At 26.8% G+C, this 144,179-nt stretch overlaps 7 protein-coding genes across 20 annotated transcripts; 3 read left to right on the top strand and 4 right to left on the bottom strand.

Moving 5' to 3' along the window:
- Positions 1-34,148: 34,148 nt before the first annotated feature.
- LOC113555658 (kelch-like protein 2) lies at positions 34,149-42,596 on the top strand (the record flags this gene model as incomplete). Its single annotated transcript, XM_026960131.1, has 11 exons — positions 34,149-34,207; positions 38,568-38,725; positions 38,796-39,021; positions 39,095-39,270; positions 39,341-39,437; positions 40,197-40,356; positions 40,433-40,545; positions 41,434-41,733; positions 41,798-41,941; positions 42,006-42,336; positions 42,412-42,596. Coding segments are annotated over exons 2-11 (1,881 nt in total), but the record flags the coding sequence as incomplete, so codon positions are not given.
- A 5,680-nt stretch (positions 42,597-48,276) lies between these two features.
- Positions 48,277-55,374, top strand: LOC113556500 (H/ACA ribonucleoprotein complex non-core subunit NAF1). 2 transcript variants are annotated; one of them, XM_026961471.1, is made up of 8 exons: positions 48,277-48,561; positions 48,970-49,104; positions 49,395-49,511; positions 51,280-51,357; positions 51,699-51,779; positions 51,848-51,922; positions 53,130-53,368; positions 53,509-55,374. In XM_026961471.1, exons 1-8 carry the CDS (start codon positions 48,503-48,505, stop codon positions 54,282-54,284), a joined length of 1,560 nt encoding a protein of 519 aa, XP_026817272.1. In that variant the 5' UTR covers positions 48,277-48,502; the 3' UTR covers positions 54,285-55,374. The 2 variants fall into 2 exon arrangements, with proteins under 2 accessions (XP_026817272.1, XP_026817273.1); XM_026961472.1 differs by lacking the exon at positions 51,699-51,779.
- Positions 55,375-58,967: 3,593 nt separating this feature from the next.
- Positions 58,968-61,003, top strand: LOC113555541. The gene is made up of 6 exons (XM_026959948.1): positions 58,968-59,006; positions 59,118-59,262; positions 59,438-59,548; positions 59,665-59,725; positions 59,915-59,986; positions 60,274-61,003. Exons 2-5 carry the CDS (start codon positions 59,119-59,121, stop codon positions 59,974-59,976), a joined length of 378 nt encoding a protein of 125 aa, XP_026815749.1. The 5' UTR covers positions 58,968-59,006; position 59,118; the 3' UTR covers positions 59,977-59,986; positions 60,274-61,003.
- Positions 61,004-62,462: 1,459 nt separating this feature from the next.
- On the bottom strand, positions 62,463-75,841 carry LOC113555540 (protein hu-li tai shao). 4 transcript variants are annotated; one of them, XM_026959947.1, is made up of 18 exons: positions 75,472-75,836; positions 70,718-70,845; positions 70,465-70,642; positions 70,222-70,373; positions 69,346-69,560; positions 69,120-69,279; positions 68,830-68,928; positions 68,570-68,767; positions 67,878-68,014; positions 67,683-67,809; positions 66,349-66,459; positions 66,186-66,278; positions 65,926-66,112; positions 65,718-65,828; positions 65,578-65,649; positions 63,672-63,736; positions 63,454-63,593; positions 62,463-63,332 (listed from the first exon to the last, which is right to left on the bottom strand). In XM_026959947.1, the coding sequence occupies exons 2-17, from the start codon at positions 70,817-70,819 to the stop codon at positions 63,465-63,467; spliced, it is 2,136 nt and encodes a 711-aa protein (XP_026815748.1). In that variant the 5' UTR covers positions 70,820-70,845; positions 75,472-75,836; the 3' UTR covers positions 62,463-63,332; positions 63,454-63,464. The 4 variants fall into 4 exon arrangements, with proteins under 4 accessions (XP_026815748.1, XP_026815747.1, XP_026815745.1 ...); XM_026959946.1 differs by having other exon boundaries at positions 62,464-63,332; positions 63,458-63,593; positions 75,472-75,835; XM_026959944.1 differs by lacking the exons at positions 62,463-63,332; positions 63,454-63,593; positions 63,672-63,736 and adding an exon at positions 64,739-64,968 and having other exon boundaries at positions 75,472-75,841.
- Positions 75,842-80,342: 4,501 nt separating this feature from the next.
- On the bottom strand, positions 80,343-91,515 carry LOC113556114 (beta-galactoside alpha-2,6-sialyltransferase 2). Of its 2 annotated transcripts, none has more exons than XM_026960873.1 (6): positions 91,280-91,515; positions 88,398-88,685; positions 85,148-85,473; positions 84,336-84,535; positions 84,065-84,239; positions 80,343-82,396 (listed from the first exon to the last, which is right to left on the bottom strand). In XM_026960873.1, exons 2-6 carry the CDS (start codon positions 88,655-88,657, stop codon positions 82,146-82,148), a joined length of 1,212 nt encoding a protein of 403 aa, XP_026816674.1. In that variant the 5' UTR covers positions 88,658-88,685; positions 91,280-91,515; the 3' UTR covers positions 80,343-82,145. The 2 variants fall into 2 exon arrangements, with proteins under 2 accessions (XP_026816674.1, XP_026816675.1); XM_026960874.1 differs by having other exon boundaries at positions 88,398-88,605.
- Positions 91,516-93,931: 2,416 nt separating this feature from the next.
- Positions 93,932-114,204, bottom strand: LOC113556579 (synaptic vesicular amine transporter). 9 transcript variants are annotated; one of them, XM_026961614.1, is made up of 13 exons: positions 113,573-114,204; positions 108,912-109,008; positions 106,792-106,925; positions 105,455-105,577; positions 103,367-103,585; positions 102,571-102,654; positions 102,196-102,378; positions 98,496-98,597; positions 98,240-98,414; positions 98,115-98,166; positions 97,845-98,028; positions 96,012-96,145; positions 94,670-94,738 (listed from the first exon to the last, which is right to left on the bottom strand). In XM_026961614.1, the coding sequence occupies exons 3-13, from the start codon at positions 106,910-106,912 to the stop codon at positions 94,670-94,672; spliced, it is 1,446 nt and encodes a 481-aa protein (XP_026817415.1). In that variant the 5' UTR covers positions 106,913-106,925; positions 108,912-109,008; positions 113,573-114,204. The 9 variants fall into 9 exon arrangements, with proteins under 9 accessions (XP_026817421.1, XP_026817415.1, XP_026817423.1 ...); XM_026961622.1 differs by having other exon boundaries at positions 105,464-105,577; XM_026961616.1 differs by lacking the exon at positions 113,573-114,204 and adding an exon at positions 112,669-112,753.
- Positions 114,205-116,823: 2,619 nt separating this feature from the next.
- Positions 116,824-118,887, bottom strand: LOC113557862. The gene is made up of 4 exons (XM_026963404.1): positions 118,827-118,887; positions 118,034-118,457; positions 117,156-117,820; positions 116,824-117,038 (listed from the first exon to the last, which is right to left on the bottom strand). Exons 1-4 carry the CDS (start codon positions 118,885-118,887, stop codon positions 116,824-116,826), a joined length of 1,365 nt encoding a protein of 454 aa, XP_026819205.1.
- Positions 118,888-144,179: the final 25,292 nt, after the last annotated feature.

Genomic DNA, 144,179 nt, shown 5'->3' with positions numbered 1-144,179 from the left:
TATTCACAGAAAGTCAAAAGTCTCTAGAGGTATTTGAATTCATTAGCAAATATTATGATTAAAAGGTAACAAAATTAGAAGAATTGATTGAAAACGAGTAAGATACAGGAAAATATATTTCATAGAAGCCGAAATATTCATAGAAAGTCAATATTCGGATGAAATAGAAGAATTCAACAGTAAATATTAAGATTATGGGATAGAAAAATAGAAGAATTGATTGGAAACGATTAAGAAATGAAAAAAATACTTCATTAAAGCCTAATCCTTCACAGAAAGTCAAGATTCTATCAATTTAAAAGAATTCAATATCAAATATAAGGATTTAAAGGCATCAAAAATAGAAGAAGTGATTGAAAACGAGTAAGACACAGGAAAATATATTTCAGAAAAGCTTAAATATTCATAGAAATTCAAGATTCCCTTGAAATGGAAGAATTCAAAAGCATTAGTTATGATTAAGAGGTGGAAAAATTGATGAATTGTATGAAATCGTGATGGAAAGAGATGAAAATACATTAGAAATGCCTATATCTCTACAGATAGTTAAGATTCTCTAAAATCAATGGAATTCTTAAGCTTTAGTTATGATAAGTAGGTGGAAAATAGAAGAACCTAATGAAAAAAGCAAGATACAGGAAAATATATTTCATAAAAGCCGAAATATTCACAGAAAGTCAAAAGTCTCTAGAGGTGATTGAATTCATTAGCAAATATTATGATTAAAAGGTAACAAAATTAGAAGAATTGATTGAAAACGAGCAAGACACAGGAAAATATATTTCAGAAAAGCTTAAATATTCATAGAAATTCAAGATTCCCTTGAAATGGAAGAATTCAAAAGCATTAGTTATGATTAAGAGGTTGAAAAATTGATGAATTGTATGAAATCGTGATGGAAACAGATGAAAATACATTAGAAATGCCTATATCTCTACAGATAGTTAAGATTCTCTAAAATCAATGGAATTCTTAAGCTTTAGTTATGATTGGTAGGTGGAAAATAGAAGAACCTAATGAAAAAAGCAAGATACAGGAAAATATATTTCATAAAAGCCGAAATATTCACAGAAAGTCAAAAGTCTCTAGAGGTATTTGAATTCATTAGCAAATATTATGATTAAAAGGTAACAAAATTAGAAGAATTGATTGAAAACGAGCAAGACACAGGAAAATATATTTCATAAAAGCCGAAATATTCATAGAAAGTCAATATTCGGATGAAATAGAAGAATTCAACAGTAAATATTAAGATTATGGGATAGAAAAATAGAAGAATTGATTGGAAACGATTAAGAAATGAAAAAAATACTTCATTAAAGCCTAATCCTTCAGAGAAAGTCAAGTTTCTATTGATTTAAAAGAATTCAATATCAAATATAAGGATTTAAAGGCATCAAAAATAGAAGAAGTGATTAAAAACGAGTAAGACACAGGAAAATATATTTCAGAAAAGCTTAAATATTCATAGAAATTCAAGATTCCCTTGAAATGGAAGAATTCAAAAACATTAGTTATGATTAAGAGGTGGAAAAATTGATGAATTGTATGAAATCGTGATGGAAACAGATGAAAATACATTAGAAATGCCTATATCTCTACAGATAGTTAAAATTCTCTAAAATCAATGGAATTCTTAAGCTTTAGTTTTGATAAGTAGGTGAAAAATAGAAGAACCTAATGAAAAAAGCAAGATACAGGAAAATATATTTCATAAAAGCCGAAATATTCATAGAAAGTCAATATTCGGATGAAATAGAAGAATTCAACAGTAAATATTAAGATTATGGGATAGAAAAATAGAAGAATTGATTGGAAACGATTAAGAAATGACAAAAATACTTTATTAAAGCCTAATCCTTCACAGAAAGTCAAGATTCTATCGATTTAAAAGAATTCAATATCAAAAAAAGGATTTAAAGGCATCAAAAATAGAAGAAGTGATTGAAAACGAGTAAGACACAGGAAAATATATTTCAGAAAAGCTTAAATATTCATAGAAATTCAAGATTCCCTTGAAATGGAAGAATTCAAACGCATTAGTTATGATTAAGAGGTGGAAAAATTGATGAATTGTATGAAATCGTGATGGAAACAGATGAAAAAACATTAGAAAAGCCTATATCTCTACAGATGGTTAAGATTCTCTAAAATCAATGGAATTCTTAAGCTTTAGTTATGATAAGTAGGTGGAAAATAGAAGAACCAAATGAAAAAAGCAAGATACAGGAAAATATATTTCATAAAAGCCGAAATATTCACAGAAAGTCAAAAGTCTCTAGAGGTATTTGAATTCATTAGCAAATATTATGATTAAAAGGTAACAAAATTAGAAGAATTGATTGAAAACGAGTAAGATACAGGAAAATATATTTCATAGAAGCCGAAATATTCATAGAAAGTCAATATTCGGATGAAATAGAAGAATTCAACAGTAAATATTAAGATTATGGGATAGAAAAATAGAAGAATTGATTGGAAACGATTAAGAAATGAAAAAAATACTTCATTAAAGCCTAATCCTTCACAGAAAGTCAAGATTCTATCAATTTAAAAGAATTCAATATCAAATATAAGGATTTAAAGGCATCAAAATTAGAAGAATTGATTGAAAACGAGCAAGACACAGGAAAATATATTTCAGAAAAGCTTAAATATTCATAAAAATTCAAGATTCCCTTGAAATGGAAGAATTCAAAAGCATTAGTTATGATTAAGAGGTGGAAAAATTGATGAATTGTATGAAATCGTGATGGAAACAGATGAAAATACATTAGAAATGCCTATATCTCTACAGATAGTTAAGATTCTCTAAAATCAATGGAATTCTTAAGCTTTAGTTTTGATAAGTAGGTGAAAAATAGAAGAACCTAATGAAAAAAGCAAGATACAGGAAAATATATTTCATAAAAGCCGAAATATTCATAGAAAGTCAATATTCGGATGAAATAGAAGAATTCAACAGTAAATATTAAGATTATGGGATAGAAAAATAGAAGAATTGATTGGAAACGATTAAGAAATGACAAAAATACTTTATTAAAGCCTAATCCTTCACAGAAAGTCAAGATTCTATCGATTTAAAAGAATTCAATATCAAAAAAAGGATTTAAAGGCATCAAAAATAGAAGAAGTGATTGAAAACGAGTAAGACACAGGAAAATATATTTCAGAAAAGCTTAAATATTCATAGAAATTCAAGATTCCCTTGAATTGGAAGAATTCAAAAGCATTAGTTATGATTAAGAGGTGGAAAAATTGATGAATTGTATGAAATCGTGATGGAAACAGATGAAAAAACATTAGAAAAGCCTATATCTCTACAGATGGTTAAGATTCTCTAAAATCAATGGAATTCTTAAGCTTTAGTTATGATAAGTAGGTGGAAAATAGAAGAACCAAATGAAAAAAGCAAGATACAGGAAAATATATTTCATAAAAGCCGAAATATTCACAGAAAGTCAAAAGTCTCTAGAGGTATTTGAATTCATTAGCAAATATTATGATTAAAAGGTAACAAAATTAGAAGAATTGATTGAAAACGAGTAAGATACAGGAAAATATATTTCATAGAAGCCGAAATATTCATAGAAAGTCAATATTCGGATGAAATAGAAGAATTCAACAGTAAATATTAAGATTATGGGATAGAAAAATAGAAGAATTGATTGGAAACGATTAAGAAATGAAAAAAATACTTCATTAAAGCCTAATCCTTCAGAGTAAGTCAAGATTCTATTGATTTAATAGAATTCAATATCAAATATAAGGATTTAAAGGCATCAAAAATAGAAGAATTGATTGAAAACGAGTAAGATACAGGAAAATATATTTCATAGAAGCCGAAATATTCATAGAAAGTCAATATTCGGATGAAATAGAAGAATTCAACAGTAAATATTAAGATTATGGGATAGAAAAATAGAAGAATTGATTGGAAACGATTAAGAAATGAAAAAAATACTTCATTAAAGCCTAATCCTTCACAGAAAGTCAAGATTCTATCAATTTAAAAGAATTCAATATCAAATATAAGGATTTAAAGGCATCAAAATTAGAAGAATTGATTGAAAACGAGCAAGACACAGGAAAATATATTTCAGAAAAGCTTAAATATTCATAAAAATTCAAGATTCCCTTGAAATGGAAGAATTCAAAAGCATTAGTTATGATTAAGAGGTGGAAAAATTGATGAATTGTATGAAATCGTGATGGAAACAGATGAAAATACATTAGAAATGCCTATATCTCTACAGATAGTTAAGATTCTCTAAAATCAATGGAATTCTTAAGCTTTAGTTATGATAAGTAGGTGGAAAATAGAAGAACCTAATGAAAAAAGCAAGATACAGGAAAATATATTTCATAAAAGCCGAAATATTCATAGAAAGTCAATATTCGGATGAAATAGAAGAATTCAACAGTAAATATTAAGATTATGGGATAGAAAAATAGAAGAATTGATTGGAAACGATTAAGAAATGAAAAAAATACTTCATTAAAGCCTAATCCTTCAGAGTAAGTCAAGATTCTATTGATTTAATAGAATTCAATATCAAATATAAGGATTTAAAGGCATCAAAAATAGAAGAATTGATTGAAAACGAGTAAGATACAGGAAAATATATTTCATAGAAGCCGAAATATTCATAGAAAGTCAATATTCGGATGAAATAGAAGAATTCAACAGTAAATATTAAGATTATGGGATAGAAAAATAGAAGAATTGATTGGAAACGATTAAGAAATGAAAAAAATACTTCATTAAAGCCTAATCCTTCACAGAAAGTCAAGATTCTATCAAATTAAAAGAATTCAATATCAAATATAAGGATTTAAAGGCATCAAAATTAGAAGAATTGATTGAAAACGAGCAAGACACAGGAAAATATATTTCAGAAAAGCTTAAATATTCATAAAAATTCAAGATTCCCTTGAAATGGAAGAATTCAAAAGCATTAGTTATGATTAAGAGGTGGAAAAATTGATGAATTGTATGAAATCGTGATGGAAACAGATGAAAATACATTAGAAATGCCTATATCTCTACAGATAGTTAAGATTCTCTAAAATCAATGGAATTCTTAAGCTTTAGTTATGATAAGTAGGTGGAAAATAGAAGAACCTAATGAAAAAAGCAAGATACAGGAAAATATATTTCATAAAAGCCGAAATATTCATAGAAAGTCAATATTCGGATGAAATAGAAGAATTCAATAGTAAATATTAAGATTATGGGATAGAAAAATAGAAGAATTGATTGGAAACGATTAAGAAATGACAAAAATACTTTATTAAAGCCTAATCCTTCACAGAAAGTCAAGATTCTATCGATTTAAAAGAATTCAATATCAAATAAAAGGATTTAAAGGCATCAAAAATAGAAGAAGTGATTGAAAACGAGTAAGACACAGGAAAATATATTTCAGAAAAGCTTAAATATTCATAGAAATTCAAGATTCCCTTGAAATGGAAGAATTCAAAAACATTAGTTATGATTAAGAGGTGGAAAAATTGATGAATTGTATGAAATCGTGATGGAAACAGATGAAAATACATTAGAAATGCCTATATCTCTACAGATAGTTAAGATTCTCTAAAATCAATGGAATTCTTAAGCTTTAGTTATGATAAGTAGGTGGAAAATAGAAGAACCTAATGAAAAAAGCAAGATACAGGAAAATATATTTCATAAAAGCCGAAATATTCATAGAAAGTCAATATTCGGATGAAATAGAAGAATTCAATAGTAAATATTAAGATTATGGGATAGAAAAATAGAAGAATTGATTGGAAACGATTAAGAAATGACAAAAATACTTTATTAAAGCCTAATCCTTCACAGAAAGTCAAGATTCTATCGATTTAAAAGAATTCAATATCAAATAAAAGGATTTAAAGGCATCAAAAATAGAAGAAGTGATTGAAAACGAGTAAGACACAGGAAAATATATTTCAGAAAAGCTTAAATATTCATAGAAATTCAAGATTCCCTTGAAATGGAAGAATTCAAAAGCATTAGTTATGATTAAGAGGTTGAAAAATTGATGAATTGTATGAAATCGTGATGGAAACAGATGAAAATACATTAGAAATGCCTATATCTCTACAGATAGTTAAAATTCTCTAAAATCAATGGAATTCTTAAGCTTTAGTTATGATAAGTAGGTGGAAAATAGAAGAACCAAATGAAAAAAGCAAGATACAGGAAAATATATTTCATAAAAGCCGAAATATTCACAGAAAGTCAAAAGTCTCTAGAGGTATTTGAATTCATTAGCAAATATTATGATTAAAAGGTAACAAAATTAGAAGAATTGATTGAAAACGAGCAAGACACAGGAAAATATATTTCAGAAAAGCTTAAATATTCATAGAAATTCAAGATTCCCTTGAAATGGAAGAATTCAAAAACATTAGTTATGATTAAGAGGTGGAAAAATTGATGAATTGTATGAAATCGTGTTGGAAACAGATGAAAATACATTAGAAATGCCTATATCTCTACAGATAGTTAAGATTCTCTAAAATCAATGGAATTCTTAAGCTTTAGTTATGATAAGTAGGTGGAAAATAGAAGAACCTATTGAAAAAAGCAAGATACAGAAAAATATATTTCATAAAAGCCGAAATATTCATAGAAAGTCAATATTCGGATGAAATAGAAGAATTCAACAGTAAATATTAAGATTATGGGATAGAAAAATAGAAGAATTGATTGGAAACGATTAAGAAATGAAAAAAATACTTCATTAAAGCCTAATCCTTCACAGAAAGTCAAGATTCTATCAATTTAAAAGAATTCAATATCAAATATAAGGATTTAAAGGCATCAAAAATAGAAGAAGTGATTGAAAACGAGTAAGACACAGGAAAATATATTTCATAAAAGCCGAAATATTCACAGAAAGTCAAAAGTCTCTAGAGGTATTTGAATTCATTAGCAAATATTATGATTAAAAGGTAACAAAATTAGAAGAATTGATTGAAAACGAGCAAGACACAGGAAAATATATTTCAGAAAAGCTTAAATATTCATAGAAATTCAAGATTCCCTTGAAATGGAAGAATTCAAAAGCATTAGTTATGATTAAGAGGTTGAAAAATTGATGAATTGTATGAAATCGTGATGGAAACAGATGAAAATACATTAGAAATGCCTATATCTCTACAGATAGTTAAGATTCTCTAAAATCAATGGAATTCTTAAGCTTTAGTTATGATAAGTAGGTGGAAAATAGAAGAACCTAATGAAAAAAGCAAGATACAGGAAAATATATTTCATAAAAGCCGAAATATTCACAGAAAGTCAAAAGTCTCTAGAGGTATTTGAATTCATTAGCAAATATTATGATTAAAAGGTAACAAAATTAGAAGAATTGATTGAAAACAAGCAAGACACAGGAAAATATATTTCAGATAAGCTTAAATATTCATAGAAATTCAAGATTCCCTTGAAATGGAAGAATTCAAAAGCATTAGTTATGATTAAGAGGTGGAAAAATTGATGAATTGTATGAAATCGTGATGGAAACAGATGAAAATACATTAGAAATGCCTATATCTCTACAGATAGTTAAGATTCTCTAAAATCAATGGAATTCTTAAGCTTTAGTTTTGATAAGTAGGTGAAAAATAGAAGAACCTAATGAAAAAAGCAAGATACAGGAAAATATATTTCATAAAAGCCGAAATATTCACAGAAAGTCAAAAGTCTCTAGAGGTATTTGAATTCATTAGCAAATATTATGATTAAAAGGTAACAAAATTAGAAGAATTGATTGAAAACGAGTAAGATACAGGAAAATATATTTCATAGAAGCCGAAATATTCATAGAAAGTCAATATTCGGATGAAATAGAAGAATTCAACAGTAAATATTAAGATTATGGGATAGAAAAATAGAAGAATTGATTGGAAACGATTAAGAAATGAAAAAAATACTTCATTAAAGCCTAATCCTTCAGAGTAAGTCAAGATTCTATTGATTTAATAGAATTCAATATCAAATATAAGGATTTAAAGGCATCAAAAATAGAAGAATTGATTGAAAACGAGTAAGATACAGGAAAATATATTTCATAGAAGCCGAAATATTCATAGAAAGTCAATATTCGGATGAAATAGAAGAATTCAACAGTAAATATTAAGATTATGGGATAGAAAAATAGAAGAATTGATTGGAAACGATTAAGAAATGAAAAAAATACTTCATTAAAGCCTAATCCTTCACAGAAAGTCAAGATTCTATCAATTTAAAAGAATTCAATATCAAATATAAGGATTTAAAGGCATCAAAATTAGAAGAATTGATTGAAAACGAGCAAGACACAGGAAAATATATTTCAGAAAAGCTTAAATATTCATAAAAATTCAAGATTCCCTTGAAATGGAAGAATTCAAAAGCATTAGTTATGATTAAGAGGTGGAAAAATTGATGAATTGTATGAAATCGTGATGGAAACAGATGAAAATACATTAGAAATGCCTATATCTCTACAGATAGTTAAGATTCTCTAAAATCAATGGAATTCTTAAGCTTTAGTTATGATAAGTAGGTGGAAAATAGAAGAACCTAATGAAAAAAGCAAGATACAGGAAAATATATTTCATAAAAGCCGAAATATTCATAGAAAGTCAATATTCGGATGAAATAGAAGAATTCAATAGTAAATATTAAGATTATGGGATAGAAAAATAGAAGAATTGATTGGAAACGATTAAGAAATGACAAAAATACTTTATTAAAGCCTAATCCTTCACAGAAAGTCAAGATTCTATCGATTTAAAAGAATTCAATATCAAATAAAAGGATTTAAAGGCATCAAAAATAGAAGAAGTGATTGAAAACGAGTAAGACACAGGAAAATATATTTCAGAAAAGCTTAAATATTCATAGAAATTCAAGATTCCCTTGAAATGGAAGAATTCAAAAACATTAGTTATGATTAAGAGGTGGAAAAATTGATGAATTGTATGAAATCGTGATGGAAACAGATGAAAATACATTAGAAATGCCTATATCTCTACAGATAGTTAAGATTCTCTAAAATCAATGGAATTCTTAAGCTTTAGTTATGATAAGTAGGTGGAAAATAGAAGAACCTAATGAAAAAAGCAAGATACAGGAAAATATATTTCATAAAAGCCGAAATATTCATAGAAAGTCAATATTCGGATGAAATAGAAGAATTCAATAGTAAATATTAAGATTATGGGATAGAAAAATAGAAGAATTGATTGGAAACGATTAAGAAATGACAAAAATACTTTATTAAAGCCTAATCCTTCACAGAAAGTCAAGATTCTATCGATTTAAAAGAATTCAATATCAAATAAAAGGATTTAAAGGCATCAAAAATAGAAGAAGTGATTGAAAACGAGTAAGACACAGGAAAATATATTTCAGAAAAGCTTAAATATTCATAGAAATTCAAGATTCCCTTGAAATGGAAGAATTCAAAAGCATTAGTTATGATTAAGAGGTTGAAAAATTGATGAATTGTATGAAATCGTGATGGAAACAGATGAAAATACATTAGAAATGCCTATATATCTACAGATAGTTAAGATTCTCTAAAATCAATGGAATTCTTAAGCTTTAGTTATGATAAGTAGGTGGAAAATAGAAGAACCTAATGAAAAAAGCAAGATACAGGAAAATATATTTCATAAAAGCCGAAATATTCACAGAAAGTCAAAAGTCTCTAGAGGTATTTGAATTCATTAGCAAATATTATGATTAAAAGGTAACAAAATTAGAAGAATTGATTGAAAACAAGCAAGACACAGGAAAATATATTTCAGATAAGCTTAAATATTCATAGAAATTCAAGATTCCCTTGAAATGGAAGAATTCAAAAGCATTAGTTATGATTAAGAGGTGGAAAAATTGATGAATTGTATGAAATCGTGATGGAAACAGATGAAAATACATTAGAAATGCCTATATCTCTACAGATAGTTAAGATTCTCTAAAATCAATGGAATTCTTAAGCTTTAGTTTTGATAAGTAGGTGAAAAATAGAAGAACCTAATGAAAAAAGCAAGATACAGGAAAATATATTTCATAAAAGCCGAAATATTCACAGAAAGTCAAAAGTCTCTAGAGGTATTTGAATTCATTAGCAAATATTATGATTAAAAGGTAACAAAATTAGAAGAATTGATTGAAAACGAGTAAGATACAGGAAAATATATTTCATAGAAGCCGAAATATTCATAGAAAGTCAATATTCGGATGAAATAGAAGAATTCAACAGTAAATATTAAGATTATGGGATAGAAAAATAGAAGAATTGATTGGAAACGATTAAGAAATGAAAAAAATACTTCATTAAAGCCTAATCCTTCAGAGTAAGTCAAGATTCTATTGATTTAATAGAATTCAATATCAAATATAAGGATTTAAAGGCATCAAAAATAGAAGAATTGATTGAAAACGAGTAAGATACAGGAAAATATATTTCATAGAAGCCGAAATATTCATAGAAAGTCAATATTCGGATGAAATAGAAGAATTCAACAGTAAATATTAAGATTATGGGATAGAAAAATAGAAGAATTGATTGGAAACGATTAAGAAATGAAAAAAATACTTCATTAAAGCCTAATCCTTCACAGAAAGTCAAGATTCTATCAATTTAAAAGAATTCAATATCAAATATAAGGATTTAAAGGCATCAAAATTAGAAGAATTGATTGAAAACGAGCAAGACACAGGAAAATATATTTCAGAAAAGCTTAAATATTCATAAAAATTCAAGATTCCCTTGAAATGGAAGAATTCAAAAGCATTAGTTATGATTAAGAGGTGGAAAAATTGATGAATTGTATGAAATCGTGATGGAAACAGATGAAAATACATTAGAAATGCCTATATCTCTACAGATAGTTAAGATTCTCTAAAATCAATGGAATTCTTAAGCTTTAGTTATGATAAGTAGGTGGAAAATAGAAGAACCTAATGAAAAAAGCAAGATACAGGAAAATATATTTCATAAAAGCCGAAATATTCATAGAAAGTCAATATTCGGATGAAATAGAAGAATTCAATAGTAAATATTAAGATTATGGGATAGAAAAATAGAAGAATTGATTGGAAACGATTAAGAAATGACAAAAATACTTTATTAAAGCCTAATCCTTCACAGAAAGTCAAGATTCTATCGATTTAAAAGAATTCAATATCAAATAAAAGGATTTAAAGGCATCAAAAATAGAAGAAGTGATTGAAAACGAGTAAGACACAGGAAAATATATTTCAGAAAAGCTTAAATATTCATAGAAATTCAAGATTCCCTTGAAATGGAAGAATTCAAAAACATTAGTTATGATTAAGAGGTGGAAAAATTGATGAATTGTATGAAATCGTGATGGAAACAGATGAAAATACATTAGAAATGCCTATATCTCTACAGATAGTTAAGATTCTCTAAAATCAATGGAATTCTTAAGCTTTAGTTATGATAAGTAGGTGGAAAATAGAAGAACCTAATGAAAAAAGCAAGATACAGGAAAATATATTTCATAAAAGCCGAAATATTCATAGAAAGTCAATATTCGGATGAAATAGAAGAATTCAATAGTAAATATTAAGATTATGGGATAGAAAAATAGAAGAATTGATTGGAAACGATTAAGAAATGACAAAAATACTTTATTAAAGCCTAATCCTTCACAGAAAGTCAAGATTCTATCGATTTAAAAGAATTCAATATCAAATAAAAGGATTTAAAGGCATCAAAAATAGAAGAAGTGATTGAAAACGAGTAAGACACAGGAAAATATATTTCAGAAAAGCTTAAATATTCATAGAAATTCAAGATTCCCTTGAAATGGAAGAATTCAAAAGCATTAGTTATGATTAAGAGGTTGAAAAATTGATGAATTGTATGAAATCGTGATGGAAACAGATGAAAATACATTAGAAATGCCTATATCTCTACAGATAGTTAAAATTCTCTAAAATCAATGGAATTCTTAAGCTTTAGTTATGATAAGTAGGTGGAAAATAGAAGAACCAAATGAAAAAAGCAAGATACAGGAAAATATATTTCATAAAAGCCGAAATATTCACAGAAAGTCAAAAGTCTCTAGAGGTATTTGAATTCATTAGCAAATATTATGATTAAAAGGTAACAAAATTAGAAGAATTGATTGAAAACGAGCAAGACACAGGAAAATATATTTCAGAAAAGCTTAAATATTCATAGAAATTCAAGATTCCCTTGAAATGGAAGAATTCAAAAACATTAGTTATGATTAAGAGGTGGAAAAATTGATGAATTGTATGAAATCGTGTTGGAAACAGATGAAAATACATTAGAAATGCCTATATCTCTACAGATAGTTAAGATTCTCTAAAATCAATGGAATTCTTAAGCTTTAGTTATGATAAGTAGGTGGAAAATAGAAGAACCTATTGAAAAAAGCAAGATACAGAAAAATATATTTCATAAAAGCCGAAATATTCATAGAAAGTCAATATTCGGATGAAATAGAAGAATTCAACAGTAAATATTAAGATTATGGGATAGAAAAATAGAAGAATTGATTGGAAACGATTAAGAAATGAAAAAAATACTTCATTAAAGCCTAATCCTTCACAGAAAGTCAAGATTCTATCAATTTAAAAGAATTCAATATCAAATATAAGGATTTAAAGGCATCAAAAATAGAAGAAGTGATTGAAAACGAGTAAGACACAGGAAAATATATTTCATAAAAGCCGAAATATTCACAGAAAGTCAAAAGTCTCTAGAGGTATTTGAATTCATTAGCAAATATTATGATTAAAAGGTAACAAAATTAGAAGAATTGATTGAAAACGAGCAAGACACAGGAAAATATATTTCAGAAAAGCTTAAATATTCATAGAAATTCAAGATTCCCTTGAAATGGAAGAATTCAAAAGCATTAGTTATGATTAAGAGGTTGAAAAATTGATGAATTGTATGAAATCGTGATGGAAACAGATGAAAATACATTAGAAATGCCTATATCTCTACAGATAGTTAAGATTCTCTAAAATCAATGGAATTCTTAAGCTTTAGTTATGATAAGTAGGTGGAAAATAGAAGAACCTAATGAAAAAAGCAAGATACAGGAAAATATATTTCATAAAAGCCGAAATATTCACAGAAAGTCAAAAGTCTCTAGAGGTATTTGAATTCATTAGCAAATATTATGATTAAAAGGTAACAAAATTAGAAGAATTGATTGAAAACAAGCAAGACACAGGAAAATATATTTCAGATAAGCTTAAATATTCATAGAAATTCAAGATTCCCTTGAAATGGAAGAATTCAAAAGCATTAGTTATGATTAAGAGGTGGAAAAATTGATGAATTGTATGAAATCGTGATGGAAACATATGAAAATACATTAGAAATGCCTATATCTCTACAGATAGTTAAGATTCTCTAAAATCAATGGAATTCTTAAGCTTTAGTTTTGATAAGTAGGTGAAAAATAGAAGAACCTAATGAAAAAAGCAAGATACAGGAAAATATATTTCATAAAAGCCGAAATATTCATAGAAAGTCAATATTCGGATGAAATAGAAGAATTCAACAGTAAATATTAAGATTATGGGATAGAAAAATAGAAGAATTGATTGGAAACGATTAAGAAATGACAAAAATACTTTATTAAAGCCTAATCCTTCACAGAAAGTCAAGATTCTATCGATTTAAAAGAATTCAATATCAAAAAAAGGATTTAAAGGCATCAAAAATAGAAGAAGTGATTGAAAACGAGTAAGACACAGGAAAATATATTTCAGAAAAGCTTAAATATTCATAGAAATTCAAGATTCCCTTGAAATGGAAGAATTCAAACGCATTAGTTATGATTAAGAGGTGGAAAAATTGATGAATTGTATGAAATCGTGATGGAAACAGATGAAAAAACATTAGAAAAGCCTATATCTCTACAGATGGTTAAGATTCTCTAAAATCAATGGAATTCTTAAGCTTTAGTTATGATAAGTAGGTGGAAAATAGAAGAACCAAATGAAAAAAGCAAGATACAGGAAAATATATTTCATAAAAGCCGAAATATTCACAGAAAGTCAAAAGTCTCTAGAGGTATTTGAATTCATTAGCAAATATTATGATTAAAAGGTAACAAAATTAGAAGAATTGATTGAAAACGAGTAAGATACAGGAAAATATATTTCATAGAAGCCGAAATATTCATAGAAAGTCAATATTCGGATGAAATAGAAGAATTCAACAGTAAATATTAAGATTATGGGATAGAAAAATAGAAGAATTGATTGGAAACGATTAAGAAATGAAAAAAATACTTCATTAAAGCCTAATCCTTCACAGAAAGTCAAGATTCTATCAATTTAAAAGAATTCAATATCAAATATAAGGATTTAAAGGCATCAAAATTAGAAGAATTGATTGAAAACGAGCAAGACACAGGAAAATATATTTCAGAAAAGCTTAAATATTCATAAAAATTCAAGATTCCCTTGAAATGGAAGAATTCAAAAGCATTAGTTATGATTAAGAGGTGGAAAAATTGATGAATTGTATGAAATCGTGATGGAAACAGATGAAAATACATTAGAAATGCCTATATCTCTACAGATAGTTAAGATTCTCTAAAATCAATGGAATTCTTAAGCTTTAGTTTTGATAAGTAGGTGAAAAATAGAAGAACCTAATGAAAAAAGCAAGATACAGGAAAATATATTTCATAAAAGCCGAAATATTCATAGAAAGTCAATATTCGGATGAAATAGAAGAATTCAACAGTAAATATTAAGATTATGGGATAGAAAAATAGAAGAATTGATTGGAAACGATTAAGAAATGACAAAAATACTTTATTAAAGCCTAATCCTTCACAGAAAGTCAAGATTCTATCGATTTAAAAGAATTCAATATCAAAAAAAGGATTTAAAGGCATCAAAAATAGAAGAAGTGATTGAAAACGAGTAAGACACAGGAAAATATATTTCAGAAAAGCTTAAATATTCATAGAAATTCAAGATTCCCTTGAAATGGAAGAATTCAAAAGCATTAGTTATGATTAAGAGGTGGAAAAATTGATGAATTGTATGAAATCGTGATGGAAACAGATGAAAAAACATTAGAAAAGCCTATATCTCTACAGATGGTTAAGATTCTCTAAAATCAATGGAATTCTTAAGCTTTAGTTATGATAAGTAGGTGGAAAATAGAAGAACCAAATGAAAAAAGCAAGATACAGGAAAATATATTTCATAAAAGCCGAAATATTCACAGAAAGTCAAAAGTCTCTAGAGGTATTTTAATTCATTAGCAAATATTATGATTAAAAGGTAACAAAATTAGAAGAATTGATTGAAAACGAGTAAGATACAGGAAAATATATTTCATAGAAGCCGAAATATTCATAGAAAGTCAATATTCGGATGAAATAGAAGAATTCAACAGTAAATATTAAGATTATGGGATAGAAAAATAGAAGAATTGATTGGAAACGATTAAGAAATGAAAAAAATACTTCATTAAAGCCTAATCCTTCAGAGTAAGTCAAGATTCTATTGATTTAATAGAATTCAATATCAAATATAAGGATTTAAAGGCATCAAAAATAGAAGAATTGATTGAAAACGAGTAAGATACAGGAAAATATATTTCATAGAAGCCGAAATATTCATAGAAAGTCAATATTCGGATGAAATAGAAGAATTCAACAGTAAATATTAAGATTATGGGATAGAAAAATAGAAGAATTGATTGGAAACGATTAAGAAATGAAAAAAATACTTCATTAAAGCCTAATCCTTCACAGAAAGTCAAGATTCTATCAATTTAAAAGAATTCAATATCAAATATAAGGATTTAAAGGCATCAAAATTAGAAGAATTGATTGAAAACGAGCAAGACACAGGAAAATATATTTCAGAAAAGCTTAAATATTCATAAAAATTCAAGATTCCCTTGAAATGGAAGAATTCAAAAGCATTAGTTATGATTAAGAGGTGGAAAAATTGATGAATTGTATGAAATCGTGATGGAAACAAATGAAAATACATTAGAAATGCCTATATCTCTACAGATAGTTAAGATTCTCTAAAATCAATGGAATTCTTAAGCTTTAGTTATGATAAGTAGGTGGAAAATAGAAGAACCTAATGAAAAAAGCAAGATACAGGAAAATATATTTCATAAAAGCCGAAATATTCATAGAAAGTCAATATTCGGATGAAATAGAAGAATTCAATAGTAAATATTAAGATTATGGGATAGAAAAATAGAAGAATTGATTGGAAACGATTAAGAAATGACAAAAATACTTTATTAAAGCCTAATCCTTCACAGAAAGTCAAGATTCTATCGATTTAAAAGAATTCAATATCAAATAAAAGGATTTAAAGGCATCAAAAATAGAAGAAGTGATTGAAAACGAGTAAGACACAGGAAAATATATTTCAGAAAAGCTTAAATATTCATAGAAATTCAAGATTCCCTTGAAATGGAAGAATTCAAAAACATTAGTTATGATTAAGAGGTGGAAAAATTGATGAATTGTATGAAATCGTGTTGGAAACAGATGAAAATACATTAGAAATGCCTATATCTCTACAGATAGTTAAGATTCTCTAAAATCAATGGAATTCTTAAGCTTTAGTTATGATAAGTAGGTGGAAAATAGAAGAACCTATTGAAAAAAGCAAGATACAGAAAAATATATTTCATAAAAGCCGAAATATTCATAGAAAGTCAATATTCGGATGAAATAGAAGAATTCAACAGTAAATATTAAGATTATGGGATAGAAAAATAGAAGAATTGATTGGAAACGATTAAGAAATGAAAAAAATACTTCATTAAAGCCTAATCCTTCACAGAAAGTCAAGATTCTATCAATTTAAAAGAATTCAATATCAAATATAAGGATTTAAAGGCATCAAAAATAGAAGAAGTGATTGAAAACGAGTAAGACACAGGAAAATATATTTCATAAAAGCCGAAATATTCACAGAAAGTCAAAAGTCTCTAGAGGTATTTGAATTCATTAGCAAATATTATGATTAAAAGGTAACAAAATTAGAAGAATTGATTGAAAACGAGCAAGACACAGGAAAATATATTTCAGAAAAGCTTAAATATTCATAGAAATTCAAGATTCCCTTGAAATGGAAGAATTCAAAAGCATTAGTTATGATTAAGAGGTTGAAAAATTGATGAATTGTATGAAATCGTGATGGAAACAGATGAAAATACATTAGAAATGCCTATATCTCTACAGATAGTTAAGATTCTCTAAAATCAATGGAATTCTTAAGCTTTAGTTATGATAAGTAGGTGGAAAATAGAAGAACCTAATGAAAAAAGCAAGATACAGGAAAATATATTTCATAAAAGCCGAAATATTCACAGAAAGTCAAAAGTCTCTAGAGGTATTTGAATTCATTAGCAAATATTATGATTAAAAGGTAACAAAATTAGAAGAATTGATTGAAAACGAGCAAGACACAGGAAAATATATTTCAGAAAAGCTTAAATATTCATAGAAATTCAAGATTCCCTTGAAATTGAAGAATTCAAAAGCATTAGTTATGATTAAGAGGTTGAAAAATTGATGAATTGTATGAAATCGTGATGGAAACAGATGAAAATACATTAGAAATGCCTATATCTCTACAGATAGTTAAGATTCTCTAAAATCAATGGAATTCTTAAGCTTTAGTTATGATAAGTAGGTGGAAAATAGAAGAACCTAATGAAAAAAGCAAGATACAGGAAAATATATTTCATAAAAGCCGAAATATTCACAGAAAGTCAAAAGTCTCTAGAGGTATTTGAATTCATTAGCAAATATTATGATTAAAAGGTAACAAAATTAGAAGAATTGATTGAAAACGAGCAAGACACAGGAAAATATATTTCAGAAAAGCTTAAATATTCATAGAAATTCAAGATTCCCTTGAAATGGAAGAATTCAAAAGCATTAGTTATGATTAAGAGGTTGAAAAATTGATGAATTGTATGAAATCGTGATGGAAACAGATGAAAATACATTAGAAATGCCTATATCTCTACAGATAGTTAAGATTCTCTAAAATCAATGGAATTCTTAAGCTTTAGTTATGATAAGTAGGTGGAAAATAGAAGAACCTAATGAAAAAAGCAAGACACAGGAAAATATATTTCATAAAAGCCGAAATATTCACAGAAAGTCAAAAGTCTCTAGAGGTATTTGAATTCATTAGCAAATATTATGATTAAAAGGTAACAAAATTAGAAGAATTGATTGAAAACGAGCAAGACACAGGAAAATATATTTCAGAAAAGCTTAAATATTCATAGAAATTCAAGATTCCCTTGAAATGGAAGAATTCAAAAGCATTAGTTATGATTAAGAGGTTGAAAAATTGATGAATTGTATGAAATCGTGATGGAAACAGATGAAAATACATTAGAAATGCCTATATCTCTACAGATAGTTAAGATTCTCTAAAATCAATGGAATTCTTAAGCTTTAGTTATGATAAGTAGGTGGAAAATAGAAGAACCTAATGAAAAAAGCAAGATACAGGAAAATATATTTCATAAAAGCCGAAATATTCACAGAAAGTCAAAAGTCTCTAGAGGTATTTGAATTCATTAGCAAATATTATGATTAAAAGGTAACAAAATTAGAAGAATTGATTGAAAACGAGCAAGACACAGGAAAATATATTTCAGAAAAGCCGAAATATTCATAGAAAGTCAATATTCGGATGAAATAGAAGAATTCAACAGTAAATATTAAGATTATGGGATAGAAAAATAGAAGAATTGATTGGAAACGATTAAGAAATGAAAAAAATACTTCATTAAAGCCTAATCCTTCAGAGAAAGTCAAGATTCTATTGATTTAAAAGAATTCAATATCAAATATAAGGATTTAAAGGCATCAAAAATAGAAGAAGTGATTGAAAACGAGTAAGACACAGGAAAATATATTTCAGAAAAGCTTAAATATTCATAGAAATTCAAGATTCCCTTGAAATGGAAGAATTCAAAAGCATTAGTTATGATTAAGAGGTTGAAAAATTGATGAATTGTATGAAATCGTGATGGAAACAGATGAAAATACATTAGAAATGCCTATATCTCTACAGATAGTTAAAATTCTCTAAAATCAATGGAATTCTTAAGCTTTAGTTATGATAAGTAGGTGGAAAATAGAAGAACCAAATGAAAAAAGCAAGATACAGGAAAATATATTTCATAAAAGCCGAAATATTCACAGAAAGTCAAAAGTCTCTAGAGGTATTTGAATTCATTAGCAAATATTATGATTAAAAGGTAACAAAATTAGAAGAATTGATTGAAAACGAGCAAGACACAGGAAAATATATTTCAGAAAAGCTTAAATATTCATAGAAATTCAAGATTCCCTTGAAATGGAAGAATTCAAAAGCATTAGTTATGATTAAGAGGTTGAAAAATTGATGAATTGTATGAAATCGTGATGGAAACAGATGAAAATACATTAGAAATGCCTATATCTCTACAGATAGTTAAGATTCTCTAAAATCAATGGAATTCTTAAGCTTTAGTTATGATAAGTAGGTGGAAAATAGAAGAACCTAATGAAAAAAGCAAGACACAGGAAAATATATTTCATAAAAGCCGAAATATTCACAGAAAGTCAAAAGTCTCTAGAGGTATTTGAATTCATTAGCAAATATTATGATTAAAAGGTAACAAAATTAGAAGAATTGATTGAAAACGAGCAAGACACAGGAAAATATATTTCAGAAAAGCTTAAATATTCATAGAAATTCAAGATTCCCTTGAAATGGAAGAATTCAAAAGCATTAGTTATGATTAAGAGGTTGAAAAATTGATGAATTGTATGAAATCGTGATGGAAACAGATGAAAATACATTAGAAATGCCTATATCTCTACAGATAGTTAAGATTCTCTAAAATCAATGGAATTCTTAAGCTTTAGTTATGATAAGTAGGTGGAAAATAGAAGAACCTAATGAAAAAAGCAAGATACAGGAAAATATATTTCATAAAAGCCGAAATATTCACAGAAAGTCAAAAGTCTCTAGAGGTATTTGAATTCATTAGCAAATATTATGATTAAAAGGTAACAAAATTAGAAGAATTGATTGAAAACGAGCAAGACACAGGAAAATATATTTCAGAAAAGCCGAAATATTCATAGAAAGTCAATATTCGGATGAAATAGAAGAATTCAACAGTAAATATTAAGATTATGGGATAGAAAAATAGAAGAATTGATTGGAAACGATTAAGAAATGAAAAAAATACTTCATTAAAGCCTAATCCTTCAGAGTAAGTCAAGATTCTATTGATTTAATAGAATTCAATATCAAATATAAGGATTTAAAGGCATCAAAAATAGAAGAATTGATTGAAAACGAGTAAGATACAGGAAAATATATTTCATAGAAGCCGAAATATTCATAGAAAGTCAATATTCGGATGAAATAGAAGAATTCAACAGTAAATATTAAGATTATGGGATAGAAAAATAGAAGAATTGATTGGAAACGATTAAGAAATGAAAAAAATACTTCATTAAAGCCTAATCCTTCACAGAAAGTCAAGATTCTATCAATTTAAAAGAATTCAATATCAAATATAAGGATTTAAAGGCATCAAAATTAGAAGAATTGATTGAAAACGAGCAAGACACAGGAAAATATATTTCAGAAAAGCTTAAATATTCATAAAAATTCAAGATTCCCTTGAAATGGAAGAATTCAAAAGCATTAGTTATGATTAAGAGGTGGAAAAATTGATGAATTGTATGAAATCGTGATGGAAACAAATGAAAATACATTAGAAATGCCTATATCTCTACAGATAGTTAAGATTCTCTAAAATCAATGGAATTCTTAAGCTTTAGTTATGATAAGTAGGTGGAAAATAGAAGAACCTAATGAAAAAAGCAAGATACAGGAAAATATATTTCATAAAAGCCGAAATATTCATAGAAAGTCAATATTCGGATGAAATAGAAGAATTCAATAGTAAATATTAAGATTATGGGATAGAAAAATAGAAGAATTGATTGGAAACGATTAAGAAATGAAAAAAATACTTCATTAAAGCCTAATCCTTCAGAGAAAGTCAAGATTCTATTGATTTAAAAGAATTCAATATCAAATATAAGGATTTAAAGGCATCAAAAATAGAAGAAGTGATTGAAAACGAGTAAGACACAGGAAAATATATTTCAGAAAAGCTTAAATATTCATAGAAATTCAAGATTCCCTTGAAATGGAAGAATTCAAAAGCATTAGTTATGATTAAGAGGTTGAAAAATTGATGAATTGTATGAAATCGTGATGGAAACAGATGAAAATACATTAGAAATGCCTATATCTCTACAGATAGTTAAGATTCTCTAAAATCAATGGAATTCTTAAGCTTTAGTTATGATAAGTAGGTGGAAAATAGAAGAACCTAATGAAAAAAGCAAGACACAGGAAAATATATTTCATAAAAGCCGAAATATTCACAGAAAGTCAAAAGTCTCTAGAGGTATTTGAATTCATTAGCAAATATTATGATTAAAAGGTAACAAAATTAGAAGAATTGATTGAAAACGAGCAAGACACAGGAAAATATATTTCAGAAAAGCTTAAATATTCATAGAAATTCAAGATTCCCTTGAAATGGAAGAATTCAAAAGCATTAGTTATGATTAAGAGGTTGAAAAATTGATGAATTGTATGAAATCGTGATGGAAACAGATGAAAATACATTAGAAATGCCTATATCTCTACAGATAGTTAAGATTCTCTAAAATCAATGGAATTCTTAAGCTTTAGTTATGATAAGTAGGTGGAAAATAGAAGAACCTAATGAAAAAAGCAAGATACAGGAAAATATATTTCATAAAAGCCGAAATATTCACAGAAAGTCAAAAGTCTCTAGAGGTATTTGAATTCATTAGCAAATATTATGATTAAAAGGTAACAAATTAGAAGAATTGATTGAAAACGAGCAAGACACAGGAAAATATATTTCAGAAAAGCCGAAATATTCATAGAAAGTCAATATTCGGATGAAATAGAAGAATTCAACAGTAAATATTAAGATTATGGGATAGAAAAATAGAAGAATTGATTGGAAACGATTAAGAAATGAAAAAAATACTTCATTAAAGCCTAATCCTTCAGAGAAAGTCAAGATTCTATTGATTTAAAAGAATTCAATATCAATATAAGGATTTAAAGGCATCAAAAATAGAAGAAGTGATTGAAAACGAGTAAGACACAGGAAAATATTTCAGAAAAGCTTAAATATTCATAGAAATTCAAGATTCCCTTGAAATGGAAGAATTCAAAGCATTATTTATGATTAAGAGGTTGAAAAATTGATGAATTGTATGAAATCGTGATGGAAACAGATGAAAATACATTAGAAATGCCTATATCTCTACAGATAGTTAAAATTCTCTAAAATCAATGGAATTCTTAAGCTTTAGTTATGATAAGTAGGTGGAAAATAGAAGAACCAAATGAAAAAAGCAAGATACAGGAAAATATATTTCATAAAAGCCGAAATATTCACAGAAAGTCAAAAGTCTCTAGAGGTATTTGAATTCATTAGCAAATATTATGATTAAAAGGTAACAAAATTAGAAGAATTGATTGAAAACGAGCAAGACACAGGAAAATATATTTCAGAAAAGCTTAAATATTCATAGAAATTCAAGATTCCCTTGAAATGGAAGAATTCAAAAGCATTAGTTATGATTAAGAGGTTGAAAAATTGATGAATTGTATGAAATCGTGATGGAAACAGATGAAAATACATTAGAAATGCCTATATCTCTACAGATAGTTAAGATTCTCTAAAATCAATGGAATTCTTAAGCTTTAGTTATGATAAGTAGGTGGAAAATAGAAGAACCTAATGAAAAAAGCAAGATACAGGAAAATATATTTCATAAAAGCCGAAATATTCACAGAAAGTCAAAAGTCTCTAGAGGTATTTGAATTCATTAGCAAATATTATGATTAAAAGGTAACAAAATTAGAAGAATTGATTGAAAACGAGCAAGACACAGGAAAATATATTTCAGAAAAGCTTAAATATTCATAGAAATTCAAGATTCCCTTGAAATGGAAGAATTCAAAAGCATTAGTTATGATTAAGAGGTTGAAAAATTGATGAATTGTATGAAATCGTGATGGAAACAGATGAAAATACATTAGAAATGCCTATATCTCTACAGATAGTTAAGATTCTCTAAAATCAATGGAATTCTTAAGCTTTAGTTATGATAAGTAGGTGGAAAATAGAAGAACCTAATGAAAAAAGCAAGATACAGGAAAATATATTTCATAAAAGCCGAAATATTCACAGAAAGTCAAAAGTCTCTAGAGGTATTTGAATTCATTAGCAAATATTATGATTAAAAGGTAACAAAATTAGAAGAATTGATTGAAAACGAGCAAGACACAGGAAATATATTTCAGAAAAGCTTAAATATTCATAGAAATTCAAGATTCCCTTGAAATGGAAGAATTCAAAAGCATTAGTTATGATTAAGAGGTTGAAAAATTGATGAATTGTATGAAATCGTGATGGAAACAGATGAAAATACATTAGAAATGCCTATATCTCTACAGATAGTTAAGATTCTCTAAAATCAATGGAATTCTTAAGCTTTAGTTATGATAAGTAGGTGGAAAATAGAAGAACCTAATGAAAAAAAGCAAGATACAGGAAAATATATTTCATAAAAGCCGAAATATTCACAGAAAGTCAAAAGTCTCTAGAGGTATTTGAATTCATTAGCAAATATTATGATTAAAAGGTAACAAAATTAGAAGAATTGATTGAAAACGAGCAAGACACAGGAAAATATATTTCAGAAAAGCTTAAATATTCATAGAAATTCAAGATTCCCTTGAAATGGAAGAATTCAAAAGCATTAGTTATGATTAAGAGGTTGAAAAATTGATGAATTGTATGAAATCGTGATGGAAACAGATGAAAATACATTAGAAATGCCTATATCTCTACAGATAGTTAAGATTCTCTAAAATCAATGGAATTCTTAAGCTTTAGTTATGATAAGTAGGTGGAAAATAGAAGAACCTAATGAAAAAAGCAAGATACAGGAAAATATATTTCATAAAAGCCGAAATATTCACAGAAAGTCAAAAGTCTCTAGAGGTATTTGAATTCATTAGCAATATTATGATTAAAGGTAACAAAATTAGAAGAATTGATTGAAAACGAGCAAGACACAGGAATATATTTCAGAAAAGCTTAATATTCATAGAATTCAAGATTCCCTTGAAATGGAAGAATTCAAAAGCATTAGTTATGATTAAGAGGTTGAAAAATTGATGAATTGTATGAAATCGTGATGGAAACAGATGAAAATACATTAGAAATGCCTATATCTCTACAGATAGTTAAGATTCTCTAAAATCAATGGAATTCTTAAGCTTTAGTTATGATAAGTAGGTGGAAAATAGAAGAACCTAATGAAAAAAGCAAGATACAGGAAAATATATTTCATAAAGCCGAAATATTCACAGAAAGTCAAAAGTCTCTAGAGGTATTTGAATTCATTAGCAAATATTATGATTAAAAGGTAACAAAATTAGAAGAATTGATTGAAAACGAGCAAGACACAGGAAAATATATTTCAGAAAAGCTTAAATATTCATAGAAATTCAAGATTCCCTTGAAATGGAAGAATTCAAAAGCATTAGTTATGATTAAGAGGTTGAAAAATTGATGAATTGTATGAAATCGTGATGGAAACAGATGAAAATACATTAGAAATGCCTATATCTCTACAGATAGTTAAGATTCTCTAAAATCAATGGAATTCTTAAGCTTTAGTTATGATAAGTAGGTGGAAAATAGAAGAACCTAATGAAAAAAGCAAGATACAGGAAAATATATTTCATAAAAGCCGAAATATTCACAGAAAGTCAAAAGTCTCTAGAGGTATTTGAATTCATTAGCAAATATTATGATTAAAAGGTAACAAAATTAGAAGAATTGAAGAAGTGATTGAAAACGAGTAAGACACAGGAAAATATATTTCAGAAAAGCTTAAATATTCATAGAAATTCAAGATTCCCTTGAAATTGAAGAATTCAAAAGCATTAGTTATGATTAAGAGGTTGAAAAATTGATGAATTGTATGAAATCGTGATGGAAACAGATGAAAATACATTAGAAATGCCTATATCTCTACAGATAGTTAAGATTCTCTAAAATCAATGGAATTCTTAAGCTTTAGTTATGATAAGTAGGTGGAAAATAGAAGAACCTAATGAAAAAAGCAAGATACAGGAAATATATTTCATAAAAGCCGAAATATTCACAGAAAGTCAAAAGTCTCTAGAGGTATTTGAATTCATTAGCAAATATTATGATTAAAAGGTAACAAAATTAGAAGAATTGATTGAAAACGAGCAAGACACAGGAAAATATATTTCAGAAAAGCTTAATATTCATAGAAATTCAAGATTCCCTTGAAATGGAAGAATTCAAAAGCATTAGTTATGATTAAGAGGTTGAAAATTGATGAATTGTATGAAATCGTGATGGAAACAGATGAAAATACATTAGAAATGCCTATATCTCTACAGATAGTTAAGATTCTCTAAAATCAATGGAATTCTTAAGCTTTAGTTATGATAAGTAGGTGGAAAATAGAAGAACCTAATGAAAAAAGCAAGATACAGGAAAATATATTTCATAAAAGCCGAAATATTCACAGAAAGTCAAAAGTCTCTAGAGGTATTTGAATTCATTAGCAAATATTATGATTAAAAGGTAACAAAATTAGAAGAATTGATTGAAAACGAGCAAGACACAGGAAAATATATTTCAGAAAAGCTTAAATATTCATAGAAATTCAAGATTCCCTTGAAATGGAAGAATTCAAAAGCATTAGTTATGATTAAGAGGTTGAAAAATTGATGAATTGTATGAAATCGTGATGGAAACAGATGAAAATACATTAGAAATGCCTATATCTCTACAGATAGTTAAGATTCTCTAAAATCAATGGAATTCTTAAGCTTTAGTTATGATAAGTAGGTGGAAAATAGAAGAACCTAATGAAAAAAGCAAGATACAGGAAAATATATTTCATAAAAGCCGAAATATTCACAGAAAGTCAAAAGTCTCTAGAGGTATTTGAATTCATTAGCAAATATTATGATTAAAAGGTAACAAAATTAGAAGAATTGATTGAAAACGAGCAAGACACAGGAAAATATATTTCAGAAAAGCTTAAATATTCATAGAAATTCAAGATTCCCTTGAAATGGAAGAATTCAAAAGCATTAGTTATGATTAAGAGGTTGAAAAATTGATGAATTGTATGAAATCGTGATGGAAACAGATGAAAATACATTAGAAATGCCTATATCTCTACAGATAGTTAAGATTCTCTAAAATCAATGGAATTCTTAAGCTTTAGTTATGATAAGTAGGTGGAAAATAGAAGAACCTAATGAAAAAAGCAAGATACAGGAAAATATATTTCATAAAAGCCGAAATATTCACAGAAAGTCAATAGTCTCTAGAGGTATTTGAATTCATTAGCAAATATTATGATTAAAAGGTAACAAAATTAGAAGAATTGATTGAAAACGAGCAAGACACAGGAAAATATATTTCAGAAAAGCTTAAATATTCATAGAAATTCAAGATTCCCTTGAAATTGAAGAATTCAAAAGCATTAGTTATGATTAAGAGGTGGAAAATTGATGAATTGTATGAAATCGTGATGGAAACAGATGAAAATACATTAGAAATGCCTATATCTCTACAGATAGTTAAGATTCTCTAAAATCAATGGAATTCTTAAGCTTTAGTTATGATAAGTAGGTGGAAAATAGAAGAACCTAATGAAAAAAGCAAGATACAGGAAAATATATTTCATAAAAGCCGAAATATTCACAGAAAGTCAAAAGTCTCTAGAGGTATTTGAATTCATTAGCAAATATTATGATTAAAAGGTAACAAAATTAGAAGAATTGATTGAAAACGAGCAAGACACAGGAAAATATATTTCAGAAAAGCTTAAATATTCATAGAAATTCAAGATTCCCTTGAAATGGAAGAATTCAAAAGCATTAGTTATGATTAAGAGGTTGAAAAATTGATGAATTGTATGAAATCGTGATGGAAACAGATGAAAATACATTAGAAATGCCTATATCTCTACAGATAGTTAAGATTCTCTAAAATCAATGGAATTCTTAAGCTTTAGTTATGATAAGTAGGTGGAAAATAGAAGAACCTAATGAAAAAAGCAAGATACAGGAAAATATATTTCATAAAAGCCGAAATATTCACAGAAAGTCAAAAGTCTCTAGAGGTATTTGAATTCATTAGCAAATATTATGATTAAAAGGTAACAAAATTAGAAGAATTGATTGAAAACGAGCAAGACACAGGAAAATATATTTCAGAAAAGCTTAAATATTCATAGAAATTCAAGATTCCCTTGAAATGGAAGAATTCAAAAGCATTAGTTATGATTAAGAGGTTGAAAAATTGATGAATTGTATGAAATCGTGATGGAAACAGATGAAAATACATTAGAAATGCCTATATCTCTACAGATAGTTAAGATTCTCTAAAATCAATGGAATTCTTAAGCTTTAGTTATGATAAGTAGGTGGAAAATAGAAGAACCTAATGAAAAAAGCAAGATACAGGAAAATATATTTCATAAAAGCCGAAATATTCACAGAAAGTCAATAGTCTCTAGAGGTATTTGAATTCATTAGCAAATATTATGATTAAAAGGTAACAAAATTAGAAGAATTGATTGAAAACGAGCAAGACACAGGAAAATATATTTCAGAAAAGCTTAAATATTCATAGAAATTCAAGATTCCCTTGAAATTGAAGAATTCAAAAGCATTAGTTATGATTAAGAGGTGGAAAATTGATGAATTGTATGAAATCGTGATGGAAACAGATGAAAATACATTAGAAATGCCTATATCTCTACAGATAGTTAAGATTCTCTAAAATCAATGGAATTCTTAAGCTTTAGTTATGATAAGTAGGTGGAAAATAGAAGAACCTAATGAAAAAAGCAAGATACAGGAAAATATATTTCATAAAAGCCGAAATATTCACAGAAAGTCAAAAGTCTCTAGAGGTATTTGAATTCATTAGCAAATATTATGATTAAAAGGTAACAAAATTAGAAGAATTGATTGAAAACGAGCAAGACACAGGAAAATATATTTCAGAAAAGCTTAAATATTCATAGAAATTCAAGATTCCCTTGAAATGGAAGAATTCAAAAGCATTAGTTATGATTAAGAGGTTGAAAAATTGATGAATTGTATGAAATCGTGATGGAAACAGATGAAAATACATTAGAAATGCCTATATCTCTACAGATAGTTAAGATTCTCTAAAATCAATGGAATTCTTAAGCTTTAGTTATGATAAGTAGGTGGAAAATAGAAGAACCTAATGAAAAAAGCAAGATACAGGAAAATATATTTCATAAAAGCCGAAATATTCACAGAAAGTCAAAAGTCTCTAGAGGTATTTGAATTCATTAGCAAATATTATGATTAAAAGGTAACAAAATTAGAAGAATTGATTGAAAACGAGCAAGACACAGGAAAATATATTTCAGAAAAGCTTAAATATTCATAGAAATTCAAGATTCCCTTGAAATGGAAGAATTCAAAAGCATTAGTTATGATTAAGAGGTTGAAAAATTGATGAATTGTATGAAATCGTGATGGAAACAGATGAAAATACATTAGAAATGCCTATATCTCTACAGATAGTTAAGATTCTCTAAAATCAATGGAATTCTTAAGCTTTAGTTATGATAAGTAGGTGGAAAATAGAAGAACCTAATGAAAAAAGCAAGATACAGGAAAATATATTTCATAAAAGCCGAAATATTCACAGAAAGTCAATAGTCTCTAGAGGTATTTGAATTCATTAGCAAATATTATGATTAAAAGGTAACAAAATTAGAAGAATTGATTGAAAACGAGCAAGACACAGGAAAATATATTTCAGAAAAGCTTAAATATTCATAGAAATTCAAGATTCCCTTGAAATTGAAGAATTCAAAAGCATTAGTTATGATTAAGAGGTGGAAAATTGATGAATTGTATGAAATCGTGATGGAAACAGATGAAAATACATTAGAAATGCCTATATCTCTACAGATAGTTAAGATTCTCTAAAATCAATGGAATTCTTAAGCTTTAGTTATGATAAGTAGGTGGAAAATAGAAGAACCTAATGAAAAAAGCAAGATACAGGAAAATATATTTCATAGAAGCCGAAATATTCATAGAAAGTCAATATTCGGATGAAATAGAAGAATTCAACGGTAAATATTAAGATTATGGGATAGAAAAATAGAAGAATTGATTGGAAACGATTAAGAAATGAAAAAAATACTTCATTAAAGCCTAATCCTTCACAGAAAGTCAAGATTCTATCGATTTAAAAGAATTCAATATCAAATATAAGGATTTAAAGGCATCAAAAATAGAAGAAGTGATTGAAAACGAGTAAGACACAGGAAAATATATTTCAGAAAAGCTTAAATATTCATAGAAAGTCAAAAGTCTCTAGAGGTATTTGAATTCATTAGCAAATATTATGATTAAAAGGTAACAAAATTAGAAGAATTGATTGAAAACGAGCAAGACACAGGAAAATATATTTCATAAAAGCCTAAATATTCACAGAAAGTCAAGGGTCTCTAGAGGTATTTGAATTGAATTGCAAATATTATAATTAAATGGTAACAAAGTATCGATTTAAAACGAGCAAGAAACAGATAAATGTATTTTAGGAAAGTCGAAATATTCATAGAAAGTCAATATTCGCTTGAAATAAAAAAATTCAACAGTAAATATTAAGATTGATCAAGCATAGAAAAATATATGAATTGATTGAAAACGAGCAAAACACATGAAAATATATTTTAGAAAAGCCTAAATATTCATAGAAATTCAAGATTCCCTTTAAATAGAAGAATTCAATAGCATAAGTTATGATTATGAAGTGGAAAAATTGAAGAATTTTATGAAAACGTGCAGGAAACAGATGAAAAAACTTTAGAAATGCCTAATTCTCCACAGAAAGTCAAGATTCTTTAGAATTAGAAGAATTTAAAACTATATGTTTTGATTAAGAGGTAGAAATATAGAAGAATCGAATGAAAAGTAGTTGTAAACAGAAAAAAATACTTCACAAAATCTGGATTCTCCATAGAAAATTAAAAATTCTCTAGAATTAAAGGAATTCTATAGCAAATATTACGATTAAAAAGGTAACAAAACTAGAAGAATTTATTGAAAACATCGAAGAAACAGACTAAGATACTTCATAATAGCCTAATGTACCAACTAGATTAGTTTTCCTTTTCAACGAGATGCATGTTGGGTATTTTTTAACGACGAAGTGGTCTCACATCGAAATGGCAATGGCGTTTTGGTATTACGGCGAAGTGGCGACGGCGTTGTGTCTTAGATCGAATTTATCTTTTTGATCTAATTTTGTGTTGATTTTATCAAAAAACTCTTTATCAAATTTTTAATTTCATCTAAATGAATGGGTTTCGGATATGGTCGATTAACTGCCATAGTACAGCTCGAATCATTTAAAAGGCTTAACTCTAAAGGCTGTGTTATATATGTTACGGGCAAAGTGGGATAGTCGGGTATTGTGTACAGTGTCTGGGCCTTGTGCACAATGCCCAATTTTACTGGTTAATGTGAAAATAAGACACATTGCTCGGATATTGTGTACAATGACCGAATGCGTGAAGGGTAATGTATAGAAAGTAAATACTATACCCATTGTAAAATAAATGTTTTATTTATCTATTTATTATTACACTGATTAGATACAAGATACTTGTTACTATACATACTAATCGTATTTACCGCTGTAGCCCTTAAGCGCAAGCTATGGTTCAAATGCAACTACGCAACCTAAAGGTTAAAAGCGTAAAAAACGTTACTGTTTTAAGTTCTAACAACCCATAAGTGCAAATAACTTTTACAAAAATAAAGTATTTTTTATTAAAATTATAGTGATTACTCATTATTAATTGAATTGGCGTATATGCACACCACTTGGTGCTTACAGTCGCAGACTGTAGTGCAGACACCAACATGATGATAATGTATATAATATTTTAGGTCAGTATCTGGTAAGTAGATTTAAAATATTTCAAACATATTCCGATTAAAAATTAAACAACCAATAATAAAGTTGTGTCATAATCTATATAGTTATAAAGTTATAATTATCAAAAATCTAATTTTATGTAAGTTTATACTGTATAATTACCTATCTTAAATGATTATCGACCATCGTCCGTTGTTGTAATAATTTGCTACTATTGTTACTATACAATAATACAATAACACTAAACTTCCACTACACTTGATCAGTCAATCACTATTGTCTTTCAAATATAAAATACCAAAATATATTTGATATTTAATTATTTACGTATTTTTAAAATGGATAATAAATTATAAATAAGTACGTATTAATATGGTTTTTAAGCACATACATACTGATTTTCCGCAGTAAGTACATTGTGACTGTACTTTAAATAATTTATACTTATAACCAGAGCCCCCTAGGCACTCCGCCACGGCACGGCTCTACTTATAACCGCGACGTGTAGGGTGTAGTGATTTGCCAATTTATGATTTTCATGAGGAAATTCCGCTGTAATTTGTTTAGTTGTAATTAAATATATAAATTTCCACAAATATGACACCGCTAGCAATGTATGTGTATGATATATTGATACCGCGTCTATGTGAAACAGACCTCTTCAACATTTAAAAAACAAAAAGGGTGGGCAAGTGGGTATAGCTCTGCTGTAGTGCTGTATAATAGAGGTGGAGAGCAGTGGCGGTTTTGGGGGTGAGGCAAGTGAGGCGGCGCCTCATCTAAAATTTTGTGGTAAATATAAAATAATACTCAAAATGTGAACTTCTTGGTTCACTAATAGAACATATTTCGTTAATAATTTTTAACGTATTTATGACTTTGTTTGAGAAAAAATGCTTCTTCGTTTCACTTTAATTTGAATTATTATTTATTATTTTATTGTACCTATCATTCCGTGTATATTATCAAAAATATCAATAAGCCGATAAGAAATGCACGAAACAATTAGTACGTAAACGAACGACGGTATTTCAATGTATTTCAAATGACGTCAGAGAGGCACCGTTTTACGTCGCCTCTGATTTTGTACTTGTGTACACAAATTACACACACAACGCGTATGTACGCGACTGGTTAATTAAGTAGAACTACGCATGCGCAATAATCATAGTGAGGTACGTTATGTCATCGCCTCTGCGTACTGAAAATAGATTTACTATTATAGTCAGTGTCAACCCGCAGCCACGGCTAATGGTACTGCGGCAGTGCGGCACGTTCAACAAAAAAATAAACAATCAATTCGTATTGTTGTAATACATATGTGTATGTCACTATATATAATTAAAATTATATTATATTATAGCAATTTTTATATTTTTGAATTCCATTCTTACTATTTAATTTTTGTTATGGTAGTGGGGGAGGGGGGGTTATACATAATTCGCCTCACTAAAAAAATACAACCAAAACCGCCACTGGTGGAGAGTATGTGACATTTTAATGGATAATATTATGTTAAATTTGAATACAATGACAGATATCATTGTATACGAAAAACGATTCTGAACGGAGATAGTTTGTCAGTCTATAATATATTATATTATTATTTATTACTTATATTTAAATTGTAATGCATTTTTTTTTTTTATACAAATAATTTATTTTTTTTAACTACTGGTGAAAATTTCAAGTTTCTACGATTTATACTTTTTAAATAACAACAATATATTTTAAATAATTTTAGGTTATATCGTTATTTTACGTGATTTCGTCAAAATTTAAATTTACACTCATTAAATGTTTTCTATATTGACACTGGAGTTTTTTTTTTACAGTTATTTGAAAGAAAACTCATAGAAAACCTTGTATTGGGTAAAAAACCCAATAAAGATTAAAAAAATCTTAGGTGTAAATCACAAAAATTTGAAAATTTAATCGTAAATAAATAACGCTAACAAAACATTTGGTGAAAATTTCAAGTATTTACAATGATTCATTTTTGGGTCACAGCAAAATAAAAAAATAGATTTTGTCAAAAACTGGTTATGCGTCAAAATTCCCATTTTTCCGTTACTTTTTTGGGGGTTTTTCTGATGTTTTTGAAAACTACTGGAAATTTTTTACTTTTGACCCCCCTCTCCCTAAAGTACCAACTAGATTAATATTCCTTTTCACTATTACTACACCAAAACGTGATGACAGATACGAAAAAAAACACATCATTGTAAAATCAATACATTCATCATTCTGTTCAGAATCTAACATCACAATACACAATAGACTCACTCGAATTCGGATATCCTATATTAATAAGAGTAGTCAATTTAAGTCTACACAAGTCCAAAATCTTTAATGGGCGAATGGCCCTCATTAAATTATTGAAATTCACTTTTATAATAATTTGTTAGTTGGCTTAACAGTAATTCCATTTTGATCTAACATCAGCAACGTCACGTTGCCTTAAGAAACCTACGTGTGTAGACTCAGAGGCGGAACTAGGGGGGGGAAGCCGGGGATTGATCCCCGGGCGTAAAATTTTAATAGGCGTAATTTTTTTGTAGGTATTTAAATTAATGTTTGGTTTTAGAAGTTTTTTTCTAATTTTTTATTAAAATATAATTACAATCTATACACAAACAATAGGTATTATTAGGTACAATATTTTTATTTCACTTAATAATGAAAAATAAAAATAAAATCATTCATGGCGTAAAATAATTAATCATTCTATTATTAGATCGCGTAGCTGCGCGATCGGCGGCGTACGTCGACGGTCGACAGTACATATAGATTATAGAGACAGACTAATAATACAAATTAAATATAAACATATATTATCAATAATAAATATAAATATAATAATTAATATGTACGTTATCGTCGACACGCGGCGATGACGCGGATAAAAATAGTACAAAATTAATTACAACAGACCACAGTGACAAATTCTGCCATTTGCCATTTGAAAGCGCGGCTGAACCTCTCTGCGCACGGAATAGCCAGTTAGTTATAGACAATAGACATCATTTTAGTTAAAGGTAAGATTATAAATAGATTCGTATAAGTATAAGTAATAAGTATATACCTACTATAGTCTATAATTATTAAGATTCTGAGTGATAGTGTCAAACTAGGTATTTATTAATGCTGTGTTTTCGTTAAAATGTCTGGTCTGATACCTACACAATAACTTTTATAAGATTATCAATCAACGTACGATATAATATTATATCTGTTTATTGAAAATTATGTTAATATTTTATAATATTATTATATATTATAATATTTACCAAGATGGTTATACATTTGTTTATGTTTAAAAAAAAAGATTTTATTTTTATAATTTGATTACATTTTTTATTGGCCTAAAATCTAAATTTTTGTATCTTTATCAGAATAAACGAATTTATATTTCACTATAAAGGTCTATTATAATTGAGGCACACAGAACCAAAACAGCAAAAGTGTTTTTATATAGGACAGGTGCCTATTCAAGTTTTGATTATTTTGCAACATTTTTTTTTCTTATAAAATCCACTCTAAGGAAAATAATAAACTCACGTTTTATATATAATTTCTTGCTTTTTAAACTAACTATCAAGCATTAACTCAATTAACGTTGATTAAGTTTTAATGTGGGTTAGGCCACTCAAATTTTTAAAAATATTTAGGCATACCAATGCTATGCTATTTAGTCCGATTCATTGAAAATTTGTTAATCACTTTAAACTGAATCTTTTTGATATAGTCTAAATTTGGTTACACCACAGTCCACAGAATAGATTAATTATAATATATATTATTATTGTTTATATTAATGCCTTAAACTGAAATTGATGAAAAAATAAAATTATGTTTAATTATTTTTTAAATTAAGGTTTATTATGTAAATAGTAAATATATAAAAATATAATACCTATATAATTGTTTAATGTTTACTATTGCAGACTGAATACAAACAAAAATAAACAGTTTCTATTTAAATACCCTATTTTGAAAAAAAAATATGTAACCACTTTAAGTTTTTAATGTTGTAAAAAAATTTTAATTCCATAAACTAAATAAAGATATCTAGTTGCATTCATCGCTTCAGTGGTTTTAATTAGTAAAATTATATTATGATTTATGTTAATATGTTATTATATTAAATTATATTATATTATATTATTTTAAAAAAAGCAGCAACTTTAAGTTATTGGCGTATTTGTTTTATAAAATAGTATTTTTCCATCCAATTTTGGATAACTTAAAAAAAGGAAAAAATATAAAACGAGAGATTATTTTTTGTAGATTTTTATTGGTGCTATGAGCCTCAATTTATAATGTATTGTAAATTGTAATAAAGAGTGTAACAATATATCTACATATTACCTTAATTCGTAAATGTAGTTAATTATTCAATATTTTATAATTTTAATTATATTACAGTAAGCAATATAATATTAATTTAAGTAATTCAATAATTATAATTCTTAATGATATCAATACATTTTTTGCTTCACTCAGAACTTAAGACTGATTTTATTAAATTTTTAAAATTTCAAAAAAAAATGTATTGATGTGTATAAAAAATGTGTATTATTAATTATTTTAATAGTTAGAAAAGATAGAGCATACTCTTTAGCATACTTTAATAGTAGTGTAAAAATCAGAATAACTTTTATTTAGTTTAATTATTGTAACACAAGTAATAAGTAATAAGATTTTATGAGTATCAGAGTATGAACTAGCTTGATATTTTTAACTATGTTAGTTAACATTATTATGTGTTTAAAAATCAATAAGTATGTAGTATGAAAAGTATGTTTGTAATTTTAGTTCCATTTATTAGAAAACAATTAAAGGGAATGATATATTTTCAGTTTTGGTCTATGATTGGGCGTAATTTTAATATTTTCCCCGGGCGTAAAAAATCTTAGATCCGCCTCTGTGTAGACTGTAGATCATAATTGCAAGCACTATAATAGAATTTAAGTGAACGCAATTTGATGAAAAAATCAAAAATGATTGCGTCGAGTGCATGCAAAGAAAACGGATGTGCGTTGCGTGTAAACACATATTATATATAAGTTTAATCCTATAACGGCTATAACAAATAACAATAAGATAACGCACTCGAGCAGTTTCAAAAATAACGTTCAATGCCGCGGTAGACAAATAAGTCATGGACTTTTGACGTCTCATAATTTTCACTGGTGTTGTTTAATTATTTTGATTTTTTTCCTTCTGGCTATTTGTGATTACATTACTAATCGAATGGTGTATTTGGCTTTATATTTGGTCTAAAAATACATCTGTTATCTCAATTTTTCCCGGAATGTAAAGACGGAACCGATTTTATTAGTACAATACATTGATGCCTACTATCATATGTACTGCATAAATCGTCAAACGAATTCAATTAAATCCAGAAGGTTTCAATTAAAACATTATTCATGAATAATCGTAAGCAAATATTATATGTATGGGTTATACAACGATATACATGTATATTACAGGGTATAACAGAAACATAGATTGACAAGATACGATAATAAAGATAAATGACAAATCGCATAGTCGAATATGAGCGTATTTATAAAAATAATTAATAATGTAGCAGAGCGTCGTCGACCGATGTCGGCGCGTAGTGGATCGGGCAGAAATTCGTTGCGGCCATACGGCAACGGCACCGCAAATGTGCTATACTCGTCGCATGAGTTTATGACCAGTCGCGCATCGAAAACGACTTGCTTCGCCGCGCCGTTCGCAATAGTGGGCGGTGGACTGGTGGATGAAAGTTCGGAAAACCAATCACAAGCCGAATGCGTAAAAACGTGCGACGAGTATGGTGTAATCAGTAGTCCCATAGATTAAACATACCAGTATATATTAGTACTATATATTCTACTATATTTAATCTATGGTTGTCCATAGAATAAGAATGTACTGCTACTGAATATAGTCTTTTAGACGTTAGACCAGTGTTCAGTATGCTGTATAGTTGGCAATGTTAGTAATAACACTTATTTACGTCTTAGAAAACAGAGAATATATTTTATTATACCATACGTCCTTTAAACGTTGTTATTGCGAGTACCCACGTCTACGTGGCTACATACCTACTCTACCTAGCACCTAATAGTATATAGGTAACTAATTGGTAAATCTGCTGTTTGTGGACCGTGCCTTGTAAGTATTGTAATTTTTTTTATTTTTTTTACAATTTATTAAATTAACAATTGTTTTTTGTGTACTTGTTTGTTGCTATTAATAAGTTGCTAGGATGCGAGTTTGAAAATTAATACCATTATTAAATATATAAAAATTATGATAAAAAATTACAAGTATCTATTCTTTTTATTATTATTATTTTTTAATTACAATAAAATATCCACAATAATTGTTTAAATAGAAATAATTATTTTACCGGTAAATACCTATCGAATGTTAAAATCATTTCAATATAAAATGCTCGTAAAAAATTAAAATGACCCAGTAGATTTTTTTCATATAATATTAGTTGGAAAACAAATTAAGAACTTTATTATTATTGTTTTAACTTTTCAAATCTTAGATATAAAAACAAATTTTTTATAAATTTCTAACTACAAAATAATTTGCTAAATTTTGCGATTTCTATGAATTCTGAATTCTTAAAACACTTAAAAAAGTATTGTCATGTGTTGTGACTATATGAAATTTTCAAAATTTTTTATTTTAAACATTTAAAACATATTAGGAGCTTTGTATTAAATTTTCAAGCATTTCTACCCAATGAAAAGTTTATAAATATCTATATACTATATGGAAAAAAATACTTAAGAAAATTGAATATTTATAATTATATAAAAATAATAATATAAATATTTGGTGAAATTTTCAGTTACCTACAGTTATTTATTTTCGAGTTACACAAAAAAAAAAACAAAATCTATTTTGTCAAAAATTGGTTTTGAGTAAAAATTCACGTTCTCTACAATTTTTTATCATTAATTTTTTTCTGATCATTAAAAAAAAATACTGGGGTATTTTCATTTCGACCTCTAAAAAGTAAAAAATAGATCAATTTTTTTATCCAAAACTACAATCAAATTTAAGTATTTTATCGATTATTTATCGTGTATACATACAAAAAAAAAACACATATAATATAAACTTTAAAATTCATAATGAAGACATTTTAAGACAATTAATAATATTAGTTATATTACCAATTACATATTCTTTTAATTTTAAATAATTAATTTAACAATTATTTATTTTATAATAGCTTAAAAATATCTTAACAGTTCACTATAAATAGAAATTATTCAGTTGTACCTTACTTCTTAAGAACTTATATTAAATATTCAATTTTAAAGTGTTTTAAACACAAAATTATATAAAAATTAATAAAAAATTTTAACATGTTAAAAGGTGTTAAATATGTCAGTAAACAAAATGAGCGACTTACAAACTTCAATGTGTGAAAATTATTTAAAGCCAGTTATACAATTTAATGAATCTGAACCAATACATTTTACAAATAGCTTTCACGCTGTTAAGCTACTTGAAGACTTACAATTCTTACAAAAGTATGTGGCCATGTTGGGATTATTTTATCTGTCTTCAGAATAAATATTAGTAATACCTTTTTGTTTTTAGTAATAAAGAGTTATGCGATATTAGATTGAAAACAGATAGTGGTACAATAATAGTTGGACATAAAAATGTTCTAGTAGTAGCTAGTAAATATTTTCGTGATATGTTTAGTAGTATTAATAAGAACATCAACATTGTTGTTATAAAGAATTTAGATTCCACCGCCTTACAAATATTAATACATTATATCTATACTGGAAAAATAAAAGTCACCAATGAAAATGTGAAGGTATAATTATTTTAATTGTTCTAGATTTGTACCTATCAAAATTATTGAAATCCTTTATTGTTTACTTCTAAAGGTTTTGTTACCAGCTGCAAATCTTCTATGTTTAGATTATGTAAGTAGTGCATGTGTTGAGTATTTACAAACACATATAAATACTTCAAATTGTCTTAGTATCAAAGCATTTGCTGACTTACATAAATGTACGGAATTGAGGTCAAGTTCTGAGGTGTTTATTAAGAAAAAATTTTTGTAAGATATATATAACTTATTTATATCTCTTGTACCTTAAAAATATAATGTTACAATTATTTTTTTTCAGAGAAATAGTGAAATACGATGAGTTTATATCTTTAACTTGTGAAAAAGTGATTGAACTGATATCCTGTAATGATATTGCTGTTCCATCTGAATTAACAGTAAGCTAACTAAAATTGATAATTATTGTACTTAGGTCTAATATATTTGGAAAACTTACATAACATAAAAATTTAGTATAAAATAATCTTATATGTGCATAGATGCTTGAACTGAATAAAACAAAATCTCTTGTTTTACAGAAAAAAAAATTGTGGTTGGGTAATAGGTATTTCGTATTTCTAGAAATCTATACCTTGCTATAGCTGTTATTGTGTAATTAATATTTATATTTCATACAATAAATAGTGGTCTGTGTCCATAAATTACAAATAATAAGCTTAATATAAATAAATTAGCTAAAATCATGTATTATCATGTATTAGTACTAAAACTTGACATAATCAAAATATTGAAACTACAAAATTTTAAATTTATTTTTTTGTTATAAATATATAATAAATATTTCTTTGATTAATATTAAAAAAAGGGAACCCGAGATCTATTTGAACCCTTGTGATAATCATACACCAGTGCAGTAGCGTAGCCAGGATTTTAAAATTGGCAGGGTTACACCCAAAAACTAAAAAAATATAGTCATCAATTAACAATAACAGTTCATTTTTATATTAAGTTGATACAGCCGATTGGGGGCTAGGTCCACTGCCCTCCCCCCCTGTATACGTCACTGTTATTGGATTGTATAACAAATAAATAGGTCCGATCAAAAGAAGATAGAACAGCCACCACCACCACTGATCTTATGTAATTAGGTACATTTGGTTGTATATTAATTTAATTGTATTTATTTATTGTTTTAGATATTTGAATGTGTTATAAAATGGATAAAACATGATTTGAATTCTAGAGAAAAATTTTTGTCACAATTAATGGAACATGTACGTTTGCCATTATTAGCACAAACGCCTAGTATATTAAAACATATAACTGAAGAACCTCTACTTAAAAATTGTCCTAAATGTAAATGTTATTTTCATAAATATGTTATCATTATGAATTCAAAATATATCTTTTATTATTATTATAATGTTTTTAGATAATGACATTATATCAGAAGCATTACATTTTCTTCTACTTAAGTCATTTCAGCATTTCACTATTCCACAAACGATTCGCTGTAAACCTAGACAGTTTGGTAGTTTAAAAAAAGTATGATTCCATTTTAACTAATATAGGGTGATTCGTTTATCATCCAACACTCATTATTTCAAAAATTATTGACTTTTTGTTTTATTTTTTTTTTCAAAATTTTTAGTTTCATGTTTTTTTTAAACTATTTAATATTTTTTTATTTTTTCACCCTTATATTTAATTGTGAAACCACTATCAACTTTTGGTTTTCAAATTGCAACTTATGTTTAAAATTTCATAAAATAATGAGTCTATTTTTTTTATGAATTTTAATATTAAAATTATAATTTTTCATTTAACCGTTAACGAGTTAGCTGCTTAAAGTTAGGTGGTTTCAGGCTTTTTGGTGTTTGTCCACAGGTCATTACGGTTGTGTGGCTTAATTATAACACAATTATTATTTACAAAGATTTAATTTCTCATCAAAACTACTAACATACCCCTGGTTATTATCTAAATTAGATATAAAAATATATTATTCATCATTGAGTTGAGATAATATGTACTTATTATTATTTATTTCTTATGTGACTACTGGTCTTCAGAAACATGAAGTATTATAGAAACTGAGAACCATCCAACTTTTAAATGCTGTATTTTGCTAACAAATTAACAAAAAATAATAATTTCAACATTAAAATTCATAAAAAAAAAAAAAAAAACTATAAATTTAGTACATTTTTAATATACTTTGCCATTTAAAAATTAAAAATTGTTAATGGTTCCACTATTAAATAGAAGGATGAATTTAATAATAATTGTATACAGTTAGAGAAAAGCATGAAACAAAAAATTTAAAAAATAAATTAATCATAAAATTCAATACGTTATAAAATAATGTAGGTTCAATGATTTAGAAAATCCCTGTATATCTTCACAGTTACTTTATCCATTTAATGTTTTCAGATAATTTTACTGTTTGAATTTTCTAATGAATTGATTAAGTGTAGAACAGAATGGTATGACCCGGAAACTAATCTACGTAAGAATGCAGCAGAAATAAATAATTGTCATTATAAATTTGGTATAAGTGTGATTAGAGATCAATTTATTTTCGCTATGGGAGGTATAATAAAAAGTTTAATTTCTCAATCTGTTAGTATGCTTGATGTATCTTCATTATCACCTTGCTGGGTGCCGATGGCAGATATGTTAGTTCATCGAACAAACCTTGGAGTTGGTGTATTAGATGATTGTATATATGCTGTAAGTAGAATATTAATCTTTTACTTATTTTATACTTATTATATTTTATTGTATTACATTTTAGATTGGTGGCTATAATTATGATGATAATTTTCTTAGTAGTGTAGAAATTTTTGACATCAGTATTCAAAAATGGAGAATGGTAGCTAGTATGATTACTAAAAGAGCAAATTTGGGTGTTGGTGTACTCAATGGTCTTTTATATGCGGTGAATACATTTTTTATATTTATATTTTAATTTTCAGTTTATATAATTTAATTTAATTATATAGGTAGGAGGTTATGATGGTTTTAATTATTTAAAGTCTGTTGAATGTTATTATCCCACACTTGACATATGGACACCAGTTGCAGATATGTCTGTACGTCGTAACGGTGTTAGTATAGGAGTCTTGAATGGTGTTATGTACGCTATAGGTGGTTATGATGGTGGTATTGACAATGGTAATGATGGTGGTATTGACGATGGTAATAATGATAGAAGTGATAGTTGTAGTGATAGCAATGATGGTAATAGTTGTCTTACAAGTGTAGAAGTTTATAAACCAAGTGATAGAGTTTGGTCTTCTATTGCTGATATGAATTTAAGCCGATACAAACCTGGTAATTATAATAAATTTTTTTTTAAACCTTTGTTAAAAATATTGAATTCAATTAGCATGTTTATTGTTTATATAGGAGTAGTCGCATTAGATGGCTTATTGTATGTTTTGGGTGGAGATGAAGAATCAAATTATTTAACGATGGAAGTGTACGACCCTAATACCAATACTTGGTCCATGAAAAATTTGTCTAAAAATGGCAAAGACTTTCAAATATTTAGTGGAGTAGCCGTTAATAGACCGCCGAATTTTACAAATAATTATCATTTATAAAAATAGAAATTAATAATTCTATCAATTTTCGTTTTTGTGAACAAATTTGTTGTAAATTTAAGTTAAGTAATTAAGCAATTAAATCACATGGTATCAACAAAATGTTATATTATTTACTTTTTACATTATATTTCTTGTGACTAATATACTGTAAAGAAGGATTACCATATAGGTACTTATTCTGATGTAAATAACTAGTTAAACCCAGTTTTAGAGTGCAAACTGCAATGATGGTACTACTATTGTAACTATAAATATAATAATATTACTATATAAGAGTAATATTGAATACACTGTTATTGATTGTCAATACTTTATAATCGTAATCTTAATCTAAATATTAAAACTTAGGTATAAGTTTATTAGTTTATAACAAGAAAAATATACATGTTTTTTTTTATATAAACTATTTAATTATGATAACGCACCATTTCTTAAACTGGGTTACTTTGAGATGATTTCGGAGTTCCACGAAACTGAAATCTTTTTTTTCAAAATGTTCAATAAAATTATTTATCAAACTTAAAAATAAAACATATTTGTACCTACTTTCTCTGTTGTTTTACAACATTATAATTTTTAAGCATTTTTATGCGTACCTAAAATATTATAATTTAAAATGCTAATATTTTGATTAAAGATTTAAATATTGCAAAAATGATCAACTTATTTTATACAATCACTGTAAAGCTTAAAATTCATAAAACAAAACAAAAATTTATAGGTATATTAAATAATGTATTAATTTTTTTATATGTATACTATACTGCACTCACTTCATCATTAAAATGATGTTAAAATTACCTATACAAAAAACAAAAAAAAAAACATTAAAATTGAAAAAATAAAAGTTTCGTTAAGATATTGATATATAAATTATAGCGTTTATAGGCGAGTCATTTTTTTAATATAGTATTCAATATAATAAATATTAATAAAAATATCATTATATTATAATCTATTTCCTATTCAAATTATTACACAATTTATTATTATCGACATTCTGACCAATGACAAGATAAAAGTAAGCCTTGTTTTACCGACTGACAATAAACACTCCGAACAACGCCAAAAACTACAATAACATATTTTATTGAAATTTACAATTACATTTTTAACATTATTATTTAATTGTACAGTACGTAGTAGTCGTAGTACGTACCTACTTCAGTATTACATAATGCATTAAGCCATTAATGCTATACATAAATACAATTAATATCCACTAAACTGTGGGGATGGTTACACTTAAACGGAGCATAAAATAAAAATGATTTATACTTATGGAATTTTAACTGTATGTTTTAATATTTTTGGCCAACGGTTAAAAACTTAAAAGCAGAGAAGCAGACTTGCTTGACTAAAAAATTATAATTAGGTAATAACAATAACAAATACAAATGATTCCTTATCGTCGTGGATGCACGGCGAAAACGAAAACATCATTGGTAATTCCATTATTTTACATTTCCACAAAACAACTTGATAATAATCAGATAATCGCTACAATAATATATTATTATATTATGTTTAGTCATAAAATATTCACTACGAACACATATAAAACTATAATAGAATTATTTCTTTTGTGTAAGAACTTCCTGTGCGTTGATCGATTGTACCGATTATTAGTTTTATACTTTTATACATAAACAATTATTATAATCATTAAATATTATTTTCAACAATTTCTTCAATTAACATAAAGTACGTTGAAGTTTTTGTATACATTATAATTTTTATCATAAAATGCAAAATTTTCATTTTTGCCCCCAATCAGAAATTGTGCCTGAAGTATAGGCACCTCTCCCCTTGGCCCTTGCTGCGGTTTTGTTATTATTACCCATACATACATTTTATAATTGGTCAATTCACTATATTAGCTTCTATACTACTTCTAGTAGCTTAACATTAAAAATTGTTTCTGACGTTGACAACACATGGAATCCTTTTAATGCATTATAGATATATGTATATTGTATATCATAGATATGTTGAACAGAGCCGTATTATGATTTTGGGCGCCCCGAGACACCAATTGTGCCCCTATTTTTAGGGCTGATGGATAATGTTAGAAATAAAAAGTAGGTAACAGTCTACTGTACATTATATGACGGGTGAGTCGCTTATTTAATGAGTGTGTTAAATTGGAATTGAATTCGATGATATTATTGATATTATATCATTGTAATATAGTTTACTATACAATATCATAATGTATAGGTAATAGGTACGAAAAACGATTCTGAGATCCGATGTTCTGTCAGCCTACATGCTACATTGCTAAGTATATTTCTTTATTTCGTTTTATGTTTTTAGCTATTAATGTAATATTTATTTTACTAAAAGTAAATATAGTATAATGTAATATAATTTTCCCCGGAAACATTGCATCTATATCATATTAATATATTATTATTTAATTACTATAAAAATATTATTTTATTGTTATTAACTTTCGAGTTAATTACACATTCTGTAAATATTTACTGTAAAACAGTGTGAATAGATTTATATTATAATTTGATAATATCATAAAAATAATCAATATACCAATATACGTATAGAATACGTTTTTGAATTATAGAAAATATAAAAATTATAATATAAACTTATTATATATGGTGAGTATTTCAAGTATCTACGCCCTATGGTAATTCGTTTTTGAGTTACAACAAAAAACAAAGTTATGGTAGTAAAGGAAAAAAGTTATGATATGAGTAAATATCCAATGTCGTAAAATTTTAACTTCAATGTTCACAAAAACTTAATTTAAATTTCCTGTAGACATTTTTTTTTTTTAATATAGATTTCAAGACTTAAAAAGAACCATTATATTTTCAAATCTTTAGCATAAATAGATATTCTTTTATAAATTTCTAATTACAGAATAATTTGTAATTTTTAAAATTTTAACGAATTCTGTCAAGATTCTCACTATAAAAAATATTATAAAAAAATATTGAGATTGAAACTGCATTTTCGATATTTTTTTATTGGAAAATTAACTACTTGTTAAGAACCTAGTATCTCATTTTCAATATCATCAATAATCATTCATGAATATTAGATTCTGAGCGAAGTGATAAAAATAAATGTATTAATTTTACAACGATGTTTTTTTTTTAACTTTGAAAGTGGTTTTGCATAGAAAATAAGATCTAGTTTGTACTTAAAAGAGATCAAAATTAAAAATTACCAGAACTTTCAAAATATTTTGAATTATTTAACTATTAATGGGAATGAAAGATTTTCAATTTCTATAAGTGTTTAAAAATTATTCTCTGCAGAGAATGGGTAGAAAGTGTTTGAACATTTATACAAATTTCCGTACGAATTATTTTTGTCAACTAAAAAATATCGAATATCTATTGTCATAATATTTTTTTTATTTGTTATAAGAGCTTAAATTTAAAATTTTGACAAAGTCTCAAGAATGTATAAATTATTTTGTAGTTAGTTAGAAATATACATTTTCTGTAGTTTATACCTATAAGATTTAAAAATTAAATACAAAGTTCCTTTATAAGTTCTTCAACCTATGTATAAAAAAAAATTTACCAGAGAGCCAAATTAATTTTCTATGAACACTTGAAGTTTAAATTTTTAAGCAATGAATATTCATCCGTAAAATAATAATTTCTTCTTAAAAAATGTTTGATATATTTTTATATTAAAAAAAAATAATAATCCTAGATGTTTGTTATTTTCACCAAATGTTTATATTATAATTTTCAAAATACTTCGACTCTTTTTGAGATATTTATAAGTATGACTAATTTTCAAATTTTTATAGTTATGTTTATAAATGTTGATAAAAAATTATTTGCTGGTTCAAAATTCTTTTCAAAAATTTCAATTATCTATAATTATTTCAATTCAAAATATTTTAAAAATTATACCATAAATAGAAAATTATAATAACAAGTATCAACACTTATAAAAAACTTTTTGTATTTTATTTTTTGGTATAATAAATAAAAAACATTAAAACTTGAAACATTTTACCATAATTTTTTCTACATAATTAACGTTTCAAAATATTTTACTAATTTTAAGCTATTTATAAATAATTTTAGGTACTTGAAATGTATTCTTATTTTTTATTTTTATTTTTTGTTATTAAAAATGTTGGTAAAAATTATTTAGCTCGGTGAAAAAATTTGAAAATTAATATACAACACAGCTGTTCTTGTGACAGTTTAAAAATACGTTGGCACATATTTTTTTTTATACATATAAAAAGATGTTTGGAGTTCATATTTTGACAATTTGGATTTTTAATGAAAAATAATGATTTTATTTAGTTTTATTTTTGTAAATTTGTAATTCAATTACTATTACTGGAGAGACATTCCACTTTAAGTTATAATTGTCTATATTCAATATACTATTACGTATATTATTATTTATTATGCATAATGAGTCTTTTTTAAATATTAATATAAATTATAAAGTTTTATTCTATTTTTATGATTAACCTAGGTACTCATACATCACACAATAATACGTCTCCACAATGCATTGACATATACGAGTAGATAGGTTTGTCGATGTCGTTTATAATAGCTTTTTTTAGCTATATTATGTATATGTACTATGTATAGTAATATTAAATAAAATTATACGATAATAAATAATAATTAAGTATTATAATACGATGACATAATCATAATGTATGTCACATTATATTGTTGCCAAAAAATAGTCCAACCTATCGTATTAGGTACTAATAGAATAATAAAATACATACTATGATAGTTTTATAGGGAATGAGATATTCCTATGACCTATCCTTATTCCTTATTACATAATCTTTAGTAAAATATACTAAACACTACTTATCTAATATAGGCTGACGTCTGATCGTCTCCGTTTAGGATGATTTTTCGTATAGGTACCTAATGATTTAATATTGAATACAAATTGATTACGTCCATTAGAGGTGATATCTAGGTATTCAGTGATGAAGTACATTCAACATCTACTAGCATAGCAAATTATAATTATTATTTAATTAAACGTATAAATTTAATCATAGATAAATGTATTTGCTTTTAAAATAGGTAATACAGTAGGTACAATACTTAATCAAAGATGGTTACATACATATGTAAATGAGTATGCAATTATTATGTCTTATAAAATATGACATAGGTAATAGCAAAATGCCAAAATAACATACTTGGTTTATACTCTAGTGGGTTTTATTTTTTATTCTTATGTTTTTGGTGTTATTTTTTAGTCTTTTTTTTTATCCATTTACCGATTTAAACTTCTGTAAAATTATTTTATTTAATACTGATCTATATATTTTTATTATTTGTCAGTTATAACTGAAAAAAAATTAATTAAAATATATGTACCTATCTGGCTAGGTACCTAATTAAAATAATGATAAGGAATCGGTTGAAAAATGTTATAGAATGCATACATTTATTTTCCAGATGCAGATCATTGGAATATTGGATCATAGTTTCCAAATCATACGTGAAAATATAAATGTTATCACTGAAGTGTGTACCCACAGAATAGATATAGATAATAAACTATATCCGTGTCTGTATCTATCATATATTTTTATCACCGATCCGTAATTTTTTTATTTTCTCCGGTTCTACCATAACCTAAAAACTATCGTATTATCATTATCTCTCACGTGCGGGAAGCCGACAAGTTGTGAATGTGTTAAAAACTGTTTAATATTTACATCATAATAATATATTATCGTTTTAATATTTCTGAAAAATGTAACACATAATATATCAGTCTACACATTTCACTCGTTTATATACGTTTTTTTGAAAACTTCTTAGCCCAACGCTCCATACGCACTACCTTCATCGTTTTAAGATTCTTGTCCGTCCGAACAGTAGAACGATATCCTCAATTAAATGATGGACGATCAAAGTTCCGATTCGTCTGGCAAATGCAGTCCTGATGTTAATAACGAGTAAGTGTACTGTCATAAATTTATAATTATTCATAACTCAAAAATTTCAGTCCGAAAGTGGAGTATCAGGTACATACGTAGAAGGATTAGAAACAATTTTTTAATCACATTTATTCTCTTTACCTCGATGACAAAAACAGTGTTTTCAAATTCAGTTTTTAACTTTTTCATGTGATTTATTGCTATAATTTTACAACCTATTGTCTGTACTGTAGTACTCGTATTTTGAATTTACAGCACAATTATAAATATAGTCATTGTTTCTGTTATTGAATACTAAAGTGTCTCATAAGGTTTAATGTATACTGACAAAATAACATTTTAAATAATTTGTTTACAATTATTGTGTATAAGTCCAATTTTATATATTTAATTCTCACCTACAGTTTTTTTTTATTTATTTTATAGAAAATTAATTGTAAATGGACTTTTTGGAATCGCTGATGATGAAAATAAAGTTGAGAATACTACTGCCTCTCCGAAAATTAATGATGATATTAATATGGAAACAGAAGAAGTAGTTGAAACTATAATTGACAAAGTGTGAGTATCTACTTTCATATTTGGATTTTGTTGTTTTTTAATATTATGTTTACTGCTGTTAATTATTGATATTATGTTTTGTTCTTTAAGAATAACTTTGGCATGATATTTAAAAATTGAAATTTATCAAATATCTAAGTTAAATTATAAATTAGTTTTGGTTCGCAACAAATCTATAACTGTAGATTAATTATGATTAGAAAGTAAGGAGTAATAACTAGTTTGACGTGTATGTTATTAAATTTCATTGATATTTATTTTATTTTTGTGTACATTTTTGTAATTTTTAGTTGTAGTGAAAACGATCTATATGTTATAAAAACTACCAATGAAAAAAATCGTGATGATAATAATGATGACTGTGTTCAGAAATCCGAGAGTAATTGTTTTGGTAGTCATATGTTATGGTAAGTCAAAGTTAAATTACTTATATTTTAAAGAACTTGTATTGGATAAGCAAAACTTAGGTATACTTACTTGGTATGTTTATGTATTAATTATATTTAAATGTTTATTCAGTTTAAATAGGTCTTAATTAATTTATATAAATATTTATAAATTTTATAAAATTCCATAGTTATATAGAACAATGCTTTGTTAAAATATCTAAATTTGTTAAAACAATTACCAATTTTCTTAGTATTTACATCAAAAAATAACATGTTTGATGGTTTTATTAATATTTGGTACAAGCAATAATTCTTCTATTTCTCAGTAGAGCAAAGGTTAAATCTATAAAGTTTTCCTATTTTCCTATTTTTTTTGTTTTTAACTAATTCAATTTAGGATATTACAGTAAAAATGCAATTTATAAAAAAGTTTTATCTTGTACATAAACATAAATACTCATTATTTACTATTAATAATTGTAATTGATATTTTAGTTGTAAGTTAAATATTGGTAAAAAAAGCAAATAAATGTGTTGATTATGTTAACATAGACAATTACTTTTTACTGGTGTGATTCCTAAGTTATATCTCAAAAATAATAATGTTAGCACCAGGTTTGTTGGTGCATGTGACTTCGTTTATCAAGTGTGCTAAACCTGTGCATGACAGTTATCTCTTATTTTAGTGGCAGATACCTACTTAAACAGTTTAATTAATTTAAATTTATTATAGTTTTAGTTAGGAAGGGAGTTATACCAAAACAAATATTGATTAGCACCACTCACTATGATTATAGATAAGAAATATTAATTTAATTTAATTATTGTTAAATAGTTACCTAATTGGTCAGAAATAAAATATGCGTACATCTGTTTGATTCATAATGCCTATGTTTATTATAATTAAAATTAATAAACAATTTAAATAGTATACAATATTACACTATTTAATTGATTAGTTTAGTGTAAATTAATTTTTTTTGAATGTTTTCATCTTTTTTATTAGTCTCGTTCAAATAAACAAGGTCTTTAATCACTGTTAAAACCACAGTAAAAGTTATGATATGAATGTGGAATTATTTTATTCTTGTTTCATTTAATCATCAAGGTTTTTTTCTTTAAATGCTAAGTGTAGTTTTTTTTATATAATATAAGTTTATGTTGTGACTTGACTGATTTTTTTTTTCGTGACTAGGGTTTTATTTCTTCAAAACCATATATTTATATTTTTATTTTATTATTTCTTTACTAAACAAAAAACTTTAAGCTTGAGATATTTGAAAATATAAATTATTATCTTTACTTTTTAATTAAATAGGAAATATATATATATGTTGATTATATTTCCAATTCCTAAATTTATGTAACTTGTGTTATATTGCTTTTCTTTGAGATTAGGGTGTATATTCTGGTGTATAATAATATTGTGAGCCACTCAGTTGGAAACTTAACTGTTTTGTTTATATTAAATCCGTTAATTGTTATGATTGAAAATTGAAATCGACTAGTGTGTACGTATGCTCAAACGTAATATTATCTAAGATATTTCATAGGATTTCATTGATATTTTAATTTTAAAACAAGTTATGAACATTTTAAAGTTATAATATTTAAAATAGTTATATCTTAAAACTTATTCTAAAATCAAGATATCAATTAAAGACTATGAAGTGTTGAATAGATCAGAGAGCGATAATAAAAATAATCGCTCTGATATACTCATAAGTAGGTAGGTCAAAATAAAGATTACTTAATTGTTATTTTGTATTAATATACTTTTTTTTAGCCCAGAGTCAACTGTTTTGGATCACACAGAACAACCATCCTCATTTGCTACAATATCTAAAACTTATGAAAAATCTAAGTAGGTATTAATTTTATAAAAACGATAGTAGATATTTGGTAGTTTGTTTGTCTTCAAAATAAATATTGTTATGTGTGCTACTTAGCTAGTATTATGTTATATTTTAAAATTTTAAAAATAACTAGTACTTGGATATTTTTCTTTTATAACTAAATATTGTTATTTCATTTAAAAAGATAACTAGTACCATTAATTGTATAATCAATGTTAGTACATTAAAAATTATGCATATATATGTTTAATTATTTAATATATACGACTAATTTAAAATGCCTAATATGTATTTAACAAATTGTACATTTTTATTAAATAATATTATAAGTTTTAAATATTTTTTGTAGAGAATTTGATGCTTCAAAAGACTTAGTTACAACACAAGAAAATTTAAAAATTTACAATGAATTGCATGAATCAGATTCTAAGTAATTTATATTCATTTCTCTATTATATGTATTATTAATGTTATTAACTGATTTTGTTTTATTTTTAGAGCTGCTGTCGTATTATCCAAAGGCAATTTACCATCAACACTCTCTTTAATTTCTACAAATTACCAAGATTCAAGGTATAAATTTTATAATTTGTTTTATATTTATTTAATTAGAATTTGTTTAAAAATATAATATATTATAGTTAATGTAAATCAATTTTTTTTTAGTTAATATTTATAATCTAATCTTTAAAATAATATCCGTATCATTTCTTCTCAATTCACAAGACATAATTCCCAATTGGGTTATTTGAATATTATATGAATCTTTTGAAATGGGTATATTTAATTTAAAACAAAATGTTAATAAATAATATATTAAATAGATTGATTATAACCAGAGACCAAATTTAAATGCTCCTAAAATCTTAAAAATAAGTTATTCTATGTTTTTTTTATGATTTCATCAACATAATATTTTATATGTATTAATATTCTTTTTTGATTTTTCATAAAAATGTATTAAATACTGAAAAAACAATTAAAATTAACGGTTTAAACAATTTATAAAATAGTTAAATTAATCCTAATCTTTAAAAAATTATTCAAATTGTATTATCTAAATTTCTGTTAATCCAATAAAATATTTGTTAATGTTGGTTCCATGGTTTTGATGATTCGTTAAAATATATCTATAAGTATTGATTATTCTAAATCCGATTAAAAGAAAATGATTTCAACACAACCCCATTTTAAATTTTATTATTTTACATCAAAGTGGTCCAATCCACAGGTTAGGTAAATAATTATAAATAACTTAATCATTATAATTATATCTCAAAATCTATCTGTAATAAAATAACCTATTCAATATCTAATATGCTTGTTATAAAAAATAAAATAAACTTTTACGATTATCAGCATATATTATATGAATGTGTAAATTGAGCCTCCAATTATAAAATGTTAGACAATCCTTTCTTGTTACTTATGTATAATCTATAAGATGATTAATCTATCAATTTCCATAATTATTACTACACCTTTAAATTTATTTATTGTTCAAAAATTATGAAACAAATTATTGTAGTAAAAATTAGTTAAAAAACGTTATTAAATAACTAAATGGTATGTATATTATTGTATTTGTAGGTTTCGATTTCTTTTTTAATAAATTATGAGTTTTAAATTATAATAATTAGAAAACCCTTAACTAATTATTTATAAAACTGCATTATAATAATATTAATATTAATTTTTCATTCACGGAAATAGATTTCAATTATAGGTACTTATTAGTTAAAAATTTATAAATTTTCTAATAAAATTGTATTTATTATAGTTCTGATGACAGCGATACTAGTGATGATGATAATTTCAATAATGACGATCAATTGATTGATTCTGATAATGAAAACAGCATAATTTCTGTATCATCTAATACATTTTCAAAAGATTATGTTAAAACCAAAGGAGAATTAGATATTAGTGATTTACCACCCATTGAAGATTTAAAAATATCAGTTGATGAAGCCAAATGTCAACCAGTTGGATGTATAAAAAATGTTGTTGACACTTTAGGCAAGTATAAATTTAAAATTTGGGATTACATACTTTTAATTTATTTTAAAAATGTAAAACCCTTGTAAAATATGATGTTAATTTATTTTTTATTAAAAAAAAAATCATCATAATCTAATGTTTATTTTTTTATATTCCAGTTATTGTTGAAGCGTTTTTAAATCAACCTGCATTAGATATAGATTCTGTACTATTTGTGGATCGGGGAAAACGAGCTTTAGGACGAATATTTGATGTATTTGGACCTGTTACAAAGCCTTTCTATGCTGTCCGATTCAACGATTCTAACCATATAAAAACGTTTGACGTACAAATTAAGGAACCTGTATACTGTGCTCCTCAGACAGAATACGCAAGCTATGTTATGGTTTCTCAGCTCATGAAAATTAAAGGAAGTGATGCTTCCTGGAGAGACAATAATGAACCACCTTGTGAGTTTTTAGATTATTCTGACGATGAAGCAGAAAAGTTAGCCAAGAAAAGTCGAAGACAGAAAAAATGTACACAACCCTCAGGAGAAGGTGATGATAAAGTTAACAAAGAAAAGTCACCTGATCCTCCCAGTCAAAGTGTTGTTAGGAATAATCCCACACCAAGGAGTATGACACCACGTTCATCATTTCAGAATTCCAATAATCGGACACAACAAACATACAGCCCTCGTCCTCCCAATTATGGTTATGGTCCCAGACAATTCCCGACCTATGCTCAGCATTTGAGTTCAATGGAATACAGTCAAGCTTATCGCCAACCATATAATCCATGGTATTATGATCCAATGTATGCACCAAGACACAGCTATCCACCTCCTCCTCCACCTCATTTTATGCCACCAGTATATGATTATCAATCGCAACCCCCAATGGACCCAAATAATCCAAATAATCGATTTCACTATCCTGATCGGTTTAATTAAAATCCTTCAAAAATGCTTAAAAATGTTTTTTTATTGTGTACCTTGTTTTTGTATTTCATTTTTTGTATTGATATATGATATATATGATTAATTATAATAATTGTTTTGATATCTAAAGCCATATTAAGATACTTGGTAATTTGTTTATGACGGTTGCTGTTACTTGCTCAGTGCATAGACTTATTATATCTAAATAAGGTTTGAAATGCAAAAATTAATTTTGCAATAAAAATAAAAAATAAAAATTTTAAATGCATTGTTACTTATCATTTAAGTATATTTGATTTTCTTATCATATAGATAATATTATCTAAATAATATGTAAATAAATTGTAATGATCATGCACAGCTACAACTTAAAATCCTATAAATTAAACACTTAGCAGGCTCTAAATCAAACGGTTTCCTTTATGAATTATAGTAATTACTAATATGAACCATTAAATGTATCAAATTACTTACACAAACTACGCAATTATTCAAGATATAATGTTCAATTAGCCTATACTGGCACACGTCTGATGCGTGGGCTCGTAGATAGTAATCATCAGTTATCACTATTTCTTGCAGCACTAATTATAAAGAGCATGCTAAATTTTGACGAAACTCATAGACCATTGTTAATTTTTTTAATAATTCGTCCTTTACGGTGTTTTAATTTTTAATCGATTAAAGGGCCTCGCTACGGTTATTATTGAAGGGACAACATTTAGGCAATTTATAATCTTTGGTCTTTGTCCAAAGATTTAATTTAAGGAAGTAACGACATTAAAAAAGACTTTTACGGGTCTTCTGGTATCCTTTGTCGATTTTCTAATATTTTCAGTAAAGAAGATCCAAAATTTTCAGTCTTTGGATTTTTTTTTTGAATTTTTTATGTGATGGCTGCTGTCCCTCTGAGTCAGAATTTTCCATTATCTCCTCCACACTAATATTTTTCCCACAACCAAATCCGTCTCTTCGGTCACCTCAACTTCAGATGCTTCGTCTTCACTTAGTTCCACATTACTTTCAGTCCTTTAAAAATATGTTAATTGTATAAAATTTATAATATTTAAATAGTTGAATCATGATTAATATTAATATATTATTATATGTGTATTTTGTTTATACTGTTTGTCCGCGAAAACAGTGTACATTTTATTGAATATATTGAATGTATATTTTATTCGAGCGTAGTACCGTAAAAAAATTGTATGAGTGTGTGAAGTTAAACTTTGTAAAACTCGGAAAAGTTTTAGTATTATTTAATTCAATTTTTAAGTAAAATATAATCATTACAATTTACAATAACAAATAATACCTTTTAATAATATTAACAAAATAGTTCTTAGTTTAAATATCTAATTTCGTCTAAATTTAAACTTAAACATAGGTCATTAGCTAGGCTGCCATTGAGGATGAAGTCTAGTCACGCCTATGAACTTAAAATAACAATAAAAAACTGTGTTTATTTAAGCTTTAAGTTTTACGGTATGAACTACTTATTAGAAAGATTGTTTTAAATGTTCAATCTTTAGCTATAAAAACTGAACATTTAATACATTTGCAACTACTAATTTTCAAATTTTCGAGATTTTGATGAATTTTGTACTTTAAAATTTAAATACTTATAAAAATCGTGCCTATGCATCTTTAATATTTTTTAATTACTAATATAACGTCTTGTGAGGAACCTTGCATAATTTTCGAAATTTTTGACTCAACAAAAAAATGATATAGATATTTATAGAAAAAATTATTTTAAAAAAAAAATTAAAAATCGTCAAATTAGAATTCTTTAATTTACAGCTGAATATCTAATAGCAAAAAAATTGAAACTTCAATCGCTCGTAAAAAATTAAAACTTCAACTCGGCATTTTATGGCATTCAAAATTATTTTAAATTTATTGTTTGATTTTTGAATTTAAAAAATAATTATAATAGAGAACAAATATTTATTATTATAGTTGTATACTTATGTATATGTTTATATACTATATACAATAATAATTATAATAGTTAGGACTGTGAATTAATGCATTAAAAAATGTATTTTAAATGTCAAAAATGCACTTAAAATGCCAAAATTATAGTATAAAATATATTTTATTTAATAAAAAAGTTAATTTAATTTGAATTTTGTGTTTGAAGTTGATTGATTCTTTAATTATGCTATTCGTCTGAAACATTTTTAAAATTTTTTTGAAAGTTACGTTCACAATTACCAAAAAAAAAATGTACTTTCCTATAAATTCACAGCCCTATAATAATAAAATATGACCAGAAAAAAGTTCATCGCCCTTGATATCTATTTTATAATATTTATTTATTTTAACCGAGCTTACTTACGTTCGATTTTGCATAGTCGGTCTTAAAAATTCTAATATATTTGCATATATGTACGGCGTTGATTTTTTTGCTGCTTGCCCAGATTTGGTAATACATTTACGACGGAAACTATCCCTTAATGACTTCCATTTATTTTTTTGTAACTCTGCTACTATAAAAATAATACGAATTAAATATAAATAAATAAAAATATTTTAAAAATGTTCTCGAAAGGCGTGTTTTATGAGAGGCAAAGGGGGCATTTGCTCCCAGCAGCATTTGTGTACAGATTTTTCATACATTTTGTTTTTTCGTAATATATAAATTTCTCGATCAGTGATTAAACATTTTATAGATATTAAAATATATGAAATATATTATACAGACATAATAAGTTAAATTCAAATGAATTCAATACCTACACATACGCGGTCGAAACTCGATGGACGAGGATTGACGCACAGTTATTGTAGTAATATTATTATACTATTATTTTAAACAGTTCTTGATAAGTATTGGCGTACCCACATTATTGTGAATTTGTGGAAATATAAGAACGAGTGATACAACTACGGTCTATGGTATACGACGCGAGCACGCATATTCTAGTTGTGGTGAATTATTAAAAGGACGTCTCCGTCTCACACACGTACCACATAGTAAATTTTCGTTCACCAGTTTCAAAAGTATTTCATTATCTGTGTTCTCTTGTTGACTTTTTACGATATTTTAATTTTTAGGTGAGTTATGAGTACGAAATTATTAAATATTAGAAGAAAATGCTCATAATTCACTTAAACATTAAAATATCGTAAAAAGCCAACGAAAAAACACAATATTAATGTTCTTACCTAAAAGTTTGATAATAGGTCATACACCATAGGTTATAGGGGTGTATGTGTGTAAGACAGAGACAACACATATACGGGTGACCGGTAAGACGTCCTCTTAAATTTTTAAAAATCATTTACAAATAACAGAATTATCGTTATATTATTATAGTCAGTGAACACTGAATAGTAGACAGTCTGCTGCCAAATTACAAATTACATTATTCTTTTTCTGTATTGAAGAGAGTAAAAATTATCGAAGATCATCATTAGCAAATGAAAAATTATCCACACTATCCAATTTATGTATTGAAAATAATATTTTGGAAGAAATGGATTGAAAAACATCATTCATAAATTTATTATAAAAAAAGTTATTAAAAAAAATATATAGTTTGAATTCCCGAAAGACTTAAAAATATGTATACATACTATTATTTATTTCCACGGTTTATATTTTATATTATTTATTTAGAAAAAAATTTAATAATTTGTTATTGTTATGTTACATTTTATTAATATCTCGTTTTATACTTGTTGTACAAAAAAAAATGTTCATACAAAAATTGTAGAGGACAAAATTATCTACAAGATAGTTATACATTCATATCCAATCGCACTAGCGGTATACGAATTTTATCGCTTACCGTACAAAATTACGATAATATAATATATATATATATGTGTGTGTATAATATAATAACGATAATACGAATGCATTCGTTTCCACACCACCATTGGAGGTACAAGCACGGCGCGTTTTTTTTTCATGGTTCCCCAGTAGGCTTAATCCATGTAGTCAACAATTATATTATCATAGTAAAGTTATCTAATAGTCAAAACAAAGTAATTAATATTACATTTTAATTATTATTAATCATCAACTTCTGAACTTCGCACTTGTCCTGCAGATATAAATTATCAGATTTTGCATACAAAAAATGTCCAGAAGCGTGGAAAAAAGGAAGCATTTTTTTATAGCATAAATAATGTAGAAAAAATACAAAATCGAGGACCAGCGGCAAAGTTATGAGTACAATATTTTTAAATGGTATCTATAGTTAGAGATTTCATTAGATCTGAAAGACTAGGAAATTTGGACGGACACTTGAATGCTATAAAAAAAATGCTTCCTTAATTTTTTTCACACACCAGACAAAATTTTACTTCCAAAACTGTTGTCACACTGATTTTGGTCACGGTGATAATCATTATACCACAGATTATTATCTATATTTGAGGTTATACAGTTATACTATTTAGTTTTTTTACATTAAGTAACAGGTAGGTACCTAATCATAAATTCATAATAATTTCTGTTGTTTTTTGTAATATTTGTTTTTAATTGAATGATGTTTATGATTAATTCAAACCTCTGACTTAATTATTATTATAGAATCGATAAAACATCGATTAAATATCTACGTAAAATACATTTTAACATTTTGATTATGCATTTTTCAAACTAATTTACTCATTATTGTTTCGTTTTTGATTTTATATTCCTGTTTATATGTTTACAATTGGTTATAGGTAATTTAATATAACATATTTTGTTATAATAATTGGTCAATTAGGTGAGTAAGTACTTTGTGTTTAGTTTTTAATTTTAATATAAAATAAACTGTATATAATTTGTTTAAATCTATCAAAATATTATAGATATTATAATAAAATAGTTTTTTTTTTTAGAATGTCGTCAAATATAAATACAAATTCTCATACTACCAAGTTAAGAGGTAATGAAATATCAATTTATCATTTCCAACATCAACCAAACAATGATTCTGGCCAAAAGAACGATTCTGCAGCATCTGGTTGTTCACCGATTTCAAATGTAAGTGCACAAAATACAAATTATTATTTATTTACAGTAAAAAAAAATAAAATAAATAAAACTACCTATTAATATAATTTAAAAATAAAAGATTAAGATTTGTGTAACTATTGCATAATTTAATGTTTTATTAATTTTAAAATAATAATCTTATTTTTTATGATTGATTGAATAGTCAAAAATAATATCTGAACCACAAAGCAATAAATGTGGAGGCAGAGGAATGGCCATTCAACAACTATCTGAATCTATGTCTTCAAAATGCAGTATAAAAAATTCAAATTTGGTTTGTTTTTTTATATTTATAATTAATAATATTTTTTATGTATTATTAATTTGTTTTATAACATTAGTGACTATTTAATTAGTTCTCTTATATTATTTTTACATGTTCCTTTATAGAACTTCTCAAACTTAAACATAGAACGTTATTTCAAGAGTCTTCAAGAAGAAAATTTAAAAAGTAAGTTAGTTACATGACTATTAATTACATATTTTTGTACTTAGGTATTTATTATTGCACTTATTACACCTAATAATAGTATTAATTTTGTTTTCAGTAAATATTTAAATTTTGCTATAAAGAATATATTTTTAAATTTGAAACATGCATAGAATATAGATATTATAATTTCTTATTAATTTTTTTCAGAACTTAAGGAAGAAAATGAAAAAATATGGGGAAAATGTATACAATCATATAAGAGTACATAACATGTAATTGGTAAAATAAATTTTTTAATTGTATAATATAATAATATACAAACTTACACAAAAACCTTGATAATCTAAAAAAAATCACACCAATAGGTGGTCTGTGTTAGTGATTTGTCTAGGTTATTTAACATTTTTAAATTTATACGATTTTAAATCCACAAATTTTATTTATTAGTTTTGATAAATAACATCTGGCAGTAAAATCAGCCATTAATCTTAAATCTTAATAATAACTTGTATTATGTACAAATGTGTCTACACAAAATTATAGTCCATATAATGTGTTATTTGTAGTGTATAAACTCGATTCCAGTGTGTAGAAGCCGCATTCGAGATGGTTGAGTGAAAATCGTATCACCGCAAATTCAGTAAGGAAAGGTGATCGGGTGTCTAGAAATTGATCACTAAGAATGTGATAAAGTCGATTACCATATTTACGAGTTAACAGTTTTTCTATAACTTATCAGTTATCAATCAGTGCAATACTGTGTTTATTTTTTCGAATGAATGAATGAATAAAAAAAATATAAATATGAAAAATAGTATTTGGGGTTCTAGCTATCAGCCCTCAACCAATGCAAATCGGTACCTGTACTTCTGTTGTCAAAAGTCTGAAGCTATTTTGTAGGAGAAAATGTTACAAGTCGATTGCCATCTTTGAATATTAAATAATCCAATATTATTATTAACAATTTTTTTGTATTACAGAGCATATCTGTTACCTTAATAGGTAACTCTGCGTTTTTTTTTTTTTTTTTGATGTGTTAATAATAATTAATAAGCAGGGGGTGGAATAAATGAATTCAATTCAAATTGCTTAACAAATATTCCAAAACCTTTATATAAGTTACATCAAAGGTAAAAAACAAAAAAATAAGTCATATTTTTAACCACATATAGGATAGAGCTATCAACTTGACTGTATTATGATGGCAAAAAACATTTATAAACTGATGTTTGGTTGGTCTTTTACAAAAGGTTTTATATATTGGTACAGGAAAGGATAAACTTATTATGTTCAAGTACTATTAATAGTATTAAAAAAAAATATATATATATATAACAACAATTACTGATACAAAGCAATATATTGATGATACAGCTTAGGTTTCGAAAATATTTTAAAAATTTGAAATCAAAATAAAAACCAAAAAAGGAACACAAAAACAAAATAAATATTTATAATAATTATATAAAATTCTTTAAATTAAACAATATTTTTTTAAAGCTTAAAATTAATATGATGAATTTGTGTTACAAATGTTATGAATATTGACAATAAAGCAATAATTATAAATAAAGTCAATTAAAGTATGGAGATTTAATAATTATCGTGAAATCAATATGCAAAGGAAATAAAAATAAAAAATATAAAACAAACTTGGCTAATTGTGTTATTGCGATAGATACACATCAGGCGTTTGTGGCAGGCATAGACATAAAAAATTTATTGTATACATTAATAAATGTTCACAACATAGAAAGTTTAAGCTACCTAGTTCATTTATCAATAGATTTGCAGCACATTTTAACACAATCGTAATACACTCTTTAAATATTAAATAAATATTTTATAGTTACAAAATTCTCTAAGCCTCACAAAACAATTATTACAGACAAATGTTTACGATTTTAATTTTTGTGCAAAAAAGTAACGAAAATAATAAATAAAATATTTTATGTGGCATTTACATGAGTGTATATAAATATATAAATGTATATTCCGATTGTAATTATTCAAAGATCTTTTAATTGAAACAGATAATGAAATAAACGTTATAAATAACATTTTGATATATCTATGATTAATATGATTTTTACATAACACTACCGAGAATATATATTTATATATTTTGTAAATAAAAATAATAATTAAAAATCTTTATAACAAATAAATAGGTATAAAAAAAGTATAATTAATTTCTCACGATTATAATTTGTTAATTAGGGCAGTTTTTACAATTTGGCTGTTATTTAAAAACAATAGCAAATAAATGTCTACAAACATAAAAAATGGCAATTGATGCCAATGGTCATAAAATTACAATCTAAGTGATGTACATTACAATAAATTAAATAGATGATCTGAATGTTCATATAAATATATATGATTTAGTATTACCCTTTTAGAGTATAATTTGGATACAAACAGACAAGGATGAATGGCAACAGACAATTTGATAAGATAAAACTAAATTTAAGTGCATAATATTGTCTAATCTACTTGCACCAACATTTTTCTTAGTTTATTTTATGCACAACGTAAATTTCATGATCACATGAACGGTATAAAGTAGTTTAAATATATATATATATTTTATCACAAACAAATAATTATTTATTTATATATATACGAGTTTCAGATACCGTATTAGCAGCCATATTACAAAAATAAATTTAAATGCATAGTTTATCTTTTAAATAACAATTCTAGTAAAAAAAAAAAAAACCATACATTTTAGAATTTTTTAAGCTGAAGAGAATGATAAATATTTAAAAACGTGGTTAGAAATGTACAAAAAGTACAAGATGCAATAATTACTATAATATGCTTTTAGGAAATATGTATGTAGCATTCAAATATATACTCACTTAAAAAAAGAACTGATTTTTTTTTTTTTTTTTTTGTCAAATATGATACCTATTGATCTTAGTTAGACCCATAATTTAATTATTAATTTTAAAATTAACTGATCAAAATTGAATTACAATTTTATGTAACATATTAACTAATAATAACTCAGTAATCTGTTCCCACAGTCATTCATAAATTGGACATACATTAATACTGAAGACCTATTACACTTAAAGAAAAAAAAATACACGGTTTAAGATGTTAAAAATACAATTTTAGTTACAGGACGTAGTGTATAAATGGCTTGAAATTAAAATTGAATACATGTAATTGTGTTATTGGTACATTGTATTTCCAGAATATTATCATATTACTCTCAAGCTTATCTATATTTTTTTTTATAAATATAGAAATAAATGTAAAAAAAGTTTCAAATTTGGTAACAATAATTTCAAAAGCGAAAAAAAAAATAAATAAAAATATATTTATCGTAATAATAGATTAATTTGTTGAATAGGGCCAAATCTTATGTATGACATTAAAAATAAATAGGATTAATCTTATTTACTAGTTACTAATTGCATCAATCTAATGCACTTGATTAAATAAATATCTATTAACTTAACGAAAATGAATAGACACTGGTGTCAAAATTGTAATGGTTTAGTCTGTCAAGTCCAAAATGATTAAAAGATGATTGAATGACTAAATGAGCTACAGACTATTTGTAGTGCTGGTTGACCAAAGCTGTGTTTGCCAAAGCGTTTGTCTGCGTATTCTAAAATAGAAAATTAAATTAAATTTGATTTATAAAACATATTTATAACTTAAATTCATTCAAAAACTTATATTATAAGTGCCTTAATGCTAATGTAAATTATATACTACAAACAACATGCCTACATAGTTATTAAGCTGGAATACTCTTCTTCTTTTCTTTCTTCTTTTTAAGGAATGATGGTGTTCTAATTCCCTTTTTTTTCTTTTTCTTGTCCTTGTGTGAAGAATCCTCGGTGGACATTTCTTTAGTGGGTGACCCCTGTAATATATTTGAACAAATTGTTGTAATTTCTTTGATAATTTTTTCACAGAAATAAAATGAAAATATTTATATTACCTCTTTACTACTTGAAAATGTGCTTTGATGAGCATCTGATTGGTCTCCATTGTATGTATTTTCTCCTATAAATTATATTAAAATTAAATAAATTATATAATCATAATTCAAAAGAAAACATTTTTTAACTTATTTTTAGTAATTCACATGGAATGCTATATTTATTTAATTACTAATGGTAACAATCAGAGGAAATACAAAAAATAAAAATGTTTGGTATGACTTTCCTGACTGCAACATAAGCATGCAAATTGATTTTTTTCACATTTAACTAAGTTTTGGTTTCTAATTGTTGAGTTTAGTAGGTGCCTTGCTTTTATAAGTACAATAATATGCGTTGCGTGTATTATAACAAAAACCATACAAGTTATAACACTAAAATTCTGTAAACAAAAAATAGAATTTTCCCCTACAATATGCCAAAGAAATACAAAGTAATCTAAAAATCACTGCTATAGAACATACTTGCAAGAAATAAGAATAGCTCAATAATGTCAAAAGACAACCTTTCTGTATCCAAATTCTGCAAAATAACTTTATCAAACATCAGATGAATAACCAAACTACAGGATCATCTGGCAGAGTATTTCAATCTTGATTAAAACTTCAATAGCTAATATTAATTAATATTAATATATCAAGTCAAAATACATTATGTATGATAATTATCTTATTATTGATTACATTGTAAACCTAATATATTTTGTTTTATTTATTGCATTTATAAAATATGAAGCAAAAACACAATATGATAAATCATTAACTAATTTTAATATCCAAATTGTCAAATTGTTCTTATCTACAAAGTATATTAAATAATTATAAAAGAAAATTTCAATTCCTAAAAATTGATTAATATAATAATTACGTAAAAATAATTAATTTAAAATTATAAAAATAAAAAAAAAATTAAGATTTAAATTAACAATAAAATATTACGAGTTTTTTTATAAATACATACTTGTAAATTCAAAGGAAAAAATTAATTTTAAAACTGATTATTCATGATTCAATAACATTAATTAAAATAATTGGGAAATCACAACAGGTTTCCAAAGTGCAGTTATTTTAATTTAACAGTATCAATTATCAAATATTAGTATTATATCAATATCCAAACATTTATAAGAATCTGACACAGAGGAATTTAATTTGCATTTACTTGTTAAGTGTTCACTATTTGCACTTTTTTCACAAATTTCTTGAACGTTTATCTTATTAGCAGTAGATGGTAATGTAATCCACATAGGTTTAATAGTAGTTTCTGTACAATTACTTATGTCATACTTGTCTTGTACTAATTATTGAATACATAAATTGAAATTAAAATTTAAGACATAAACTAATAAGTAGCACATATATTTTGAAAATAATAAAAATTAGTTTTGAAAATATTTTGATTTAGTAGTTTGAAAAATATTATTCATTATCATACACTTCTTTATTACATGAAAATATGTCCAAATTAAGATAGCCTACATACTGGGTACTAAAAACTTTTTTAGTAAATAAACTTAATATATAATTGTTTTAATATATTTTTTCAAACATATTAAAACACTTAAATAATTTCAAATAAATGAGATTGTAGTAGTATTTAGTAACAAATTTGATAAATATAGATAGCGAAAGAAACACACTTACATATGGTCAACTATTGCACAATATCAAACCATTTGAAAAAGATGATTTATAAATCTGACGAAGTGACGACTAAAAGTGATAAATTTGGAATACATAAGAAAAAAATTCTATTAACTAAATCCAACTATCATTTTTAAAGCCATTTTTGTGAAGTGGACTACTTTATACTGGATATTCTATTGTGAAACTAAATTAAGCTAATATAAACTTGATAATTTTAAATAATAATTATCTAATTATATTGTAAAATTAATTAACATACCTTCACTTAGAACAAATTCAGCTTGGTCAGGTTTTAGCACCGATTTTCTTTCTACTTGTAACACTCTGGCTTCTGAAAAATTATTTTCAACAAAACGAATTGATATTTTGAAATATATTTATTTTTTATTTTTATATTACCTGCTCTACTATCATCTTCAGTTTCACTAATAATAAATGCTTCAGTTTGTCTTGCTGGTGATAAGTGAACACTATCCATTTGTTCTTTAATATCCATTATTTGATCCTTATCTATGAGTTATAAAAAATATCAATAAATAAGTAGTAAGATAATAAATAATATATTAATTTATACACTAAAACATATCCAATTAAATAAAATATTAACCAATTGTACTCCTTTCAACTGCATTTTTATAATATTCTATTTCTTCATCGGTGACGGCATCAAATGGATTCTTTGCATAAGGTGTTTTATAAACAGTTGCATTATGTTGAAAATTACGTTGTATTATTCCTTTAGATGCAGCCCCAACCAAAATAACTTGATCACTGCTTGTGTTTAAATTAGCATCCTAAATTATAAACAATATTAGTTATAAGTATTTAATTTAAATTTACTTAATGTATATTCAATTTAATCAATACTTGTAATTTTTTTGCTTCCTCCCAAGAAACACCATCTAAAATTTGGGACTGGGGCCCTGAAGTAATTTTATCAGCTCTTCGGTTTTCTTTAATCTTGAGATTTAAAAAAGTTGTGTAATAAGTAAGATTTATTTATTTATATAAATAAAATAATCATATTTACTTGTTGCTGTAGTTTTTTGAATTCTTTTGGATTAGTATTTTTTGGAACAAATTGTAGAGGTCCTTCAATTTTAAAAGGCGTACTTGAATTTGGAGATGCTTCAGATACCCACTAAAAAATTATTACTATTTTTTAAAATTTAAGTATTACAATTAAAATTAGTTTTAAGTATTATTATTATTGATAATATTTATCTCAGACATGTATTATTTGTAAATAAATGTTATATATTTCAAACAATATCAAGTGGATTTTAATTATTCTCTTAAAATAAAATAATTTGCATACAAATTGTTACAGAAACTAAGTTAAAGTGTAAAGCAGTATATTATTTTTCAGAGGTATGCATGAAAAACACAATTTAATTTGAGCATTACTTTATTTTTTAAATTACTATTTATTCATTAAATTATTAATTTAAATAATATAAGACAGCAATTTATCGATGCTTATATATTATGTATAAGCATATTGGAATGATATACACAATTACATTTACTATGATACCTATATAATACCATACTATCATGAATCAGAAGAGAAAAGAAAATATTTTATTGATGACTACTACAAAATTTTTAAACAATTTCAATACAACATAATCCGATATTCAATTGAATTTTTGATTTAGTTTATAAGTACATCAGAGAGGAAGAAAAAACAAAATTAGATAAAAAAAAAAAAAAAAACTCCTAATGAATTACTATGATTTTAAACAATACATATCATGTAAACTAAAACATATATATATATATTTAAACAAAAATGCTTTAGTGTGTGTAACACAATAGATAATCTTATTAACAATATAAGGTAGTTTAATTTATAATCTATTCTTAATAAATACCATATGAAAAACCCAAACTATTAAATCTTGAAACAAAAATAAATGTTCAGTTTATTGGCATAATTAAATAATTTGATTTTACATATTCATAATTATATAAATATATTTCTATTATTCAATTACAATAGTATAAATAAATAGCAAAAGCGAAAATGATTACAGACTTTGTTAAAGCACTTAAACTAAGTGTTATTAACTTTTGATAAGCCCAAAATGTAAGTGTAGTAATATATAGTTATAAAGACAAAAATAATAAAATATACTCTTTTACTTAGTCTAATAACAATATAAAAATGTTAAGACACAACACTACTTTTGTTCGAAGTGTTAACATTTGACATTAAAATAATATAAATAAATGTATAAATAATAAGTAAAATATTACTTTGGATTAATTTCATAAATTATAATGATCAAAATCAAATAAAATATTATTCAATAAAATCGCGGTTAACCGAACACATAAGAATTAATTTTTGATGTCTACCTTAGTGATTTTTTTAGGATCTGATGTTCCAGTTTCAAGAACTTCCACTTTTTGGTACACATTTGGCGAATTTAACCATTTGGTTCTATCAGTTGATTTGCGGCCATCATAATATTTTTTCCATTGCCTAATAAAATATATAAATTACAATATTATATTATTATATACTGCAAATAAATACAAAATTTAACTTGCCCATTTTTATATAGCTCTTCTTCTTCTAATAAATATCCAAGAGAAGAAACTGCTGGTGGTACCTCGACATCATTACGAGGACGGGGAGGTTCACCTTTGATAAGTGGTTGCCGATATATATAACCAGTGCGGAATCCCTAACAAATAAATTTGAAATTAATAAAACTATACATATCTTATGAACATTTATTACATTTAACATACATTTATTTTGTGACCAAAAATGGGTTCACAATAATTTATTATCTAGGCTTTATATTCTGTGTATCTAGCTTTTATATAATTTTATTAGTCAGTATTTTAACACAACAAATTAAATTTGATCATTACTCTTTGAAATCTCGATTGTCAGTTATGGCCAAATATTAAAATAATAATAAGTCAAAACTTAAGAGAAACAACAATAGAAAAACATTACTTCATTGTTTCAAAATTAGGAATTTTAAAATTTGACAATTCTTATATTTTGATCAAATATTATTTGAGATTGAATTTGGTGTATTTACATTTGTATTTGAACTAAAAGTCAAACCACATCAAAATAATACAAAAACATCATTCCTAAAAAACAGTTTTGGATATAAAACAGTTAGTCAAGCGACTTAGATCTAGATGAGTGGGTGCCATGAACTCAACCTTAGTAGACCTTAAATATAATTTAGAAAAGTTTAATTATTTATTTGAGGACATACTGCATTGTCTAGCATTCTCATAAGTGCTTCAAATTGAAGACCTCCAACTCTCCAGCGTTTATCTGCAACAGCTCCTCCTGCAGGTAATGGAGAAGGTAATGTACCTTCTGGTGGAGTCCTGGCTGCATCGTAAATGAATTTGCACTGTTCGTCAGTCATTGTCATAATGTTATCTAATCCCACAGGTAATACTTTAAGCTGAAATAGAACAAGAAATTTAAAAATAATAATAAAATACCTAACTTAGCTATTAAATATACCTGTGTTTCACAAGCTGTAACAATATTATACGCATTGTAAAATGCTTCTTCTATTGATTCACCACAACAAACTGCACCATGGTTAGTAAAAAATATAACCTAAACAACAAATATTGAATTTAAAGAAACAAATTTCATATGTTAATATTGTAAATTTACAGTTAACTTCACAGGCCTATTAAATAAAGAACTTTTTAGTAATAATGCAAACAACAATAGTAAAAGCATAGTTGTGTAAATATAAATAAATGGATAGATACAATAAAAATAAAATTTCAAGCTTCTAATACCTTGTTAATAGGTCCTAAGCTTCTTGCAATTTTGTCTTTTTCATCTGGATCTGCAGTTGATCCTGGGTATGCATAATGTGAGACTTCTCCAATCAATGCACTTTCTTTACTGATGTGCAATAAGCCACAACGTAATGATGATACAGCCAAAACAGGTCCTCTACAAATAATAATTAATTAGAAATTATTTTATGAAATTTATCAATAATTCAAAATAGTAACATACACTTGTACATCGATGATAGCTTTCAAATCAGGCCTTGCTGCATAAATAGCAGCATGAAGTTGAAATGCTGTTATGTTTACTCCATAATTAGTAGTCCCAGGTTCCATAACATTTCCTTGCATGTCCACTTTAATTAAACTAGAAGCTGTCACTTCATTACATAATAAACCATACGGGCTAACTAAAAAATGTTCTTCTTCTTGATTTAATCGAGCCTAAAAATAAATTATTATTATTTTAAATGCAATAATAAATAACTAAAAAGGAACATATATATATTTTTAAACCTAAATAAAATGTATTCAAATTTTTTAATACAAAAATATTTAATTTAGTACTCTTTTGTTACTTCAATTATGATTCAAGAGAACGCTATACCTGCATGTGTTGTCTCTGTCTTACTAATGTACATCATAGCAAATTTGAATTCAGCAAAACACATTTTGTGATGTTAGCTTTAGTATAAGAGTACTTTACCTATTATCACATTTAAAGGATTTAAATTATATATTTATCATAAAATTTAAAGGTAGATTATTTAGAAAATGTCATATGTTTTTATTGATATTATGGTTTTAAAATGAGTTATTATGAATATTTTAAAGTTGTAGTATTTTACATAACTATAACTCACTTTAAAATCATAAAATCAATAAAATCATATGACATTTTTAAATAATATTCTACCTTTAAATTTTATGATAAGTTAATTTACTTTAATATTAAAGTTAACATCACAAAATGTGTTCTGCTGAATGCAAATTTGTTATAATATATGTTAGTAAGATAGAGACAACACATGTGGGTATAATGCCCTCCCCTCTTAATTAAAAGTAACTCAATTTAAATAGCAATAGTAAAAAAACTTATAATTACAGAAACTTGGTTATAGATTCCTTGGGTCCAGCCATATAAATCCATTAATCTGAATACTGCTGCTAATTTACATCTGATAATTTTTTCACCTTTGGCATATCCCATGCTTTCTACTCCACGAATATCATTAATTGGAACCACGCAATTTGAAGCTACAACCATAATTACATTTTAGTATAAGCAACAATAATATTAGTTTTTTGTGGGATTTTTTTTTTTTAATAAAATATGCAGCATACTAACATTTAGAACCTCCTGATTGACGCCCTCCCATCATTTCTGAAATTTGTTGTAAAAGTCCAGCAGGAACAGAACCACCATCTTTCATTTGAACTTCAATTATTCTTTCTAGTTCTTCGCGGAACAAACGAGAATTCATAATCATTTCTACTCTTTTTCGCCGTTCCATTTCTCTTACATCCTATATTAAACAATCATAGATTAAATATTTAACATAATTTTAATTAAACTGACAATATTTTTTGTTTTTACTTACAGCATCAATATCTGCTGGTCTCATTTTTCCACGTTCATCATCATCTTCATTGGCATTTGCATAACCATTGCTTTGTGGTGGTTCAGCTTCTACGTCAGCCATATTTTTAGTGTTAAAAATTACTTAACCTATTAAAAAAAAAAAAGATATAGGTAATGAGTATAATTATATTCAAACATAATTGAAATTAATCCTTAATTATTTTTATATTTTTTTTCTGCTTTAAGTTTGTTGTATACCTTACATAATTATTGCTTGATTATATTTTATTATGATTAATCATTTATGTATTATAATAGTGTACATGTATAAAAATACATACAGTTTTATAGTAATTTTATTTATTAAACTCTATTTTAAATGTAAAAAGATATATAACTAAGCTGACTCTATAAGTGTCTTATACTAATTTTAATAACAGTAAAACCTCTAAATACTAAACTTTCTAGATCAACAAAATTGTGTATACTATTTAAAGGGGATATGGAGGTTAATGAAAGAATGAATAATATCAAAAAATATCAACAAAAATGATACACTTATGTATTATTATTAAAAACAAAATCAGTTAGGAAATGAGATGGCCATATTCTACAAATAGACAAAAAAAACTATAAAGGTACTTATAATAAGGTGAAAAATATAATATTATAAAATGTAATTGTAAGAAAATATACTTAGATAATTATTACGATAAAAATGATTAAAACCTAGCCATAAAAATGTTCAATATTAAGATATCGTTAAGGTAGGATTTACGATGTTTTAGAATATTTAAATAAAAATAAATGTAGTGATTCACCAATCATGTTCCCCAATTTTCAATTTAATACTACTTAAATTCTTATTCTTAGAATTTTTAAATATACTTTAAGATTATATTATCAAATAATTGAAATTGTTCGTACTACCGAGTATTCTATGAGGTAAATATTGATGAATCCACTTCAAAAATTGAATGAATATCTATGTTATTAGAATGTTTTTAATAAGAATAATAGTTCTGCAAAAATATAAAATAGGATTAATATAAATTATAAACTACTAAAATATTCTAATTGCCATAGCTGCCATATCTTCTAAACCCATTACTCTTAATACATAATACATTAGTTCAATAATTCGTAAACTACTAATTCCAGTTTTGATTTTGAAACATTAACATTTTTAGAAAATATTATCTGCTAAATAATTTACTATTTAAGATGGGATTGTCATTTGAAAAGCAGAAGTTTATATTCCTATAAAACACTCCTTAAATAATAAAAAAAAATCTCAAGATTTAGAATAACTGGCGTAATTGAAGAAGAAAAAAGGGGAATATGCTTGCTTAGTGAATTGCATAATATAATATATATGTTATGCAATGGATGGATTAAAATTAAATTTAGTTTTTATATTAACAATTGAATAAATTACAATGTATCCAATACTATTTACTTAACACTATGTACCTACTGGTACATTCATAAAAATAAGTAGGTACCTATATTATAAATGGGTTATTTTTAGACTTACGATGATCAAGGACTTCCAAATTATAAACTATCTAGCAAAAAAATATTATTTATTCCATCAGAATTAAAAAACATATTTAATACAGTTATCAGAGTTAAATATTTAATTATAATATGTTTTTTATATTGAAAATAATAAAAAAATGTTTGCTATTCTAGGTATTAAGATTTATTAATGTTGTAAACTAAGGAATAATATCACTTTGTCAGCAATACTTAACATAAATTATTATATCTTGTTATCTTGGTTTAGGATTAAGGTAAAGGGTTACTACTGTATTTGTATACCTAGATTGTTCTATAATAATATTTTTTATAAATTTAAATGTTTCTACCAACATTCATAAACCTATGATGAATAGGTCTTACATTTATTTAAAGTCAAGGATTATTCATAATTTAATGTACAATACACAAGTTGGGTCATATTATAGAATTTGAATTCTTAAAAATTCAGTTTTTTACTAATAACTAACTAGTAAATAGTAGATGAATCATAAAATAGAAAGTGGTCTATTGTGTTTGTTTTTATAATATATTAATGAATGATAATGTTCAATGAAATAAATGATCATTAGAACATGCTATATATCATTATTAGTATTATTACACTTTGACCTTAATAATGTATAATCATACAATTCTCACTATTATTGTCTATCTCCTAAATAAAAGTTGGTTACAATTCTAAAGAGGAAACAACTTGTTACTAAACTACTCAAATAATATATATATATATATATAATTAATTCACAAGTAAAAACTATAAAATAATAAAAAAACATGTTAAAATTGTCATTCCTAAAATGCTAAATTTTTATTATATTTAATTATTTTTAAATAAGGATTAAGTTTATACATAAAATAAATAAGCATCTATTTGGAGACCATTAATTACTAAGATTCTAGGTACATATTAGATTTTTTAAGTAAATATATGAGAAAAAATTTGATTAATTATTGTTGTTAAATGTTTTAAACAAACTTTTAAAGTAGATTTTTAAATGGAGTCTGATTATTACATATCTATCATTAATATTGATAATTTGTTCTAGACATTTTTGTCAAATTGCTATACCTAGTATAGCTATTATGGCTAGTATTATTAATTATAATAAACATTTTAAACAATTTTAATCACATATTGGATAGTAATTTAAAATAATATTAAATGAACATAGTAAAATTAAGTAAGAGTAGCAAAATAAAAATAAAAATGTACAAATAAATTGTTTTATTATTGTTCAGTCACTAAGTTTTTAAATAATAACTGACAGTCAGTCAATAAAAACATTACGTTACATTTTATTTTTACTACCAATGGTTAAATAAACTTTGACCTCATATTATTAAAAAAATATACGTATGATTAGGTACAAGTTAAAATCACTTATTCATAATCTTTAGTTCATTCTGAATACTTATCTATATTAGGTATTTTTTTTTTTTACACAGGCACCATTACTTAATACAATTAATATAAATTTATGTTAACATGATAACAGTTTTAAAAAAATATAGAGCTAATCATTATATCCTAATCTAAATGTGTTATGTTAAGCTTCCTATCAACTACACTACTATATGTCTACATAATTATTGTAATTAATTATTTAGCTGCTGCCTACCATGTTTAAACATATTTAGATAAAAATGATGGGCATGTTATAATAAGCATATTATTATAATTAGATGTTTAGGATGACGTTTACATACATAAGTACCTAAATGTTATGATACCTACATACAACAATTATATTCATTGTTAAACAACAAATAGATTAAGATTTATAGAAGGAATGTTTCTGATGTATATTCTCACACCAAAGAATAGAGAATATTTTAATATTAAAAAAAAAAATTAAAGCATGTACCCATTGTTTTAAATGTGTATGTATTTTAATTATTTTAATACGTACAAAGAGTTATTGGTAATTGTCTACATCATTAGATAATATTATTGTTATTTAAATTAATAGCGATTAATAATACATTTAATGTGTATCTATGTAATACCTATGTGCGGATATTAACGGCCATATAACCATTAATTTACACTTATGTAATTAAACATTAAAACAATTAGAGTAATTGCCTAAGTAAATTATGCAAAGTAAAAAAGAAAATACTGCAATAATTTAATGATAGGTAGGTAGGTTAAAGAATAAAGAGGAAGATGTTTAATTTATTCGGTATTTTACATAATATCTCGTATAAATAAAACAGACAACAAGCAAACAAGTGGTTACAGCATGTGATGACTGATCACACAGCGACGCCTGAACCTAGATGACAAATATTTTTTCAGCGTCAGCAGGATGATCGACCAAAAACAACATTTGGAGTAGAAAAAAATTTATATAACATAGACATACAAGAACTTGATGAAACAATAATACTGTAAGATGGATGTCAGCAGATAATAATTGTACAGAAACACGGATTGCCGAAATGATAATAATAAAGACAGTAATTCTGGGTTGCGTGTGTGATTAATCACTAAAAATTAAATCAATCAATAACGAGCTTATGGTCCCTTAAACACGATTGAGTAGTTCGTGATGGATCATTAAATTTATCAATTTATCATGCAACCCGGTATAATCATATCAAGTCATGCACATACCCTCGTTGATCGATGCAATGAATATCACAATATTCGGGAACGTCGAGATTTTTTTTTAGTAAAATATTACTGGCGAGTTGTTAAAAAAATTATAATACGATCGTAATAACTAGTAGTTGTACGGACACACCCAGCCACGGCCGTTGTGGGTGAGTACGTTTATTATTATTAAACCGCCGTAAGAGGACGCGATAGAAACGTGTTCGTAAATCAGAAGCCGTGATGTGCGGGGGACGCGCGGACACAACGCGCTGACGCCGGACCGGGCCAAAAAATTATTGCGAGAAAAAAAAACCGAAAATTCTTTGCGCGCACGCGCAGACACGCTGTACGACCGAATTTTTTTTTACACACATTCACAAACGCCGGTGAACTGACCGGTGGTAACGGTCGGAGTGGAGGAGAAAACAAAAAATTTAAATTGTTAAATTGAAAAAAAAAACGGACGAACCGAGAGAGCGCGGAAATTCGCGCGCGCCCCACCGTCCCCCAGCCGCCTAGCCCGACGACGCGTTTCCGGGCGGGTTTCGTTCGTCCGGTTCGCCACTTAAAACGTTAATTATCATTATATCACATATTATCACTTCCTGTTATTGGAACAGTGCGCTTACCGTTTGGTACGACGTGCAGGAACAGCGCTTCCCCTTGTCGGAGGGGGGGAGGTGGTGAGATCCGGATCGATCGACGACTGTGCTTCACACCGCCGCTTGTCCGCGAAATGTATTGCGCGACGCTGGTGAATATCGCCGTGTTAGATAGGTACGTCGTATGCCGTCGGTTCGGTCTCAGGAGGACATATTATCATCCGCGTTCGGAGCCGGTGTAGTGGCGCGGACAAAACGGCCGGAACAAAATAACGTATCGCGAAAGCAAAGTGTGCGGTTCCGCGGGGGGAAGGACAACGATTTACTACTGCGGCGGCGGCACACTGACGTCGGACTGTCGGAGGCGGCGTCGACTGGCCGTACGCGCAACACACACACACACATACACACACACACACACGCGCACACACGTACGCGCGCACGCACACTCGCACGCACAATACGTACGCTCTCGAACACTCGCCGCGCGCGCACGCACACCAACACGCACACCAACACGCACAGACGGTCTCTCCGCAACGGTAAAGTACACACACACACACGCGCGCGCGCGCGCACTCGCACGAGACGACGACCGAGTTAATGACTCCAAAACACGAACCGCAAAAACAAATGGAATCCGCCGCCGCCGCCCGTTCGTTCGACCGGAGATACGCCCGCGCGTGCGCGCGAGTGTTTCCATCGTGTGTCGCGTGTGTGCGTGCGTGCGCCGATCGGCGGAGAGAGCTGCGATCGTCGTCGTCATCGTCGGCGGCGGTTCCGATATCCGAACCGTTCGGCGGGCGTGTGGGAGCCAGGCGGCGTCCCAGCGGATCGTGGCCGGCCGCGTTTTTACGCGCGTGTGGCAACACTGCGGCACATCGCCTTCGGTGGACGGGCGGAACGCCTCCGCGGACATAATATCGCTATTGTGACGCTCTCGTCCACAGCACCATTATTATCGTTCGCCCGGCTACGCCGCCGCCGCCGCCGCCGCCCGAGCGGCCGGGCGTCGTCCGATAATACTTGCACGGATCGTATGAAAAATGTATATTATTTTTTACACGATCTGTGACACTACGCGTTGTGTCCGCCGCCGCACTTGCGTGCGGATATACATAATGTATACGCGCGCGTAACGGCCGTGTACGTATGGCGACCACCTCGCAGCGTTTGTGATCGCAAAACTCGTGAAAAGAAAAAAGAAAACATTATGCACGCGACACGCGATTCCCGTTTCCGTTTCCGAGGCGTCTCGGTCGGGTCTCATTATTTCGTAGAATGTCATGCCGATCGCGGTTACGATGTCCAGTGGGTGATAAATAAGTAAACCTGCCACCATCTACCTACGCCCAAAGGTGCCAATCGCCCATAATAACCCGATATGATACATCGTAGCTACCCGTTCGATAATAATAATTGACTGTGTAGTAGACGTGTCGATCTCTGCCGCCTCCCGGTAAACGTATAAGTAGTAGTGGTAGTTGTCTATAATATATATATATCTTAGAGAAAACAGTTTCTACACCAACAAATAGATACCCACACGTTACGTACGTATAATGTACACGTAAAAGACGTAATATTATAGTAGTGCCGGAATGCATAAACAATCACTAAACACATTTTAATGAATCCCTTTTACACGATTTAATGGCCCTGTGATTGATTCATTAAACCGTATATCAAACCAATAATCATTAAATATATTAATGTCTTATTGCCATCATTAGTTAATTAATATATCGGTCAGTTCATACAGCAGTCGATTACGGACGAATTGTGGTTTGGGTTTTCGCGAAGTCTTATTTTCATGCTGTCATGATAAAACATTGTCTTTTTCAATATTGTTAAGATTTCAAATATATTTACAAAATCGTAACTATATCGCAATAATAAATGAAACTGCCAATAGTTATAGTATAATGATAAAAATTATAATATTATTTTATGATTTATGTCTCTATGTTACTGTAAATTTTTCTTGTAAATTATGTATATAGCTTATCGAATAGGTATAAATTAAACATATTTTACTATGAATTTAGATGTGTTAGGCATTTATATTATTATGTCTAATGCAATTTTAATGCCCACTAAACATGTCCCTCTAGGTCTAGACGCTCGAGTCTAAAGAGTAGAAGTGATACACAATTATTTATTATTCAAACCTATATTATTATAATTTCCATTATATTTTATATATCTCTTACAGTCGATACTGTCGATATCTCCCTCACTTATGAAACTGAAAACGGTAATGACCTTTATCGCGGCTATTAAACTATATAATATATATGTATTGTGATTCGGATATAACAGCTTTTACATTTACAACTCTATAAAACTAAAGAAAATAACTATAAAATATATTATATTTATTTTTCGTATCAATTTAAATTTTATGATAATTAATAGAAATATAATAGTAACGAAAATTTAAGTTTTTATAACAACTTATAAAGTTATAATATGAGATACTTTTGCGACCATTTGCTCTAATATATAGCTATAAAATATTATGATATTTTTTTCTAGCGTTTTGTTAGCAATGACTTTCTTGGTAGACTGTTAGAAAATTAAAAAAAGTCTTTTCTAAAGGATAATATGTGTAATTAGTAATTACTTTTATAAATTATAGAGATGTGAAATTGAATATTTTTATTATTCCGTAAAAAAGTAGGTACCTGTTATACATCATTAAGAAACCAATAGTTCCTTCACAAGAAATTCAAATATTATTCAAAATTAGTTTTTATTCACTACCTAAGTTATTCTATGCAGGTTTTATGAATACAAATTTGTTACTTAGCTTAGATGCTAATGTTATTTAATATACGTAGGTAGTTAATAGAAATAAAAGCACATACTCCTATTACTACAAATTTTCATTACGTCATAATGAAAATTAAATTTATGATTTAATCTCCTACTACATTTTTCTATATTAATGTATATAATTTATAGGTATTAATAATAACAAAATAATATTTTCATTGCCACCAAACTATATACTCAACAAGATATTATTATAATTATGCATAACGTATCATAAAGTATTATATTTAAGTTATGTTTAATATTGTCGATACCAACCAATAGCTACTGTGGCAGCCGGTTTATGTTAATAAAATTTAAAAATAAATAATAAAATATTTTACAATTGTTTAATACAATATATTATAATAGATGATTTTTAGCCTGTGTGTAGTATTTACTTAACTTTTATTTTTTATAAATCATATGATATAGAATTACAATATCACAACGATTTTTTTTTAAATAAATGTCTATCGTCGGCCTCTATAGACCTATAGACTATACAGTGAGTAGTGACAATATTATGTTAATGTATCCATACCCGGCATACCCAGAACGTGTTTCCCCTTATTTACAGTTTACACTGTATAAATGTGTATGATATAGTATATCGTATATGTGTTTATACCTAGACATATTGTTCATTATTTCCGGAGTTGAATTACACTAAAAACTAGAGTGAACCATAATGGCGCTGATGAGTAGGTATTATAGTCTATATATACCTTCCTATAATCAATACATTTTTAAGGAAATCCCTTCATTCGTGTGTGTTGACATATTTGATTACCACTATACGAATACATATTATATATATAATATTATTATACAATATTATTTAACAATTCTTTCATTATGAACGTGTCAAGTCAAACAGTTAACAATATTATTATTATATGCTCATATTCGTAATTAAAGTAATTGTATTGTTCCAACTGTTCCAAGTGCTCCAACTTCCAATCCATTATTCTAGCAAACGCTACTATCCAAAATTATTAAAAACGCTATAACACTATTGACAATTGTCTACAACATTTATTATTTTTTAGTTTCTATTACCTATAATATCCTTTTTTCATTATGGGTATTCAAATTTTAAACCTATTCGTTAATTATTGTTAATTGTAACAAATTATTGTAACAATTAACAATAAATTATTGTCTAAATCTTATTATTGCCAAAATATTAAAAAGTATCTATATGGCTATTGTGGAAATGTGGCTATATTATTCAACTAAACGATTTTATATAAACTGAGTACTGAGCATTGAAACTAATGAAGTGTACATAGGAATGACATCATCGTAGGTAGGTATGTGATGCGTGCAGTACTGCAGTATATGTATAAACTATACTTTACGAGTATATATTATATCCAAGTATTGTTATACAAGTTTAGATATGCCTTTTAAAACTATAATATAACCGTTAATATAAATCAATATAAATAATGTAGAAGTTTAATAAATCTTTAACAGCATCTTAGAATAAAAACAGTTATTAAAACAACGATATACTAAAAATGTTTAACGAACATAATGTAGAAAGACTAAACATATACCTAAGATTAAAGTATATAACTATATAGTGTACGTGTTCGCATTCGCCTCTCCTATTCATTACAACGATACATTCATACGATGACATCAGCTCCTCTGGCAACATGCCACTTGTTATTTTTATTACTGTTTAACAACTATGAAGGAAGCGGTAGAAAGTAAATAGTTTATAGATTTAAATAATTTAATATTATTTTGTTTTCGTTAAATTAAAACAATATTTACAATTTACCCAATCAATGACCATGAATTAATGTCCATATAGTATGTCCCAAAAGTACCGTATTACCCTAAGTATCTCCATGAAACTGTAACATATCAATACATTTAAATGCAGATTTTTAATATAGTTATCCATAAGATAATTTCAACTCAATGGCATACATTTTTTCTCGATACGATACTTTCGGGACGTACATATTATATTCTTATATTTATTTAGATGTATAAAAATTTACGATTTTAAGACACACTAATTCAAAAAAAAAAAAATTATTTTATTTTTAAAATACACACTGTAAAATGTTATATACAATAAGAAATATGAGCTGACAAAAATTAATATTGTATGACCTAAATGAAAGATGAAATTATTCTGTTACTAACTTACACCTTATACACAAAGGTTTTTTTGATGTTCTTTATAGTTTGTCGTAAAGAGTTTCCAAAAAATATTTTAAATAAATAATTATTCCTTATGTTGATTAGAAAATATTGACAAGACATTATAAGACACAAATGGTATTTGATTAGATTTCTACACGCCTAGGCTGTACAGAATTTTTTAAAACTTATAAATAGTTTTTGAGAAAAATGTATAATACAGCCATACAGGTATGTGAAGGATTTATACCTTGTGGCTTAAAGACAGTAAAATTTTCTATTGAATTTACACAAAATATCTACTTAAAGTTTAAATAATGAATAAATTAATAAATAATATGCACTAACTGTTACATATTTTTTGATTTTTGTACATAGCCACACTTGGTATTTTTTTTTAGGTTTGTTTTTAATGTTAACTTATAATTGTATAGAAGTTGTGTTGGGTACTTACTAACCATATTCTAATAATAGTTATAAGTTACGTTATTTTAAAATTAAACTTAATTTATTTTATAAATAAATTGTATAATCGAATGTAATGATAAATACTTTATTATAATCAAAATTTTTACTTCGAGATTGTAAATTATAATAAAATTTTTATAAAAAATGTGAATTTGTGCGCATAGATAAAAGATGCTTGTATAGTTGTATAGCATATTAATAACAACAAAAAATTATGTTATCTTATTTATGTTTTTCTCATAATAATATTTATAATATACGTCTGTATAGTTATATTAGATATAGATTGAATAGTGAATAATAGTTCTCGGGCTGTATACATATATTACTATTTACTACCATAGGTCACGCGCGCTTCGAGTAATCTGTTTGACCATCATACACATTAAAATGTAATTTTGAATAAAATATTACGAAATTATTTCTATATTATTATAACCGTACACGGTCGTGTTATTGTCATTACTCATTATGTGTAGAAGTTATTGTTTCACTCAAACACTGAGATCGGAATTCGGATGGCTCTTGAAAACGACAACAATATAATAATTTAATGTCGATGAAATAATAGTAAAATATTATAGCATACACCATTACTGTGGTATTATATATAGTAATCCCAACAATATATAATAAAATATTATACATTTCTTTTTTTCAAAACAGATTAATCATTATCCATTGTTTTAATAATATAAACACCGGATGAAATACAGAAAAATTTTGCTGCCATTTTCACGGTAGTACCTATAATATAAGATACCTAATAATATATTATGTATCAATCCTATAAAAACTATAAGATAATATTTCGTTTCTTTACAATAATAATAAAAAAATTACAACGTCAGACTTCGTGTTGTATTATTTACCTAATCTACTAGTAAATATTGTTCAGAGATAATATAAGTTCGAAGTTGATCAGTTAAGGATATTGTACGTCATAGTACAAATCGTATTAACAAAACACGAAATGAATGCTCTATAGTCTATAATATGGACAACATAACTGTGTACGCTGAATCAATATACTGTATATATATATTATAACATCCCCGTTACGTACCTAATGATAGTTACGCGTGTTGAGGTTATTATCATATATATGATGGCAATGTCATACCATATGTGTTATGTGTACCTATATTATATATGACTGTATATAATGTATATACGCGAATTTATAAAAAATAGTATAAAATGATCGTAATAACGGTGCGCAACGATATTGTCTCCGTACTCCGTAGTCACTATAGCGAAGTACATATCGGAGACTTATAACCGGGGATGGAGAGGAACCCTGTGTGGAATACCGTCTGATCGGGCATAGTGTTCGCCGTCAGCATCAGGAGTTTTTCGGCCGCCAGCGGATGCCAAATCCCAAATGTACACGTCACGTCGACTTTTTCGTGATAGTAATGACATCGGTGTGTCATTCTTTCGGACGGTATGAACTCGAACATGTTGACGACCGTGCATCGCGGCAACAGCATTGCTAATCCTATTAAAATTGAAAATAACATAGTATTATATCCATATAGTTATATAATATATATGTATGTATTTCATATATAGGTAGGACGTGCGTAGGTGTACCTATAATAATACGCCACCGTGTACGTTTGTAGCATTATGTCGGTAATTAGTATAAAGGTTTGAACATGTTTATTATTATATATTATGTGTATATATAGAGTATAACTGGAGGATTTGACGAATTTATACTGAAATCATATCTAAATATACCTATTGTATCTTTTCAGGTATGTATATATATATATATATTTAGCGAATGTGTCAGAGTGTTAACATGTGGTATTTAATTGCAGACTATTGTGCTTTTATAATAAACCTATTATTTGAAACGTATAGTCTACACACGATACATCAGAGGTTAAAATATATATTATTTCGTACTGCACACTTTATACTAGACATTTAGACCAGGGGTCTCCAAACTTTTTTTATTCGAGGGCCATATAAAAAAATTAAATTTCTTAACTACCAAGCCAAAATTATATAAACCCGTGAAATTGTTAATTGTAAAATGTATATTAAATTATTATACAGCTATAGTACGGATAATAATGCCTAACACGTCATGTGACACATGATGAGGAGTGAATTTGATAATGATTTCTGATATTATACGTATTTTTTGAAATTATTCATCGTCGTTCAGAGGACTGGATAGTCTTGATAAGACTCCGTTATCGTAGAAGCGCGGGTATCATCATTACATTATAATATTATATATATACAGTATAGGATATCTGACGTCTCAGATATTTTAAAAAGTATACATTAAATATGCCTATGTCTCTACCCAAATATCAGCCTGAGTGTTTAGTACTATAAACAGCAGATTTAGTTTGTTCATATTTGTTTGCTATCATGCTAATAATCATATAAATAATTCTGATTAAAATTGAAATTTTTTTTTTGTAAAAGAATAAATAACTAAAAGATTATTTAGTTTATTTTAAGCTATTATTATTTTGTTAAGCGTAGATAACTATTTTTTGTAACTATAGATTATCTACGGCTACTTAATGATATATTTTTATCTAATAATTTTTATTATACGGATCGTTGAATATTTTTTAAGTTTTCAACTATTTAATGCTCGTCATCACACCATAGAGTAATTACTTAAAAAAATTACTTACTTTAATTACTCTATGCATCAAACACACTGTGGTAAAAAAAATATTAGATATACATTTTATAATGTCATTATTATTTGGTTGGATTTTATGATATTTTACAGATACTTGTATGATTTAAATGAACTAAAGATTTCGATGTATTTTGTGAATGTTTGAAATATTTTTGGAATATACATATTAGAAAATTTAGAACACGTATTCAGAAAATCATTTTTTTTAAATATTTGAATATTCATTCAAAATACTTTAAAAAATATTTTACCTAAGTAAGTATTTTAAATGTTTACCTACTCATTATTTATTTAAATATATTATTGACTTGTCATAATAGGTACAAATAAAAATAAAAAATCGGATTACCGTATAATACATTTTTTAGTTCCATATTATATTATATAGTTAACTTGTTTAAACTTGTCTATTACATGAGTGAATTTAATTATAATATAATATATATATGTATTATATAAGACATAAATTTATGAATTTATAATATTTACCTAAAAATCCCGAAGATGGAGGATTACGTCTTATATGAGCTGTAGTATGATCTTGTATGTAATCCCATAGACGCCACAGATATTGAGGATGAACAATATGAAAATTTGACTTCGGATTAGATTTTCTAAATGATATGTAATTGTTTATAAAGTTATGTTCGGGACTCTTAATCCACTAAAGGTAAACAAACAAAAATTTAAATCAAAGAAAAAGTCGATTAAACTAACTAAACATAATATTATATAGTTTCGTTAATGTATGATTAATTACTTCGTCAATTGAAGATGTGTAATTTGATGGATCCCACATCAAAAGTTTGAGCCGTTTGTATAATGGTGATGATACAAATTGAAATTGTGGTTTAGTGACAACTTGTGAGTTTAAAATACGTATTGTTGTCTTTGAGCCAACATCTTTTTCATATCCTTTTGTCGGAGCGTTATTGAACCGCAACACCAAGTCATGTTGGTCTAAAACATGAAGATTAAACTTTTACATATTTTTTTTTTATATATTATATGTTTTATTTTACTATGCATATTATTTGACGTTATTATATGATTTATTGAAAAGCTATTTTGGAAGATAAAAAATAAATAAACTATATTATTGGTATTATATATAATTAGTGTTGTTATTATGATACTTTAGTTAGTTTTTAAATAATTTTAATAGTCAAGTTAAAAATCTCAAAAAAATATTGATCAATAAGTTTTTTCAAATAAGAATTTGAAATACACTTTAATTACTTTTTTTAGTAGTTTATTTATAGTTTCTCTGTCTAAGTTTAATTTTAAAAGTATTTTTTAGAAGACAAGAAGACTGTTTATTATATAAAATATTAGCCCATGATTTTATTCTAGTATTGCCTTCGAATGGATGATTTCATTCATAGGATATTGTTGTTATCTTTATTGGTATTCATTACGCAATTTCGATAGGTACACTCGTTTATTATTCATTCACGCGGACGAGTGTGAATATAAATTATTAATGACCAAAATAATCCGACAACCTATTTGTTATATTCTACATCTATATTATGTGTGATTGCTCAATAGAAAATGTGTTGCATTTTTCACCTATAAAGTGTCCGAGATTTGAATTGCGAAGTGTAGCCGCATTGGATATGATTGCACAAGTGCCGAATACTTCGTTATCGTCAAATAGCGGTACATCCGGAATATTTTTGGTCAACAAATGATCAATGTCATTTTTTTCTAATGTTCTAAATTTCTCCACACTAGAAGCCATATTGCACGTCCAGTCGCTTTTGACGTTATTCGGTGCTTGCGGTCTATACGGAACATTGTAAGGGTTCTCGTTTTTAACGGACCCGTAATTGCTACTCTCCTTCATTATTACCTGCCTTAGACGGGCAATAATTTTATTTTTGAAATTAAATAACCTGTAATAATATATACACATTAAGTCAGTAATTTATACGGATAAACATGCACGATATATATTATATTATATAATACGACCATAGAGGCATAGACCTGTATACTCAGTCTATGAATACAACAAACGTTTAATTACTTACACGCGATGTTTAAAAATATGTAAAAAAATTTATATTGTCTAGAGTATATTTTATACATACCTACTTAATCTATATTATAGTTACCTATTGTTTGTAGGTAGTTTGAGTTATTGTTTAACAAATGTAACACAAACAAAGATAATGGGTTTAGCTGCTTAATACTTTAATGACCACTGTTTATATAATTCGATTAAGATTTAAACAAATGATAATCATTTAGATAAAATATTATTTATTCATAATCTCATTCAAATAACTATGGTACTAGTAATCTAATGGTCATCCAAGATCTCAAATTTTCGTATCTAAATAAATTTAATTTAAATTACTCTCAGTAAAACATTAATTTTTCATGAACATTTTATTAGAAAATTCTTCAATTGACATCTGGATTTATCTAATATCTATCCATTTTTTAATAGAAATAAAAAAAAAAAAAAAGTAATAAAACGATGTAATTTTACGAGTTTTTTTATATACGTGTTTAGGAAATAACTACCGAAAAGTTAATTAAAAACGGTAATATCACGATTTCGTTAAATTCAGTTTTGTCATTTTTTTGTAGTTACAAAAATAATGGTTCTTATAAATATAGACATTTACAATTATATTATGACTTACAATATAAATATAAATTATATTTGGTATATTTTTTAAATTATTTTGCAGTTTTGAAATACTTACTCAAATGTTAAATTTCGAAATGTTTAATAGACGCTACATCAACATTTGTTGTTTTTATCTTAAAAAACATATAATACATATAATATAGCAAATTGCGTTTAATTGAGTCAATTCTGTGTTGTTAACTTTAAAATATCAGACTGCAGATTTAACCTATCTATTATCAAACTTAAAAATTAAAGGTAAAAACATCTGTGTTCTCTCGCTGATTTTTACAATATTTTAATTTTTAAGCTATGAGTATGTTAAATATTAAATTATAAAAAAATTGAACATAATTACAAATTTCTAAAATTGTTAACTTAAGATTTTATTATTTTAAGACTTAGCAAATTATAATACGTATAATGTTAAAAGTATATCGCTCTAACTAAATAATATTAAAAATGTGTTGTAGAAGTTCAATATAGGTACTTCTAACTTATATTTTATTCAGAGTTACGAATATTGAGTATTAAATTTGTAGTTTCCCATTTTATATAAAATCAATCCAATATAGTTTAAAAATTAAATTGCAGTTATTATAAAGTAATTTTGAAATTGAATTTATGTAGTAAAGGTATTCATATTACAAAAATATTTATGGTTGTTTAATAGTTTATTCAGAAATATTCTGAAATAACTACCAATACTTGTTATATGTATGTATTTAATAAATTTTAATAATATTACTATAGTATGCTACAGTTGACGTCGACAAGAAAATTTGTTATACATTTAAAATGGGAGTTTCAATTACAAGTATTTAAAATAAAAATCATTAAAAATTTAATACAATTCTATTTGGTAAAAGTTTTAAAATTTATTTTTTTTAAATTACATATTGGCGCTTTATGTCTACTACTACATTTGGCAGTTTGTATAATGTATATACTGGAAGTCCATGTTTATAGATATATATTATGTATTTATGATCATTCAGAATAGTTAATTTTGTTAGGTTATTCCTGCTGCACCCTTTTAATTAAAAAATATAATTTAAATTTAAACACTTAAATGTATTTAAATGAAAACGTATTAAAATTAATTACCATTTACCGTTTTCGTAATTCGTTTAATAAATTTAGATTACATTTCAAATTATCGCCTACTGCACGTATAGTTTATTTTTAAGTAAAATCGATTTAAATAAATAATATAAATATAATATAAATAGGTATACCTACAGCTTTTGCTTTATTGCTTTCTCGTACACTATAATCATCATAATATGATATATTTTCTGTCATTCAAGTGTATGTGTATTAGTGTATATAATTGCTATACAAACATAACATAAATATGTGTAGTATGAACTATAAACATATAGGCGTGTTTATATTACCCGAACCATGCATGACCACTCTGATCGAGGCCAAGTCTGCAAATTTAAATGAACTCACAATATTTCGGATTTTTTTTTTGTGCGGTGAGCATTGGCGCAACTATGGAAGACTTAGGGGGGCTTAGCTCACTTAAAATGTATTTTAGCCCCTCCAAATTGTTTTGATTATTTAGGATTTAATAATAATTTAAGCATAAGATAGTGAGGTACATCTTGTACAATATGACGTAGAGAATTATTGTAACAGAATTATTCAAAAGTAAATTGTATAAAATATAAAATATTAAAGTTTATTTTGAAATAAGATCAATATGTAATTCAACAATAATATTTTTATCTAATAAATATTATGCGAGAATGTGGCAGCGACCAGCGGCAGTGGTCACAATATTTTAGTTTTATTTTGGTAATTAAAAATGGCCAAAAAAAAAAAAAACTATTTAGTTACCTAGTATTTTTAATATACCAAAAAAGTATCTAGACATCTAGTGGTACTCTTATAGTTGTTACTATTGAAATGAAAATAACTCAGACGATCCTCCTAGTTTTTTTGGAAAGCATAAAAGTAAGTAAATTAAATTAGGTATTTATTTGGGAGGCTGCAGCCCTCCTAATATTTTATACCTAGTTTCGCCAATGACTGGTGAGGGAAACGATTTTATATATCAGTATATTTCCCAAACATTATTCTTATGACAGATCTGCGAAATAGTTCCAACTTCTAAATTCGCTTCTATGCGTATACCATAACATTTCTTATAATAAATATGTTACCTGCCTGATTTTTTCCGTCTTATCTAGAAGAGCTTCACTAATTCGCATTAATGGATTTCCGTTTCTTTGATGAGCGGTTGTGAAATCGCCTTCGTCATAATACTCGACGTAAGGCTGCTGTTGTGTGTAGGTCAACTCTTGAGATTGTTGATTTTTGACGCTTATGTGACGCCAATATTGTAGCCAAAGTAGATAGATGTATCCGCACATGCCTAAAAGTACGACGTTTAAAAAAAACCATACTGTCAGTGCAACTGAACGCATTTTGATCGAATATTAGTGGTGTGATTATCTGAAAATATAATTAATAAAATATATAGATAAGAGCGATAAGACTGATTAGTGACCAGGGATAGATCTAGTGTAAAGATCAACGGAGATAGAGGATCATTAATTTAAATACACTCAACATAAATATATTTTATTTAGAACATTTTTATATATTTTATTATAAACTACTAAGTCTATTAGTTTCGCTTATTGTTAAATTATCATTTAGAAATGTTGTAATAAATTTACGGATATACAACAAATAAATAAAAAAAACTGAATAAATTTAAGTATGAAGTATCATTATAATTTTAAATTTCTCTTATTTTTATATACACTAGATTTTGATAAGTTAGATGAATGTATTGGTTTGATTTTACAGATGATGTATATTTATTTTTTATTTTTTGTATTTCTAGACCATTTTCTACTATTCTATTAGAAATAATAATATGTTCCGCTTTGATGGATGAGGTTTCTGGTAGAAAGTTGAATCTATAGTTTGTATACTTTTGGTGGTCAAAAGTCGATGTTTCCTATTACTTATTAAAATAATCAAAGAAGGGGAGATATAAGTTTTTAAATTTTAAAATTGTTATTAAAATAATTGTTTGGTATCTGTGATTATAAAAAAGTTGGACCATTACCATAGAATTGTATTTTTATTGTGATTTATCATTCAATTAGATTATTCAATTTAAACACATCCATTATTATGACTTACTAAACTACGATGCAAAACTTGATACATACTGTACAATATAATAGCTTAAAGATTTTGTAGAAGATACCTAGGTACTTGACCGCTTTTTTAAAACTGCTTTTATTTAAAAAGCTATAGCTATAATTAAATTATTAAATTAAAAATTTCTTTAAAAACATGTGGAATTGTTTATATTTTGTGAAATGTGAACTTTGGGAGGAAGTGGCCTAGTTTCCTCTGCCAGTGGCGTATCCAGGGAGGGGGCACAGGGGCAGAGAGAACCTCTGAAACCATCCCTGTTAGTCGTAAACTATCGTCATATTAGTGTTTTTTTAAATAATAAAGTGAGTTCTAAATATTACGTGGTTTATTGTTTCATTTTGTTTCTATATTAAATAAATAATTGATTATATTACCATCGTAATAGTATAATTATATTAATTAAATAAATAATTAATTATATACTATAGCATCTATATTACATCTTAATAGTACCTATACCATAATTTATTTTCATTATTATTTTTCGAAAAAACGGATCTTACAAACTGGTAAATTCGTACAATACGCAATAGATAATTAAACTCATTTATTAGATGTTCAGATTTCATGTAAAAATTATACTGTATTTTGGACAATGTGTAAAAAATATAATAATATTTATCACATACCTATTATAACTATATACACGTAAATATAGGTAAATTAGGTACCTACCTATATGCAGGCCTTAGGTTTTTTGCCACCCTAGGCAATTCTAATTTACCGCGTCCGCGGTAAACGAAATATTATTATAATATTATTAGGTATTTTTTTTTTTTGTATTTGTTGAACAATGAACATACTAATAATATAATAATTAAATCATTTTGGTTTATTTGAAATTTGCCGCCTCTATAAACTAGTGCCGCCCTAGGCGGCTGCCTATTTTGCTAACGCATTGAGTCGGTCCTAAGGTATGTATTATGTATATAACTAACAAATAAAGCCTATCGCGCAGTTTCACGGTATAAGTAGTTTAACACAATGAGTTTTGATATGATATCTAATTTAGTAGTTTATAATTACATAACAAATAATATTGTCTGATATTTTCATTTTTTTAAATAGGTAAGTACCACAAACATTACTTAAAAGGTAATTACTAATTATTAATTATAAATATATAGTATTAAAAAATAACGATGTGTAACAACGATAGATTTAAAATTATCATACATTTTTTTATAATTGTTAGAAATAAATAATAATATATGCTCGTAAAAGATTAAAATCAAATTTCATATTATAATATCAATTTTTTTTTACTAAATATTTTAACCACATAATTATTTATTTATTTTATTGTTTACCTCGGTTTTTGATTGCTATTTTACGTTTTTTAAACCTTTGGTTAAATCTTACTATTTGAAAATAGTTAAAAAAAAAAAAAAAAATGTACATCGAACAAAATTGTAATACTTCAATACGCGTAAAAAGAAAAATGTTGTTTTAATCAAAGCATACTTTATTTAACTGTGGTTAAATTTATATTTTAACAATCATAGTTCTAAAGTATAATTAAATTCATATGTCGATACATCTGAGTATCTATCCGGTCATCTGGCTATTTAAATTTAACTATGATGATATAGGATATTAGACCATGTTGTAAAGTCAAGACCAGAAATTAATTGTTTGAAATCTATAAATTGTTACTGATCAATTTATACAAATTTTAAATAAAACGATGTACGACAATATTTGTCTTACGACGACGACGAGTTTACAAGACACAAAATAAACATAGAATTCCAATTACTTTTTCTAATTACATTTATCACACGGCACCGCGCGTACGCATAATTGTATTATAATCTCGTGGATATTGTAATATTATTATCAGCAAGTGTTAATAGTGTAATTACACCTACCTCCTGTACCGTGCGCATCAATGTACATATAAATCACACGCGAATTAATTGGCAGTTAATCGCTAGTGTATAACGTATGGACGACGTGACTATAATATTATGATATCGTGGAATTCGCACATTGTTCCGATGTAAAATAGTAATAATTCCACGTCGGTATACGATGTTAAAGCACTGTACTCGGATGCGGTAGTCGTGCGTATGATAAGCCGAAAAACGCTTTCCATCGTGGTGAGGTTATAGCACAGCATCATCGCATAGAGTACGCAGGATCAATAAACCGTACTTGCGCCATCCGAAACGCGCATCTGACACTACATGCGAGCGGCCTGCAAGCACATATAATACGCGGTGGTGTATTATAAACATACAAGGGGAGAAGAAATAATAAATGAATTTATTAGTTATTCATGTTACAGTGACGATGCTACTATTAATATGCATGTATTAATAAATAATGTATAACACGACCTACAGCAATCTCATATTTAATTTACATACACGCACATCCACTACAATAACACAACAACAATGCCAAAAATTGATAAACGTATAGGTAATCTAAAATCGTTTAAAAATAACTAATAATAATTATATTGCCATTTCAAAATAATTATAATAATATCACCATTATCATCCCGTTATTTTTCCCTTACGAATATCATAAATATTTTTACTTTAAAATTATAAACGTAATAGTATTGCTATATTATATTTTTATGACAAAAATATTTTACTACTATTTAACAATATTTTTTGTAATAGGAAAAGTCTGTGATTTGCGAAGTAACATTAATTTAAGAAGTTGATTTTATTTTTGTTATTATTTACACCGAAATAAAGAAAGGTACTTTTATTGAAAAAATTTACTTATAAATAAACAATAAATAAATACATATAAATATATAACATAGTGTACAATATCTATATTTTTAGTTTTTTTTTTTTAAATTAATAAATGGTTAACTATTATTTGTGCTATAAAAAATGTAATGCTCAATTTGTATTCCTAATATTAATTTATATTTGCTATGTAAATCAATTCATATTTCTACGTTAGTTTATTTTAACGTAATAATGATATATCTACATAGTTATATCATATATATATATATATATATATATATTATAAGTTTGAATATCTATAAAACTATTTTTCTTAGAATACTGTCAGTAATAAATTATAGATATATGATAAATGTACAGATTATAATATATATTAATATATAAATATTTTATATTTTTATAAGTTACATTTTTCGAGTAAGAAAAGTTAAAGATATATTCAAAGGTATTTACATACACGATTATTACATTTCATGAACATATATGCATTATATTATTTGTCATAGTCAGTAAATTTAAATATATGAAGCTGTATATATTTAAAGAGGAAATTAAAGTGAATTAATTTAGAACGCAAAGAATAAGTAAATCTGTATTAATGGTTCAAAAATATATTTTAATAGCTATATATATATATTTCATTTTACAAACCATTGGGATTGTACAGGTTATTGGTAAGTTATACAAAATTCACAAACAATTGGAGTTTAAGTATAGATTTTAACAAACCAATTGGAGGAAAAGCACGTATTCGATTGCGCATCATTAATCCAAAAATAAATATATCTTCAAAGAACAAAATACTGAAAATTATTTTACATTATTTTAGTATATTTTTACATGATAATAAACGGAGATGCTGGTGTAGAAAAATAAACTAAAAAACTAAAAGCTCCGGGAGATGACGGGAGTACTGAAGATAACCAATTTTTTGAATGAACAGATAATCCAATAGTTCAGATATGCATGTGATAGGGATGCTGAACTCAGCGAAAATAAAAGCGGCAATCGAGTGGAAACCGACTGACAGGAGACCAAGAGGACAAAAATAAAGAGAAAAATAATTTTAAAAAATACTGCCGTTAAAAGTAAAAAAAAAAATAACGCTGAGCGGGACAGCTGTGTAAAGTTGATATGTCGGAAATATCATCTATACACCAAATCAGAAAATCAAAAATATTATTTATTCACACGCGTTGTCATCAGGCAACCGAATTCAACACGGATTTTGTACGAGCAACAAAGTGCACGGGGATAATATACGAATACCTGTAGTTTATTACAGGTACATCTAGCTGCTGTTATAATAAGCGTGACTAAATTAGTTGCAACTCCTTCTATATTTTTTTTTTTTAGTGAAAAACAGTAAGAAGAGCCCAGTGGACACGTTGGACGGGTCACCTTAAATTTGAATTGAGTTTCTGATTGAGTTTGTTTTGCCCGAAAGTCATCGATAATAATATATTATATCGGAATTCGGAATACCTTAGTAACGATTATAATCTGGTTCACCCGATTATATTCATGTCATATTATACTCTTTAATGCATCGTCAATACCGTAACCAGCTGAGTATATTTTATTATTTTCTCAATGGTTTTGCGCTGAAAACAATATTAACGAGTAATTAGATGCGATCACTATAAAAATATTATAACACGTATACATATTATATTACAATATAGGTATTAGGTATGGTAGGTACATTCCGGCGCGTGATAAATAAATACAAGTAACATAATTTAGTTTGGTCTGACACTTTATTATTATATATATAAAGAAAACACGATTAATATATTTATTTATTATTATAAAACAGTCTTAATCAACAAAATGTTCTGATGCTCAATGATGATGTGAATGATGAGCAATAAAATGCGTATGCATAATAATACGATTTAATAATATAATTTAAGTATAATATTATAATATATAGGTATAAGAAAATATTCATATATTGTGTTATTTATATTTTAAACCACGTTCAATAAGTTGCAAAGTCGATTGTATATTGTATGTTTCGTCATCGGATGTATAATGCGATAATAATATACACGTGTCGGTTATTTTAGTTATTATTGTTGATAATAGGTAATATGATTATACATAGTTAATTTTTTGCATATGATTTGTTTTGGTATTTTTGTATTTTTGTATACATGCAAGTACGGACAAGATCAGTTACGGTCTCGTAGTTATATCGGTGGCCCATTTCGATTATGAATATAGGTATGATAATATATAAATATCAAATAAATAAAGCCGCTATATATGCCTAGGTATAATGTGATTACTTTGTGTGATTAATATCTTTTCGAATTAGACCACCGAAATGTAAATGTTCGATCTAAAGTGTTTTATATTATAAGTTATTATATAACTATTAACTGTTTATTATAGTTTCTGTATTGTATAATATTTGTTATGGTGACGTGCTGACAACGTCACCATGATCTCAATTAAAGTATGTTTGCCGAGAAAAAAAAAATGAAAAAGCGTAATTTATCAAGCGTTAGTTATATATCACGAAGCTAATAATGCACGTTATTCTTCTTCCGCTTCGTTTTGATAGGTTATATAACGCACCGATGATTTTTCTCCAGTGACCAACGACTGAAAAATATAGAAAGAAACATGCAATTAGTAAATCGTCGTGTACCTATATTATTGCTGAATGCGGCATGTTAAATATAAATGTGGTTAATAGTAAAAAAAGAAAACCGCCTAAAAAGTAATATTAGTGTCAAAAATGTGATTATTTTTCTTATGTTTGATTTTTTTTTGGTTTAAGTGTAAACAATTATAATTTATAATATTTAAAAATATTGGAGTGTTAATATTTTGGAAAATAAAAGGTAATAATAACATACTATTTAGGTATAAAGATGTTTAAATGTCTAATGTTGTCTATAAATATTAACAAAAATTATAATTTAAATATTATATTTATAATATTTCTATTCAAAAATGCACACGTAAAAGTTACTAAATATCCAATAGAAGATATTGATAGTTTTTTATGATTGAGTATCTATTGGTGTTTTATTACTTGAAAACATTCAAACACCTTAATTTATAAAAATATGTCTAATAGCGTCAACAAGTTAGTAGGTAACCCAAATAAGCCATACAGATAATATGTTATATTGTTAGTCAAAAGCGTTTTTAAAGATATAATATTATTGTTTTTAGTATTTTGAATAAAGTTTTATAAAAAAATTTTCGACTTACCTAAAATTATTAGACAAATATTTATTTTGTATTTATAATTACTAATTAAAAATAGTTAAAAAAAAAAAAATTGAATTTTTACTCTTTTATAAATTATATTACTATTATGACACCTATAACAATATAATTTATTATTCATTTCGAAATAATTCCATAGCAATAATAAATTCTGAAATAAAAAATATTATATTACACTTTATACGTTAAAAAATCTCCAAATTACGAATATTTTGTCTTATTATGTGGAGGACTGTTATCCAAGTATATAACATTTTTTACAATATTAATATTTTTCGAATACTTTCAACAATTTTTGTTATTAGGTACTTTTGTATTTCATCAGTTCTATTTACATATACAGAGTTATGTCGAAATTAAAATTTATTTATTTCATATTTTTATATAACTTAGAAACTAAATAATATCTATAAAAAATAATTATATATTTTTAATCAATATTCTCTGAAGTTTTACCTACTTAAAAATATATTGTGTACATAAATATATTTATTGATATAGCCTATTGCGATAAGGGCATTGACAGTTGGCACGAATATGTTTATCATAAAATCATAGTATGTATATTTTTTCTTTGACAACTAAAAATTAAATATAATTCGCTCATTTAACCATCTAATATTTCAGTAGAGTTTACTTTTTTTTCTTCTTTTGTCGGTGGGCTGCGCAGAAAGTAGAGAAGTGGTGCATACAAGAAATTCAACATAGCCGTTCCAAATAACATCCATTCAAATCCAATTGTGTTCACCAATGTTCCGCTTAAAGCCGGTCCTAGTGAAAATAGATTGAATTCTCAATTCTCATGAACAAACTTTTTAAATTTAAATATTGTCATTTAACTTAATAATAATTAATAAACAAACATAAATATATCTTATTCAAGTACATAATTTATAATATAATTTGTTACTTGTAGGCGTTTTATTTTTATCAAGATATATCAAATTAAAATATATTTGAGACAGAGTTGTGGAAAAAGAGTAGGTAATAGTTTTATATTTTTAGAACACAAAAAAAAAACCATACTACTAGCTGTAGGTAGTAATGATCTGCAATGCGGAAGAAATTAAATCAAGAATACTGTAAGATTTGGTCAACACCAACGCTAAATTATAATTGAAGGAAAACATCGAGGTCATAGTTATCGAGACAACGTGAGGATTCAAAGGATGTGCTGTGTTTGAAAACTGAGGAGCGACGAACAAGGACAATAGGGAGAAGAATTAAGACATAACAATGAACAAGGGCTGGCAGCCGATTATGTCCGTTTTAATCCCAGTAAATTACGGTGTACTATAGAGACGGAAATTCTTATAAAAAAAATTATAAAAACTCGTGTTTATAGGATGCCTGCAGAAAAATATATAATATTTTATACCAAGCACTGGAAGACACCCGTTTTACTTATAAATTTTATGTTAAAAATTAATAAAAAATTTTTTAAATAATTTAAACAGTTGTACATAATATTAAATAAGTACACTATATACATATACATAATCTCAATAACAACAAATGTGATGTGATTTTATAACTAGTCGAAATGATAAGATATATATTAATATTATGTTTAAATAATGTTAAATTAAAAAAAATGTCATATTAGTTTTACTTTGTATATAATATTATTTTTCTTTTTCTATTAACATATAGTATTTTGTGTATTATTTTAAGTAATTAAATATAATTCAAATATTTTATGACGACAATATGCTTATTCTACATCGCGTGGGTACCGTTATAGTTAATTAATTGTTAATGTATATTTATATATGAAAAAAAAAATCATAAATGGTATTGACGTTGTAATCTCAAAACAGGTAACCTGTTAGATGTCTACATCCGTTTATTGATTATTATTTATTGGTATATTATCAAGAAATATGTTATGAGAAATTGTAGTCTGATTGTTTACTAAAGAACTAAGAAGTAGGTACCTATCTATAATATTTATCATGTAATAAAACAGATAATTTATAAATAAAAAATTGCATTTCAACAGGATTATACTATGTGTTTGTTCTTTTTAAATTTAAACACGTATTTTATAATTGATATTTATGAAAACTCTCACTGTTTTAAATAAACTCGTTTGAAAATTTTTAATTATTTTTTGGTACTAATATAATATAGATGGACTTAAAATAAAAATTATAATTTAAAACTAATATATTTCATAAATCACGAGTGTATAGGGATAGTGTATAGTGCAAAATCAATTTCATAAAAATTGAATTATTAATTATCATTTGTGATCAGACATTTAGTGTAATACAAGTTTTAAAAATATGTTAGAATGAGGTTGACAAAGAAGTGCTCTATAAACAATATACGGGTACGGGGGGGGGGAATGTATGTCGATAATCGTAAGGCGATACAATAATAATGTATGCAAATGTAATTTGGCCATGCTATCTTAAAAATATGAATCCTTTTTAACTAGGCAATTGAATTGTTTTGCAATACTTACCGATTGTATAGCCCAAACAAAATGCCACGTCCCCAATCGCATAAACACTACCATATACAGCTGTATGACGTATATCAACCAAATATCCAAGCTCAGGCATCATTGACGAATCCACCATACCAATAGCAAAACCAAGACCAGCGTTCGGTACAATCAAGTGATTTATGTCTCTAGCCGTTGGTATCTGTTCGGAACAATAATGTATTCCGTTTCAGAATAAATATATACGTACAAAATATTTTTTTTTAAAGATTCTAAATTGTATCTTACTATTATCAAGCAAATCCCAATCACGATTAATCCAATCATTGCAGCTAACCATCTGTAAATGCAGTCATTACAGACATCGTCACGGTTAATTTATCGCAATCAACTCGCATCGTCACTATAAATACCTTCCCATACGATGTCCGAGAGGTCCAAACAAATTCGTTCCGATCAAATAAGAAATACTCGCTGGTAAAAATGTTACTCCTTGTTTCCATCTTCCGGCACCCATAGTATCCATCATCCATATAGGTAAAGAAGGTTCAAGCATTGCGATTCCCGTATTAGCAAAAGTAATAGCGCCTTACAAAAAATAAAAGCAATTGTGAATTTGTGAAGAAAAACTATTTTTTTTTTTAATGACTAAAAGTTTTTGAATATTACCTGCAGCAATTATTATATAGGGATCCATGACTAAAGATTTTAAGGAAGGAGGATCTGCATCAGTTGTGACTACTCCTGGTTGTAAAAGCAGTAGTTGTAGCACTATAGAATAATTAATTAGACGTTTGAGTATTTAATTACATTTTTGATTCATAATATATGATATATATTTTTGAAAAAAATTTTATTAAACAATTAAATACAATGTCTAGACGAAATTTAAAAAAATAATTATAATGAAATAAATATTGTGCAAATATGGAATACAAACCAGTATTATATAAGACCATTAAAGACAGTAGGTACCTATATATATATATTCTAAATTATAATCAGGTAATACCAAATTATAAATTTCTGTTAGGTATGTAAATATCTATTGTACCATTAAATAAAAAATCTAAATAAATGACAACAAAAAAAATATTTCTAAGCAAAATTTTATCAGTTTCATAAGACAGCATTGACGCCATTTTTTATTAAATAAAAATTAATATCATTTAATACTGCCTATTGATAATTTTTTTAGTGAGTATTTAAAATGCATATTGAAGTATATTATTAATTTTTATTTGACATCGAATAAAATTAATTGCTTAGAAATATTGATTTATTTGTAGGTACTATATTTCTTAAGACAAATAGTGATTTTGATTTACAGTATTAACTACAAAACAAGACAAATATATTATATATATATGTACATATAATTATAACATATATCAGTTGTGAAGTTAATTAAGTGCTATTACATAAAATCTATGTTTGATATACCTACACAAACGGTGAAATATTAAGTACATCTATTAAATTGAATTAATTTGATTAAACATCTTGTTTGGTTTTGTTGTATAAATAATAATGTATCAATGTATAATAGGTTATAATTGTATACATGCAGTTGTAAAGTAATAACTATATAATCTATAATACTGTCTAGTGTCTAGTATCTACTATAAAATATTAAAGTCAGTAATAATAATTGGTGTCTAATATTATTAAATTAGATTTTGTTAAAATTTGTTTACCATAGTTTTTGAATAATATACCTACTATATTAAGTAGACTTATATAAACCCATAAGATCAGTCATAAGTATGTTTGTATATCATTAAATTAGTATTTTGTTGTTTTAAATTTAGGATATATTTTGTATCTCTGCAATTTTTAATTCCATTGATAATTTTTCTTATTGGTTGACTATTTGAGAAATGTTTTAATTTAAATTTTTCTGTACAATAACAATACATCTCGTGAAAATCGTATTATTAGCGTTTTGTAGATATTCGTAGAGCTAGAGCAACATCTTTTTAGATTTTAAATATAGTGGATAAAATTTAAAGCAAGCAAATTATTTCCACGCTAGCTAGTCCATTTTTATAATAAATACCAAGCTTTTAAGAATTCACGCAAAAATATAATAATTTGAATATTTGATGATATTATATTAATTATAATTGTACACTGGAAAAATATTATAGTTCGGGGAATATAGGGTCCTCGAAATACGCCCAATATACCACCCATCAAACAGCACTCTTGCATTAGTATTATAATTATATAGAAAGAGACGTACACAAATATTATTATTAGACTTAATTTTTTTTCAAATATCTCCGTATAAATATTTATTCAATATAACTTGTAATTAATGTTTATTCAAAAGAAAGATAAACCAATTATGTTTTCAAAATGCACAAATAGAGAAATTCAATTTAAATAATTTGGCCCTCTTCATATTATTAATTAGATTTTCCAAAAATTAAAAAATAAAATGCGTTTTAAGATCAATATTAGTTATTAATTATTCTACAGTCCCATCTATATTTATTTTTTAAATAATCGCGTTAATCACGATTACGAATTTTCATTGACTACATAAAATGGGTATTATATGGTAGGCATATCAATTAACTTTATTAATTACTAATAAAATAATGTACAACCGTGTTGGTAACAAATTCGTTATACATCATTGTTTCGCTGGTATAACATGTAGATAAATTATATTGACCTAGATGTATAATCTATAGATAATTATACATACTTTAATTATGTTTGGTTGTGGCCCAGTATGCAATTTACTACAAACAATAGACATATGGGTATTCATATTTCATAAATAGGTGTATATAAAGTACGTAACTAATTTGTTTTGTTTGAGATTTTCGGTTAGTAAAGGCGTGTTTATACATAAATATTATATGAAATATTAACCACTGCTAACAATATGAAATACTATATAATATATTTTATGTGGCATTTTTGAATTGTACATCTTCGATCATGTTATTATTTATTGCGTTATAGCGAGTTGTAAAAAATGTGTTGGAACTCAATGACACGAAAATACACGGAGCTATGCGCTTTTATTAAATGCGATTAAAATGAAAATGGCAGAAATCAATTAACCGATGTCTGGTTATGGCATGTACGAGTTAGGTGGTTGACTCGAGCGACGCCTGCTGCCTGCAGTTATATTTTTAAATGCTAATTAAGGGCAACAAAAAAGTTGTTACAGCTGGGATAAAATATACTAGGTACCTATACAGACACTGGATATGTGGCACTCGTCTCGCTTGACTCACCTCGGTGAAAGTCATAATATTATTATTTTCAGCTGTATAGCGGATAGCGAAAACGTATTATTTTACTCAAATAACGATTCTGAACAGAGATCGGTTTAGCCAAAAATTGTGGTTAGTGGTACCAAAAGCTGAAATCGAATCGAAATTTAAAAACCTATTCATCCGTCTTGAAAATATGAAAAAAAAATAACGATACAATTATATAAATAATATTATTCAGATATAATATTATATAAAATATAGCGTATTAGAGTCACACGAAAATCCCCGTGGCGTCCATTTGAGATTCGTATTAAGTGTTATTAGCAAACGTTTTGTTAAAAAAAGATGCTTTGAAATTTCACTTTTTTCGCGGTTCATTGTTTATTGAATACTTCTCTAAAATACCATTTGTAGCCTGTAGGTATTCACTTTCTAATCGATTAATAAGATTTTGCGTATAATAAATTTGGACCACTTTTACTGTCCCAAAAAAATGTCTAGAATATACCATCCATATAATTTTAAAACACATAGCTCCTCGTTTATCTCGAAACCAGACATAGAAGGGTGAATTGAAAATAACATTTTAAATATTATTATCATACTTAATATAATATGGTTTAAATGTAAAACGTTGTGTTACCTTATCCTGATTCCTGATACAATTATATTTTTGATTTCATAACAATTGATAAAATAATATTGTATGTTGTCATATTTTTTTTTGTTTGAATAGGCCACGTACTTTCATAAGACTAAGTTGGTATTGTTTATAGATGTAAGCAATACTCGACTTCATCCACCCATTTTATTAAAAAACATTAAATATTAAATTATAGGTATATTAATCTATTAAAGAATCATAATTTATTAAACGATTAATAAAATTATTATTAACTATAATTTATACTTATAATAGTCACCTATACTAGGTATACTGTCTCCAGCGGTCTCATACAATGCTCAATCCAACTGTGATGTATATACGACCAAACGTATGCAAAGTGTTATTTGGTTTAATTACTTACTCGAATACCTTTATAGTTTAAGATCATAAACCGCAAATCATCACCCTTAGACATGATTTTAATTTTAATTTTTTTTTAAACTTAATATTCAATTTTTCGTACATCCGTCTCCTAGTGCCAAGGCCGAGAGTATTAAAAACGGAGCGGTTTTCCCCACAAACTCGTACATAATTCCGCCAAACGGTGGACCGATTAACACACCCAAAGCCAATCCACCCAGTGCAATACCCATTGCGTTTCCTCGTTCTTTATCGTCAGGGTACCGTTCAGCTAACATTCCCATTCCTACAAAAAAATAAAAATAAGAGATGTTGATATAACATGTAAATGGGCGTTTGCACAATTTAGTGTAGGTGGGTAAAAACTGTCAAACAAAAATCATTAGCAAGAATTTTTTTTTATTGACAATAATATTATATTATTTATATTATTTCGTTGTGTGTGTTATGTGTACACTGTACATGGATATTAATTTACCAGAAACAGTCGAACAAGACGATCCGATCCCTTGCAAAGCTCTAGCCAAAAACAGTACTCCGTAACTCCGTCCGAAAGCAAATACTAAAAAAAGTAAGTACATAATAGACCTGTATTATATCATATAAATATTAAATATATATTTTTACATAGGCGCAAATAAGACGGAGAATTGGTACTGGGTGATAGCCTAACCATTAACCAATATATTATTATATGTATTTCCAATATGTCTAGCAGTTATTGTTCACGAATTATTAAAAAAAAAAATTGTTTAAAACATGTTCATAGTTCTTATAATAATTAGTACCATCAATTCTACCACGTGTAAATTATTAGTAGTAAATAATAAATTGTATGTAAACGAATTGTTTTTATCCGCTATGTCAAAATTTAAAATGAAGACTATATGTAAACAATAACGTTGTAACCGCGATTTAATACCGGTTTAGGGATACTTAATATTCAATAATACATTAATATTGATGTCATTTTTATTTTTAATCTTAAATTTATAGGGAAATTAATAATACATTTTCATTAATAGTTACTAATTTATTAATCAATAACAAACTATAGTTATATTATATGTACTCATCTTCCAGAAGGTTTATTGTCAAATTGTAAAAAATAATTTTGAATTTATCGATTGGGTATGAGGGGCAAGCTATTTATCTACGCCGATTTTCTATACAATAATTATAGGGCTTAAGTTGATTGAATTCCTTATTTGCGCCTATAGGTATGTGTCAGACACAATCACAAACGCGACCTGACCCTAAATGGGGGTATTTACTTATGGTCGATATGAACATGATGAAAAATCCAGTGAACATCGGTATGCTATAGCCAATTCTGTGGGTGAGAGGTCCGACAATGGGGTTAACCATTAGCTGCACGACTGCTTTGGATGCGAACATCATACCGACTGCAACCGTTTCGTGAACCAGATCGTCATGCCTTTCCTTTTTGAGAGTCGCTTCTCGTTGTTCCCAGGTCGGCACTGTCCCGTTCGCTAAGGTTTGATTATAAGACAACAACAATTATACACACACACACGCGTGTTTTGGCTTTATATAGATTTATTGGAACGATTATCGCGAGTATATTGTTTATATATATAAAAAAACAAACATAGAATTGTACTTTTGTGTTTGATTTATTTTTTTACTACGACACTTTTTATACATAAAAATATTATACAATATTAATACCTACAGTACTTACAAATTATTGTTATTGTATTTTTTATGCATATATGATAATAAACACCCGAATAAATAATACAAATAGGTATATAGGATACCTTTTATGTATCAATATTATATACAATATGAAAGTGTACATTTTAAACATAATGATGCCCTGTAAAATTATGTTTAATAACTCACTAATCAGCTTAGTGATATAAAAATTATTTTAGAACTTATTTTGGGAATCGATGAATTATTTTGTCAACATTTCTTCGGTAGTTCGTGTTTTCTTCCCCGCTCAGGTTAGGTATATAATATTGTATATTACATTTAAATTTATTAGGTTAGTAAGATAATATCATTGATTATAAATACTAGTATTTAGGTATAATCAATGATAATATGCACGTTTAATAAGACTATGAGAGTTTTGTTAAAAATAAATATACTTTAGCGATGGCTTATATCTTTTAATTAAATTCTTGACAGTGTAATAAAATATCGACTATAATTAAATAATGGACGCATAATTAAACACTAATAATCAGCTGTTGCATTGTTGTAAATTTTAAATAAGAAACATTCCAAAAAATGTCGACAACGTGTTAGTTGATTAATTATTATTTATTTACCTAATTATCTAATGTATTATTTTTTTTATTCTTTTCCCGAAGTGATGTTAAATATTATTTAGAATGTGTATTGAATATGAAAAGTAGTTCAAAGGGAACCACGAATAATAATGATTCACCAAATCATAATTTATAATAGTATATAGACCAATAATTACAAATTTTCTTTTTGTACGCTGGTGAACTCGTCCAAATTTATTTATGTCTCATTATTTTTCTTATACTATTATTTGTGCGCCCGCCACAATAGTAAAATATAAAGTGTGCCACCTGTGGCCAATCTATTTATATATAGGTCGCTATTAAATTTAACGATGAACTACATATTCGTTGAAGGTAATAATTAAAAATTGTTTACACATTATTAAGATAAAGTATGAAAATATTATTACCTACCATCGTATCGAGAAAACGCGATATTCGGTAGAATAAGATATCTTTTATTTGTAAATTATTAGTCAATAAGTGATTTTTAACTATTAATGTAAAAAAAAACACGCTGAATTTTAGGAAAAATTAAATTAATTGCACATAAGCATAGGTATTATGTATCATGTATGTAACTTGGTTTAAACTAATTTAATATCGAATTTACAACTCGATAATTATTATCCTCAGTTTCAGATATTGTTATTATGATTGATCATTATACACGTGCATGGCATGCAAACAGTTCGCAGAGTGATCCGCGTGCGTTAAATGTTAATTATTTTGCCTCGGCATGTCAATGGTGTAAACACCGTCGTAATATATTTAAAGTTCTCTTGCTTTCAATCAATTTGTTGATGTAGTGAATCTTAGTTAGAAACCCTACATTACAATATATTGACATAATATACTTACATAAATTGTATAATATTGTAATACTACTAATACTGTAATAGTATATATATATATAACTCTATATGTCTATATAAGTGTATCAGTGTATAATGTATATTAATGTACACGTTATTATTTTCATTCGTGTACAAATGCGACATGCTAGCGTAACTACATATTGTATGGGAACTATGGCAACAATTTATATATTAAATATGGTAATAAAATCTAACGTACTTGAATTACCTGTCATAGCTCCATGTGGCACTGGATATTCATTTGGCGGGGCTGATGAAATGGTAGCAGTTAGTGGTTGATCGGGGTGCTGGATGTCGTAAAGAAATTCCGGTATTATTGGGACTAAAAAAAATTATTAATTATTAAAATGCGTTTATAGTAGGAATCTGACTATCAGTAAAAGACGTTCGTCCTATTTACATTAATAAGTATTGAGTGGTTAGATTTTAGATTAGCAACATTTTCTTATAAGTTAATTTTATATTATTAATTTATATTACTTTAATGCGATAGCAAGGGAACTGGAAACATTGCTGTAAACTATATGGCTAGTAGATATTCTTATATTAATAATTATTAATTGGTTAGTTAAAATATGATATAAGTAGTTAATCTATTTTATAATATACAGTTGATGCAGAGTATGTCATGTCATTTAAAGTTAATAACAGATTAAAAATATTTTCTAATTAGAATAGTAATTTAATTTAATATTGTAATATTGTACGACGCTAAATCTGTATATTTTGGTTGATAAAATGTGGCTAAAATCTATTATAAAACAATAAATGATAATATTACATTTCATTCAGATATTTTATACAAAAAAGAACAAGAACGGTTAAAGTATTAAGAATTAAAAACTAGGATACAGGTATTGTGATATATTGACTATATACCTATATCCTAGATTTTAATTCTTAATACTTTAACCGTTAGTTCAATAATAATTGTATAGAATTAACAAAATTATTATTTATTATAGAATAATAGAGAATATTATTATAAATAATAATCAACAATTTTAATTATAGGTTTTCGAATTAGATAAATTCAATAAAATATCTACCATTACATATTTTATCACTAGCAAACAGTTAAACAATAATTTTATTAATATATTTTGATAGCTCGATACATAATTATTATTATCAGATACTTAACAAATAATGTTATGTGTTTAATATTTATAACATAAAGGTAAACTTATTATAATTTACGTAAATTGTATGCATTATAAGAACCCAATATCACTGAAATTAGTGAGACTCATTGGACTATTACTTTAGCAAAAAAATGAAATATTGCACAAAATATATTTATTTATTCGCATATCATAGCTATATACGCAAATTCATGTAAAACGGTTTCGCAAAAATACTTTACGGTTTTCATTAAAAAAATAACTGCAGGTCTGTCTACAAAAAAATTATGGCCGTTTCGGTGTCTCAGTGAAAATGGCTTTGCTACGTGCTTGATTATTATATTGTACCATTATAGCAATATAATATTATTAAAGTAAGGCCATAATGAATCTTACCAATTAAATTACTTACCCACAGTAGTAAGAAGCATATTGTCCAGGAGTAAAGCTATAGCTACGATCACCACTACGAGTTGGCGGGATTCGCGGCATCGTTTGAGCCATTCTTCAAACATTCCTCTCACCAAGACCATATAGCACCTAAATCTATAAATTGATAAATTTTAATTTTTCGCTAACAGTACGCTATATAAATACATGTACCTATATTAAATAATATAGTATAGCATAAGGCCATAAGGGGCATTTGAATGTACATCTCACACTTCGTTAAAGGCTTATAATGATAACATCGGCTGTAATATTAAATTTATTGTTAGCAATAATGGAATTTAAAACAGGATAAATGATATCATTAATTTAAAAATACCTTATACATTCTTATTGTGCTATTTCAACTATTTGAGTAACTAAAATGTTAAAATAACACAGTCAGTAGACATATATAAAGCTTTACATCGGTTTGAAACCCTAACAATACATTTGAAACGAAACTAAACACAATAGATTTAAGAACCAACGCTTTAGAATCAAAGATGAAAGGTACATTTTCAGACTCGGAACAAGCAATTAGAATAAAATAAACTCGAGTTAACAGGTACTTACAAAAATAATATTTCGACAATAGTAGCCATTGTTATAAATTATTCGTGTATAATTTAGATTCTATTTAATTTAAAATGTGTTTTTCGTGTATATCAAATCATATCACATCATAACTGCAAATATGTTTATTTTTTTATTTATAGATTGTATAATATATAAAATAAAGTAAGTTAAAAAATGCTTTTTAAACTTTTATTTTTCTTGTGATAAAAACTTATTAATGTAATGACCATTTATATTTTTAAATGTGCTCATCGCATCTAGTAAAATGCAATAACATTGAAAGATAAATTAAAAACTTAATAAATAGATAAAATAATACCAATAAATTATAAATTAATTACGTTTTCGGCAATACATATTTGTCAGTAAAGGTACTTATTATTTAAAATTATAGTTTTTAGAAATACTTATTAAAAACTGTTATTTATAAAATTATATTTACGGCCTTATGAATATATTAAAGATATTTTATTTATTAAAATGCCTGTAAAATACACCATGAATTGGTAGGTAAGTACTGTTATACTGCAATAATAATAGCGCCCTCGGGCTTAATATTACATATTTAAATATTGTCTATACTGTTTTTCTTTGCTATATATAATATATTATGATTCGTTACACTAAAATAACGAAGTGTTTATAAGTAGCGTATATTTTGTTGAGATTAAAAATATGAAAGCGAGGTAACGGTAAGATATATTTTGTTTTTATACAAGAAAATATTAACAAGATAAATGTTAAAATCTTTTGTTAATCAAGCCCGGATTAAAGATCCACTGGGACCAGGAATATCTAAAACATAGTAGAGCCGTTTTAAAGTTTTAACTCTTAAATTTCTATCCTTCTTACTTAAAATAAAAATATTTAATTATTTATTTGCATTGTTTTTATAAAATGTTATAATTTTGTACTATTAAAAAAAAAAATAATAATAATTAAATATTATATTGTAGGTAACTTTGGTTCATTATTTTAATGTAGATATCTTCGTTTAAATAATTAAGTTAGGTACCCATATAGTAATATTTAACTAATAAAGTTGCAACAACCACTGCAGTAACAAATTATATTTTGAATATTAATCATTTACATATAATATTCTTATTGCACGCGTGAATATGTAAAAAAAATTAATATATCGATGAATGATTAAATATTTTTTAATAATATTATTGAATATAACTTAATAATTGCATATGATTATAATACCTGCTACATTGAATTATATTGTTCACAACACTCATTTTCAATAATTAACAAGCTTTATCAAATATATTTTTTTTGTGACATTAATATTTTTATTTTTATTTTTTTGAATATGTGAATTAAATTTTTTTTTTGTGGGAAATGATAGGCTTAAGAATTGTACTTCTGACTTAAGTTTTGTTGCTAATAAAGCCATTTTATTATTAGTTATTACTTTATAATACAGAACGTTTCATTTATTTTTTTTTTTTTTTTAGTGTGAAGTATACTGTAATGCTTATACTATATTATTATCAATAAAATCAATTAACAAACCTAAACTGAAGTTGTCCGGTCTAATAATTCACTTTTTAGAAGACGATTCTGTAGTCTGCATACTATTTAATGATTAAGTTTATCCAAAAGCATTAAACTAAAACAACAGTAGTTCAAACAAATTACTAAGTAGTTTATATGACACCTAAATAACAAATACTTCTCTTCAAACATACTCCCGAAATATTGTAGTTCTATGTTGCAAAATTAAATAAAAAATGTTATACTTATGGACTATGGTTAGTCAAAAATTAAGGAAATTATTTACAATAATGATTTTGCTTTTTAACGAATTCCGTACGTGTAATGATGCCGAATAACGTTGAATATTTATTAATACAAACTATGTGTTAATTTAAACACATATAGTTCTAAAGCTTGGCTAATAACTACCTATTAATACTGATAGTTAAAGTAACGAGTATTATTGTTTTTGTCACATAATATAATAATAAGAGTTGTCATAATCATCACACAGATGAATAAAAACAATGAAACATTATCTTCAAACATTTATGGGGCATTGTTAAAACTTAAAAGGAGCTGTGATATTAATCATCATAGGACAATGGGATGAAAGGGATTTTTGTGATAAAAGTTAAGTGGTTTCATAGTCGAACAGAGTCACGTAAAAATCAATATAAACCATAATATTATCGGATATAACTATATAAGTATAATTACTATAATAATAGTCAACAATATTTTATTTTGCAACTACAGAACAAGACAAATACATAAATAAATAATTAGTTGAAAACAAGATAAAAAAATTTATGTTGTAAATTTATGTTGTAAAAAATAAGTATATATAGATATATAATAAATTAAATATTGCTATATATTGGTTGATAAATTTTATAACCTATAGATGAAGGATAGAAGGTGCAATAAATCAGATTTAGATAAACTATATTTTGGTTTTTGAGAAAATAAATGAATCACATAGCTTCCATGTTAGCAAATTGAGAGATATTTTAAAGTAGGTATAATAATAAACATTAGGTATACATTATGTTGTATGATGAAGAAATAAAAAAAAAATATCGCTTTCTATAGGTTATTTAATAAAATTATTCTATAGGTACATAATATAAATATAAAATATTATGTCACTTTATAATTTCAAAATTAATATTATATTTTGTCCTTAGCGAACATTTTAAATCAGTATTTTATTGTTATTGAAATATAAAAAAGTTATTTATATAGTAATAAGTTTATATTCAAAACAATTATGACTATCTAAAAAAATATATATAATATTTTTTTAAAACATGATAAAACTACATAGTATGTCTGTCACTATAATAACTGTAATAATCTACGTATAAAACTTGCATTTATTTATTTAAATGACTAACTAATTTTATGGAATTAATAGAAAATACTATTATTACAAACAATATAACAAAATAAAAAGAATTCTGTTGAATATTTAGTGATAATATTATTAGTAAAGTGTAACTGCTGAGTATATACACTATATAATGTATAAACATTTAAATTAATATGATAATATAATACCTACTCTGTGCAGAAAGCATGATAACTAAATAATTATACGCACTGTTTAAAGAATGATACTTGTAGGTCATTTAATATGTTTACGGAAACTACACAATTAGGCGATATTTTGATAGGTAAGGTACACGCTGCAAAATGATAAAAAAAATTGACTCGTCTCATTTAGCTAAGCGAGTGGTAACAGTTACATTATTATTTATTATAATAATATGAAAAAAAAACAAAATAAAAAACCATTGCAGTTAAAAAACGATTCTGAACAGAGCTTAGTTAAAACCATACCTGCAGTTTAGGTTAGTTTTTTCGATATTTACATTATCGTAAAATATATAAAGTGTTTCCTCACACTGATAAAATTATAAAATAATTTATTTGAAGTTTCATTTGGATAATGTTTACCATTTGTAAAGGTGACATGAAAACTGTGATATATATTCCATTTATAGTTTATCATTCTGAATCTAAAATTGTTTATAATTATTCATAATATCTATAAAAATTGTTTACGGCATAATAATATTCACCGAATAACTCACGAAATTATAATAATATTTAATTACCAAAACTTTTTAGAACGGGAATTAAAGTGCAAGTACTTAATTCAATAAAGTTAATATCTTTTTTAATTAACGTTAAACAGCCAAAACATGATACTGTCGATGCCATTATTAACAGAAGATAATACTCCGAAGGTGTAAATAATATTACCATTCAATAGTTTTTTTTTTATATTTTTGGCCATCGTTAACAAAAGCATTACCTACACTTTTAAACCGTTAGTTTTTAATGTTAAAAAATCACGGAAGCTAGGAACAATTATCAAATACTCATTATATGACACGTACAATCGATGTTGCTGTCACAGCTCGGTCGATTCAAATTTATCGCACCCGTAAATGTTTTCGATATAAACGCGTATGTAATTATGCAAATAACGTCTGTCCAACTATCAAAAACAAACATTCAATAAACATGCGTGGGTACATCTGTTGAAACTTAATTTTGAGTTAATGCAAAAATATGTTAAAATAATATGTTTCCAAAATCCAACGCGAAATGTATACAAGATTTAACTCATGATAAATGTACTTTTATTTATTCTTTTCTACTTCCTTAGAAATGAAGAATCTATATATATATTTTAGATATGTATATTATAATGTACCTACACAAATCTTGAAAATCTTTACTAACAATTATTTTATAAGTATCTCTATATATTATATAAGTATAACTTATAACTTACTGAACGAAAACGGCTTAAACGCTATGGTAAGTTGAACTCCGATGGGAATAGTTTCTTAAATGCGATTATACAGTCGTTTTCAAATTGAATTGAAAACACACGCCCTCGTGCCCCGCCCTAATCAGTAATCTACCCAAAACGGTTACCCCTAGAGGCGAAGAATGAACGAGTATATTATTTATGTTTTTTTCATTGAAATCAAAATCTCAAGTATCAAATATTGCATTGTTGTCGACTGAGCAAGCATCATTCAAAACTACCATATTTATTCAAAGAAAAAATTTTAATTTATACAATATTCGTGGACTTATGGTGCAAAAAAATTGGAATATTTATGAAAAAAATTACGCTCAGCATGATATAAAAACTGTGTGTATATCTATATGCATTAGAATTTAGCAGTTACACAATATGTCCACAATACTATAATAGATAGTAAACAGATATTATATTTATTATGAAAACATTTTATCGTTAATGTTCGTCAATATGATATTATATACAACGCAGTGTATTCAAAATGTACGAAACCGACTTAATTCATTAAAACACTATCATTATTAAAATACCGACTGATCCGGTGCACGGTGACGGGTCGCTGTGGGTGTCTACTTACCTGGTCGTTTTACCGACGTTTCGTAAATAAAAAAATAGAATTGTTGTGTAAAATATTCCCGGTTTATGGCACTATTCTTTTTCTCCCGAGTATGTTGAAAAATACTAGTTTTGTAATTTTGATATCCGTGCCTACATTATTATTACCAGAAACCAACTTCAAATTTCAATTTCGAAGCATTTTTTGTTTTTATTGCTTCAAAAGGAAATTACGAAAAAAAAAAAAAAAAAAAACAATACACAAACATTATTGTAAAACCGATACAAATCGCTCCGCTCAAAATCTAAAAGCACCCAAATAAATTATCGAGGGGACCTTAAAATACTGTAAAATATTGCACTACAAATAGCGAGAAAATTAAATCGTACTTAGTTTTAGGATTTCAAACCACGGTATAGGTAGAAACAACGATATTATATGCGCGTAAAAGAGAAACGAACGACTGACGGTGACAAATCGTGATGCAAAACCAACAGTTTTTATTCCACGTTACGTCAAACACCAGTTTGCATATATTAATAAAACAATAATAATTCATCGTAAAGACTTATTTATTTTTAGTAATTCGACATAATACCCGTCAATCATATAATAATAATAATAATAATAATAGCATATAAAGCCGGAAACAAAATGTACGGACCGAATTCTCGTAAAACCTGCAACACCTGAAATATCGCTTACACTTATATTTATGACGATATTATATGATGTAGGTAGTATGTATCTATTTTAACTTAAAAATATTAGCTATTCAACATGTATTGTTATAGTTATGATTATTTATAACACTTACGAGAGATAATCTCGCACACGAAATCGTAAAGTTCGAACATTTTACGGAACTTGACGTTGTCGCACACCAACGGTGGTCGTCATATTATCATGATAATCGCTGAAGCGCGTTTAAAAAGAAAAATAATATTATTATCGTCTCCGCGCAACAAGTACAACGTCGTCGTGTACACAATGTAATAATATATTAATATGTGTATACGACGATAAAATATCGTGTCATAGTGTACCGCGAGACGGAAAAAATAACATAAAAAAAAAAAAAAAAAAAATAGTGTCGTCCGCGCGACGTCGGACGAGAGCGCAACAGGGTAATAACAACAACGACGACGACGACGACTCGTTAAAATAAATAATAAACAATAATAAAACAGAATTTGCATACGGCTATTGTGTACAGGTGTAGTACGACAATAATATTGATAATAATAATAATAATAATATTATTATTATTAAATAGGTATACGTTATACTCACCGTTTATCGGCGGCGACGGCTGAGGGGGGTTGGCGGTTGACTGCGACGACGGCGACGACAGCGACGACGTGCGTCTCTGACGGAGTCGCCCGGCGGTGTGCGGCGCGGCGCGTATTATATATTACACGACTGGTGGTGCAGCAGCTACACACGCACACACACGCGCGCGCGCACGCACAGGGGGTGTGTTGTAGTATTATGCCCTCGTGAAATAAAAAAATTGAAATTACGAAAAATTGAAAAAAGAGGTGGCGGAGGATGATGAGGATGAGGAGGAGGAGGAGGAGGAGGAGGATACGGTTTGAGGACTCTGGTGCAGTGCGCGCAATGTTATTATGACGATATAATGTCGGCGGGTCCTGTCGCGCGCGCGCGCGCGTGCAGTGTCAATGGCACGGTGGTAACGTGCGTGCTTTGTGCGCGCGGAAGCCGGTGTGAAAGCACAGTGACGCGACGCGGCGTTGCGGGGGTGTGTGTGTGTGTTGCCGTGCTGCCGGCGTATGTAGTCGACCGCCGGGTGCACAGAGCCCGGGGACCGTGCGCGTACGTCTGACTTCGTGCTTAAACGCAGCCGAGCCGGACGATCGTCGAGGGCACAGAGGGCACAGAGAGCTGTGTGGCACCGTGTGTACGACGACTGTACGCCGTTGTATAATATAGCGACGACTTAACGCCGCGCGCGCCGAACACTTTACCCCGCCGGCCGATCCGCCGCCGCTCGCGCCCCCCCGTCGACCGTGGCGCTCGGCCGAAAGCGGCGGCCGCCCATTAACAGTCGGCATATAACAGTCATATATACACAGCGTAGTGCGTATAGTCGTCGCCGCCGCCGCCGCCGATCCCTCATCCTTATGCCATCCCTCATCCTGTCCCGCATTTATATATATATATATAATGTATGATGTGAGTACCTTGCCCGGCTCTCGGCGCACATCACTTTTCTTCCTTTCAACCCTCACGACCGCGCGTCTCCGTCGTCCACCTTGTGCAGTCTTACTCTCGCCCCTCACCGCCGCCGCCTCGTACATCCGAGTGGCGGCGCCCTTTGCAGCCATTATAATATATTATACACCCGCCGCCCGTTATCCGCGACGGCATAGTCCATTTTCATCAAGTCCCACCGCCGCCGCCGCCGCCACAGTTCTCTGTACATATAACTTGTTGAATAGACAATTAATTAAAAACTTCCGTTCAAAAGTCCGTCGGCCGGTCGTATAATATATATATACGTATACGTTCAAAATAAACATCACAGCCTACGCAGTGGCGGTGTCTCATCCCTTCGTCGCCCACGCACCACTTGTAGTCCGACCGCACCTTATATTTTATCCCTCCGCGGCTCGCACTTCACTTCTATTCGACCGTTTCATAAGCCACTTTATACCCACCACCGACCCTTCTACCCCTGTCAACGTCGTCGGTTATTCTCTGGGCCGTCCGTGCTGGAGGTGGTGTGATGCGTTTGGACCGTTGGTCGCAGCTATATAGCGGTATAGAGGGAGGAATGAATCGAAAGCACTTTGTATTCCCCCACCCCCATACCCTCTGAGAGTGCATATACAAGTATATATACTATACGGTGGAACGAAAAAAAAAGCAATTGCCGCACCATGACAGCTAATTTTACGACTTCCTTTCAATTTTTATTTTTCCTTTTTCTGATTTTTTTTTTTTTTTTATATAGCAAATTTCGAGAGTGTTTTAGTTTTTTTTTTACATTGTTGGATCGCCGATGAGAAAAAAAAAATTACTCCGCTAAATAAATCCTCCTGCAAATGTCGAAGAGAGAAATATATATATACTACATGTATGTATACCTACTGCAGCGTATAATCAAGCGTCGTTCGACCAATTGATTTATTGCGAATAGTGCGAGAGACGAATTCGTGTTTCACACATTCGATATTTCATTCGAAACGAGAATCTAACGCGCAGACGTCCAAACCATATATATTATTATATTATACATACGACGAACAGCGACGTACGCTTTTATTCATCACATACTCACTCGCGACCGTGCGTCATCGCGTAAAATGTGTTCTATTATATAGGTAGGAAATAATATTTTACAGAATAATATGTCCAATTACAATATTATACATCGACACGTGATAAAAAAAAAAGTGTAGTACGCTTGACGATGTTTCTCTCTCTAGTTTTTGACTAGCACAATTTCATTAAGACTTACAAGATAATTAAATATGGACTAAGGAGTTTAGAAAATCGTGCGAATTGTATGTGTAGGAACACCATAGGAACTCGCCGACCGTCGACGCCACTGCCACCTGCGAGCCGTGATTATTACAGAAAACTAGAGGAAATATATGCTGCTCACGAATCACGACCAAATTAGCTAGTATTTTTTTTTTTCAAAAACATTCAAGGTTGAATAATTATAAGAAACCATCATGTTGAATGAACAAAATAGACATTAAATTTATAAAAAAAAAAAATAACTAGTTGAGTACACAGCAACTTTTCCACATTTATGCGATTGTTGAAAATTAATAACGTACTACGTGAAACGCAAAGTATATTATAATGCGGTTTGAGTAACGATATTTAATCCCAGTACAAAATAAATCATAAATTCAACACAATATCTAACTAATTTATATAAAATAAAAAACATTTTCATAAAGCAAAAAAAAAAACAGTTGAAAGGTCGAGTTTTTGATAATTTTTATTAAAATTAGCAAAAAGTTAATTGTATCTCACACTAATAATAAAGATAACAACATTTTTAATTAAAAAAAAATATTTGTATTGCTACTCTCCTTCAGTATTGAAGCATTGATGCATGTATACCGAGTTTAGGTATAATAAACAAAAAAATAAAAAACACGATAAACTTTAACGTTAAACCTAACCTTTACAATAAATATAAATAATATAAGTTATGAATATTTCATTATAAATTATTACCTTCTTAATATTTTGTATTATCTTCTGTAATAAATGGACCAATTGAACCATGTATACAGTGGCGGCTCGTGGGTTTTTAATGAAGTAGTGCACATCCAAAAAAAATATAACCAATATAATATATATATATATATATATATATTATAAATTGTATTAAATAATATTGTTTACAAATTTTAGTTATTTACAAATTACTTTTTCTTTTGCTTATACCTATTTTTACAAGTGTCAAGTACCTATAATAATAGTAAATACATAATAATAATAATAATAGTAATAATACATTTTCAAGTAAAAAACTATGACAAAGTAGATACAAATTATTATATTTCAGGTACATATTTATATGTTAAATCGATTCTCCTCTCTTTTTTTTCTGCAAATCTGTTTATTACTTCTTCGTTGAAGTTTGGAATGTTGTTGATCATCCGTTTTTCGATCGATAACATAGCTAGTGCTGTAAGTCGATCTTCTGTCATTGAATTTCTCAAAAATGTTTTAATACGTTTCAATGTAGAAAACGACCTTTCGGCTTCAGCTGTAGTCATTGGAATAGTTGAAATTATTTTTAAAAGTTTGTAGCTTTCAGAAAATATATGTATTAAATTATTTTCAATTATAAATTTCAATAAATGAACTGATGAATTGATATCACGGAAATCGGTTCTTTTGTAGAACAGTTGTAGTTCAGTTTTAAGTTTAGTAACATCCAAAAAAGGATATGCTTCAATTGTTTTATTAAAATGGTCACCTGGGAAGTTATTTTCGTACATAAGAAATTTGGTAGATAAAAATAGGTGCGAAGCATTTAAGTGGTTTTTATAATCAAACCGTTCTTTAACGTTGACAATAAAAATGTCACATACTTCTTTTGCAGCGATTTTTCTTGTTTCAATAGTATCATCATGTTTTCGTTTTTTCGTTGGATGATTTTGAGAAGTTTCAAAGATGTTATCAATATTCTGTCTTTCTTTTAATATATTTTCTTCGAACCGAAAAATTGCCTTTGAAAGTTCTACAGGATCCATAGTTGGTTTTTGTAGTTGATTATATAAAATATCAACATGAGGCATTAAAGAATGAAACACTCTTAACCAAAATATAAATCTATCGTCAATTAACATCCGATGCAAAGCTCCAGCTTGATTAATTGCTATGGTTTGATTGAATGTTGATTCAATTTCTTTCATACATTCAATTAACGACTCAAGATTCTCATACACAGTATTTACTATTCGACTTTTAAAATTCCATCTAGTATTAGATGATCGAGGAACTCTGTGTTTAACAATTTTATCTAAAACCGTAACCCGCTGCGGACTGTTGGAAAAAAAATTGGTTATATCAGTTAGGTTTGAAAAAAAAATTCTTATCTCACGATTTTGTGAAGTTGCTTGAATTAAAATTAAATTAAGCTGATGAGCATAACAATGTATGAAATGTGCATTTTTATAGCTATTGTTTATTATTTTTTGTACACCATTGAGACGTCCACTCATCACGTTTGCGCCGTCGTAACTCTGACAAATCAACATATCTGGTGACTCTAGGACTTTTTCCAAATTAAATATTATACATTCAGACAACGATTTCGCATCGTGTCCAGTAGGATTGAAAAATCCCCAAAATCTTTCTACTGGTGTTCCATCCGATAGTAAATATCTAAATATTATTGACAATTGAAACTGAGCAGATACGTCAGTTGTTTCGTCAGCCATTACAGAAATATATTCTGCTTGTTTTATTTCATTTTTAATTCTTTGTTGACATACAGCTAAACAACATTCTAGTAAATCATTTTGGATTGATTTGGATAAACCTTTAAATACCGAAGAGTTCTCAATATGACATTTTAGTACCGAATCTAACTCTGAACTAAAGTTTATAAGACCTCGAAATACGCCGGGATTCTCTGAATTTGATTTTTCATCGTGACCTCGGAGTGCAAGCTCAAATGCTCCACAAAATTTAATACAATTTATGATTTTATTCAATATATAACGATTATGACTTATTTTTTCATTGTATTGTTTGATATTCAACCGATATGCACTAGAAAGTTGTTGTCTTATGTCTTGTTTCCCTAATAGTTTTAAATTTAATTGAGAATTTATGTGTGTCATTGATTTTTCGTGTGTTTTGATTTTAGAAGTTAAATGAATTAAATCGTTTATTCCATTCTTTACCCAAGCGGCATCATTAGATTTTTTACCAAAAAGTAGACAGGGAAAACAATACAAACGATTTGTTTCTGAACAACCACAAATCCAGTCATTAGTTTTAAATATATCATTTTTAAATTGTCTTACATAATCTCTCGTTTTACATTTAGTAATTTGTTTAATATTTAAATCTGGAGTAGGCCTACCTTTATTTTTTATTTCCATCTTTTTCTCCAACGAGATTGATGAAAAATTACATTGCAGTATTAATTGCTGTACTGAGTTCATTTTAAAAATTGAAAACAAATACACGAGTAATAATATATTAATATACGTTAATGTCGGTCGTCGATAATAAACAGAAACACGATGGTCACGATTAATAATGTTTTGAATTTCCGATAATGATCGACTAGCTAATATTATCAGCTGATAATCGAAATAATATAATAAATTAATGAGAGTAAAAATAAACTATAATAACATAATAATGCCGATGCCGACGCTCAGCGACGCGGCGACGTCGAAAATAATTCGCTGAAAATAATTTAATTGGTTATATGCACACAAACAAATGTGCACACCAACTCCATTACAACGCGGGCTGCGTGTATCGACTTGCTTCAATTTTTACACTGTACAAATGTGCACAATGATTGTGTGCACAACTGCACTACTATAATAATACACGCCGATACCGTTCCGTCGCGGACAGCCATTTAGCAGTCGAAATAACCCAATCCAAATATTAAACATAAATACATAATATTATAATATTATTATTTTCATAATACTCTGAATTTATATTTTTATATTTTGAAAATAATTCTTATTACATTACAGGTACTTAGTTGTATTATTATGATTTGTTTTCAATTTTTCTTGAGTTTAGGTAGGTAGTGCACGTGCACTTGTGCACATACACACGAGCCGCTACTGCATGTATAATTGTAATTTGTGTTTTAGAGTTTGGTGAGTAATTGACATTCAAATTTTGTTTGAAATAATATAAAAGTAATTGGTAAATATTAGTTATTTTAATTTATTTTGATAACAATATAAACTAAAATTAAAGTGATACACTTTAATTAGTTTAACTGCTACATTAGCTTGATAATGTTTATAATTTATATTTTTTGCATAATATGAAAAGTAACAGTTTAGAAAAGTCAAGTACAAATGTTAACAATTTTATATATATTTTGACTAGAAAAATAACGATTTAAGATTTTTATCTAACAGAAAGATTAACGATTTTTTTATAATTAAAATAATATTTTATTAGTAAAAAGATTTGAAACGTTTCACTACTATACGCGTATTATTTTTTTACTATATACAATGAAATTTCCAAGTATTTAGATACATTTTAAGTTACTTAAATGTTTATATACATAGAAAAAGGAGAAGTATATTAAAGTGGTGAATTAAATTGGCTCAACATCGTACCTGTAATTTTATTCTAATACAATCAGTCTATAAATTATAGCGACCCATTTAGCTGAATCAATTTGATTTCGGTTACTAAGGGAATTGTTGTTAGCCCATTTGTAAGCTCCTCCATTCGAATTACAATATATTAACGGCACCTAGATCGGTATACATTAACATATAACAATTTCACTTATTTGCCAAATTCAGGGACAGTGCACAGTACCTATATAGATATTATAATATAAAGCCATATAGGTAAATAGTTTAATAATTCAAAATGCACTATAGTAAGAATATACGAAGAGAGGAATTAATTCACAATTTCCTTATCATCTCTTCCATCACCAAGTACTAATTTATTTGTCCTCTCACAGCTTATAAATGTCAATGTTCTCGCCAGTAAAATTAATTTTATACGAGTAACATTCTTATGTAATTGAAGAGGTAAAACAAATTCAATAATTATACAAAAATAAATAATTATTAGCTTAATTTAATAAGTATTGAATTGCAATCATTATATTATAACGTAGTAAAAATAAATAATTAAATATTAATAAATTAATATTCAATGTAGTAAAAATTATAATTTCGAATGATTAGAAAGTTAGCCCGCAGAGCCATAATAACAATATATACGAAAGTTAAATAATAATTATAAATATTATATTATATTATATTTATATTTAAAATTAAAATGATTATAACAATAAAAGAATATCATAGAAAAGTGCAATACATACCCCTAAAATACTAATCTGTATTTACAATTTACTTTACTTCTATTAAGTATTAATAAATAATTAACCAATAACCAATAATGATACATAATGAAAAAACGTATAACGTTTATGGTAATCGTAATAGTGTTTGTTCGTTAAAGATATTTATGACAGGAAAACCCGAATAATATAATATATTGGTAAAAATAAAAACCTAAAATACACGTAAAACAATCGAATGTAAAAAATATCTGTCAATTATTATATTATTATTATTATTATTATTATTATTATTACAATATTGCAGGAACGCATTAATAGTAATTGTTTGTCGCACCCCATTCTGTTTTTATCGAATGCACACAAATCATGACTTGACACACGCAATAATAAATTAGAGCTTTAGCATATACAGAGTGATTCACCAATTATTCGATCATTTCTTTTTGACTGTAATGATGTATTTATTTAAATTCTTCAGTATAATACGTCTGTTGCAAATTAAACTTTTTTCAGATGAGAACCACATTTTTATTATTAATTATTGAGCAGATAATTTATTTAAAAACTTGTCGTATCAAAATTCAAAATAGGTACCTAGTTGTTTCGGAGATGTTTATCTTATTAAGTATGTATTATGATATTGTGCTAAGGTTAATAGTAATTTTGTAGTAAATAATGTACGTAACATATACAATAAATTTATATAAATTTATTATTATATTTATTATTATTATTATTATTTATTTTATTTCAATTATATGATATTTCGTCCTGTAATTATTATTTATAAAATCTATACAGAAAATGATTATTATATGAATTATTCAATTATATAGTTCATTAATTATCTTAGAATTCATGTTTTTAGATCTATTGTCATTGCAGACTACTATTTTATACTTAAAGTGTATAAAGCTTAATAGTTCAAATACGCCTTGAAGTTTGAATTTTTATACATTAACATTTTTAAAACTGTCATCTACTTTAGAGTTCATATTGAAAAAAAACGAAATTCTTATTTAAAAAAGTAAGTTTGTATTAATACAGGTCGCTCTTAAATAATACGTAGTACCTACACACAATCTAAGTATACGATAATATGGTCTGTGGGAATAGTTATATTTACATATTTAATAATTCCAAAAGTCAGAATTTGAATTAATTCATTATAAAATAAGATGAGTTTGCTTCATAGATCAATTTGTATATTACTTTAGTGGTACACTTTAGTCTTTACACTATAAGTCCATTGCACTATATTATAATATAAAATATATATTATTATATAATTATTTTTTAAATTTCTTTCTCAGCTGAATTATATAATATGATCATTATTTATAATATTATGTAATACTGTCTTTATCGAACCATAATTAATTGTTAAAATAAATATAGTATTTAATATATATATATATATATTATGTATGTATATTTTGTTATGATTGTGTTCACTGCTCATGTAGTGTTCGTTTTTTTTTTTAAAATATACATTACATAAATTAACGATATGTATCATAGATGACAGAATATTAAGAACCATGACATAAAACATACGAAGGGTCTCTAGCTCAACTTCCTAAATAACGTGTACAATTTGTGAGAATGTGAGTGAGGACATATTCTTTTAAGGAAATGGTTAGTATGATTGATTAATTTAGAATGAAATCTTCCGTAATGGCTTTTAGCCAGTTCGTTTATTTTTTGAAATTATAAATCATTATGGAGGGCTGCATTATGTGTTATGTACCATGGAACACCTGTGTGCAATTGACTGGTATACGCTCAAATTAAACTTACGTTTGTGGATTTACCAGGGCCCCAAATTTAAATGCCACATGATCAATGAATTGTTTAATGATTGATTTGTCTATAAGTAATTTATTTTCATGACTTGTGTTAGATTTCAGTATAGGCCGAAATAGATGGAGGGCGAGAGCTGAGTTATTTGAGTTTTTGTTTAGTGTGGTTTGGCCATATGTTAACCTTTTATCCAGTGATACCTATATATATTTAATTGATGGACGTGCAATTGTTACAAAACTAAACGAGTTCACACACATATATATAAATATAAATATATATATATATATACTTATTCACGCAGTTTTTGCGCTCGTTATTTCTATTACAACGCGTATTTCCAAGGAAAAGTCAATTTGCGTGTCAATTATTAAGCTAACCAGATAAAGTCCATCTTCGTTTTTCGTCACGTTGTGGCGATTCGATATTAGCTATCAATTGTTTTCGAACATTTTGGATATTTTTCTTGAAATTGAATAGACCATTTGCACGCACAATTTTAAAAATACCATTGCGCAAATTAAAAATATAGGTAAAACAATGTTTGGACCATTCACATATCACATTGTCTACAATTGGACAAAATATATGCATTTATACACAATTACAAATATTAACGTCATTATTTGGCTCCAAAAGGCTGCAATAAATAGGCGAAAATCTTCTTTTAAAAAAATGTCCTAGCCACCTTAAATATGGTAGAAAAATAATTTTAATTAACGAATCTTATCCATAGAAAATTATGATAAGTAGATTTATAATTAAAACAACATGATTAAATGTATAAATGTTTAAATGTTAAAAAAATATATTTTGACTAAAAAAAATCCTTATTTTTAACGAACAGTTAATGTAAATGCGAATCACAATTCATGAATACTCGGTTTAGTATCATGCTCTAGAAATAAATTTAAATATGTAGGAAAATATCCTACCACTGATCACCACGGGGATTATGATCAAATCATCTGTGGGAGTATTTTATGGCTATTCGATGTAGAAATTGGTTAAAGGTATTTAAATATAAATGCCTTAAGTTTTTAATATTTAATGCATTTTTAAATATAAAATAATAAATTTCCAAATTTTGGTAATTTTCAAAATTTATTTATTAAAAAAAAACAACATTTTTATAATATTATTTATCATGAAATGTTAATAAATTATTAATATTAATGTTTTTTTGAGGGAAGTGAAATATTTCTTTTTTGGTGATATGTTGTGTGATATTATAAATGTTGATATGATATTTTAATTTGTTAGTATAAATAAATATATTATAAATATCATTTTTTTTTCGCATATCTTATAATTTCATTGAAATATTTTATGAAAAGAAAAATTTTCAATATTTTAATTGAAAAATTTCAAATGAAATACTTCAAATTTAATACATCTACAGGTTATAAACCAATAGTTTTCGAGCCACAGTGATGTTAACGGACTGTATTATATTATACATAGAATATACATAATGTTATACAGCGGCTAAACGAGTTTTGATCATCTCCAGCCTTATTATGGATTTTCTCCGGGAGATGATGTGCCGTCAATGTATAATGTACAAAGTCAACTATATTATTTACAAGCTCAGGGCAGAAATAAAAAGTTTCATTTGCCTCTATATCTTCTATTATTTATTTAGGATTTATCGAATTTTCATATAATGATATGGCTAAGTTTAGAAAATCTGAGTAAAATCTTAGTAAAATAATTGTGCAACCTGGTATACGTAGAATTTTAATATAATATTGTAATATACAATATCAAGTATTAATATTATTATATTATGTGGGTTACAATGCATTATATATACGTATATATACTCGTATAATATATGTTTAGCTAATGTAACTATCTAAGTATATCCAATGTAATTTATCATTTGGATAATGGTTCAGCCAAAAGTTCCAATCGAATGATGCAATAGTACACTGAAGGGCGGACTTTGGGTTTGGACTACCTCCTCCCCTTAACCAGAGTGTTTCAAATATTAATTTTTGATTTTTTTGAATTACATTTTTATATTAAGAAGATAGTTGTGACTGTAGTGTCGTTTTAATATATTTTTCAAATAATTATTATTTCAAATTGCGCACAAATGTGCATATTATATCCTTTTCATAAATGTGATATTTGCATACGGTGTTTATTAAATTTCAGGTAAAGTGTCCAAATTGTGCGCAAACCGTTGTCACTTGTCAGTTGTCACCATTCAATACGACGACGGTTATCAATATAATATTATTATAGTCTATACATCAATATGGTCGGGCGTTATTTTATAAAATGAAACAGGTAAATGTACGAGTACCCATATGACACTTAACACACACACACATACGTGTATATATGTATACATTATACACGTGCGTGTTTATTAATATATGTCAAAAACAGAATATCGCGAAAACCTTGCATGTAGCCCGCGTATAATATAATACAGGTTGTTATAAATATATATATATATATTTACGTAATACGTATGTATATGTACTCCTCTACGGGCGGCTGTCGTCTCTCATTTGCAGGGTGGGCTTACCGTATAATAACATATATATTCTGTCCTGGTATTTCACCCATCGACCATCCTCGCCATACCTACCCCTATACACCCACGAAATCCTTACATCGTTTGTCTGCTTAAAAAACAATACACCGCCGCCAGTCCGAAGGGAGCCATTTTTGTCGTCCAAAGTCACGTATACCCGCGGGGTGAACAATATAATATGTCCTGGCAAGTACACACGCACACACGCACACGCAAACACATACACACATATAAATTATGTTTTCGCAATTAATCACTCGCTGTGCTGCGGAGGTCCCGTGGCGGCGGCGATTGTCGTCGGAAAAGTTTGGCCGACGCCCATCAATCAACAGAAAAAAAAAAACCCGACCGCGAAACTCGGTGGTGCGCGACCCTGCAGTAAAGCAAGCTTGCATGTCATCTATATTACAAACCATATTATTGGTTTGCATGTGACGTTTTAATAATAATATGTGATACCACCGCTCTCCTCCAAAAACCATATAGTGCCACGGTAAGCCTATTCAGGCATTGATAATATTTAGTTGACACAATATGATGGGTATACGTTTCCTAAATTGAGTATCGGTGATTGGCAACGATCCAATTATATCAAGTGAGCATTGCATTAACGCTAAAGATAAGTGAAAACGAAATAATTTAGTAATTTAGAATAGATTTATTTGCTGACTGCCGGTACAGATAATCGTAGACACGGCGAAAAACAAAAAATTGGTTTTGAAATCGTATAGGCAGAATAAGATTCTTTTTAAAAATTGTAATTGGTACTATATATTCTTATTAGTAATACATAATAAATAATAATATAATATAACGACAAATATTATGTATATGATATATTTTAATTTTATTTTTTATTTAGTTTGTTTTATATTTATTACAAGCGTAATTATTATAAGTGTATCTGTTAAACATGAAATTTATAAATATCATTATGATTATTACTCGTGTTTATTTATGAACGAAATGAATCAACATCAATTACATAATATTATATAGGTAATTTAATGGTAATTTATGCATAAAAATATTTATACTCTACCATTAAATATAATTCATATAATAGATTACATATATAATTCTAATTTCGGAACGGACGAATGTTAAAAATATTAATACAGTTGTTTTTAATTTGTAATATGTATACATAATGTATTTACTGATAATCTTTTAGGAAATAACTAGTTTTGAACCGTCTAAACTTAAATTAAACAGATACTGCAGTACATATATAATTTTATACTGTAACTTTGCTGAACAGAGTCAACATTATATAATTGTATAGCCACATATAATTTATAACTGTCAACTGTACATGGCCGTATAGGCGTATTTATCATAAACGTCGTTAATTTTCTGATTGAGTATCTGCAAGCTCTGTCCCCAGTATCCAAATTGAATTTAGTTAAAGCTAAATATACATATCAATATATCGTTAAGACTTTGAGTAATATATATGTAATTTATCTTCTCAATATGCGTAATTACAAATATCTAGAACGAAATAATTGAATTGATGAATTTAAAAACAATTTTTGCCCAACGATACATTTTTTAGGTCACACGTTGGTACATATAATATAGGAATAAAAATCGGAGAAATATAATATTAGAACTGCGAATGTGAACGACATAATATACCGATAAAGAAAAATAATAAAACGAACGGGTGGAAAAAGATCATTATTTTTTTTTTTTGTAGTTTCGAAGACAACAATCGTCCCCTATTATTATATAAAACAAAAAATAATACCTACTAATAATATATATATATAATAATATATACTTTGTGGTACGCTGTTATACTCGAATTTTTATAGTAACTATAGTTATATATACACTGCAGTAATAGTCGGACATGCATTAGTGTAGTAACCATGGTTATGCCCGGTGTGTTTTTCGTATTAACGACTACAGAGAAATGATGATAAAAACATGTCAGAGTAATAATAAAATCAATTATTTTAAACCATTATTCTGATGCGATAGATTTCTATGTCGTAAACTATATTTACTCATCAAACGAATGTCCATAATCGATAACCATACATTTTTTTTTTTTATGTACCACAAATCACACAATTATAAAATAAATGTGGATGGCTCTATAACTTCCAACTCTCCTATTTAAATATAATAAGTTCAAAAATAATTATATAAAAGTATACCTAACTATAAGTATAATACACAGATACACATGCACATTTTTGAAACCTCCAACAAATCCAAGTTCTATTAGTATTAATAGTTCAGAAAATAGCAGCATCAAGACCTAGAACGGTACAGATTTTTAATATTGTTGGAGTTTTATTTTTGAATGAAATTAATTTCTATTAAATGATATTTCAAAAACATCACAACTTTGGCTGAAACCATTTTTTCTTTATTCATAGTAAATTTTAAATACCTGTATAATACAACAAATTAAATTGAGAAAATAATCTAAAGATCTACTTTATTTACGGTTTTACGAAAATCGCATTATAATCAGTTAAAAATGAATAATTATCAATATATATATATATATAATTTAATAATTATGTGAACTATAATAATTCTTTTGTTAACTTGAAATGCTCAAGACAACAATAATATTTATTATTAATATAAACCATAAAAATAAAATCATTTATTTCAAAAGGTGTAAAAATTAATTTTACTCTTCAAACAAATTAGCAGCATAAAAAAACTGCAATTTATACGGATAACAATAGTCCTCAAAACCCGCATATTCAATCAGATCGAAGAAACGAAAGCAATTAGATTGAACAACGTAATGCTTTCATAATAATAAAAAAATGTGATCAAGAATAAAATCAATTATTTATATATAAAAGAATAAATAAATTAAATTACGTGAAAAAATGTTGGTTACCTAACCTTATTACCTATATACAGTGTATATTATACATTAAAGTTTAATTATTACAATAGCCAAAACTTATACACAAATGTTTTAGGTATATAATAATTTATAAAAAATAAAATATGATGTTTTTGTATAAAATGTGATTCAGTACATTTTATACTTAAATTTATCGAATTGAAATGTGCTAGGTAAATATATTTTGGTAAGTACGTATTATTTTATTATTCAGGCATAGACATCAATCACAGCAACATGTGATGTGAACACTTTGTGATTAACATTAATACTTACTCGACTGTTCGTGATAGTATTCAACTTTAAACTTTTATAACTTTTTAAGTTTTATATTTTTAATGCTAATCTTAGTGTTAAACGTTGACTCGTGTCTATTAATCATTGATCATAATTTTTTATTTTTTTTTTAATTTCACTCTTGGTTACTTTCTTCTTTTGTCCAAAATTGTACGCGGGTTGTAATTCAACTTTGAATTGCCTACTATAATTTTGTGTAAAAATCTATATTAAATGATTGGTCATACGAATAGTGATTTTAAAAACAATTTTGATGAAGTATGAAAATAATACATATAAGTATTAATAAAATCAATAAAATAAACTTTGATAACCTTGTACACAATTTACAAGTTAATTTTTCTTTCAAATACCTCTAAAAATAATCTTAAGTATCTTAAGTATGTAAAACAAATTAAATAAATTAAACATCTTATAAATTTATATCGTTAAACCAGCCTTTTTATCTATTTATAATTTATTTATTTAACCAACTTTCTTCGTCACTGAAAAAAAAATAATAATGTGAGTGTTCCAAGTTGTGTTAAATTTAATAAAATTTATTTCCAATTTTTTTACGTAAAATTATATATATTTATTTAAGAATTACAACAAATAACAATAGATAATTATTTGATGTATTTTATAACTTGCTGATAAAGTTTTGAGGGCTATTAATAGTCGAAAATACCAAAAAAAACTCATTTTACAGTTATATTTTTATTTTTGAAGGTCTTATCACATTGAGTCAATAGATAGTTCTGTGCCTTTAGAAAGACAAAAAAAAATTGTTGATCTCCAATATAATGTAACCATTATGATTAACTTTATATCCGTTTAACGGGTTTAAATATCATAAGTTATCACTTTGTTGGTAATTAATTAAATATCTCCCTAAATAGTAATCTTATATAATGATGAATAGCAGTATGCTGTACTATAATATGTACCTGCGAAACAATAAATTAGTAGCTATTTTTTTTAATTATTTAATAAGATTGAGGTGTTTTCTTCCGTATTATTAGTAAACATTCTGATTTCCTATATGTGTAATTTTTTTTTTTATGAACTAGTCAAATACTCTAGGAAATACAAGACATTTTTTAATTTATTTTTTTCACTGTAGTAATTGGCTACCACAGGTTTGCATTTAACCATATAATAGATATACCATATATAATTATCAAAAACCTAATAAAATAACTCGATAATATTTTTTTTTGACAGTGGAAAGCCTAAGAATGCTAATTTTTAACTACTAGAAAGATTTTAATACAATCATAGAAAACATTTCGTGGATTCATGAGTTGTAGACCATATACATTAAATGTTGAGAGAATGTGGGGTTTAGCCAAATGAGGCAATAAAAAACGCCGAGGGATAGATAGAAATTTTCAACGACTATACTTTTTAACGTCTATTTTTATCTTACACGGTGGACTTTACGTGGCGATAAATTCTCAATGATAAAGATCCTTTTGAAATACATTTTGTTCTTCGTCTTAATTTTAATTTTGTTTGTTTATATATATATAATATATATGTAATATGTGTGTAAAATTATTGTTATTTTTATTACCTAAAAACTGTTTTTTCAAATATTTTTATTTTATAACTTATTTATTAATGTTGGTAGTACTAAATAAAAAAGATAAATTATTACCACCTATATGCTATTTGTTATTGTTATTACTAAGAGCGCGGAGGCGATATTAAACCTACACTACTAAAATCGTTTAATATTATAGGTCATACGTCATGTATCAGTTAAATAAGCTTGGGTCAGCCATTAACTTGGATAAAAGCTATTCAAAGCACTTGATCGCCTTTGATTTCTGTGAAAGTTAATGAGTTCCTGATATCTGGGCTATTTACTATAGTTTTGCTTACTTGGACACTGCGATATGCTCCACGTTAATTATTTAATGACGTCGCACGTCCTTATCGAGCTTGAGGTGGTATTGAGAAGGTAGATAGTTGAAATAATGAACACTTGTAAATTCTTAGTAAGCAAGTTATACTTTATTGTAACAAACAATGACTTTAGCTACTGCTAACATAAAAATACTATTACTGGAAGTCTGGGAATGATTATGTACTCTCGGCGATGTGGCTGTGACAAAGTCCACGACGAGCAATAATCGTACAATGGGGTAAGTAGTCAGTATATAGTCTTGACTACCTTCTTACTACATTTAGTGCTCTACTCATATTTATATGGTCCTATCAGTGATGGCGAGCTCCCGCTAGCCTATCCGATTATTGTATTAATATATTTTATTCTAATTTACATGAATCGGAAAAAAATATGTTGTTTTCACCTTTTTGATCTAGGCTTATTTTTGTAGTCGAGTTTATGCACCGTGGCTAAATTATTAATATTTAACTCAATTTTACATATGTTATGGATTCCCCATTACTATGATTAATTTATGCTATGTTAGCATTTCTATAGAAAAGTGTGTTCGGGCTTACTACATAGACAAAATAAACACCTTGAATATTTCCAAAATGTCGTATGCAATAATTATATTTATAAGGATAGATTCCACATCTTCATATTTAAGCAAATTTTAAGATGTATCTTTATTTGTCATATTTTCGGAATGACTATAATATAATTACAGTTATAAAATGTTACCATTCACACATTCCAGAAAACAAAAATTGATATTTTTGTCCAATTACGCAATGGCAGCAATATGTTCAAATACGGGAGATAACGTAAAAATATACAAGTACAAATGTCTTTTTATATGTATATGAAAATCAAATTTTGATAACATTGGATATTAAATGAAAAATAATAATTTATTTCGTTCTAATTTAAATAACATTAATCAATTATACTTATTTCGACATAAAAGTTTTATTTTCTGAAAATAAAAAAATGGTAGAAGCACTAAATACAACCGACACCGGTGAACATATACTATTAACTATTTCACCGTTGATATTAAAAACTTGAACTTATTAAAATTTAAATATATCTGTAATTTCATCAACAACTCACCAATTAAATTATTTCATAGATTTAACATTGAAACTGATTTTTTAAACAAAGATCCTGTATTATTGAACAAGTAAACAAGCATTTAATAAATATACCAATTTGAAAGTTGTTAGTGACGCAGCAGAATGAAGAGCAAAATGAATTAGTGATTACAACAATTTAATCACAAAAATGGAGATCAAAAGTAATTCTTAATTCAGACCATACGTAATTATCAGCAAAGATTTCCCTACGTTAAAAAATATACTTTAAAAAATGATAATTAATTAGGTATGTAATTTATCTAATTTTAAATATTTTTTATACTTGACTGTGGTGTTTAATTTGAATTACATATTATGTATTGTGTACAAAATAATTATATAAAATATATCATTATTCAAAATGTATAAAAATGCAAAATATAATTATGTGTTATGTACTACTTTTTATTTATTATATACTAAAAACGAGTTTTTTATTATTTTGCGAGCGAATGTTTAGTTCAAAAAGATAAAAAAAGTACAAGTAACAATTTTTATAGAATTTTTCAATTTAAAATATATTTTATTCTTATAATTTTTGCTCATCTTGAATATTTTAAACTAAAATACAAAAATCGAAAAAGCACCCTTCTTTTAACTTCAACTCTCTTGAGACACTTCTTAGGGTTGGACAATTACTACGAAAATTAACCCAATAGTTTTTTTTATGGTTTTGAATAAATCTAAAGGATAGCTTGAACAAAAATTGAAAAAAAAATGTCATCATTTAAACGAAAAGGACCATCCTAATATACATACATATACATACAGTACTCTCACAAGCTAAGACTCCGCAAATCTAAAAACTTTAAAAATGAGGTAAGAACAAAAAAAAATATTAAAATTCAGCTCATGTGTGTGGATAAGTCTGAAATATTGTTTATCACAAATAATATAAGTAATATTTAAATAGTTAAAATATCATAGTAAATTGTCGAAAACTTCATGGATACTATATTATATAAATATATTATAAAATCACTAGGTTAAGCATAAACGCTGTATTCATTGCAGAAAATATAGAATTTTATGTTGCAAGTTTGTAATGCATAGTCTTATAGGTAGGTAAAAATTATAATTTGGTATGTTTTATCTCAGTAGTCCGGTCCAGTTTTACCCATAATATTGAAAGAATTTATAAACTTGTTTTTTAGATTGATTTTACATACATGAAATAATTGTAAATTATAAAAAATAACGATACGCTTTTATTAAATATAATTGTATTACATATATCAGTAAATATTACATACATTATTCTTATGACCCAATCGTATTAATAGCTTATAGTGTATATCAATGACCAATCTTGTGAATCAACGTAAAACTAAGATATGCTGTTAAAAAAATATATAAACTTATTTATTATCATTATTTTATTGCATTCGTCAGGTAAAATTAGTTAGGATAACGTGTATATATAGTTAGGTATCATACTTAAATAATTTAAATGTACAAGATTTTATTTTAGAGTATAAGGTGTTGTTTTAAGAAAATGCAGAATATTAAACACGTTTTCCACAAAAACGTTCAGTGGTGACTTATACAGAATTTTAAATTAAGAGAATATTATATATTATATAAGATCGGAATTTTCGTATTTCTATAGAATCGATTACACCTTCTGGGCTTGAAAACTCTGGACTAAATTCTATTATACAACACGTATACCTATACTCTTATAGGTATACTCTTATATATTTATATATTTATTGGTAGGCAGCTTTGATAATCACCAAGAAAACCCAATGAAAATATGGGTAAGTGTCGTTTCTTTTCGACAGAAATATATAAAAGTATATATATATGTAGGTATAAACATTACGCCGGGAACCGCGCGTATATACGTTTAATGACTTTGAACTACACATATATACATATACGGTTTATTAGATTCTCGACATTTCAATGGACGCGCCGCGGTTTGGGTCGGCTATGCCACGGCGATGTTATGAAATATTCATCTTTCGCGTCGCATTCCACCCCAGTTTCATTTGGAGGAGTAGATTACGGGCATTCCAGAAATTATACGTGACTTATTCCGCCGTTTATAAAGGCGCGCGTGCGTTGAAGCGTCTTTCGTCACTGCCCATCCACACCACCCCCGCGGCATATGCAACCCCGTCCGCACATCCGCAAAACAGTCATTTAATATACGCGACGACGACGATAAAACCACGACGTGGTTCGTACAAATTATATATAAAATTATTCGGTGTGCATTCTTTGGGGTTTTTGGGATAAAAAAAAAAATCAAAAAAATCTAATAAATATTAAATATATTATAGCATGTATATACGCGGTTATTCGGTCAGTAATTAAAATTGTACTCGCCGTCACTGCAATATACGCATAATATAATATATATCACTATACATTATTATCGGTGAATTAATTCGGAACTGGTGAACCTACGGCTATCACCAGTTTATTTGTACAAAAAATACATATACTATAAGGTATAACATATGATTTAGATTTTTACAAAATATTATGTTGTTATATAGTTCTACTTCACACTTGATATTGTATTAATATGAAGATTGATGACTGCAATGAGAACGTGTAAAGCCCTCTATATATAAAATTAAAACACACCCCATCCTTGAAAAAATTCTAGTTACGCGCCTGAGTAGAATAGGTCTACCATGAATGATGCAAACGGAGTTCGGCCAAAACCAAATAACTGCGTCAAGACATAGATACATAATAAGTACATCTATTAAATATTATTATTATTTTATATTTATAATATAAGCAATATACTTTACAGCTGATAAGAAATCTGCTATTTGACGTGTCGCAAAAATAGTTTTAGTTGTATTATTTCGAAAGTATCGTAGAATAAACAAAAGCCATACGATAATATTATTATATATAAAAATCCATCCAGTTTCGTATTATATACTACAAGCTGATTTAGAAAAGTATGAATGATTTTTGGAAATATTTTTGTTTACATAATTTGAAATCGTTATTAATTTATTATACTAATACATTTTTGAAAAATATTTTATATTTTTTTATCGCTATAATCGATCATGTTTTTTTCCATTGTTTAATGACTGTATACATTTAAATTCATATTTTGAATGAGATTCTGATACTTAAAAATCGAATTCTGAACGAGTAATTAATTATACTTTTATTGTATTTTATTTAATTACATAAGTGTTTAAAGTTTAGAATATATGCTGTTTATTTCATAATAAATTATTATTATTAATAATAATAATGATATACAATTAATAAATCCAATTCGTTTCAAGATCTCTGTATATACCTAAACAACTAAGCAATAATCAACCTCAATAGCTGACGATCTAGCTTTTTGGTTACTGTATAAGTGTGTATACGCGAAAATCTAATAAAAAATGTCCAAGCGCTGGAAAACCATTCAAAGTAGGTACATAGAAAAGCACTTTAATACGTTCAAGAAACGTTACACGAGTGAGGACGCATGCAATACTATAGCCAATGAATATTTTCTATTAAATATATATATATATATTATGTACAGTTGGAAAATACGAAAGTACTTATTTAAATTATTGTTAAAAAAAAATTGAAGTCTTTATTTAAAAAGATCTTGGTTAATGATTTAACAATAAATAAATGTATTATAATTATATTAAGACGAGTAATAAATATTGAATACCAATAACATGCAATTTTCAATAAAAATATGTACTTATTTTATGTATCTCTATACCTATCCACTCGTAAGTTGTAAAAGGAGAATCGAGACATGTCTCATTCGAGTGTAAAATAATCATTATGTATGTCTATACTCGTATGTGAAATCAATCACCCTCGTGCCCTTGTTTACCTATACAATTTATATTATACACGGATATTGGTAGCTCGTATAATATTATGGTATTTAATATTTATATATAAATAATAATACATTAATATATGTGTACATGGACCTATTGACTATTGCGCATTATATTTAATAAAAATAATAGAATAAAATATTTTATGATAAATGCGTTAGAATACGTCTATATTCTAGCCAACGCGTGTATTCATTAAATACACCGATGACTACATTATTTTAAAACCAATTTTAATTTTCAAAAACATAACAATAACAATTGATTTTGAAAAAAATATTTTTCTCAACAAACAAACCAGGTAATTATTATTAATACATTAGTCTAACTGATATATTGTATTTATCGAGTTCTCTACATTTCTCTACAACTATTTTAGTAAATTGTAATATATTGTAAAATATGACCAACTAACATTTTACGTATGGTTTAAACAATTAGACAATAATCACAAAATTATCAAATTAAATTATACATAAACTATACATGGTATGTTTAAAGGAACCGTATACTTTGTAAAAATTGTAATTGTCTAACTTGTTCAATAACAATGACCAAGGCAATCGCATCTATTTTACATGGTATAGGCACCTACCTATTTTTATTTATGTATTGTAAAGCTGTATCGAATTTGGTACTAATAGGTAATAGATAATAAGTAGAAACCTACCACTATACCATGTACTTGAACTTAATACTATATGCTAATAGATGAGGCACGCGCACAGATGCACTTTACAATTTATTCTGAACTCAATGTCAAGGGGCGCCAAAATTTTTACGGAGACTATAAAAAAGTTTTCGGAAAAATTATAAATTATATTAATAATTAAAATATAATATTAAAATACAAAATATTAAATATTAGGTAATTGACAATTGTACAATATTGTTATTTGTTTCCCAATCTACGACCGCGGAATATTACTTCGGCCTCCGACTTCCGAGCGGCGAGCACGGTCACGGTGGGTATTATTTATTTTTAGCCGTATCGCCCGTATTTCCCAAATCACTGGTAAAACCATAGACACAGTATTTACGGTTTACTATGAACTACAATTATATCCATACCCATCAGCCATCATACGATAATAATAATATTGTTTTATTGTTTAACATTGGAGATATTGATCTGGATATCGATGTTTTACATAAACCAGATTCCAGTGATATACCAGGGTGAGTAATTTCATAATATTTTAAAATATTCTTTTATATATATACAATTTGTATGAAAATGTTAGTTATTTATCTCTGTTGATTTATGTAAATCTCCTATGTAAAATTAGTAAAATTTTCAGTACCAATAAAAGTTGTTAAAAAAAATAAATATCAATTAAATAGATTATTAGAGAATAAATTACTTTAATTTGTAACATATAGGTATAGCAAATAGCGATTATTATTAATTACTGTTTTTTTTAATTTGTGCTAATTTTAGTTCTGATCCAGGATTATGGAATTTAGATGAGAAAACAAGAGATTATATTTGTAGAAATGGATTCAGCCAAAATATTATAAATGCAGATTTTACACATTCCAAAAAAGAGTATCTCATTGTACATAAATCCGGAGGTCATCGGACTTTTAATAGGTACTTAAATAAAGATTGGTTTAAAACTATATTAGTCAATGGAGAGACATGCCAATGAGATTATTTATCCTACCCAGAAGCAAATGGATCAGTTGTATTCCTTGTTATTTGTTTGAAAACCAGACTGTTTTTCTAAAAAAGAATTCTCAAATTGGAAATATCCTGAAAAATTGAAAAAACATGAAAACTCAGAAGGACATAAAATTTGTGTATACAAAATGAAACAACGGGCAACTGATTTAGGCCCAATAGACACTACAATTACTCGTCAGTTAAAAATGGAGACAAATTATAAGATTAATGTGCTAATTCGAGTATGTTCTGTAGTGAAGTCATTAGTTAGTCATGGATTACCATTTAGAGGAACTGAAGAAAAGTATGTATCTTCTGTTGCTAATAGTGGTAATTTTATTACAGCAATGAAATTAGTTGCAGAAACGATCCTTTTTTGTCTCAGCATATAAGTAAATATGGGAATCCTGGTAAAGGAAATACATCATATTTATCTTTTTATACTTATGAACAGTTCATAAGTATAATATCAGAAAAAGTCCTAGAAATAATAATTAAAGAAGTCAAAGCGGCAACATACTTCTCAATTAGTATTGATTCAACTCCAAATATAACTCACATTAACTAACTTTATTTTATTATAAGGTATGTATTACCAAATGGAGAACCAGTGGAACGTTTTATTGGGTTCATTGACGATGCTGGGCATAAGGCTGAGTCGTTAACTGAGGCTATATTTTCTATATTGAAGAAATATGACTTAAATATTTGTTTTCTTAGGGGTCAGTCTTATGATAACGCCAAAAATATGTCTGGCATATATTCCGGTGTCCAAGCAAGAATTAAAGATGTTATTTCCTTAGCTGATTTTGTTCCCTGTTCCGCTTATTCGCTAAGTCTCGTTGGAATGTGTGCTGCTAATTGTTGCGAAGAAGCAAACAATTTACCCAAAATCTATGTGTTTATTTCTCATCTTCAACTTATCGCTGGAGCTTATTTAAAAAATACAATAATTCCACTCTTAAGAGTTTATCAGATACTCGTTGGTCTGCTCGAGATGATGCTTACCATAGTTTGAAAACAAATTGGGCTGGCGTGAAAAAAGCATTATTAGATTTGAAACATGATTAACTACAGAAACCACTTACAAGGTCAGAAGCTGAGGGACTACTTCGACAACTTAATAGACTAGAAACATCATTTATGACCGAGTTTTTGAATGATGTACTTAATACATTTAATAAAACTAATAAACTATTACAGTCTATTCAAATAGATTTGAGTACTGAAGTAGAATTATATAATTCATTATTTGCTTATGTAAAATCTGTACGAGAAATATTTTAAACCTATGAAGACGCAGTAAAAGAAAAATTTATAGATTTTATATATTAATATTATAATGTATTTAATAGTATGTTATTTATTTTATGTTTATTTTATATTTTATTAGTATATTACCTATATTCTGTTATTTTTTACCTAGCAAGAAAAAAAAACTGAAGTAATGATTATATATATTATAATGTATTTAATTGTATGTTATACATTTTATGTTTATTTTATATTTTATTAGTGTAGTACCTATATTCTGTTATTTTTTACCTTTTTTTAATATATTAATAATATTTACCAGGTCACTGCATTTACTTGTTTTATTTTTATTTTTTTTTTAATTTTATTTATCTAAATACTAAATACAGATACCACAAATCCATATAAATAGTATTAGTAGTATTACTCACCAACTAGTTTTAAATTTATTTATAAGCAAAGTGGGGGATACCAAAATTTTGTTGCCCACGAGCGCCAAAACCTTAAATACGGCCCTGCCTATAAGCTATATAACGTATTATTTTTGCAAATAATTATATACCTAAGGTGGTTAATAATATTTAGTTATCATTGTTATTATTAAATTAATTACACGAATGAAGTAAAAGTGTACCTATATTATATTGTATTTGTTCGAGAAGTCTGTGAAATGCAATTATATTTTTTCGTACGTTTTTGGGGTGACAAAATGTATGCCCCGACACAATCTGACATTCTAGCACGTACGGAACAATACAATATCTGTTAGTCATATATATGTATTATGTATATTGTATATATGTTATTAATAATAATAGGTAATGCAATAAAGTCACGATTAAATATAGAAAGGAAAAACGTTAGTAATATTTATAGTCACGTCGGTGTAAGTCACTAATAACTAACAAAACGTACTAACAATATATAAGTGTAGAATAAATAAAATAAAATTATTATTGCCATAAATTTATCAATAAAACCGCAGGCAGGATATAGATACCCAAAACTTACAAATGTTGAACACTCAGTCGTCTGGCTTCGATTATCCTGTCGCAGGATTACGATGCATCATTAACTATACATTAAAAATACAATTTTAAATAATGTTATAAATCGTTACATTAAAAAAATACGAGCTTATTCTAAAAACTTACTATAGTTACTAATTTGCTATACTAGTATACTAGCATACGTCCTACCTATATAACTACGACACTACATAGACTAGATTTCGCAAAACTAAAGAAACACCCTATTTATAAAATGATTGCGAAACGTATAATGTATCGGCCCTTTGAACATTATACATTTTTCTCAGAATCAATTAACCAAAGTAACACTATTTTCACTATTACAACTACCTACAATAACTTCCTTTGTAAACACGACATAAAGTCATAGCAATTTTATTGTATGAAAAATATCCGCAGAGACAATTTTCACCAGGTTTACTGAATAAACATATAATATTATAGATATTTCCGAATTGCGTGCGACAATCATTATCTAGGTCAAATTACTTTCATAGATTTTTCGCGACGGAGCCAAGTTGCGTGCGCGGTTAGTCGACCGACTAACCAAGTTAAGTCATTCAGATTTTATAGATCAGTAAAAAAAAATATTTTGTACTATATATAATAAATAATAATACATATTTTGATCAAACATTGCAGTATAAATTCAATACATCACAGTGAAAAAAAATGTACTAAGAATATTGTATGCTGTAATACATATTTTGATCAAACCTTGTCAATGCATTTCCAAAAGTTTCCCAAGACACAATATATTGAATTTACTAGCTACATTTACGACTTAATGTACAGGTGGACGAAAACTGGTGGTCTGTTCAAACTTTTACGCACGCAATTCGGGTTTTTCCAAAAAATATTTATGTACTCAACTTAGCTCTGTTACAAACAACTGCGCTCGTGATTCGATAATTGTGACCAAAATTGTTCTTTTTTGGGATACAATTTGGATGCAGCCCCTATATGGCTATATAGCCTATATAACACATTATAATAAGGTTTTCCTGTTATTAGATTACTATTTACTCCTTGCAACTGGGTACCTCATCTCAATTGCATAGTTCCAAATTACAATACGACTATATGTTGTATATTAGTATTAAAAAAACGACTTTAAAATAAATCGTTTAAACGCTTTTATGCAATTTTATACAGACAAACACAATTTGCAAACCGGCATATAGATTTTATTTACATTTTTAGATGATGGTGATGAGACTAACGATTGTGCTAAACAAGTGTACAACTTGAATTTATAACAATTCTGTTGACAGCAAACATACAGAATTTATTATATTATTATTATAGGTAAGTATAGCACCGTAGAGGATATTTTATTTACTAATATTTATAATAATAATAAATTGACAACGGTCGGACGGATTGTGTGGTCGGTAAATACGATTTTCAAATTTTAGCTAAAGGTACCTAACGAATTTAATATTGACCAATAAATGGCATTACAAACATATCATTTTTTAACGTATTCTATGAACATTTTATTGATTACAATAGGTGTTGTTGAAATAAAATATGCAAATATTAAATAATAATATTATGTATTAAATATAATATGTATTGCAATACATATTACGATGAATCACAAATTAAGAACATAATTACAGCAAATGAACTATAATTATATTGTTAGAAATTTTATTATAATGGTATTTGTTAATGATCTTCATTCATGTACATATACTTTAAAGTTTTAATCAATTCTAGACGTGACCAATTATCAAAATTATTAATAAGTCAATTAAAAATAATTTATCAAATTATTATTTATTTTTAAAATTGATAAATTGTATACAACAGATATTACCAGCCTATTTATGTTTCATGGTTTTTTTTATTTAGTTTGACAAGCGTGTAACGCATACTTACACAAGTATAAATACATTTTTCAATATGCAAATGTACAAATTTCTTTATAGACATTTGATATTTAAAAATATTAAGTTTTCGCGGGGACTTAAATCGTTACGTTTATTTTCAAAATATTTTAAATATTTTTTTTTTTAAATTTAAGCTATATTTAGTATTTGTAACACGACCTTATCTATTCACACTGTTCTATGGTAAGCCAACATTAACAAAAGTTAAAAACAGTAATACGTATAATTTGAATATAATATGATATAAATTTATAATACTATACTAGTTTAATAATTTACAACATATGATAAATGTGATTAATTGATTCAACCTATTTAGTGCCTATATAATATATATAGACGTATAGTTGTATACCTACATCCTTTATATAATATCCTATATCTAATGAAGTATATTATATATAGGTTGACAGATCGTTTCCGCTCAGAATCGTTATGCAATGATTTATCAATAAATTGCATTCAAATTTAACACATCCATTATAGTGACCTACTCAATGACGATATATACTTGACACCTATTATACAGCGGAGCTTTATCTGCTTTCCAGCTTTTTAGATTCTGAACAGAGTGATTTTATAATGATGGATATGTTTATTTTATTTTTATTTTTTCTGAATGTTATCGCCTTTAGGGGCAGTAAAAGTACATAAATTTCAAACTTCGAGAGTATGATTTTTCTTGTAGCCTATTGAATCTAGTTTATGCTTAGGTTAAAAATTCCTGGTAATTTTAAAAATAATTAGCGGAAAACCAATTTTCAACATAACTTAACTCATAAACAAATACTTTTTTAAAATTTTTACCATATGAGGATATGGCACATACTTTCATAGATACCTGTATGTTAAGATTTTCAAAATATTTTGAGCTAATATATATAAAGACATAAATTAGAAATTTCTAATGATTTAATAAGTTTTCCTAAAATCATCGATTAAAAAGAGTCAGAAAACTTGAATATTAAATACATAGTTCTTTCTAAATTTTTCTAATACCATTAAAAAAATATCTTGGTAAGTATAAAATAATAATTATTTCTAAGCATTTTAAGTTAAAATATTGACAACATTTGTTAGCTTTAAGATATTTTTCAAATTATATTGAAATTAAAAATTTACAAAATGTTCAATTTTTATAGCTTTTATTGTTATTTTTTTTTTATATAAGCTTTATATGAGGCTTGAAAGTTTTCTCATAAGTATTTAATCAAATAACAAAAAACTAGAATAAGTTAGTTATTTTGTTGTAATCTAAAAATAATGTTTGTAAATTTACCTACATAATAGGTATACTCACAAACATTATTATACTCATATCATTTTATTTAATTATAGGACAATTTTTTAATATGTTTTTGGCAAAAATGAATTCAACCTACTGTAGTATTACTTCTATTAGGTACTAATAGTTTGAATTCAAATTTAACGAAAAATGACGACGTTTACTTGATGCCCACTTTATCAAACTTTTATTCATATTTAAATATTTTACAGCACTGTACATTTTATTCATTTTGATACTTTTTACCAATACAAAATACCTACATCCTACACCAACACCATAATAAACATCTACGAGTATTATAGCGTTTTAACTAAAATAATTGTAATTGTGTGATTTTGGATTTTGCTTCTATCTAAGAAACAAAATTATAATTATTAATTTTTCTCGACATAACTAAAATCATTTATCACATTTATATGCATTATTTTATTATTTTTTGTTTAGCTTGCCCAAGTTAGTAAAATAACAGCTTGGTTATTTTAGTTATTTTATTTTTAATATCCATTAATTGTTGATTTAAATGTTAGAAAAATTATAATATTTTTTACATATTTTTGAAATAAATACTGCGGTAAATTCATAAGCAGTGAAGAACAAAAATAATCAATAAAAGACATAAAGGTATACAGTTTATAATAAGTCTTGATTGAGTAGTCACATATATGTTTCATGTTCCATAATATAATATGTTAAATAGTTCTGATAAATTAATCATTTTTAAAACTTTTTGAAATAAATAACAATAATAAAAAATAATAATTTAAGATACCTATCAAGTTTATTGATCTAAAAAATAATACGACCTCTAAACAATCATTATTTAGAACAATATACAACATTTTCGCTTAATGTGTGAGAATAAATTTGGAAATGTAACATGTAGCAATCTGTACTATAGTATCATCTACACTTATAACATAATATAGCCAATAAAATGCAAGTAAAATAGTTGAGTAACGTGCAATATACATGATGACGATATTAAGTTTAATACTTCAATGGACTTTCAATATAGACTCCGACGGCTGCGTCTGGAAAGTTGTAACCAAAACCAGACTATTTATTATTTATTGTGAAAACTATTTTGCTGGAAGCCTGTCACTGTTCACAAATTTATAATAATGGGAACAAATAATATAGGGAACGAAGTTTTTTCAATCCATTATACCTATTATTATGTGCAATTTATGTATAGGATGGAGACGTGTATAGTATACCTTATGGGCCATCATAATTTTAAAATTTAATTTTGGTTAGATTTAGATATTTCACGGTGTTAGAAATGATGAAAATAACGTGAATTTTTCTTTTTAAAATAATTATGCCATTTTAAAGTTTATAGTATATTGCATATATACAGCGTGTTATTAATTAAATATTCTGTAATAGACTTCTGATAACATATTGTATTCACTAGAATATTAAAAAAGACATTTATTGAATAAACGGCAGTTGTGGATAAATCGATAAATGTATAGCATTTGTTATGTATATATTATAGGACATAAAATAATATTGATTCATCTGATTCTGTGCTGTTTATAAACATGACTTTTCAGCATTATATTATGTGCTTTTTAAATAAACATTCTATAGAATAGGATACTCTATATTATTGTACAAATAAAGAATTCACTATTTAAAATGGTTTTAAAATGTTTAAAATGTATATTAAGAAAAATATTTTTAATTGATTAATTGAAGTGTATGATTTTTCTTCTATTTTTGATATGTCAATTGACAATATATTGTTGTTGTACTGTTTTGTTTGAACCCGTTGATGGGTCAAACATAGCGATCATAAATGTGTGTATATAAGTACTAAACTATTA

Source organism: Rhopalosiphum maidis, chromosome 3 (genome assembly GCF_003676215.2).
Source record: "Rhopalosiphum maidis isolate BTI-1 chromosome 3, ASM367621v3, whole genome shotgun sequence".
In the NCBI taxonomy this organism is placed as follows: Eukaryota; Metazoa; Arthropoda; class Insecta; order Hemiptera; family Aphididae; genus Rhopalosiphum; species Rhopalosiphum maidis.
The sequence above is the reverse complement of the archived record's forward strand: the minus strand, read 5'-3'. Positions and strand labels throughout refer to the sequence as shown.

Excerpts from the sequence above, each read along its gene's own strand:
- LOC113556500 (XM_026961471.1), top strand. The coding sequence starts at position 48,503 with ATGATGGACGATCAAAGTTCCGATTCGTCTGGCAAATGCAGTCCTGAT. Across the intron at positions 49,512-51,279 it reads TTTGGTAGTCATATGTTATG|CCCAGAGTCAACTGTTTTGG; the intron begins GTAAGTCAAAGT and ends ACTTTTTTTTAG. Across the intron at positions 53,369-53,508 it reads AAATGTTGTTGACACTTTAG|TTATTGTTGAAGCGTTTTTA; the intron begins GCAAGTATAAAT and ends TTTATATTCCAG.
- LOC113555541 (XM_026959948.1), top strand. The coding sequence starts at position 59,119 with ATGTCGTCAAATATAAATACAAATTCTCATACTACCAAGTTAAGAGGT. Across the intron at positions 59,263-59,437 it reads GTTGTTCACCGATTTCAAAT|TCAAAAATAATATCTGAACC; the intron begins GTAAGTGCACAA and ends TTGATTGAATAG. Across the intron at positions 59,549-59,664 it reads GTATAAAAAATTCAAATTTG|AACTTCTCAAACTTAAACAT; the intron begins GTTTGTTTTTTT and ends GTTCCTTTATAG.
- LOC113555540 (XM_026959944.1), bottom strand. The coding sequence starts at position 70,819 with ATGGCTGACGTAGAAGCTGAACCACCACAAAGCAATGGTTATGCAAAT. Across the intron at positions 69,561-70,221 it reads GAATCTATAACCAAGTTTCT|GCTCGATTAAATCAAGAAGA; the intron begins GTAATTATAAGT and ends ATTTATTTTTAG. Across the intron at positions 68,015-68,569 it reads TGAGAATGCTAGACAATGCA|GGATTCCGCACTGGTTATAT; the intron begins GTATGTCCTCAA and ends TTTATTTGTTAG.
- LOC113556114 (XM_026960873.1), bottom strand. The coding sequence starts at position 88,657 with ATGCGTTCAGTTGCACTGACAGTATGGTTTTTTTTAAACGTCGTACTT. Across the intron at positions 84,536-85,147 it reads AAATCTCGGACACTTTATAG|ACCAACATGACTTGGTGTTG; the intron begins GTGAAAAATGCA and ends TTCATGTTTTAG. Across the intron at positions 84,240-84,335 it reads ACACATCTTCAATTGACGAA|TGGATTAAGAGTCCCGAACA; the intron begins GTAATTAATCAT and ends GTTTACCTTTAG.
- LOC113556579 (XM_026961614.1), bottom strand. The coding sequence starts at position 106,912 with ATGGTCTTGGTGAGAGGAATGTTTGAAGAATGGCTCAAACGATGCCGC. Across the intron at positions 98,598-102,195 it reads CTTGGCACTAGGAGACGGAT|TGCTACAACTACTGCTTTTA; the intron begins GTACGAAAAATT and ends ATTATTCTATAG. Across the intron at positions 96,146-97,844 it reads TTGTTTGGGCTATACAATCG|GACCGGCTTTAAGCGGAACA; the intron begins GTAAGTATTGCA and ends TATTTTCACTAG.
- LOC113557862 (XM_026963404.1), bottom strand. The coding sequence starts at position 118,887 with ATGGAAATAAAAAATAAAGGTAGGCCTACTCCAGATTTAAATATTAAA. Across the intron at positions 117,821-118,033 it reads GTCCTAGAGTCACCAGATAT|TCCGCAGCGGGTTACGGTTT; the intron begins GTTGATTTGTCA and ends TTTTTCCAACAG. Across the intron at positions 117,039-117,155 it reads CTACAAAAGAACCGATTTCC|CTGAAGCCGAAAGGTCGTTT; the intron begins GTGATATCAATT and ends CAATGACTACAG.